This window comes from Tachypleus tridentatus, chromosome 6 (genome assembly GCF_004210375.1).
Source record: "Tachypleus tridentatus isolate NWPU-2018 chromosome 6, ASM421037v1, whole genome shotgun sequence".
NCBI classification, from domain to species: domain Eukaryota; kingdom Metazoa; phylum Arthropoda; class Merostomata; order Xiphosura; family Limulidae; genus Tachypleus; species Tachypleus tridentatus.
Window position 1 is genome coordinate 77,348,665 of NC_134830.1, and position 116,221 is coordinate 77,464,885.

A 116,221-nucleotide genomic window follows, 5' to 3' on the forward strand; every position below is an offset into this window, starting at 1 on the left:
CTACAAACTTTTCTTGTAAAATTTTGTAGTTAGTCGATTAAGAGGCGTTCATCACCATTATAGCTTCTGAGACTTAAGCACTTTGACTGTAGCTGAGTAATAATAAGTAACTGTCTCTCGGCGCGTTGATTTTTGCTCTCAAGAATCTTCTACAAATTTAAAGAACAGACAGAACTTGCGCAATACACATCTAACAATATACTCCACACTCATGAAACCGAAACAAACGTAAATGTTAAAATAAACGTATAATAACAAATCTGTTACACAATTTATTTTTTACATCTAGCAAGGAACTTGGCATGGCGAAATGGTTAGAGTGTTGCAGATTCAAATCCCCGTCACACCAAACATGTTCGCACTTTCAACCATGGAGAGCTTTTAAAGTTTCAATCAATCCCACTATTCGTTGGCAATTCTTTTGCCTTCCTCTAGCCTTACACTAATAAATTAGAGAACACTAGCGCCGATAATTCTTATGTAGCTATGAGCGAAATTAAAGAAAAAAACAATAGCAAAATACATCGAAAATGAATGCTATGAGGTTTCCCATAATAATATGGTTTCATAGGTAAAAATTATACCAGCACTTATAGTTTGTGTGTTTATTTGTTAAACACATATCTACGTGTGCACTGCTCATCTTAAGTATCGAAACCTGGATTTTAGCATTGTTAATCTTCACACATGTCGCTGAACCACCTGGATACAGTAACAACAGAAAGTTAGAAAAATGTTATTACGCAGAAGCCATGAACAGTTCATGCTATAATGGAAGCCATAATTAAATTGAACCGCTTTATTTTATTTCCAGCTGAGACTTTCTTCACACTTCATTATTTGGAATGAATAAACTTTAATTGAAGAATCAATCATAATCTTAAAATTATTATTAATAGCCTGAATCTAGTAGCGGAGCATTAAACATATTTAAGAAATGTTTCAACGCTTCATTCCAAACTATTTAAACACTTGACTTTCAGTACACTCACACAGCCTCAAACAGCACTATTATCCTTGAAATAAACTATCATCAGTGCTTATTAGATGAATTTTCCTAGAAGGATCTCTGTAAACATTTTATGAATACGGTGCATGGAAATGTTGGCGTACCTAAGAAGTCAAACAGATTTATTATTAGAGTATTGCACTGATTAAACAACACGAAACAAATGAAAGAAAGGCTGTGATTACGGCTCTGCTAATTCCTTTTTACTCACTCAAATATTTTACTTGCTTGACATTAAATATCACTAACAACTTTTCTGTTTTGTTGAATTCGCACATTCACTTCCACTTAAGCGTGTTTTTTTTTTTTTTGTAAGGCTCAATCTCATCAAAATCGGACTACTAATTGCAAGCTTTCTGTCGGAGCCAAATTTGGTTATCTAACAAAGCTTAACGCATTTTTTGAAGACACATCAGTTTGTTCTTTCCAGCTTCATCTGGTAGTGAAATATTTCGGCGTTGGTTTTCTTCAGTGTAATGAAATAAAAATGTTGTTTATAAAGTTTGTGTTGAAACACGTTTTCCTTGTGTAATCCCTATAGCTTACCCTTTCATTAGGTGTTACAAATATGACCACTGAGTAAAAGAGAATCAAGACAAAAGTAACTTACTTCGAAACTGAAAGAAGTCTTATCATACATCTTCGTCTTCAGTTAGTACATATAAACATATAAGAAGGTCGCATAAGCAACTCAAACAACTGTATTAGATTGAAATATTAAATCGCCAAACTAAATTAATTTTTCAGAAGTGTCACTTTGCGAGATAACAACTCCTTGAGACCCGCTTACTATGTGATACAAAATTGAAGCCCCCAGTGATTGAGTAGTAAGTCTGAAGGCTTATAACGCTGAAATCTAATTTCTCTATCTACGGGGGGAGGGAGGGTCAAAACACAGATAGTTTATTGTGTAGTTTGGTGCTTAATATAAAGCAAGCAAGTGAAAACTGAAAAAATGACAGTACACATGTACCTAAAGTAAAACACATAGAAAAATATTACAGAGAGATAACGAATAATAGTATTTTTTTATGACCTAACAACTTCACATATAGTTGTCTCACTTGTCACTTTGAAGTAAATCATTTGGTTAAAGTTCTTCATGAATTATCCGATGTTCCAAAGAGGCTTTTAACTATTTCACTTATGTAGATATTTATTCGGATGTATAGAAGCTAGCCAAGCATCAAATACTTCTGAATCTATGACACAGGAGTTCTAAATTTTGGAAAAACTTAGATCGTGGCACACAATACAAGCAGAATACCTCTACATATTTCGAAGATTTTGCATCTCACCAAGTGACTCCAGACATTAAAAATACTTTGAAGACCTACATATTAGGGAAGATATCGAAAATACCTAAGAACCTTATCCATATTTTGATTTTTAGCTCACAACTTCGGTAACAGGCTGTCTTTCTTGTTTTTAGTGACGAAGCTTCATGTTGTGAATAAATGTCAAAAGCTGTAAAGATGTAAATTAATTTATACAAAATCATAATATTTAGTGCTTTGTCGTGGATAAAATACTTTAACTTTAAAGTCAGTTAAGAAAACAGTACTTTTTGTCTTCTTAACAGTGTATTAAAAGCAAATAAATTAAAATAATATCGCCTGAAATGTAGATAGGCTATTTAGTGTCAGGCAGTTTAACCTTAATGTCTCTACTTAGTTAGTAATTCTAATACTATTTCAAATGATTTGTTTAGTACATTTGATAATATTTTTGTTTGTTTGCTTGTGTAGAATTAAGTTACACAATGAGTTATTTGTGCTGAGCCCACCAATAGTATCGAAACCTGGTTGGAGGGGTGTAAGTTCGCAGATATACCGCTCTGCCAGTGGGGAAGCTGATAATATTTTGAGATGTTTCACATATTACCACATTTCTTTAATAATGACTACAAATACTTTTGAACAAACTGAATGTGATTGTTTAACTACCATATATAAATATTAACAACAAATTAAAAATCAAATATTTTTAATATTAAGCGAATTTTTTTCAAAAACAAAATTAAATTATCTATAGAACATGACAGTAGTCTGATATTTTACACCGTGAAATAAACAAAGGGCCAATAAAATACAAAGATTGGTTCACTTTTTAAATTTTTTTCCGTGTTAATATTTTGTGGTTATATCTAATTATTTCCATACAATATCTTGAAACAACTGAAATATTTTATTTTATTAACTACCATAAAATGTAGATTATTTAAAAAATTGATATTAAACAAAGTGAATAAAAATAAAAAACAAATAAAGAAGAAATTTAGTTCAAGATTCATTAGTTGGTTGAATATTTTAATTTCTAATTAAAAAAAAATTAACGTAGTATTAAACAGTTGGGAATAAAGCAATGGATAAAAGTAAGAAGTTTACTCTACCGTTCGTACGTATAAATCAAATTATCTTTATTCATATAATTAAATAGCTTGATGTTAAACATTGTGGAAAAGAACAAACCCATAGGAAGGTTAATGTGGCTCACTGATACGTTGAATATATATATATATATACACATTTTCTTCACATAATAGTTTTAGTTACGCTTTATGTTACTTACCAGAAATAAAAATATCTTAGTTGAAAAAGGAAAATATCCTTTAACGATTGACCATCGGAAGTGCCCTAAGCGACAAAAGTCTTTAATGCTGACTGTGATTTAGCCGAATCTCAGCAAATAATAGCTTATATGAAAACTGTGACTATTTAAAGCATTTTTTTCTTTGTTTTTCCTTGTTTTAGAATTTATCAGGCATGGAAAAACAATTTTATAATAAGCAAGTAAAACTTTCCTAAAAAATATATGTTTATTTTTGTTGTAAGTTGTACAGTGCTCAAGAAGATTTATCTCTTGATAAATAAACAAATACCTTTGCAGTCTGACAAATAAAACCAAAAAAACGTAGTTACTCCTTGTAAAACGTGTTGTGTTTGTGATTACGCTCCAAGCTACTCAATAGTTATTTGCGTTTGTTTGTTTGTTTGGAAATTTCGCACAAAGATACTCGAATCTAGCCGTCCCTAATTTAGCAGTGTAAGACTAGAAGGAAGGCAGCTAGTCATTACCACACACCGCCAACTCTTGGGCTACTCTTTACCAACGAATAGTGGGATTGACCGTCACATTATACACCCCTACGGCTGGGAGGGCGAGCATGTTTAGCGCGACGCGGGCGCGAACCTGCGACCCTCGGATTACGAGTCGCACGCCTTACGCGCTAGGCCATGCCGGGCCAGTTATTTGCGCTAGTCGTCTCTAATTTATAACTGACAGACTAGAGAAAGACAGCTAGTAAACAGAATCCAGCACCTTTCAAATAATGAAATTTGACCATTGCTTTTATAATGCGCCAATGGAACGTGAACTTCTCTAGCACAATTTAATTTTTGGAAGTATTGTTTTTTGCATGAGAAAAACTGCCCAGCTGTTTAGGTAAACTTAATATACAAATTAAGACTATTTATTGCTTATTTCCGCCTCTTTTCTTGCTTGACAGAGAACCTCGCAATTTCTGATAAGAATTACAAAGCCTTATTATTTCCAAACACAGGTTCATGTTACTGTTGTTTTAGGTTAAGACAACAGCAAATTCTTCTTTGGTCATCTTGACTTGTTTTGTGACACAAAAGCTCGAGCTATGCTATATACTGTGTATGTATTCAGACAACATCGTTCCAACTGTTAAGATTTTTTTTACGTACTGTGCTACTAGTAGTGATTTTATTACCTGCTTTCCCTGGCTCTCTGCCAAACTAGCCACTACTCACATAGCCTTATTTAAGGTCATTAAGACGCCGAGCCATCCACGAAACTCCCAAAAGAAACATTTCTAACAAGATCTATTCGCGATAGCTTTTCCGTGTCCATTGGTTCACACCTTACTGACAACTTTTTATTATGGCTGCCTTCAACAGCCTTTTCTTCACTTTGAAAACCAGATTATCGACGCTAGACCTTTTCATTTGAGGAAAACAGATTCTCTCGCAGGGAGCACTCAGATAAGTTTGAATGTTTTTGATCACAAAACATTTTAATAGAATATCGATCTTGACCTCATCATGGATATCGAAACCTGAGGGGATACATTAAGGTATGTAGAAATATACACAAAATTATGTTTAATTTTTATATTTTACACCAAATCCTAGAACTGACAACACCTAAACATTAAAAAAAATGTAAAATTAAATTTTGTTTCATGTTAAACCACCATTACTAGTTGATAAAACTTATAAATAAATTAAAACGAAAAACTTAAGGTAAAAGCAAAACAAAAAACATACCTACCGTTCAATAACCTTGTCTTCATTTGAATCATTATTCATAACTTTGTAACAGAAATAAAATAATGTGAAAAGTCAAAAGAACCAGTCATTCGAATTTCTGATAAAATGACATTTATATTAAGGTCTCTACCAGTTAATACCTGTCAGTAGCCATATTATTCGGAAAACAATATTTTCTATTACGAAATCATATACAAGTGTTTTAACAGTAGATCTCTAATGGTTAATGGTAAAAATGATGACTTACATCGATAAAATCTGGAGTTTGATTCCTAGTGGTGTACGGAGTGCAGATAGTTTGTTGTATAGCTTTACACAAAGAAGACAATAACAACTTCTAATGATGCATATGGAAAATAGAAATGCCAGGAAATCGTCGTAAAATGGTGAAACATGTTATCTTTCAAACGTTAAGAACAATCAATGTCTAGAGTAACATTTAGTTTGACTAAATGTATGTTTGTTTAGAATTAAGTGCAAAGTTACACAATGGCTCTGCCTACCACGGATATCGAAACATAGTATTTAGCGCTGTAAGCCCGCCGATATACTACTGTGCTACTGGGAGTAACTAAATATACGATATATTATAAGTTCAAGTGCATTATGTTATTTGTATTTATTCACTTTATGTTTTTCAAACGTTTTTCATACTTTAATTTTATTGACATTCCAGTATTCTTTCGCACTAAGAACAATTACTTTTAAAACTTCCAATTTCTTCTTTGTTTATTTAGTCTATTTTCCTATAAGATTCATTTTAGCTATAAAGCAAATGTTCTCATATTCATTGTATCTTGTATTGAAAGATCAATAAGGTGTAACTAAAACCTTTTCATCAGAACGCTTGGTAGTTTTCTGTCTCGTGACGTTGAGAGTACTAAGACGGAAGACAGCATTTTTCGCATATTAGCCTGTCGTCAAAACCTTTGTACGAGGATTTCAAATACCAGAAACAAGTTAAAATACGTTTCCTCCAAAGCATTTTAAGCAATAATCAAATTTGTTCAACAAAATGAACTACCAATTTATTTCAACTGTAATAAAAAATTAAATCATAATTTATATCTAAAGTTTCAAAATTCTTAAGCGATAACAATGTACAAAATGTAAAACAAAAAATGTTTGTAATTAAAACAACGTGTATCAAATAAATAATAAGAAATTAACTGTAAACAACTGCATTAAAATATTAATAACTTTACCTGTTATTTATTTCTATACATAATATTATTTTGTATGATAAAAGAATGTATGATATAAAGTATAGGTTTATTGTGTTAAGCAAAAAACTGCATGATGGGCTTTCTATGCTCTTTTCACCACGAGTATCAAAATATGATTTTAAGAATAGTGAGCCTGCAGAATTATTGCTGAACCTTTAAGAGGGGATATAATATAAATGTCAGTGTTTACTAACCACTGACCAGTAGTCTGGTAGAAACATTCTAAATTAGATATAATAGTTAGTTTGTTATTTATTCAAAATGAAATTATGAAGAATCGAATATTTAAGTCAGTTTAATCAATATAACATTTCTAAATTGTTATGTATTGTCAAAACTTATAATCTACTTTTGCAGGGCATTCAGTTATAGATCGACCAAACATTTATAAATATAAATGAACGGAATACATGAAACCTCGTATATACTCATACTCTCGTTATTTATATTTGATTTTTATATTTACAAGATTATCATGACCAGTAATATAATTGTTGGTATAAAGGAAATGTTGATTGGTGCGAATAGCAGCAACACTCCCAGTTGGAGAGTACGGTATCAGATACGGTTAACGATCTACCAGCAAGTTCTTGCAGTTACATTCGCAGTTCGGTCAACGCGTGCTGAACGCTCCTGTCATTTTGTAGATGAGGCACAGACATGAGGAACGAACGATGTCACTGGATCATCAAAATGATTTTTGTGGTATTAATTCAAGCTGAAGGTAAGTTTAATATTGACATTCGTGCTTCGTTAAAAACAGAGTTATAGACAAATAGTTTTGAGCTTTCTATTTCTAAGGACATAGAGTAATAGTGTGAGCTTCATGATCCTTAAAAAGCATGGCTGTATAAAACATCAATCTGTTTTAAAAGCCACTTTATATAAATTCCACGTATTGGGTTTGAGTCTAACATATGTGTTAATTGATAATAACTGCTTTTTAGCTACGTTAACATCTTGTTATATAAAACTCTTTTATTTGTGTTACGACGTATTGCCGTTAATTAGATGTACATTGCTGTATTTGCTAAAACTGGTTTCAGTCATTCGTTAAATAAGTTGTTACACTATTGTAAAATTGTAATCTCGACCGTAAATATTATGTGAGGATATAACGTTAAGTACGGTAATACTTAATAATAGGGATTGACAAGGTTTTCGCACGTCGCAAAAAAAACCACCTTGTCGAATTCCTAAGCGAAAAACCGACTACTGGTTACGATACATTATGTACATATATATTATAATACGCTTCGCTAATATTTTTGGTATAACAGTTAAAAATTTCTAAAACAACAACTTTTTCGTCTACTACTTACCTAACTGATCACATCAGCTGGGTTAGCGCCTTGGTGTCTCGAACAATCGCTAGAAGATTTCTGAAGCTTATTTGGTAGGTCTGTGGGTATTCACTTTTGTTATTCCGCTAAGTATTGATACACACACACACAGACACATACAGGTATAATAGAAATAGTGAACATATCTTGCACGTAATTAAATTTCTTTTTAACCCATCGTAAACAAACACAAGTATTAAAAAATTATGAATTTTAGTATGTTTTTGTTTGTTTTTTGAATTTCGCGCAAAGCTACTCAAGGACTATCTGCGCTAGCCGTCCCTAATTTAGCAGTGTAAGACTAGAGGGAAGGCAGTTAGTCATCACCACCCATCGCCAACTCTTGGGCTATTCATTTACGAACAAATAGTGGCATTGACCGTCACATTATAACGCCTCTACAGCTGAAAGGGCGAGCATGTTTGGTGCTACCGGGATTCGAACCCGCGACCCTCGGATTACGAGTCGAACGCCTTAACCCACCTAGCTATGCCAGGCCAGAATTTTAGTATGAAGTAAGGATCCTGTTATAAAAGGATCCTACTTTATTTTAAAATTCATAATTTTAATATATATATACATATATAATGCATTCATAACGAAAACAGAGAAAAAAAAAGATAAACTTACAACAAAACTGACATGAAACTATTGAATATTAGCAAGTACGTTAATATAGATGGATAAAAATAATTCTGAATTCAGTCTTCGCTGTTTTGGAGTTAAAATAAATTTAAACCAAGTAAACATTGAGTTTATTTCATAAACAAAAACACAGCATGTCTCCAATATTTTATCTCAATATAAAATGTGTGAATACATTTTGTTTTTCTTTAGACTAACTCATTCCTTCTATTTAACTTTATTAAGAAAATGTTAAATGATACATCATTTTTCATAAAAAATACATGTAGAGCTATCATTAGAAAACGTGTTTTCTTGTGTATCGAAGTTAATTTAATTTTCCTCGTATTCATATCTTTTTATATATATATATACAGTCATGTGAAAAAGTTAGGACACCCTATGAAAGCCTGTGTATTTTTGTAACATTTTTGAATATATAAATGTTTAATTTCAATTTTAACAATACTGAGAGATTATAGGAATATAATTAAACAATTAAAACTGAAGAAAAGACTTTTTAAGATCTTCTGTAAATGTAATTCTACAAAAATGCATATTCTAACCGAGGAAAAAGTTAGGACACTCTACCCCTTATAGCTAATGTTACTCCCTTTGGCTGAAATAACTGCAGTGAGACGCTTCTTATAACCATCTACCAGTCTCTGACATCGGTCTGAAGAAAGTTTGCCCCACTTCTCAATGCAGAATTCTTTCAGCTGTGAAATGTTTGAAGAGTTTCTTGCATGTACAGCCCGTTTCACTCCACAGCATCTCAATGAGATTAAAATCTGGGCTTTGACTCGGCCATTCCAGGACTATCCATTTTTTACTTTTCAGCCAGTTCTTGGCGGATTTACTGGTATGTTTTGGGTCATTGTCGTGTTGCAGGGTCCGGTTTCGCTTCAGCTTTAATTTTCTTACAGATGGTCTCACATGATCCTCAAGCATCCTCTGATACACAGTATAATTCATGGTGGATTTTATGATTGTGAGCTGTCCAGGTCCTGCTGCAGCAAAGCAGTCCCAAAACATGACACTTCCACCTCCATGCTTCACAGTTGGTATGAGGTTCTTTTCCTGGAATGCTGTATTTGGTTTACGTCAAACATGTCCTCTGTTCTGGTGTCCAAATAATTCATTTTTGGACTAATCTGTCCAAAGAACATTATTTCAGAAGTCCTTGTCTTTGTCTACATTCTCTCTGGCAAACTTCAGTTTGGCCTTAATGTTTCTCTCAGAGAGCAAAGGTTCCCTCCTTGCACACCTCCCATGCAAGTTAAACTTGTGGAGTGTCAATTCTGATTGTAGAGGCATGCACTTTCAGATCAACAGTTGTCAGAGCCTGCTGTAGGTCCCGTGATGACATGTTAGGGTGTTTGGAGACCTCTTTAGCATTTTTCGGTCTGCTCTCGGGGTGAACTTGCTTGGACGATCAGACCCGGGCATGTTGGCAGTTGTTTTGAAAGCCCTTGTTGACTATTTTCCGGACAGTGGAATGGCTGATTTCAAAATATTTTGGGATCTTTTTAAATCCCTTACCAGACTCATAAGCTGCTACAATTTTCTGTCTGAAGGCCTCAGGCAGCTCTTTTGCTATCACCATGGTGCGCACTCTCACTTCAACAGTCAGGAGCACACCAAACTAAATGTCTGAGTTTTAAATAGGGCAAGCCTCATTCAAAATGCTGAGTAACGATCTTCTAATCATGTGCACCTGGTGTGATCCACCTGTGTGTGAGTTGAGCCATTTTAAGTGGGAATAAATGTGGGGGTGTCCTAACTTTTCTCTCGGTTAGAATATGCATTTTTGTAGAATTGCATTTACAGAATATCTTGAAAAGTATTTTCTTCAGTTTTAATTGTTTAGTTATATTCCTATAATCGCTCAGTATTGTTAAAATTGAGATTAAATATCTATATATCCAATAAATGTTTAAAAATACACAGGCTTTTATAGGGTGTCTGAGCTTTTTCACATGACTGTATATATTTTCAATTTATGGCTTATAATACTCAATGAATGCTAGAAATAAGCTTTCTTACATCTATTTTATTTCAAAAGTCTATTCGAAGTTGTGCTAAATTGATAAACTACACTTTTCTTTTTGCTGCTAAGGTAAGAAAACAAAATATTTAATTTAGCGTCATTATTAAGAACTTTGGATGAAAAGTAAACTAACTATATAACGCAAAACTTAAATAATTGAGCTAAGTAACTTATAAATTGATACATACAATCCTATGAAACCCACTGACTTGAAATAATAATATTAAAAGAAGAAAGTACAGCCTTCAATTTTCTAACGCTTATTACTTTTTTAACCTAACTTATATTTTTAGAAATACATATGAGATACATTTAGCAAGTTTTTTGGGCAGTGGCTTTTGGTTGAGAAGAACCAACATCTGCAATGTGGCATCGTGACTCATCATACATATTCAAAAAAAAAATATTGATATATATTATTTTTTTGCGCAGCATAGCCAGGTGGTCAAGGCACTCGACTCGTAATCTGAAGGTATCGGGCTCGAATCCCTATCACACCAAATATGCTCGTCCTTTCAGTCGTGGTGGCGTTATAATGTGCGGTCAATCCCACTATTCGTTGGTAAAAGAGTAGCCCAAGAGAAAGCAGTGGGTGGTGATGACTAGGTTATTTACATCTAGTCTTACACTGCTAAATTAGGGACGGCTAGCGCAGATAGCTCTTGAGTAGCTTTATGCGGAAATTTAATACAAACAAAACAAACAAGCGCAGATAGCCCTCATGTAGCTTTGCGCGAAATTCAAAGAAACCAAATATATTATTTTATTTACAACGAAAACTAACATCAACGTTGAATTATAAGAAATTACAAATACTATGATCAACATCGTGTTACCTGGCGAAAAACAACATCAAAATATAAGCGTTCATTGGAAAACACATGAGCTGACAAAAACATTTGTAAAAAGTGAAGTTTATCAGAAGCATTAATGATAATAATTATAATACATTTATAAAAATTACTAGACTTATGTTATATGAAAATGAAAGCGAAGAAAAACGACCAGTAATAGAAATACTACAAACTACGTTCTACTCCTATTAAACTTAAAACTAGCAAAGTTATAAATGTGTTTAGGTGATGAATGTTCTAAACATTAATAAATAACAGAATGACACATAAAACGAAAGGTAGAACATTCTCTTTTGTTTTATGTTAAAAGTAACGAAATACATGAGCTGGAAAATAAATTTAAATAATTTAATATATTTAATATCTGATTTAAGAACTTCGGTAGTTATGTTAATGAGAACGTTTCGTTCACATAGTAAGGCATTTTCTAAGACGTATTTCTCTAATTATTCGCTCCGAATTTTTTAATTGTGAAGAAGCTACAGAGTAAGCGTAGAAGATTACTTAAATATTTTTTTTCTGCGTTTAACAAAATAATACCAACTAGTGCATTTTCCTGGTAGTCGTATCTCTTCTACCGCATTTATTTTCTACCAACAGCAATACAATGAAAGTTCTGAGAGATTTTCAGAAAAAAAACGGACAATATCAGTTTAGTCCTGTTTCTCTTAGTTCTGTGACTTTCAACCGTAAGTTAACTAAATACACAGGAGTATTGCACTAAGAAATTTAAGTTAACTAGGGCCCGGCATGATGTGGTGGTTAAGGCACTCGACTCGCAATTACAGAATCACGGGTTCGAATTCCCACCAAACATGCTCGCCCTATCAACCGTGGGGGCGTTATAATATGACGGTCAATCCCATTATTCGTTGGTAAAAGAGTAGTCCAGGAGTTGGCGGTAATCACTAGCTGTTCTCCCTGTAGTCTTACACTGCTAAATTAGGGACGACTAGCGCAGATAGCCTTTGAGTAGCTTTGCGCGAAATTTAAAACAAACAAACAAACAAGTTACATTGCTAAACTAGAATGTTGTGATTCCAGTTTGTTTGGCTATTTTCCTCATTGTTACAGCAATTTATTTTAAGACGTGTTTGAAAACCTTTCAGCTTTTGTATTTTTAGCTTTACATCATTATTTTCATTTTTTAAAACTTTCCAGCCTCATTGTAATGGATTTTGAAGTCGAAGGAATCACTTTCATAATAACAAAATTCACTTTTCTCATTAAAGCGCTTGTCATAAATGGGTTCAAATGATTTTTCATTTTTTTCTGTCCCAATTGTTCTACAGTTTGAGTTTCCTGCATTCATAGAATATTGAAAATTCCCTTGTTCACCTGGTATGTCCTCGATTCTACTTTTTGTCTTTTATAATCTTACTATAAGAATACAACTTCTTGTAGAAGGTGACACATTCCCGACGGTCTTCAATCCTTGAAGTTTTGATATAGGGACGAATGAAGTTCGAGCGTATAGCTTTCTTCCACAAGTTAGTTTGGTTTGGGTTGTTTTGAATTTCACGCAAAGCTATATGAGGACTATCTCGTGCTAGCCGTCCCTAATTTAGCAGTGTAAGACTAGAGGGAAGAAAGATAGTCATCACCACCCATCGCCAACTCTTGGGTTACTTTTTTACCAATGAATATTGGGATTGACTGTCACATTATAATGCCCCCACGGCTGAAAGAGCGAACACGTTTGATGTGACGAGAATCGCAACTGCGACCCTCAGCAGATTGCGAGTTGAATGCCTAAACCATGCCGGGCCTCCACAACTCAGTCATCTGTTGGTTTATAGATTTTAATTCACTACTATCAAAATATAGGTGTCTTTTGTGTCTTATTTGTAAGAGCAGTCTTTTAAAAAGGTGTATTTAAATTTAAAATATAAAATAAGTTAAAGTTACAAACATGAGTATTTGAAGGATTTTAGTGTACAGAAGTTTCAAGATGAAGTTCAGAAGTACACTTAGCTAAATTTAAATATAACAGTATGTAACAAAATTTTTACTTTTTCTTGTTCCTGGGCAGAAAGTGTTATTTCCCAATTGTTTATGTCTTAAGTAAACGGAAAAGACCTCTTAAAACTTTGCTTTTGTGACCTGGGTTATGAAATTTTCAAATTTATTCATTTTCCAGAACATTTCAGGTAGATTCAATTCTGAGTAGCTGATAGAGAATTTCCAAGAACTTTCTTGAATGCTGTAGAACTTACGAGGATTTTCTAGAACTTCCCATAGTAATATATATATAAGGGCTCACCACTCACCACTTCAGTTTAGTTCTAGCTGCCTAAGTGAACACATAGACCTATCTGATTTTATCAGAGATGGCACCAAGAAGCTGCAAGCATTCTTCAGACACACTCTGCTATATATTTGGCAAATTTATCAAGACAAGAGCGAAAAAGTACTCTGTGACAGCATCTGCTGAAATGTGTGAAGCCTACAAGACATATTTCGGCATGTCTGTCGGGGATCAGGACAAACCCTGGGCACCTCATATTACCTGCGAGCACCGCAAAAAAAAAACTCTAGAAGGTAAGACGGTCAATTTTTGCTTTCTTGAATAGTAAGATTTTATATTATATAAATTCTAGACCTTTTAAAATTTATATATATTTTAATTTATTTAATAGGAAAAATATCACATATAAAATATTTTGCATGAACCTCTTACACATTATTTGTGGATGAAATAAATTTATTCTTCATAATAACAGTTTTATTTTGCTCTTTTGCAGGATGGTACAGAGAGGAAAAGAGAGCCATGAAGTTTGCTATTCCAAGAATTTAGCGTGAAACCACTGACCACTCAAGCAATTGCTACTTCTGCATGGTGAACCCTTCCAAACGTCGGACTGGTAAGAATGCATTTGCTATCATGTATTCGGACTTTCTAACATCTATCGTTCCAGTGCCACACTGCCTTGTGCTCCCTGTACCCACTTTACCAAAGAGAAAGCAGCCGTCCTCAGAAGAGAGCAGCAAAACAGAAGAGGAGATAGACGTTGAAGATCCAGATTATAATTTCAGAGGTGCAGCTGATGAGAAAAACCATAGTACCCCAAACAAAAAGACCTCAATGACTTGATCTGAGTTCTTGGTCTAACAAAGTTGAATGCCGAGTTTTTGACATCTAGACTCAAGGAATGGGATTTGTTAGATGAAAGTGTGCAAGTCGCAAGTCACTTTGAAACATTTTTGTTCTTTTTGTATAACTTTAATATAAATACATGTAAATCGTGATTCATATGTTGTTTTATTCACATCTTATGTAAATGAAAATTTATTCGTTTTTAGATAGAAAATAGGCTAATTTATAAATTTCATTATAAAGGGTCACAAAAGCAAAATTGGAAGGGAATAATGGCCATTTTCTGTACTTTTACAACATAAGCAATTAAGAAATAACACTTACTATCCAGGAACAAAAGTTGTGTTACATAGTGTAATTTATTTCTTTTTAAGATAGGAAAATATATGTTTCAGTGAATATTAATAAACATGAATAATCAAAGAAATATTAAAATTTACTGTTTTTAAATAAACCTAAAAGAAGGTGGTCGATAGATTTGACAAAAATTAGTCACAAAATTTGCAGGTATAGCATGTCGTCCGAAAGAGATATGATTATTAATTAGTTACGAAAAACATCGATCCTCAAACCTCAATTTGACCTCAATTATTGGTTTGGTTATATTTCGTCATGCAATGGTAGAAAATCCCGCTTATCATTTTCATTATGAAAGTCTATAATATGAATAAATAATTAAGTTCAATTCTATACAAAAAGCTTGTAAAAAATACATTTTTGAGTAAATCTTCAAACTGAATAATTTTTACATGATTATTACGTTCGATTTTGTTCCAAGCATGTACAGATTTGGTAAATGTTTCTCTAATTAGATTGTCATTCCTTTTGTTTTGTTTGGAATTAAGCATAAAACTACACAATGGGCTATCTGTGTTCTGCCTACCACGGCTATTGACGCGATTTCTAGCGGTGTGAGTCTGCAGACATACCACTGAGCCACTGGGGAGTTATTTTCATTCTTTTTATTTCATATAACACTTTCTAATCAATATGTTTTATTGTGACATTAGTTTTTATACTTCCAGTATTTGTTTTTGTTCTCCTATAACTAACTGACTTAATTCTAGTGACGTAATAGACATCATTACCACCTTGTATGCATTTCATACGCCATTTCTATACATTTTATGCGTTTTATATGTCAGTTGAAGAAATCTAGCCATTGGCTAACTAACGTTCTTACATGTAAATAGCCAAACCAAAAGAAGTTGTTACGTATTATAATTTATTTCAAACGAGTGTCCGATTTGTATCTCAAGATGGCTGGTATGGGTATTAAAACTTTTATTGAAATAAAATAGAGAACAACGTTATTTATTACAATTTATTTTAATAAATGTTTTAATACCCATAGCAATCGTATCAAGATACATTTTTACCTCAAGCGGGTTTCACGTCGTCACGAGTCTCTGATTTATTATATAGCGTACATTACGTATTACTATCTCAAATAATCGGAAATTCTAATTTAGAAATTAATTAAAGTTTAATATGTATCAAATTTATGATATGTGTCAATAAGATTGATACACAAAATTTTCTTTTGTAACACAAATATATTTTAATATACAACAATATACACTATTTATATTAACTGTTATTACTAATAGTTATTACAAGTGATAATTTATATACAACAGTTTTACAAATGTACAGACAATACTAAGTCTTATATTTGGTCTGGAACTGAATATTTTATCGAGATTCATGGCGAGTAAATTAAATCTTTGTTGATACAGCTGTACACTTTTTCTGTTGACTGGCTGAGCTTGAAGAACCCGTAAGTTTCACCAGCAACTATATTTAATATCTTTGAAGAAATACTAACGACCAAAGTTAATTCACTGATTTTAAACAGTTTGTAATATTTGAAATCTGTAAACGTTCCTGGTCCAATTTTGGAGTTTTCCGATTAACAGGTGTTAATCACAATTATAGCGGCTGAGATCAATATAGCGTACTGACTGTAGCTGACGAATAATAATCTTCTTCTACTCACCCTGGGCTACTATTAATCACCCGTTTATCTCGAAGCTTCAACAATGTTGGAAAACGCGCCAGCGTGTTCGAAAAACAAATATTGTTGATTCTTACTCTCAAGAATGTTCTATAAATTTTAAGAACAGATGGACTTGCGCAATACACAGTGAAAAATATATGTCACATGCAAAACAGAAAACTATACTGAAAAAGCATAAGTATTAAAATAAACGTTTAACAGTTAATCTGTTATAAAGTTCAGACAAAACATGTCATTTGCATGTAGTTTTTGTTTCTCTTTGTTTAAGATAATGAACACTATATTATCTACAATTGCTGAAGTACAAACATTTTAGTACCTGAAAGATAATGTACTCAATAATATAATTCTGCTGTAGTTAGTCAATTCTGTATAATCTCTGATAAACAAACGAACTTTCTGAAATTCAAACTACTTTATTGAATGTCTCTTACCTGATTCTGACTTAATACTATGAGATGAAACATTGAGATAATTGAAATAAGAATTTCTATACTGTAAACGCTGCTATTACTGTAAGTTTAAATTAATTAATCAGTAGGTCCTCCACCAAAAAATAATTAATCTATTATGTTCAACAATCAGTTTAATTTTAAGCATGTCTGTGAAAACAAAAAAGTTAGTGCTGAGTCAAGACTAACAAAGAAGTCACTATTGCCCTGTAGTTAAAATTACAAAATAAAAAAAAAAACTGTCGTATCTGTGATAATCAAAAAAGCCAACTGCATCAACTTTAATAAACAAATAATTCAGTACTATTATACCTTTGAGAAATAAAGTTGTTAATACTGTGTTATCACTGATATAGAAAAAAGGCAACCGAAGAAGCATCTCTGAAGAACAAGTAAATCAATACACTTTTGTGTTTATAAAACAAATTATCTTTGGGAAGTCTCTGTAAATAAATAACCTTTCAGTTTTCCTGAGTAGCAGAAAATTTAGTATAATGTTGTTTTTAAAGAATAAGAAAAATATTAGGTTGAGGAATAATTCGTGAGCGTTTTAAATAATTTCATTCAAGCATTACATGCAAGATTATACAATACTTCAATGCATGAACACATTATACCCAAAACATTTATTATGATACTTTATTTCATGTAATACCTAGGTATATAGTATGCATTGTTTTAAACGAAATTGCAAGAAATTAAATGCGAAAAGCAGATGGTGTCGAAAATGCTCGATTTTGTCCACTTGACATTCCATTTAATGAGCTGAAAATGAAAGCAAAAATTAAAGACATATGAAAATCAAACACACCATCTATTAGAGCAAAACATTATCTACCAAATGACATGAAATATTTTGCGAAAGCGTTTTATTTATGAATATATTTTTTAACTTGAAAAAAACGCTCACGAATTATTCCTCAACCCAATAAATAAGCTAAATATTACCTATTCATTTGTGTGAACTCAAATTTTAACAATGAATTATGACCAATGGATAAATTGAACACCGATTTTTTTTTAAATCTATAAGCCTTGTAGTTTATCACTGACCCACATAAACTTAAAAGAAAAATAAAGTAAATAATATGGTATTAATTCTGATTGATATACAGGTAATCACAACACTTTCATTGATAATGAATAAATTAATTATTTTGCAGTGTAATTTGCGGCTTCAATGTATATTTCTAGGTACGCGAAAGTACAGTAACTACTCCAAAAATATCTCTAATAAAGATTTGTCATCACGTAGCAGAGGATAGGTGATAGATCACTTTAATTTGAGTAAATTAGCATCGTATATGCAATGTATGGATGTGTATTGCATTGACATTTATGTTGTCTGCGAGCTGCCTTAACATGATTTGATTTAAAAGTTCTTACACCTTTTTACTTGTGAACATAATTTCAAAATAAGAAATACTCCCATCTGTTTTTTAGTCTTATTTCTTATTCATGAACTGTTTTAATACATTTTATGCATATGCCATTTGAGAATTCAAAGGTAAGAATGTTTCAAAAGACACGCTTATTATAATATCTTTCTCAGAGAACATGCTCTGCCCTGCTTTCACAACCAGATGGCTAGGGCGATCGACTAGCCATCAAATTTCCGTCTAACCAAACATCTTTGCTCTTTCAGCTGTAGGGGCGTTATATTGCCGAGATCAATCCTACTTATTTTCCGTTGGTGGAAGAATAGCTAAAAGTTGACGATGGATGGTGATGACTATTAACCTTTATTCTAGTATTGCACTGCTAAATTAGGGACGGTTAACGCAGACAGTCCTAGTGCTACTTGGCACGAAATTCAGAAAAAACAAACCAGGTCTGAAATAACATTTGAAATAGAAAAAATTGAGCGTTCTTATTATGAAGGAATCAGAAAAATAAAAAAAATGCCCAGTCATTCATGGTACTACTTTAAAAAAATTCTGAACACATACAGTGCCTTGCAAAAGATTTAACCCACTGCAAAGTTTCAAACTGGGGTGGTTTCATAAAAAGAAAGTGAATGTCCGGAGCAAAGTCGTATTTATATTTTGAATTTTTCGCAAAGGTACACAAGGACTATCTGTGCTAGCCCTCCGTAACTTTGGAGTGTAAGACTAGAGAGGAAGGCAACTAGTCATCACCACCCACCGCCACCTTTTGGGCTACTCTCTTAGCAAAGAAGAGTGGGAATTACCGTCACATAACGCCACAACGGCTGAAAGGATGAGTATGTTTGATGTAACGGAGATTCGAACCCGGCAAAGCCCTGACTTGAATTCAATATAAAATTTATGGTGAGTCTTGAAGCTTCCAGTCCATGAACGATCTCTAATGAACTTTGACAGGAAGAAAGTGCAAAATTACACCATCCTGTTGTGTGAAGCTGGTAGAAACTTATCCAAAACACTTACAGCAGTAATTGCTGACAAAAGTGTTTTCAGCAAATTTCTATATTTCCTTTGCAAATTTTGCTGACACTCAACCTCCTTCACACATAACAGTGTTAAGATGTGTCTTGCAAATTGTGAGTAAATACAGCTTCATCAAAAATGTTTACACTATTTATGTTTCCTCAGAATGGAAGATTATTGATAGAGATAAATATTTTTGCGAGGCACTCTATTTACTGGCTTTTTATCTGATATAAGTGGAATATCAATACAACATCCCGAGCTAATAAGAACCTTTTCTCAATGATTATGGGCTTACAGGAATTTTTTCCACAGTAAATGTAGAAAAGAAAAGAACTAGAAGCAGATGAAGTAATTTTTTTGGTTACCATTGACAATTTGCTATGTTAGGGTGCCATAAGCAAAAACTATTATGTGGAGTGATGTGTTGAGCTTAAGATCTTTCGAAAAATCATAAAACTCAAGTATACGACTGTGAGTAGATTTAGTGCCGTTTTTATTACAATCTCTGGTACTGTTGTTTCTTTACAAGCTTCCCGAATAAGGTTATTACTTTCTTTCCTAAGTTTATAGCCTATTTCTGTTAAAAAGTTTGGTCTGTGCCTCTTATCGTGTACGATTTCATAACTTATACTGGATTTTTTTATTATATAAATATTGTATTTTTCTCAAATTAATCAGTGCTTTGTTGCTGTATTTATCTGAGCAAATACAATTTTTCCCCAGATGTCAAATTAATATAACTTCAGTGTTAAAAAAAAATCCCCGTTTTTATATGTAATTTTCTTTTTCACGTTGAGGAAACATAAAGTTCCAGGAAGGGAGGTTTATCACATAGAATCATCAAAACAGCTTTTGAAAAGCTCGATAATTAGTTTAAACTTTGTTGCTGAAGCGGCCGTATTTTTATAAATGACTTTCCTTAGTAATTATTTTTTTTACAAATAATTTTCCCATTTCTTACTATCTCTTATTTATATTATTACTACGTTATCCAGGCAACAAAAACATATTTCTAATTAATCTAATACTAGTTTTGTGAGCACGATAAATCCATAACTTTATAATTGGCATATATTGTTTACTCTATGCAGTAATACAGAGGGCACGTAGCCCATTGTGTTATTACTTTGTGCTATGAAAACCACAAGAATAACAATCCTACATAATAGAAGTTAGAAAATAGAATGCTTGATATGTAACATTGTAATTCAGTTAAATTTATCTTTTTTTTTTTTAAACTTCTTGTCTCCGTGTTTACCTAAAACTGGTTATCAGTATTGATGCTTTACGTATTTTTACTTGATACACTGTAAGATACCATGCAAGGACAATCGAAATTTGCAAAGTTGCAAAGACAAAAGCCAGTGTTATAAGATTATGTTACTCTGTTGTCATCAGTTCATTGGTAGGAAAATTAGACATGATGATAAGTCATGTTACTAAAAATGTATTGGTAAATCAGCTTATGTTATATATAACGGCTCACATAATCTTGTTTTCCGTTGTCACTTCAAAGTGAAGATTTAAAGATGATTAAAATTTTCTAATGTCTTTATGAAATTTAATTAAGATATTTTATATTTGACTCATGTAAAGAGCCATTGAACGATTGAAAGCCGGCCATACACATCAAGCTGTTATGAATTGATTTAAAATGTCGTTTTCAAACCAATGTTACTGTTGGTCTGACAAATGAACAAGACATAACACATTATATATCCGTTCATTATGGATCATTGCAACTGTAGGGTATTTGCTCTGAGACTAAATTAGATGTTCGCAGATAAAAGCATGGCATGGCCAGGTGGTTAAGACACTCGGCTTGTAATCTCAGGGTCGCGGGTTCGAATCCCTATCACACCAAACATGCTCGCCCTTTCAGCCGTGGAGGCGTTATAATGTGACGGTCAATCCTACTATTCTTTGGTAAAAGACTAGCCCAAGAGTTGGCGGTGGGTGGTGATAACTAGCTGCTTTCCCTTTTGTCATACACTGCTAAATTAGGGACGGCTAGCGCAGATAGCCCTCAGTAGCTTTGCGCGAAATTCAAAACAAAAAAAAACGAACAAATGCTGATAAAACTGGCACTATTTCAATGTCAGCACAGATATAAACAGCAGCCACAAGATTGGCCTATATATTAGGCTCTCAACAAGGTGCATTTTACTCACAGCAAAGCACAAAAAGCACACCTGTAATGGTTCTAAGAACATAGTCCGTTTGGGCAAAAGATACGTGGGTAATGCTGTTCGTATAGGTGAGTTGTGATTCACTCTGCATAACAGACATAAAGACATTTAAAGAATATGTGGATCAACATACGAACCTATTTTTATACAAGAACGTAATACGCATGTCATTGATGGAACGATGTTGTGTAAAATAGTTAGCATTGCTAGATCTACAGTCCTCTATGTCTTCCTGAATAGTACATTAACACCAAGCACTATACAGACAGTACTCAACAACCCTTTGTGATATCAAATGCAGGTGAAACTGGCCTCAGTTGGTTCTAATTGATCTAAGTGGTTGACAAAGCTAAATAAAGTAGTCTGTACTATGAGCGTTATAATGTGACGGTTAATCCCACTATTCGTTGGTAAAAGAGTAGCCCAAGAGTTGGCGGTGGGTGGTGATGACTAGCTGCCTTCCCTCTAGTCTTACACTGCTAAATTAGTGACGGCTAGCACAGATAACCCTCGAGTAGCTTTGTGCGAAATTCGAAAACAAACAAAGAAACAAACACAATGAACTTTATACCCATAAGGAAAGGTGTATCAAAGAGAGCCAGTGTAGCAGTGGCGTCTCTTGATGACGAGAAACCCACATGAAGTAAAAATGTATCTCAGAACAGCTGGTAAGGGTTACCGTTAACCTGATGATGACCTATGAAGGTCGAAACGTTGTTCTCTGCTTTATTAGTAAAAGTGTTAATACCCATACCAGTCGTTCTGGGTGGTGGTATCTTCTTTCACACTGGTCTCAATATATGTTGTATGAGCAACAGTTTATAAATTACCAAAATTAATTTTGTTACACATTCAACAGTATTTTAGGAACTATAAGAGTGTGATCTGTTATTTTTCTTAGAATTAGGACTGATAGGAAAGGATCTTTATAACAAAATATTAATTATTAAGAAATCTGTAGAATGTTGAGATGTTATGATTATCACGAGAAAACGTTGTAATGATATATAAAGCCAAAATAAAAAAAAAATAAATTCATTGTGCAACGTTTGATGTAACTGCTCTTTGTAGTGAAGTTTAGGTAAAACTGTGTATTTACAACGCTAAAATCAGGAGTTCGATTCTCATTGGTGGACGCAACAAATAGCCTGAAGTGGCTTTGCTATCTCGTGATAGATTGTAACTCATATGTTACTTAGTGGTTATTTTCATAGTTGCAGTACTACCTTTTTGTTGTTCCATATAACGTATTTATAACAAACATTGAAGATTAACGCAATACATCCCTTTATGTAGTTACATTTTAGAAATATATTTATCTAATGTTTTGGTGTAAGCTACAATACAGTTCTTTAACAGGTTTGTCCACTTCACTCGCTAAAGGGCCATCTTTTATTTTGGAACCTCCTAACCATGTAAGCTTTTACAACACCACTGGAGCAATTATTCCATGTTCAGCAACTGGAAATCCACTACCAGTTGTTTTATGGACTGATGGTTTTGGAACTAGGTTGGAGGACATACCTGGTCTGCGTCGCAGCCGATTTGATGGTTCCTTAATATTTTCATCTTTTCCTGTCGACCAGTACCAGCAGTCCGTGCACTCAACCTCTTATCGTTGTGTAGCTTCAAACACAGTCGGCACGATTGGAAGTAGGGATGTACACGTGCGAGCAGGTACTTTCATTGTCTCATATTTTATATGAACCAGTAAGCTTATTAAAACAGTTTAATTAAGACAAAATCAATATTCATAAAACTTTTAAGCAGAACTTTTATTCTTTATCCTAACTGGGTGATTAACAAGACTCCGTCATAATGGTATCATTAGTGATATGTATGAATGCATTATTTACAGCTGGATATTATTGTAGCTAAAGTTATATATGGAAAAAATCAATATAATTATAGTTGATAAGACACATCATAAGGAAAAAATTGTGCTTGAATTATCAGGTAGTTGTTTTATACTTATTTACATCATGTTACGTTATATAAAACACGAATATCTTATATTACACGTATTGCCTTTATTTATTTTATATGTGTAAAGTTTTGTAAGTACTACTTTACTTAACTCACAGAAGCAGCCTATATGCCTATTTATTGTTGCTAATATGTATTTACGACTTTATTATTGTTTCTGTTATTGTAATAATAAATAATACACTATAGATAATACCTTTTCAAGAAAACTTATTTATTGAGTGACTTGCAGATCAAGTATTTAAACATAAAACTTACTATATATATATCGTAATATTTCTTCCAGTGCCAAGGAAAATCAACAAAATGAATTATGAAAAACTTTCTCAAAGTGAAAACAACTTACATCTTGTACAAAATGAGAATTAAAATAGAGAATACATCATAGATAAAATATGGCATAAAAATGTGTTACAAAATTATTCTATATGTTGTGAACTATTTGTAAAAAGAAGAAAAGAAGATGAACGGCGTTAACAATGCGATAATTCTCGTGCTATCCAGGACTATAACTAAATTTATAAAAGTAGAACATTTGCTTGTTTATGAGCTACTCCGTGGCCAACCTCAACCAAACTTGTTAGAATGATATACTGGACCAAAAGGCATATCATAGGATGGATATCACCTAGCCCTTCCTATCTTTGGTTGCATTCACAACAAAATATGTTTACTTTGCTAACGATGGCACGGTCTTGGGAGGATTTTATTGATTTTTTTAAGTTCTTTACATAGTAAACTTAAGACTCCTGTTCTTGCATTTGTTTAGTTTCATGTTAGGTGTTAAAATGTAGGATCACAAATAAATTCCTTTATTTATGGTCTGAATTCTTGTACCCTTCTAGTAATTCAGTTGCTACATTCACCATTATATAACGATAACTAATGAGACTGCTTATAAATCTTGCAATTTGGAGTACGTGCTTGCTAATGAAAGTAGAATATTTCAATGTAAGTTATTCAGTGTTTTTGAAGTAAGTTTTTACTTCAAGGATATGTTACTTTTTTCGTCTTCCGCCTGCTTGATACATCGAAGAAGAATCTAATAAAACAATGTTTCGCTGTAATGAACTATTGCTGAAATTGATGAAGCTGATGATTTGATTTTATGACCTAGTGAAATACTTAAAAACAATAAAGTTAACACTTACGAATAAGATTTATCTCTGAAGACTAATCAGAATATTTCTTCACTGAAGTGTTTTTTACTCCTACATAAATTTTCTTTGATAAATTTGAATTAGTAAACAAATTTTATATTTTCGCAGTAACATTACTGTTGCCCAGATAACTTTAATATTTTGTTACATATCTTCTATATTCTTGATCATTGATTTTATTTCAGTGCACTTGGCAGTATGTTCAGTTGCCAAGTTTGATTTACTATGATAATAATATTTAGTAATATAATACGTACGACAATTGAAACTAACTTACTGGATTCTAATTTCATATTTTGATATAACAAATACTTTATACATTTCGAACAAATATTTTTTCGAGCTCAATATAAATGAAATGAGAGGTGACTGTGCTAATGAAGATTTTGCTCAGTTAAAGTTACCACCTGAATAATTTGTGTAATATCTTACGTTAGTGACGTAGTTAATATTGCTCGAAACTGTTGTTCTTAATTAACTATAAAATTGGTTTTATTGTTTGATTATCTAATATATTTTTGTTACAGCAAATGACTTGTGAAAAAATGAGTGTTTGGTGCATCTAGATAAACCGTAGAGCACATGTTTTTTCTAATACAAAAGGGAAACTATTAATGTACAAAGTTTACCAGTACTGGTATTTTTTCTCTTGTGGTTTACACACCTAAGATCGTTTAGTTCGTAATGATTTAAGACGTATGACGAAGATTAACTTCTACTGGGTTTGTGTAATGTATGTTATCTTAAACCGTTGATTGGCCTGGCATGGCCAAGCGCGTAAGGCGTGCGACTCGTAATCCGAGGGTCGCGGGTTCGCGCCCGCTTCGCGCTCAACATGCTCGCTCTCCCAGCCATGGGGGCGTATAATGTGACGGTCAATCCCACTATTCGTTGGTAAAAGAGTAGCCCAAGCGTTGGCGGTGGGTGGTGATGACTAGCTGCCTTCCCTCTAGTCTTACACTGCTAAATAAGGGACGGCTAGCACAGATAGCCCTCGAGTAGCTTTGTGCGAAATTCCAAAAACCAAACCAAACTTAAACCGTTGAATCTGCAATGTGATTATTATGTTAAAACTTAATATATATGTAATCATTCCTTAAACAAAAGCAAACCTCATGATTATATTTCAATAGCTTCAATAAATCATACCATTTTTGCGATATTAACCTGATTATCTTAAAGCATTTAAAATGGGTTATCTATCCAGCGGTATATAAGATTAATTATATATTTCTGTAATATTCAAAAACATAATCGAAGGTGCTTTATTTTACAATTGTTATCCTAAAAAAATATACTTAAAATAACCTTGCAAGGTCCTAAAAAGCAAAAATAATTTAGAAGGATATAGTGTGACTTAAAATTAAATTAATGTAGTGAATGTAATCTAAGAATGCACTGAAAGCGGAGAACAACTAGGAGTCAGTGACATCTTTCATACCTCACCGTTATTAAATAATCGAATTCTAGCACATTTATATACTCTTCAAAACAAGAAACGCAAAAGAGATATTTTTTGTTATTTTAAAGAGAAATATATGTAATTATGTTACAAGCTCAGAGTATGTGATGTTACACGTGTTAAGGCACTGATTGTCAGACCAAAATGACAATAAAAGTTGTGAACTTTGAAAACGGAGGAAAACATCGGATTTTTCGCCAAAATGCATTCGTGTCCAATAAATTTCTTTGAGAGATCTGCACGTTCTGCAAGTCCAACATGTGCAAAATCCCTATAAAAGTGACGGGTTCTCGGTTTCAATAGCTCAGTGTTAAGCCACCGACACGCAATACAGTTACGCCAAGACTGGCTGAAGCACAACGCAACAACGCCATTGGTCGCTTGGAAGTAGGCAAATCTCGATCAGATGTTGCCAGAGCTGTGAATGTCCACCAAAGCACCATCACAAGGCTATGGAATCGTCACCGACAACATGGATCAACTCACAAGATCGCTACATCCGGTTACGTTACCTTCGGGATAGGACCATCGCTGCGACGTCTACTGCCTCAACCATACCAGGGCTGCGTAGGATTTCCGATCAGACCGTACGCAACCGTCTACGAGATGCAGGAATCCGACCTCGACGTCCAGTCAGAGGCGTCATTCTCACCCAGCAACATCGTCAAGCGCGGCTGCAGTGGACTTGGGCACATCGAGTATGGCCTCATCGACGATGGAGGCATGTTTGGTTCAGCGATGAATCACGTTTTATGCTTCGTAGGCAGGATGGAAGGACCCGTGTTTACCGTCGCCCAGGTGAACGTTTTGCAGCAAACTGTGTGCAGGATGTTGACAGATTTGGTGGTGGCAGCGTCATAATGTGGGCTGCCATCGCCTACAATGCCAGAACAGACCTTTTACACATTCGAGGGAATCTTACGGCTCAACGATACGTCGACGAGATTCTTAGGCCCCATGTGCAACCCATCATGGTGAACGTCAACGATGTTTTCAACATGACAACGCCAGCCTCACACAGCCCGACTCACCACTGTCTTCTTGAGACACCACAACATCAACGTTCTTCCCTGGCCCTCCAGATTGCCAGATTTAAACCGCATCGAACATCTTTGGGACGAGTTGGACCGACGTCTGCGACGGCGACAACCTCAACCGCAGACTCTACTTCAGCTTGCAGCAGCTTTGCAGGCTGAGTGGACAGCCATTCCACAGGATGTGATTCGTCATCTCATTGCTTCCATGGGCAGGAGATGCCAAGCAGTTATTGATGCTCACGGGGGCATACTCGTTATTGACGTTGAGTGACGTTAAATTTCACATAGTGAGCGTGGACTTCGCCTTTGCAGACTTTGAATGTTCCGCAGTGAATGTGCAAAGTTTCACACATGTCATACAGAACTACCCAGAATAAACTTGTTAACAATTTGTCTCATATTTTGCCTTTTGCGTTTCTTTTTTTGAAGATTATATAAGGTCTGCAAAAGCGGAGATTTATTGTTATATAGATAAGAAACTGGTATAACATTTAGATATATCTAATAAGTTATTCATTTGTATTCTTGGTTGTCACCTGTCTAAAACACCACATATTGCCTATCATTGCTGAAATACTACTTATTGTAAGACTCATTCTGGGTGGTCCTGGTATGCCAAATCGATCCATGTTATTTTCTTTTACAAGAACCGTGGTGGCGGCAAATAGAAATAGAAATATTTCTGTTTCTATCAGAAATCTTATCAGAATGTAACAAACCTTCATGTTTTCACATGATATCAGCCAGATATCATTTCTCGTCTGACAATGACGAGAGATATCATTGTCGAAAAATTTTAAATTCCCGGTCTGAACCCATATTTATGACCTTAGTGTATGGATATTTTGAATCAAAAAATAACTGTTACATACATTTTCAAAAGCGAAAGAAATTTGATAACATCGCTCTACCTACAAACGCTAAACGTTTGCATAAAGTAGTTCTAACTTTATATTGACTGTGATTGTCACACTATTTGTTGTTTTGCATATTCAAAATCGTTTAGATATAATGTACTCATTCCTACTCAAACCTTTGTATATATATATTGTTCAAGTGTCCTCAGTTGAAATTTGTTAATTTGCAAATTTTACATATAGCTATAGAATAAAATGTTTTTTTTTTCCGAGACAATACAATATATTACTATGTGACTATATATATATCAACTATTGAAAATGTTTCTTCTAAAGTATTTTTGTATAATGTAGATACTATTTTCCATAAAACTAAATAAGAGTCACTTCTTTATGAGATTCACTGTTTCTATTAGAGTTAAAGAACCTGTCACACCTAAGTTAGTCGTAATGACCTTGACTTTCTATAAACCACATGCCAGCTTCAGGAAAGGAAAAGATCGAAACTATACAATATTCTAAAGTAATGGAAAGTTTTATATTTCCTTACTCATGCGACAAAGATAAAAGTACCAACAAATCACAGTCAGAAAATGATTTAACAAAGTCCTATATTTTCAGTTTAATTTAAACTATGTTTAGTCAACTGTAAGAAATTTTTACAATGTGGAGTGCCACGACTATAAATGGTCGTTATCGAACTGCGTAAAAAAAAAAAACCTGTTTGAAACATAAATGTTGATCGCGGACCATAGAAACTGGATATAGCTGACATATCGTCCTCTTTTCTAATGCATTTATTTCCGTTCCATTTATCACAATGAACATTGAACAAAGCTCGTAAATCGACTAGCATAATAGGTTCCATACTCTAAACTTTCCACTGATCGATTTGAAATCGGTTAAAAGTCTACTTTCTAGTTCTTACGATTGAATTTTTCCCAAGTAAAGTAACATACTTTTTATTATTATAAACATTCTTACCCACATTTCCACTTATGGATATTAAAAGAATAATGTAACAAAATGTATTTGTAGATATTTGTGCATTCTTCGTGTTTCTATCAGAAATCTTATCAGAATGTAACAAGCCTTCATGTTTTCAATATAATGAACACATATTAAAAATTTGCAACTAAAAACGAAAGCATGTTAGCTGATAAACTATTAAAATACTAATGACATTCACAGTTTGATCGATTTCAAAGTAAACACACTTTTACTTTGTTAATCCCAAAATTATATGTTTCTTTTTTAACTTACCACAAAGCTATACAATGGCTATTTGTACTGTGCCTGCTGCGGTTATCAAACCACAATTTCTAACATTATTAGCTCTCAGACTTACCACTGACTCACTTAGGATAGTATTTGACTAAATTATTTTACAGTGTATATATCACAAAATAATGTTTTCCACTTTTAGTGTGAGGCAGCAGGCTTGAGTTGAATTGTTCGGTAAATTTCACTTCGTGTGACCATGTGTAAGTACAGAGTATATATATATCGGTACTTAAACTGGAAAGGTTACGGTACGTCGTTGAACCAAAAGTGTGAGTAAAATTGTAAGTTTGTTTTGGAATTTCGCGCAAAGCTACTCGAGGTCTATCTGCGCTAGCCCCTAATTTAGCAGTGTAACACTAGAGGGAAGGCAGCTAGTCATCACCACCCACCGCCAACTCTTGGGCTACTATTTTACCAACGAATAGTGGGATAAACCCTCACATTATAACGCCCCCACAGCTGAAAGGGCGAGTATGTTTGGTGCAACCGGGATTCGAACGCGAGACCGTCGGATTACGAGTCGAATGCCTTACCACACTTGGCCATGCCGGACTCCAAGTAGTAAAATTGTAAAGAGCAAACATTTGATTTTACTTTATAGTGGTGTAAAACTGGTTGACAAAACAGAGTTTATAAAACTGAACTACTTTACAGTTATTGAAACGTACTTTTAGAATCCATTTGCTTACTTTTTACATAAATTTTATTAATCAGGTTTGTGTATAAGGTAAAAAATATCAATTTTTGCACTCAGTTTATACACTTTCTGATGATATATTCTAAGATATAAGACACACGTTTTGCATTTGTTTAAAAATTTAGATCATTTATATTTTCGTTTAATTATATTTTAAGGATTATAGCTTAATTCTATTTAAAACAATTTCAGTTCTTTTTACTTTCTTATAAGTATTTTAAATTTGAATATTATATGAGCTTCGAATATGTTTACAAACAATAATTTAAGACTTCTTATCATACTTGAAAAATCTGAAAGCCGATCTATAGTTACATAATAACATACTTTACAAATTTTTGGCTTTTTTTGAAATTTAGTTTAATAATCCAAGCTTAAATGAACATAAAAAGCCTTTCTGTTTGTGTGCTTAAAACAAAGAAGCAAGGAACTTTCTGTTGTATATATCGCGGGAAATTTAGAGTTATAAGTCTGTAATCTTACCGCAGCTCCATCGAGGACTCCCTGCTGTTAATAGTAAGTTTAAGGACTTTAGACACTAAAATTTGGGTTCGATTACCCATGGTGAATAAAACACGTATAACCTATTGTAAGGTTTGCGTTAAAAACAACTAGTAGCAAAGCGATAAGTTTTATTTTGATACCCGTGATGGGCAGATCACAGATGAAACTTTGTGTTTAACAATAAAAAGTAAGACTTTTTTAGACTTATATTGACTTATGTTTTAAGACTAATGTTGACTGGACATTAAACATTTAAATCACAAAATAAATAATTACTAAAATGTTCTCCTGAAAATGACCTAAGAAGGTCGAAATGCTGTTCTCTGCTTTATTGGTGAAAGTGTTAATACACATACCAGCCGTTTTGAGATAAGTTTTATTTCAAAGGAGTTTCTCGTCATTCAGAACTAAGGTGTTCATTATAAAATATTAACTTTCCGTGTAAATGAAAATCTATTATGGGAAGGCCTTTAAATAATAATGTCATTTTTGTTGTGGTCGTGTTATATAATATTCTGTTAAGATACTGGTCTTCACACTAAAAACTCGGATAAAAATGACCTGTGACTCGTACAGGAAACTAAGACCAAGCTAATCATTTTAGACCAAGCAATTATTTGAAACAATATCATAATATAAGCATTTCTAAATTTATTCTTTTCTTTATCAATTGTTTTTATTCGAAGCATGTTATGTTTGTTTCTTGTTGTTTCTCAAAATTGCTTTTAGTTAAAATGCTAAATATATTATGTGTTTAAAAATTATATGTATTCATTGTAATCATAAACGTCAAAAATTCATACTGGTATAATAAATTTGATCATCTGTGTTAGTTTTAGATAACTTTTGTGTTTATGTTTAAGGGCCTAAGGCTATCCACCTCTGAACATAATTTTGATCTCATGACCAAATAGCACCAGCCACTCAGCAACACCCTGCTACCTTCATTATCCACCCTAAGTAGCTAAGAGTCACTTAAAGAGAGGAAAATGTATCGAACCGAATGTAGGTCATCAATATTGGTAACCAGTAACCTACCATAGGACTAACCCGTGATCGTTATGTTAACCAATTTTAATCTTTTGTTTTACTGTTATAAGCTAAATTAATATAAAAGTTAATTTAATACAGGTGCACTACTTCTATTTCAAGCTGTCAGCTTTTAGTTTGAGTAAAAAAAAGCATCCTACCAGGGCTGGAAGACACAGGATGAGAAAAACAACATACATTGTTGAAAAAAGAAAAACAGATAGAATATGAAAACAGTATAGGATACTATGCAGGCAAATACAAAGGATAAAAACAACATAGGTAACGTGGAATGAATACACAAAATGATAAAAAAACAATATAGGCCACTGTGGGTATGAAGAAACAGAATTATAAAACAACAAAGGCTGGCCTTGAAGTGAAGGGATATGTAGGTAATAAAAAACAGATTCAATGTGGTATGAAGACAGCAATTACCGGATCTGTAACTGATCAGCCAGCTCACTGTGGTACGATGAATACACAGGATGATAAAACAGCATAGCCTACTGTAACATGAATACACAAGATGATCAAAAAACAACATGCGTTATTGTGGCATGATGAAAAAGGAATGATAAAATACATAAGCTACTGTGGCTTCAAGACACAGGATGATAAAAAGAAAACAGACTACGGTGGCATGAAAACAGAATAATCAAAAACATTATAGCCCACTGTGTAACGAATGATACAGGATGATAGAAAACAACAAAGAATACTGTGGCACGAAGACACAGGATGATAGAAAACAACAAAGAATACTGTGGCACGAAGACACAATATGATAAAAAAACAAAAGAAGAATACTGTGGCACGAAGACACAATATGACAAAAACAACAAAGAATACTGTGGCACGAAGACACAATATGATAAAAAACAATGGAGGCCACTGTACATGAAGACACAGGGTGATAAAAAACATTCTATTGTGGCAGGAAGACAAAGGATGAAAGAAACAGCATAAGATATGGTGTCATAAAGACACAAGAGAATAAAAACAGCATAGGTTACTCTGGCAAGAAAACACGACAAATGGTGTTAGAAATCTATCGAAATGCTATTCCAAGATAGAGATTTAAAATCGTTTACAATGTTTTACATAATCTATCATTCAACACGTCTAATGGTTTTGAAAATGCATGAAATAGGTTTCAAAGATATAGCTTAAAACCGATTGCTGTTGTTCAAGTAATCAATTATCCTACCCGTCTAATGGTGTCAGAACTGCATTGAAATTTATAACAGTTTCCAGTAGTCTACCTGATCTATCATTCCGCATATCCAACGATTTCAGTAATGTGTCGAAAGGATTTTCCAAGATATAGATTTAAAACCGTTTGCAGTTATTTACATAATTTGTGATTTTCCTACTCTTTCATTTGACACATCTAATGGTGACAGTAATACATCCAAATACAGATTTAGAACTGTTTGCAGTGGTTTACCAAATGTATCATCAAACATGTCCAAAGTTTTCAGATATGCATGAAATACTTTTCCAAAATAGATTAAAACAGTTTGCTGTTGTTTACCTAATCTGTTATTCGAGACGTCTAAATGTTTATAAAACAATTTTGATGCATTTCTAATGTTAGATTTAAAACAGTTTGCAATGGTTTACCTTATTTTATGGAGGCAGTTTGTAGTTTCCATTAATTACACTTGCTGTTGTCGTCAAATATATAGTTTCACACATAAAGGCTGTTTACCACTGATGGAATAGTTTAACAACAGCATGATTTGAATACTTAAAAATTGTTACACTTAATACACAGCCTTAAGGGTGTCCTAGCTCTACAATGAAATGAATCGAGATAGTACTGCCCCAACTTGGACTTCAAATTATCTGTCTGCTGAAACATAGGCAAATAATCATACAGCACCAAACTCTCATGTTATGTAACATTTCTGTAGCTTCCTACATTTCATAAATAGAAATATAATGATCTTAATAAGGGTTTGTTACAAAATCGTATGGATGAAAAGTGGAGAACAACCCAAGAAACCAGATGTGGTTCACACTACAGAAGCAACTTTGAGTATAAACATTATAATATGATGAAATTTTATTGAAAACGTAAAATAGTGACGTTGTAATTACAAGTTAATTAGGTCTAATTCCACATTCCATTAACAAGCGCAAAACCATCATTGTAGTGATAGATGGCAGGTTGGAGTGAAACAAAAACAAATTTTGTGAGGTACTTAAAGAATTCATTTGAATCAATACAATACTATAATCTTTCATTATACCTCAGATGAAATGATAAAACTATAAATTTGATAACTGGAGACCGTTGTTTCTTCTAGTTCTGGTTCATAAAGGCAACGTTACACCCCGTGTAATAGTTGTACTCTCAGGAACTATTTCAAAACATCCAACATAAAAGATTCCTACAGTGAAATCAATACCGCCACCAGTAAATCTCTACTCAATACCGCCACCAGTATATCTCTACTCAATACCGCCACCAGTATATCTCTACTCAATACCGCCACCAGTATATCTCTACTCAATACCGCCACCAGTATATCTCTCTTCTACTCAATACCGCCACCAGTATATCTCTACTCAATACCGCCACCAGTATATCTCTACCTCAATACCGCCACCAGTATATCTCTACTCAATACCGTCACCAGGTATATCTCTACTAATACTGTCACCAGTATATCTCTTGCACTTCTAATACTGTCACCAGTATATCTCTACTTAATACTGTCACCAGTATATCTCTATTTAGTCAATAAACCACTAAATGCTCAATAATCCAATTCATTCCATAAGAAATTAATTTATAATCAGCTTTGAAACCAATTAAACAATACAAAAAATGTCCTTTTTATATCAGTTTGATACTTCTAGCTTTAACAATTTCACAAGTTCACCTGAATACTTTAAGAGCTCATGAATGAGCCACTACCTTTTATAGTGTTCCAACTAGTACAATATCATCTTAGATTTAGATAAATATATAAATTAAAACCTCCCTTAGTTCACATTAAGAACTTACTTGCATTAGGTGAGCTCGAGCATATAAAGATATTTGTTGATAAGTGTACGTCTTTAAAAGTTATTACATACATGAAGTAATCTTTCTACAAGATTTACAAAAATGTTTGGTTATAATCGAATTATGGTAAGAAGTTTGTTTTATTTATCATAAAACACAGTGACATTGCAACACAAGTTACACTTTAGAGGAAAACAATTTTAAGTATGAGAACATATAAAAACAAGTTACAAAATACAAAAAAGTTAAGCATTTTAAATTATTTCTTACAATACACATTAAAATGAAACATTCCAATTTCAAGGCGAATTCATACAACTATCAAATAAAAATTTTATTTACAGAAGTTACATAATCCATAGAAAGTTTCATCTGGAAGTGTTTCCAACACTTCATACAACAAACATACCAACAAGCAATGGTCTCGGACTGTTGGAATAAAACAAGGTTTTTAAAAGAATTCTATTCATAAAGATTTGTATGTTTTTTTAATTATTCCAGAAAACTAAAGCAATGTCCTACTCTCTCATTACAAACATACAGTTTACTTACATTTTTCTAATATTTGGTTAATTTCAATAACATGAGGTAAAACACAGTATTATAAAACTGATTTCTTGAACAAGACTGCTCTATCATTATGTGGTTTATTTGGAACAAGGTAGATAAGAAATGTTCTAATAAAAGTCAATTAAATCTGAAAATACAGCTTTTAAACTTCAAAATAATTTATTTGGAACTATGAAACAATTTACATCTGTTTTCTAACTAAACTGAAAATTTTAAAAATACTTGTATGGTTGCTGTAGATCATCAGAAACTAAAAACATTCATTGACTTTCTTATACACAACAGTGACTGCTCCAACAACAACATATACTGGGTTGCTTCACTTCCTTCGAGAACCTCCTCCTGCCAGGATTGTTGCAATACGTATAAATATATTTAGTGTGTCCAAATAAATTGAAATAGACCTAGAGTAAAGAGAGAATTGCATTTGTTTAAAATACAGTTTTAAGAAATGATAACTGAATTAACATTCCTAAGTCCATATAGGTAGTATACAATGCAGAACAATTACCTGTGAATATATGGAATTTAAAGAAACACAAGAAAATAACAGGATAGTCTGTGGTAACCACTACTGTTACAAATATACTGGGACATGTTCAAAACCCAAGAAAATAACATTAGATCAGGATAGTCTGTGGTAACCACTACTGTTACAAATACACTGGGACATGTTCAAAACCACATTATAACTGATAAAATTAATAAATAAACCTGCAAATAAAAATAAATATAGTTACTAATGACAATGATTATCTTCTGAGATAGCCATGCTAGTTATATAGTAGGCCGTTAAGTTTCACACACCTTAAACTAAAGAATTCAGATAAATTAAACTCCTTTCAATCACTTTGACCATCTTATGTCCAACAACAATGTTAAATCACTTTGACCATCTTATGTCCAACAACAATGTTAAATCACTTTGAACATCTTATGTCCAACAATGTTAGTAAAAAATTAAAACACCAAAAATAGTTTTGCTTTCACAAAAATCCAAATTCATGTATTAGTTTATAAAACAAACTTTACTGCACAGGTAATAGCTAAAAGTTTCATGCAAGTTCATAAAACAAACAGCGTGAAATCCATTATGAAGGTCACCAAGGAGTTCAAAATCTGTTCTCAGTTAGTGACAGATTCACAAGTCTATTTAATCAACATGTTTAAAAAATGGTAGTGATGGTAAAACACACATTAAGGTTCATAAGCTTAAAAGTTAACATAATGTTTAAGACGTATGACAAGTAATAAAACATACATTAACCTCCATGCAATAGCACTTTACTGCACAAGTCACAATGATTTTAGTGACTTGTGTTCAAAATTAAGCTTTATGTTATATCACTAAGTATTGCATATAATTGTAACTAAAAATATATATAATATTGAAAAATGGATTAAGATATTTAGGGATAAAGAAGAGTATTTTAATCATAAATAAAATCACAAGACAATAGCAGCAGCAACAACAAACATTTAACAGTAAAACACTTAATTCATATATTGAACATGGTACATTATTAGGTACAGACATAACATTAAAATACAGTATAGAAGTATGAAATAAGAGACTATCTTAAACAGAATAATGGAACAATATTGTATACATATGTAGTACAGATTCAATTGAAGTTGTGTTATAATTTGAATTTGGGAGCTCATTTAAAATGGATAAACTTTTACTTAAAGTTCAGTATTTGATGATCCAGATAACTTTGAAATTCATAATCAAGACAGAGTAGTTAATATTTTCACTATGTGAGCAAGCTGTGGATTTTTTTTCCCCCTAACTAGTTCTGCTTGATACTTCTATATTTTTGCAGGCTTGCAGGTGTAACTGGCATATAGTTTTGCCAATGCAAGTGCCATTACAGTCAACATGTTTATTTATGTATGATCCTGGAACACATGGGGGTAGGTAATAGGTCCTTAAATCAAAAATAGATTTTGTGCTTTGAATGGAGATTTAAAGCATCATTTGTAGCTGAACTTGTGGACAAAAAACAAACATTTTTAAAATTTTGCTTACCTAATAACAACAATCTATCTTACAGGATATTTATCAACAATATACTTTGTTTTGGGTGGGGTTCAAACTTCTGAGATAGGAACTTGTTTGTTAGAGCTTAAATAAAATGCATGGTAAAGCCATTGTTTATTAAAACGCTCTGTTATTTCTGTATGACTAGTAAGGTAGTTAGAACAGATGTTATCAACTTTGTTGAGAATCCTGAGAATAACGTTTTGATTTTATACCAAGTCTGTTGTAAGGGTTAATAGTATCACATGCATTTCACAGAACCACATTATCATGAGGGTATACAACTTACTGAATCTTCACAAAATTTAGTAAGCTTTAAAAGTATTTCATATACAACAAATACCAGAATTCAGTATTTTTATTAAAACTTTATATATGAGTAAATGTTGAGTGCAAAATGACTATCATATCAAAATTAAGAATACTTTTATCTGAATTGTTTTTTCAAATTGTAACATGGAAACTTGATTTGTTTCTCACAAATAGCTTAAATACTATAACAGTATACATTTTGTTACTTTATTTTCCTCTGAACTTTGTTTAAACTAATATACAAATTACAGAAGTTGAAATTACTTGGTATTCATGTAACTCATATTACCCTATAAAATTACATAATACACAGGCTATTTGCAAAATGCTCAATAAAAAATGTCTCATGAAAAAAATTCATCTATTTACCTATTCTAACTTAAAACATTCCACATTTTAAAATTTTAGCTACTTTTATAATAATAGATACACAGATAAAGTAAGAAATACAATATTCACCTTGGTCATAGTTTATTTTGATTTTCAATGACACTTATCCCTACTATTATAAAACAATGGTGCTATTTTAATAAAGGTTTTATTTTATTAAATAATTCTCCAAAGAGAATATAACACGTGCAAAAAGAACTGTTACAAATTCATCCAAGTTAGTTTATGTCTTTCCCATGGGTTATTCCCACGGGAATCAAACTTGAATTCGAAAAAATACCGAATTAACTGGGTAGAAAACAATGTAATAGTAATTTGATTGATTGAGCCCTTGGCTTTCAGTTTGTTATAAACAGTATACTAAATAAACATCAGAGAGAATCACTGGCAATTTTGACAGGGAAGATGTGGCAGAAGTGCAGAGCAGGTGGCTCATATTTGTTAGTTTATAGCTCCTTAAACAAATGAGGTTGAAGGCTATAAAAATTTTTTATGTGTGCAAACAGCTGGTATGGTTAGAGAAAGAACTATGTAAAGGAGTGAATGTTTCAACCTTCTTCGGTCATCATCAGAAGCGTTCACTCCTTTACAAAGAGTGCTTTCTCTACCCATACAAGCTGTTTAACACTTTACAAAGAGTGCTTTCTCTACCCATACCAGCTGTTTAACACTTTACAAAGAGTGCTTTCTCTACCCATACCAGATGTTTAACACTTTACAAAGAGTGCTTTCTCTACCCATACCAGATGTTTAACATATATAATTTTTTTATATAAAGTGGGTTTTCTCGTCATCATGTACTAGTATAAAAATTTTGTTTTGCTTCAGCAATAAATATTATAATGAACAATTTGAATTAAAGTTCTTGGAAGGGTGGTAAATATATTAAAGAGGGAAGGTACATATAACAAATCACAGTTCAGTATTCATACCTTAGATGTTTGTTTTCAACATTTCCTTATAAAATTAGAAAACTTACATATTTGAATTTAACTGATTAACTAGATTTTGATGTCAAATGTATTTGTATACACTGATAATAAAAGGAGTTTAATTTTTGCATGCAACTCTTCATAAAAGTATGGCACAGAACAGCAGCAGATTATACGAATTTCCCCAAACCATAAACACTTTAGTTCCTTAAAGTGTTCTGATAAATCTCCATAGAAAGAACACGTGTCAATTGACAAAAATTAATGATATTTAGAGAGCTCACTCCCTATTTCTTGAAGTGAAAAATATGTATCACAATTAATTACAAGTTGTAGTACTATAGTATACATCAAACTACTGTACAACAACAAACAGAACACTAATGAGCCAGTTCTAATTTAACATAAATAAGAACAGATAATTTTGTTGAAAATGAGAACACAATTAATGTACAATATTTGGAAATATTGCAACATTGCTAAGACTCAAACACATGACATGAGGTCATAGGAAGACTATATATATATATATATATATATATATATATATATATATATAAAAAAAACATTGAATGACTAGGAAATGGTCAACAGAAAAACAGTCACACTGCTAATTTTAAGATCAGGCACTGCTGGGAAATTTGAAACATGAGGGTAAAGTAATTCATTGATTGTACCTTTATAACATGAAAACTATATTTTTATGTATTGATAAACCCTCAAAGCATGTAAATGAAAGAAATTTCTTTTACATATTATTGGCACTAAGTTGTTTTTTTGTCATTTCAGGAACTGTTCTATTTTAATATTTAAAGAAATATTTTCACATAACTAATAATTTTTCAAGAAGTGTACTTGTGGAGATGTTACAAATTCTTTCAAGCTAAGTGTTAACTTTCTCACAGGAACAATGATGGTATTCTTAATACCTTTAACTCTTCAGGACATAACATTATACAATACATCATTTGATACATGAAACCCCAGAGTTTCTGTTGGTTAAAGTGAACAACTACAATTTTATAGAGAAAGTAATTTAGGTTTACTTTTGTATTTATTTGAGAGGTGGTAAATAAAATAGGAACAATGACATGCTATAATAAAATGTAGTACACCAGGGAATATTTTTATGTTGCCTTTGCATACTATGAACTTGTATACTATTATAATGTGGATTATTAGCTAAGATTTTATATCATTCTAACTGGTATAACATGAAGAAGTTTAACATGTTGAAGGTAAGACAAATTGTCATTCTCAGTAAAGGACAAGTTAATTATATTTAAGATACAAACTGAACAGAGCAAGTTTATGATTTATGAAGAGTAATAATTGAAAACAAAAGTTTTTTTTAACATATACTTACGCATTGATTGGATCATAAGGTTTCACAGCATACAGAGGATAAGTTTCTGCAGAATGAATTATTCTTTGGGTGTCATACAAGAGGAAAAAACTGAACAAAATCAAACCTCCATACAAACTGATTGAATAAAGTCCAGCACCCAGAGCAGTAGTTGGTGGAAGAAAGAGAGACCCTAGAAAATCAAAATATGTATATTCGTAAAGCAGATATTGAAGTTTTATTTAAGATAATTAAAAGCAATTTTAAAGTGTTCAAGACAGTTTTGCTATTTTCAGGACTTCCATGTATGTTCAGAGAAACATTTCCTGCTATTTTCAAACAGATATTTAACTTTTGAAAGTAATACTAATATTTTTTAAATCTAGAGTTTAAAGAAATTTATCAAATTAATCAAGCCCTTGCCAATCAAGCCAATAACCAGCGATTCCCACTAGTCATAACTTTCATATTTAAAACAGGTCTTTAGAACTCCACTTACTTCATAATTTCATATCCACTTTTTTTTTGAAATGCTAACAGTGAATTAACTGTGATAGTAAACACGCAATCTCACCAAATCATGCAGTAATAACTAATTCACTGACAAGTAACCTCACACACTCCCTAACTAGCGCTAATATACTTTATTAGATAGAAACTAATACACTTATAAACAAAGCTTTCTAAATTCCTACCTAGCAAGATGATGAAAATTACACATTCCACGATTTCAGTAAATGAAATAAAATGTACTTTTCAAAACAATTCAAATAAACCAAAATTACTACAAAAAAGTATTCACCTTTCAAACTTATAAATACTGATTAATGTTGCCTGTGACATAATGTACACTCCCTATTGTATACTCACCAATAGAAGATGCAAATACAACACCCAAACCAATAGCCAGTGGACCTCCCATGGTTAAAAACTTTTCACTTGGAGCACACACAGCTACAGCTGACAGGCCTGAAAAGGGCAAACAAAAACAATTTCACCATAACTTCTGGTTTTCCATCTGTGTAGTTTCTACTGGACATTTTATTATTATTATTATTATTATTATTACTCGATATTAGTTGACAAATAAGTTAATTCCATTAAACATTTAGAAAGATGACAAAACATTGTAATCTTATCACAATACAATGATATCAAAAACCTTGTTTTCATTTTAAAAACAGCTGATATTTCACTACAAAGCAAAACAATCAGTAATGCTGCCTATATTTTATAATAAATGCTGTTACAATTACTCTGCTATGAACAACCTACCAAAGTGAGTGTACACAAGTAACTATTTTCTCTGGTTTAAAACTGGACAATTATTTGATAATGAAACAATCAATAGAATCAGGGGTAGTTTTATTCCATAATCACCTACGGAAAATTGTTTTTATAGATGTTTTAGTTTATGTTCTTATAAGCATGTTTGAAAAAAACAATGAACCTCACCTATGTATCTATCCCTATGCAGTTATTCAGACTAATCAATGGAGAGAAATAATTAATAACTCGTTTGATGTCGAGAAACCCACTTGTAGAGAAATATATATGTAAAAATAGCTTGTTTGTTGAGAAAATATTTTACACAGAGGAGTGAACAACGCTTCGACCTTCTTCGGTCATCGTCAGGTTCACATAGAGAGAGGTAACTGACCGAAGCTAATCACATGTTTAGAAGGGTTGTGTAACTAAGTGTTGGAATGTAGAGTTACACAATCCCTTCCAAACATGTGGTCAGCTTCCGGTCAGTTACTCTCTCTCTCTTGTGAACCTGACAATGACCGAAGAAGGTCGAAACATTGTTTGCGCCTCTATGTAAAAAAGTTTCTCAACCCAACTGAGCCATTTTTAGAGATATATTGATAACTCATTTATTAGGTAAACACACACAAATTTAAAGTAAAACCTACTATTGTTTGATATTCTTATGTAACCTAAATTTAAATTTAGGTCATAAAAACTAGAAAACATAAAACTTATGTCTGTGACAAGAAACCCACTTGAAATAAAAAAGTATTCTCAAGATGGCTGTTATGGGTATTAAAATACTAGTTAAATAAAGTATAGAATGTTTCAACCTTAGTAGGTCATCTTCAGGTTAACTAAAGTTTTAATACCCATACCATCCCAGCCATGTTGAGAATAGCTTAACACAAACTTACTTTGTGAAACATCTGAGAGTCAAAACTATCTGACAAACAGTTAGGAAATAAACAAGAACAAAACTGGAATTTCTATTAAGATAATATTGCATTCTTTTGTTTATGGGTGAAAGTCAATTCTTCTAACACACTATCTGCAGGAATAGTTCATTTTCTGCAATGATGGTATGATACAAGCTGTTTCAAAGTTGGCCATGTAATACAACAACGCAATCTTTTAAAATCAACATTGGCCACACAGTCCGTCTTAAGAGTAACCTCTATAAGTCAAGCATAATTAAAACATAAATATATCCTGTAAGTAATTAACTCAATTACATTATAAACTACTGTTTACAAGGTTTACATATTTATTGCTAGGAATATTATAGATATGACAATAATTCAAAACAAACATTTTATAATTTGTTAATCAAAATTAGTTTTAACTGTTTATAATAAAATATTCTACTGTAAACAGGGTAACTGTTCTCAAAGTTCTTTAGAACTTATAGAGCTGCATTGTCCCTAATTTTAAAACAACAATACAAGAAAGATTTCTCATAAGAATTCTAGCTTCTAAACAATGATTGTACTAAGTATATATGTTATAAAATGTCCTACACAACACTAACTTCGATAAAGACAAATCTTGGCATATTGTTAGTGTCTGGAAAAAGTTATGAAGATTACCATGGTAATGTTTAACTAAGTTGTATTAGCTTAGACATTATCAGTTATTGGCTGAGGCCTTAACTGTATTGCTGTAAACTACAACTGTGTTAATTTCAGAAAATTTTATTCTAATTAATAACACAACAGACAACTAATATTTTTTGATACCCTAAGGTAGTATTAGAACATGTTTTTATACAAACTTATTTTGAAATATTAAAAGAGGTGAGGGAAAATATCTGCATCTATATATACAAAGAATACAGTTACTAACTTCAGAAAAACATGGAAGGTATGTTACAACAGTACACTTCGACTCTTTATCAAGTTCCTCGCTTATACAACATTAAGAATACAGTTACTAACTTCAGAAAAACATGGAAGGTATGTTACAACAGTACACTTCGACTCTTTATCAAGTTCCTTACTTATACAACATTAAGAATACAGTTACTAACTTCAGAAAAACATGGAAGGTATGTTACAACAGTACACTTTGACTCTTTATCAAGTTCCTTACTTATACAACATTAAGAATACAGTTACTAACTTCAGAAAAACATGGAAGGTATGTTACAACAGTACACTTTGACTCTTTATCAAGTTCCTTACTTATACAACATTAAGAATACAGTTACTAACTTCAGAAAAACATGGAAGGTATGTTACAACAGTACACTTCGACTCTTTATCAAGTTCCTTACTTATACAACATTAAGAATACAGTTACTAACTTCAGAAAAACATGGAAGGTATGTTACAACAGTACACTTCGACTCTTTATCAAGTTCCTCGCTTATAATGACATTAAGAATACAGTTACAAACTTCAGAAAAATGAAAGGGAGGTTACATGACTACAGTTACTTGGACTCTTTATCAAATTCCTTACTTATACAATATAAAATACAGTTATTTTTCCAAAAAACAAAAACATGGATGGGGAGCTCCAACTCCCTCGAAATGCACCAGCTTATATAAAACATTAAAAAATAGAGATATGCAATTATAAATTAGATACATAAATACAATGTAAATAAACATATGTTTACACTTTATTTACCATTGAAGTATTTTAACATTACTGACAATGGAAAGTAGTAGTAACTTTGTAGTAGCAAAGACGGATCCAATTAAGTGTAGTTGAAAATGAACCCAAGACATCATGTACCCAACTCTACATAACATAAGGGCAACAGGGACCTACTGCTTATGTACATTAATTTGTTTTACTACGTTTCCCTAAATTATGATAAATATTTTACAAAAAACACATAAAACAGTTATGTACAAAAAAGCAGTATGGATTTCATCATTAGTGTACATCAGTGACTTAACATGATATATTTCTACACATTAAACTTTTCTGCTCTACCTCACTTAAACAATAAACATGCAGATGTAACTTACTTTCATATCTTAAACATATATATTCCATTATCTTTATCACACTTATGTGTTCTAAAATTACACCATATTTATTTAATATGCTTTCACTTTAGTATTAAAACTTGTTTCAAGATTCAGTTTACATATAAGATGTAATTACAGCTACAATAATCTGTAAAAGAATGCAACTTGTTTTTTCCTTAAGTCACATCAACTTCCAGTTAAATTACACAAATAATCTATTTTAAAAACAACTATGAACTTCAGATGCTAAAGTTACAGAAGATATTTCACTTACATTTCTTTTAGTACATTCAATCTAAAGAAACTCTACTACAGTAGTTTATAAAACCTTACCACTAACAACTCCTGCAGTCAACCAAGCTGCTCGCAACAAGATAGGGCCACCAAGTAAACACAAAGGAGCTACCACAGCTCCCATTACTCCACTATGAACCATCCATGCAAAATGTTTGGCTCCAAGCTTCTCAGAGTATGGCATTGACCGTACAATCATTCCACTTCCAATCATAGCAGCTAAAGTTGCACCAATAGCCTGGTGTAAAGTTGGAAAATTAGTTAACATCTTGATTTGAAATAACTTTCAAAGAAAGATATTATGATTATAACATTAACCGATAATCATGAGTTTTACAAAATTAGCATCTTGAAAATTTAAGTGAGAGATGTTAATATTAAAAATAATTTCAGAAGTAAATCAAAAACAGATGAAATTAACAATTAATAGTCGAAATAAGACATTTAACTGGTGGTAAGGAAATGATGAAGTGGTGTTACATCAAAAGAAACAGTAATTATCAAATAAGATCTCAATCCAAAATGATGAAGTAGTGTTACATCAAAAGAAACAGTAATTATCAAATAAGATCTCAATCCAAAATGATGAAGTAGTGTTACATCAAAAGAAACAGTAATTATCAAATAAGATCTCAATCCAAAATGATGAAGTAGTGTTACATCAAAAGAAACAGTAATTATCAAATAAGATCTCAATCCAAAATGATGAAGTAGTGTTACATCAAAAGAAACAGTAATTATCAAATAAGATCTCAATCCAAAATGATGATGTAGTGTTACATCAAAAGAAACAGTAATTATCAAATAAGATCTCAATCCAAAATAATGAAGTAGTGTTACATCAAAAGAAACAGTAATTATCAAATAAGATCTCAATCCAAAATGATGTAGTGTTACATCAAAAGAAACAGTAATTATCAAATAAGATCTCAATCCAAAATGATGAAGTGGTGTTACATCAAAAGAAACAGTAATTATCAAATAAGATCTCAATCCAAAATGATGAAGTGGTGTTACATCAAAAGAAACAGTAATTATCAAATAAGATCTCAATCCAAAATGATGAAGTGGTGTTACATCAAAAAAAACAGTCAAAAAAAACAGTAATTATCAAATAAGATCTCAATCCAAAATGATGAAGTAGTGTCACATCAAAAAAAACAGTAATTATCAAATAAGATCTCAATCCAAAATGATGAAGTAGTGTCACATCAAAAGAAACAGTAATTATCAAATAAGATCTCAATCCAAAATGATGAAGTAGTGTTACATCAAAAGAAACAGTAATTATCAAATAAGATCTCAATCCAAAATGATGAAGTAGTGTTACATCAAAAGAAACAGTAATTATCAAATAAGATCTCAATCCAAAATGATGAAGATGAAGTGTTACATCAAAAGAAACAGTAATTATCAAATAAGATCTCAATCCAAAATGATGAAGTAGTGTTACATCAAAAGAAACAGTAATTATCAAATAAGATCTCAATCCAAAATGATGAAGTAGTGTTACATCAAAAGAAACAGTAATTATCAAATAAGATCTCAATCCAAAATGATGAAGTGGTGTTACATCAAAAGAAACAGTAATTATCAAATAAGATCTCAATCCAAAATGATGAAGTAGTGTTACATCAAAAGAAACAGTAATTATCAAATAAGATCTCAATCCAAAATGATGAAGTAGTGTTACATCAAAAGAAACAGTAATTATCAAATAAGATCTCAATCCAAAATGATGAAGTGGTGTTACATCAAAAGAAACAGTAATTATCAAATAAGATCTCAATCCAAAATGATGAAGTAGTGTTACATCAAAAGAAACAGTAATTATCAAATAAGATCTCAATCCAAAATGATGAAGTGGTGTTACATCAAAAGAAACAGTAATTATCAAATAAGATCTCAATCCAAAATGATGAAGTAGTGTTACAGTAATTATCAAATAAGATCTCAATCAAAATGATAATTAAAAAAAACAGTAATTATCAAATAAGATCTCAATCCAAAATGATGAAGTAGTGTTACATCAAAAGAAACAGTAATTATCAAATAAGATCTCAATCCAAAATGATGAAGTAGTGTTACATCAAAAGAAACAGTAATTATCAAATAAGATCTCAATCCAAAATGATGAAGTGGTGTTACATCAAAAGAAACAGTAATTATCAAATAAGATCTCAATCCAAAATGATGAAGTGGTGTTACATCAAAAGAAACAGTAATTATCAAATAAGATCTCAATCCAAAATGATGAAGTGGTGTTACATCAAAAGAAACAGTAATTATCAAATAAGATCTCAATCCAAATCAAAAGAAACAGTAATTATCAAATAAGATCTCAATCCAAAATGATGAGTGGTGTTACATCAAAATCCAAAATGATGAAGTGGTGTTACATCAAAAGAAACAGTAATTATCAAATAAGATCTCAATCCAAAATGATGAAGTGGTGTTACATCAAAAGAAACAGTAATTATCAAATAAGATCTCAATCCAAAATGATGAAGTAGTGTTACATCAAAAGAAACAGTAATTATCAAATAAGATCTCAATCCAAAATGATGAAGTAGTGTTACATCAAAAGAAACAGTAATTATCAAATAAGATCTCAATCCAAAATGATGAAGTAGTGTTACATCAAAAGAAACAGTAATTATCAAATAAGATCTCAATCCAAAATGATGAAGTAGTGTTACATCAAAAGAAACAGTAATTATCAAATAAGATCTCAATCCAAAATGATGAAGTGGTGTTACATCAAAAGAAACAGTAATTATCAAATAAGATCTCAATCCAAAATGATGAAGTAGTGTTACATCAAAAGAAACAGTAATTATCAAATAAGATCTCAATCCAAAATGATGAAGTGGTGTTACATCAAAAGAAACAGTAATTATCAAATAAGATCTCAATCCAAAATGATGAAGTGGTGTTACATCAAAAGAAACAGTAATTATCAAATAAGATCTCAATCCAAAATGATGAAGTAGTGTTACATCAAAAGAAACAGTAATTATCAAATAAGATCTCAATCCAAAATGATGAAGTGGTGTTACATCAAAAGAAACAGTAATTATCAAATAAGATCTCAATCCAAAATGATGAAGTAGGTGTTACATCAAAAGAAACAGTAATTATCAAATAAGATCTCAATCCAAAATGATGAAGTAGTGTTACATCAAAAGAAACAGTAATTATCAAATAAGATCTCAATCCAAAATGATGAAGTAGTGTTACATCAAAAGAAACAGTAATTATCAAATAAGATCTCAATCCAAAATGATGAAGTAGTGTTACATCAAAAGAAACAGTAATTATCAAATAAGATCTCAATCCAAAATGATGAAGTAGTGTTACATCAAAAGAAACAGTAATTATCAAATAAGATCTCAATCCAAAATGATGAAGTGGTGTTACATCAAAAGAAACAGTAATTATCAAATAAGATCTCAATCCAAAATGATGAAGTGGTGTTACATCAAAAGAAACAGTAATTATCAAATAAGATCTCAATCCAAAATGATGAAGTAGTGTTACATCAAAAGAAACAGTAATTATCAAATAAGATCTCAATCCAAAATGATGAAGTAGTGTTACATCAAAAGAAACAGTAATTATCAAATAAGATCTCAATCCAAAATGATGAAGTGGTGTTACATCAAAAGAAACAGTAATTATCAAATAAGATCTCAATCCAAAATGATCATCAAAAAGAAACAGTAATTATCAAATAAGATCTCAATCCAAAATGATGAAGTGGTGTTACATCAAAAGAAACAGTAATTATCAAATAAGATCTCAATCCAAAATGATGAAGTAGTGATCAAAATGATGAAGTGGTGTTACATCAAAAGAAACAGTAATTATCAAATAAGATCTCAATCCAAAATGATGAAGTAGTGTTACATCAAAAGAAACAGTAATTATCAAATAAGATCTCAATCCAAAATGATGAAGTAGTGTTACATCAAAAGAAACAGTAATTATCAAATAAGATCTCAATCCAAAATGATGAAGTAGTGTTACATCAAAAGAAACAGTAATTATCAAATAAGATCTCAATCCAAAATGATGAAGTAGTGTTACATCAAAAGAAACAGTAATTATCAAATAAGATCTCAATCCAAAATGATGAAGTGGTGTTACATCAAAAGAAACAGTAATTATCAAATAAGATCTCAATCCAAAATGATGAAGTAGTGTTACATCAAAAGAAACAGTAATTATCAAATAAGATCTCAATCCAAAATGATGAAGTGTGTGTTACAAATAAGATCTCAATCCAAAATGATGAACACATCAAAAGAAACAGTAATTATCAAATAAGATCTCAATCCAAAATGATGAAGTGGTGTTACATCAAAAGAAACAGTAATTATCAAATAAGATCTCAATCCAAAATGATGAAGTGGTGTTACATCAAAAGAAACAGTAATTATCAAATAAGATCTCAATCCAAAATGATGAAGTGGTGTTACATCAAAAGAAACAGTAATTATCAAATAAGATCTCAATCCAAAATGATGAAGTAGTGTTACATCAAAAGAAACAGTAATTATCAAATAAGATCTCAATCCAAAATGATGAAGTAGTGTTACATCAAAAGAAACAGTAATTATCAAATAAGATCTCAATCCAAAATGATGAAGTAGTGTTACATCAAAAGAAACAGTAATTATCAAATAAGATCTCAATCCAAAATGATGAAGTGGTGTTACATCAAAAGAAACAGTAATTATCAAATAAGATCTCAATCCAAAATGATGAAGTGGTGTTACATCAAAAGAAACAGTAATTATCAAATAAGATCTCAATCCAAAATGATGAAGTAGTGTTACATCAAAAGAAACAGTAATTATCAAATAAGATCTCAATCCAAAATGATGAAGTGGTGTTACATCAAAAGAAACAGTAATTATCAAATAAGATCTCAATCCAAAATGATGAAGTGGTGTTACATCAAAAGAAACAGTAATTATCAAATAAGATCTCAATCCAAAATGATGAAGTAGTGTTACATCAAAAGAAACAGTAATTATCAAATAAGATCTCAATCCAAAATGATGAAGTAGTGTTACATCAAAAGAAACAGTAATTATCAAATAAGATCTCAATCCAAAATGATGAAGTGGTGTTACATCAAAAGAAACAGTAATTATCAAATAAGATCTCAATCCAAAATGATGAAGTGGTGTTACATCAAAAGAAACAGTAATTATCAAATAAGATCTCAATCCAAAATGATGAAGTGGTGTTACATCAAAAGAAACAGTAATTATCAAATAAGATCTCAATCCAAAATGATGAAGTAGTGTTACATCAAAAGAAACAGTAATTATCAAATAAGATCTCAATCCAAAATGATGAAGTAGTCTCAATCCAAAATGATGAAGTAGTGTCACATCAAAAGAAACAGTAATTATCAAATAAGATCTCAATCCAAAATGATGAAGTAGTGTTACATCAAAAGAAACAGTAATTATCAAATAAGATCTCAATCCAAAATGATGAAGTAGTGTTACATCAAAAGAAACAGTAATTATCAAATAAGATCTCAATCCAAAATGATGAAGTAGTGTTACATCAAAAGAAACAGTAATTATCAAATAAGATCTCAATCCAAAATGATGAAGTAGTGTTACATCAAAAGAAACAGTAATTATCAAATAAGATCTCAATCCAAAATGATGAAGTGGTGTGAAACAGTAATTATCAAATAAGATCTCAAAAAATGATGAACAGTAATTATCAAATAAGATCTCAATCCAAAATGATGAAGTAGTGTTACATCAAAAGAAACAGTAATTATCAAATAAGATCTCAATCCAAAATGATGAAGTAGTGTTACATCAAAAGAAACAGTAATTATCAAATAAGATCTCAATCCAAAATGATGAAGTAGTGTTACATCAAAAGAAACAGTAATTATCAAATAAGATCTCAATCCAAAATGATGAAGTAGTGTTACATCAAAAGAAACAGTAATTATCAAATAAGATCTCAATCCAAAATGATGAAGTGGTGTTACATCAAAAGAAACAGTAATTATCAAATAAGATCTCAATCCAAAATGATGAAGTAGTGTTACATCAAAAGAAACAGTAATTATCAAATAAGATCTCAATCCAAAATGATGAAGTGGTGTTACATCAAAAGAAACAGTAATTATCAAATAAGATCTCAATCCAAAATGATGAAGTAGTGTTACATCAAAAGAAACAGTAATTATCAAATAAGATCTCAATCCAAAATGATGAAGTGGTGTTACATCAAAAGAAACAGTAATTATCAAATAAGATCTCAATCCAAAATGATGAAGTAGTGTTACATCAAAAGAAACAGTAATTATCAAATAAGATCTCAATCCAAAATGATGAAGTAGTGTTACATCAAAAGAAACAGTAATTATCAAATAAGATCTCAATCCAAAATGATGAAGTAGTGTTACATCAAAAGAAACATCATTATCAAATAAGAAAGATGAAGTAGTGTTACATCAAAAGAAACAGTAATTATCAAATAAGATCTCAATCCAAAATGATGAAGTGGTGTTACATCAAAAGAAACAGTAATTATCAAATAAGATCTCAATCCAAAATGATGAAGTGTTACATGTTACATCAAAAAATGAAACAGTAATTATCAAATAAGATCTCAATCCAAAATGATGAAGTAGTGTTACATCAAAAGAAACAGTAATTATCAAATAAGATCTCAATCCAAAATGATGAAGTGGTGTTACATCAAAAGAAACAGTAATTATCAAATAAGATCTCAATCCAAAATGATGAAGTAGTGTTACATCAAAAGAAACAGTAATTATCAAATAAGATCTCAATCCAAAATGATGAAGTGGTGTTACATCAAAAGAAACAGTAATTATCAAATAAGATCTCAATCCAAAATGATGAAGTAGTGTTACATCAAAAGTAATTATCAAATAAGATCTCAATCCAAAATGATGAAGTAGTGTTACATCAAAAGAAACAGTAATTATCAAATAAGATCTCAATCCAAAATGATGAAGTAGTGTTACATCAAAAGAAACAGTAATTATCAAATAAGATCTCAATCCAAAATGATGAAGTAGTGTTACATCAAAAGAAACAGTAATTATCAAATAAGATCTCAATCCAAAATGATGAAGTAGTGTTACATCAAAAGAAACAGTAATTATCAAATAAGATCTCAATCCAAAATGATGAAGTGGTGTTACATCAAAAGAAACAGTAATTATCAAATAAGATCTCAATCCAAAATGATGAAGTGGTGTTACATCAAAAGAAACAGTAATTATCAAATAAGATCTCAATCCAAAATGATGAAGTAGTGTTACATCAAAAGAAACAGTAATTATCAAATAAGATCTCAATCCAAAATGATGAAGTGGTGTTACATCAAAAGAAACAGTAATTATCAAATAAGATCTCAATCCAAAATGATGAAGTAGTGTTACATCAAAAGAAACAGTAATTATCAAATAAGATCTCAATCCAAAATGATGAAGTAGTGTTACATCAAAAAAAACAGTAAACAGTAATTAATCAAAATGAAAGATCTCAATCCAAAATGATGAAGTAGTGTTACATCAAAAGAAACAGTAATTATCAAATAAGATCTCAATCCAAAATGATGAAGTAGTGTTACATCAAAAGAAACAGTAATTATCAAATAAGATCTCAATCCAAAATGATGAAGTGGTGTTACATCAAAAGAAACAGTAATAAATAAGATCTCAATCCAAAATGATGAAGATGTTACATCAAAAGAAAAACAGTAATTATCAAATAAGATCTCAATCCAAAATGATGAAGTGGTGTTACATCAAAAGAAACAGTAATTATCAAATAAGATCTCAATCCAAAATGATGAAGTAGTGTTACATCAAAAGAAACAGTAATTATCAAATAAGATCTCAATCCAAAATGATGAAGTGGTGTTACATCAAAAGAAACAGTAATTATCAAATAAGATCTCAATCCAAAATGATGAAGTAGTGTTACATCAAAAGAAACAGTAATTATCAAATAAGATCTCAATCCAAAATGATGAAACAGTAATTATCAAATAAGATCTCAATCCAAAATGATGAAGTAGTGTTACATCAAAAGAAACAGTAATTATCAAATAAGATCTCAATCCAAAATGATGAAGTAGTGTTACATCAAAAGAAACAGTAATTATCAAATAAGATCTCAATCCAAAATGATGAAGTAGTGTTACATCAAAAGAAACAGTAATTATCAAATAAGATCTCAATCCAAAATGATGAAGTGGTGTTACATCAAAAGAAACAGTAATTATCAAATAAGATCTCAATCCAAAATGATGAAGTAGTGTTACATCAAAAGAAACAGTAATTATCAAATAAGATCTCAATCCAAAATGATGAAGTAATTATCAAATAAGATCTCAATCCAAAATGTGTTACATCAAAAGAAACAGTAATTATCAAATAAGATCTCAATCCAAAATGATGAAGTAGTGTTACATCAAAAGAAACAGTAATTATCAAATAAGATCTCAATCCAAAATGATGAAGTGGTGTTACATCAAAAGAAACAGTAATTATCAAATAAGATCTCAATCCAAAATGATGAAGTAGTCAAAAGAAACAGTAATTATCAAATAAGATCTCAATCCAAAATGATGAACATCAAAAGAAACAGTAATTATCAAATAAGATCTCAATCCAAAATGATGAAGTAGTGTTACATCAAAAGAAACAGTAATTATCAAATAAGATCTCAATCCAAAATGATGAAGTGGTGTTACATCAAAAGAAACAGTAATTATCAAATAAGATCTCAATCCAAAATGATGAAGTGGTGTTACATCAAAAGAAACAGTAATTATCAAATAAGATCTCAATCCAAAATGATGAAGTAGTGTTACATCAAAAGAAACAGTAATTATCAAATAAGATCTCAATCCAAAATGATGAAGTGGTGTTACATCAAAAGAAACAGTAATTATCAAATAAGATCTCAATCCAAAATGATGAAGTAGTGTTACATCAAAAGAAACAGTAATTATCAAATAAGATCTCAATCCAAAATGATGAAGTAGTGTTACATCAAAAGAAACAGTAATTATCAAATAAGATCTCAATCCAAAATGATGAAGTGGTGTTACATCAAAAGAAACAGTAATTATCAAATAAGATCTCAATCCAAAATGATGAAGTGGTGTTACATCAAAAGAAACAGTAATTATCAAATAAGATCTCAATCCAAAATGATGAAGTGGTGTTACATCAAAAGAAACAGTAATTATCAAATAAGATCTCAATCCAAAATGATGAAGTGGTGTTACATCAAAAGAAACAGTAATTATCAAATAAGATCTCAATCCAAAATGAAGTGACATCAAAAAGAAACAGTAATTATCAAATAAGATCTCAATCCAAAATGATGAAGTAGTGTTACATCAAAAGAAACAGTAATTATCAAATAAGATCTCAATCCAAAATGATGAAGTGGTGTTACATCAAAAGAAACAGTAATTATCAAATAAGATCTCAATCCAAAATGATGAAGTAGTGTTACATCAAAAGAAACAGTAATTATCAAATAAGATCTCAATCCAAAATGATGAAGTAGTGTTACATCAAAAGAAACAGTAATTATCAAATAAGATCTCAATCCAAAATGATGAAGTGGTGTTACATCAAAAGAAACAGTAATTATCAAATAAGATCTCAATCCAAAATGATGAAGTAGTGTTACATCAAAAGAAACAGTAATTATCAAATAAGATCTCAATCCAAAATGATGAAGTGGTGTTACATCAAAAGAAACAGTAATTATCAAATAAGATCTCAATCCAAAATGATGATGTGTTACATCAAAAGAAACAGTAATTATCAAATAAGATCTCAATCCAAAATGATGAAGTTGTTACATCAAAAGAAACAGTAATTATCAAATAAGATCTCAATCCAAAATGATGAAGTAGTGTTACATCAAAAGAAACAGTAATTATCAAATAAGATCTCAATCCAAAATGATGAAGTGGTGTTACATCAAAAGAAACAGTAATTATCAAATAAGATCTCAATCCAAAATGATGAAGTAGTGTTACATCAAAAGAAACAGTAATTATCAAATAAGATCTCAATCCAAAATGATGAAGTAGTGTTACATCAAAAGAAACAGTAATTATCAAATAAGATCTCAATCCAAAATGATGAAGTAGTGTTACATCAAAAGAAACAGTAATTATCAAATAAGATCTCAATCCAAAATGATGAAGTAGTGTTACATCAAAAGAAACAGTAATTATCAAATAAGATCTCAATCCAAAATGATGAAGTGGTGTTACATCAAAAGAAACAGTAATTATCAAATAAGATCTCAATCCAAAATGATGAAGTGGTGTTACATCAAAAGAAACAGTAATTATCAAATAAGATCTCAATCCAAAATGATGAAGTAGTGTTACATCAAAAGAAACAGTAATTATCAAATAAGATCTCAATCCAAAATGATGAAGTAGTAATTATCAAATAAGATCTCAATCCAAAATGATGAAGTAGTGTTACATCAAAAGAAACAGTAATTATCAAATAAGATCTCAATCCAAAATGATGAAGTAGTGTTACATCAAAAGAAACAGTAATTATCAAATAAGATCTCAATCCAAAATGATGAAGTAGTGTTACATCAAAAGAAACAGTAATTATCAAATAAGATCTCAATCCAAAATGATGAAGTGGTGTTACATCAAAAGAAACAGTAATTATCAAATAAGATCTCAATCCAAAATGATGAAGTAGTGTTACATCAAAAGAAACAGTAATTATCAAATAAGATCTCAATCCAAAATGATGAAGTGGTGTTACATCAAAAGAAACAGTAATTATCAAATAAGATCTCAATCCAAAATGATGAAGTAGTGTTACATCAAAAGAAACAGTAATTATCAAATAAGATCTCAATCCAAAATGATGAAGTAGTGTTACATCAAAAAAAACAGTAATTATCAAATAAGATCTCAATCCAAAATGATGAAGTGGTGTTACATCAAAAGAAACAGTAATTATCAAATAAGATCTCAATCCAAAATGATGAAGTGGTGTTACATCAAAAGAAACAGTAATTATCAAATAAGATCTCAATCCAAAATGATGAAGTGGTGTTACATCAAAAGAAACAGTAATTATCAAATAAGATCTCAATCCAAAATGATGAAGTAGTGTTACATCAAAAGAAACAGTAATTATCAAATAAGATCTCAATCCAAAATGATGAAGTAGTGTTACATCAAAAGAAACAGTAATTATCAAATAAGATCTCAATCCAAAATGATGAAGTAGTGTTACATCAAAAGAAACAGTAATTATCAAATAAGATCTCAATCCAAAATGATGAAGTAGTGTTACATCAAAAGAAACAGTAATTATCAAATAAGATCTCAATCCAAAATGATGAAGTGGTGTTACATCAAAAGAAACAGTAATTATCAAATAAGATCTCAATCCAAAATGATGAAGTGGTGTTACATCAAAAGAAACAGTAATTATCAAATAAGATCTCAATCCAAAATGATGAAGTAGTGTTACATCAAAAGAAACAGTAATTATCAAATAAGATCTCAATCCAAAATGATGAAGTAGTGTTACATCAAAAGAAACAGTAATTATCAAATAAGATCTCAATCCAAAATGATGAAGTAGTGTTACATCAAAAGAAACAGTAATTATCAAATAAGATCTCAATCCAAAATGATGAAGTAGTGTTACATCAAAAGAAACAGTAATTATCAAATAAGATCTCAATCCAAAATGATGAAGTAGTGTTACATCAAAAGAAACAGTAATTATCAAATAAGATCTCAATCCAAAATGATGAAGTGGTGTTACATCAAAAGAAACAGTAATTATCAAATAAGATCTCAATCCAAAATGATGAAGTGGTGTTACATCAAAAGAAACAGTAATTATCAAATAAGATCTCAATCCAAAATGATGAAGTAGTGTTCACATCAAAAGAAACAGTAATTATCAAATAAGATCTCAATCCAAAATGATGAAGTAGTGTTACATCAAAAGAAACAGTAATTATCAAATAAGATCTCAATCCAAAATGATGAAGTGGTGTTACATCAAAAGAAACAGTAATTATCAAATAAGATCTCAATCCAAAATGATGAAGTAGTGTTACATCAAAAGAAACAGTAATTATCAAATAAGATCTCAATCCAAAATGATGAAGTGGTGTTACATCAAAAGAAACAGTAATTATCAAATAAGATCTCAATCCAAAATGATGAAGTGGTGTTACATCAAAAGAAACAGTAATTATCAAATAAGATCTCAATCCAAAATGATGAAGTGGTGTTACATCAAAAGAAACAGTAATTATCAAATAAGATCTCAATCCAAAATGATGAAGTGGTGTTATCAAAAGAAACAAAAGATCAACAGTAGATCTCAATCCAAAATGATGAAGTCTCAATCAAAAGAAACAGTAATTATCAAATAAGATCTCAATCCAAAATGATGACACATCAAAAGAAACAGTAATTATCAAATAAGATCTCAATCCAAAATGATGAAGTAGTGTTACATCAAAAGAAACAGTAATTATCAAATAAGATCTCAATCCAAAATGATGAAGTGGTGTTACATCAAAAGAAACAGTAATTATCAAATAAGATCTCAATCCAAAATGATGAAGTAGTGTTACATCAAAAGAAACAGTAATTATCAAATAAGATCTCAATCCAAAATGATGAAGTAGTGTTACATCAAAAGAAACAGTAATTATCAAATAAGATCTCAATCCAAAATGATGAAGTAGTGTTACATCAAAAGAAACAGTAATTATCAAATAAGATCTCAATCCAAAATGATGAAGTAGTGTTACATCAAAAGAAACAGTAATTATCAAATAAGATCTCAATCCAAAATGATGAAGTAGTGTTACATCAAAAGAAACAGTAATTATCAAATAAGATCTCAATCCAAAATGATGAAGTGGTGTTACATCAAAAGAAACAGTAATTATCAAATAAGATCTCAATCCAAAATGATGAAGTGGTGTTACATCAAAAGAAACAGTAATTATCAAATAAGATCTCAATCCAAAATGATGAAGTGGTGTTACATCAAAAGAAACAGTAATTATCAAATAAGATCTCAATCCAAAATGATGAAGTGGTGTTACATCAAAAGAAACAGTAATTATCAAATAAGATCTCAATCCAAAATGATGAAGTGGTGTTACATCAAAAGAAACAGTAATTATCAAATAAGATCTCAATCCAAAATGATGAAGTAGTGTTACATCAAAAGAAACAGTAATTATCAAATAAGATCTCAATCCAAAATGATGAAGTAGTGTTACATCAAAAGAAACAGTAATTATCAAATAAGATCTCAATCCAAAATGATGAAGTAGTGTTACATCAAAAGAAACAGTAATTATCAAATAAGATCTCAATCCAAAATGATGAAGTAGTGTTACATCAAAAGAAACAGTAATTATCAAATAAGATCTCAATCCAAAATGATGAAGTAGTGTTACATCAAAAGAAACAGTAATTATCAAATAAGATCTCAATCCAAAATGATGAAGTAGTGTTACATCAAAAGAAACAGTAATTATCAAATAAGATCTCAATCCAAAATGATGAAGTGGTGTTACATCAAAAGAAACAGTAATTATCAAATAAGATCTCAATCCAAAATGATGAAGTAGTGTTACATCAAAAGAAACAGTAATTATCAAATAAGATCTCAATCCAAAATGATGAAGTAGTGTTACATCAAAAGAAACAGTAATTATCAAATAAGATCTCAATCCAAAATGATGAAGTGGTGTTACATCAAAAGAAACAGTAATTATCAAATAAGATCTCAATCCAAAATGATGAAGTAGTGTTACATCAAAAGAACAGTAATTATCAAATAAGTTATCATCAATAAGATCTCAATCCAAAATGATGAAGTAGTGTTACATCAAAAGAAACAGTAATTATCAAATAAGATCTCAATCCAAAATGATGAAGTAGTGTTACATCAAAAGAAACAGTAATTATCAAATAAGATCTCAATCCAAAATGATGAAGTAGTGTTACATCAAAAGAAACAGTAATTATCAAATAAGATCTCAATCCAAAATGATGAAGTGGTGTTACATCAAAAGAAACAGTAATTATCAAATAAGATCTCAATCCAAAATGATGAAGTGGTGTTACATCAAAAGAAACAGTAATTATCAAATAAGATCTCAATCCAAAATGATGAAGTAGTGTTACATCAAAAGAAACAGTAATTATCAAATAAGATCTCAATCCAAAATGATGAAGTAGTGTTACATCAAAAGAAACAGTAATTATCAAATAAGATCTCAATCCAAAATGATGAAGTGGTGTTACATCAAAAGAAACAGTAATTATCAAATAAGATCTCAATCCAAAATGATGAAGTAGTGTTACATCAAAAGAAACAGTAATTATCAAATAAGATCTCAATCCAAAATGATGAAGTAGTGTTACATCAAAAGAAACAGTAATTATCAAATAAGATCTCAATCCAAAATGATGAAGTAGTGTTACATCAAAAGAAACAGTAATTATCAAATAAGATCTCAATCCAAAATGATGAAGTGGTGTTACATCAAAAGAAACAGTAATTATCAAATAAGATCTCAATCCAAAATGATGAAGTGGTGTTACATCAAAAGAAACAGTAATTATCAAATAAGATCTCAATCCAAAATGATGAAGTAGTGTTACATCAAAAGAAACAGTAATTATCAAATAAGATCTCAATCCAAAATGATGAAGTGGTGTTACATCAAAAGAAACAGTAATTATCAAATAAGATCTCAATCCAAAATGATGAAGTGGTGTTACATCAAAAGAAACAGTAATTATCAAATAAGATCTCAATCCAAAATGATGAAGTAGTGTTACATCAAAAGAAACAGTAATTATCAAATAAGATCTCAATCCAAAATGATGAAGTAGTGTTACATCAAAAGAAACAGTAATTATCAAATAAGATCTCAATCCAAAATGATGAAGTAGTGTTACATCAAAAGAAACAGTAATTATCAAATAAGATCTCAATCCAAAATGATGAAGTAGTGTTACATCAAAAGAAACAGTCAAAAGAAACAGTAATTATCAAATAAGATCTCAATCCAAAATGATGAAGTAGTGTTACATCAAAAGAAACAGTAATTATCAAATAAGATCTCAATCCAAAATGATGAAGTGGTGTTACATCAAAAGAAACAGTAATTATCAAATAAGATCTCAATCCAAAATGATGAAGTAGTGTTACATCAAAAGAAACAGTAATTATCAAATAAGATCTCAATCAAAATGATGAAGTGGTGTTACATCAAAAGAAACAGTAATTATCAAATAAGATCTCAATCCAAAATGATGAAGTAGTGTTACATCAAAAGAAACAGTAATTATCAAATAAGATCTCAATCCAAAATGATGAAGTAGTGTTACATCAAAAGAAACAGTAATTATCAAATAAGATCTCAATCCAAAATGATGAAGTGGTGTTACATCAAAAGAAACAGTAATTATCAAATAAGATCTCAATCCAAAATGATGAAGTAGTGTTACATCAAAAGAAACAGTAATTATCAAATAAGATCTCAATCCAAAATGATGAAGTAGTGTTACATCAAAAGAAACAGTAATTATCAAATAAGATCTCAATCCAAAATGATGAAGTAGTGTTACATCAAAAGAAACAGTAATTATCAAATAAGATCTCAATCCAAAATGATGAAGTAGTGTTACATCAAAAGAAACAGTAATTATCAAATAAGATCTCAATCCAAAATGATGAAGTAGTGTTACATCAAAAGAAACAGTAATTATCAAATAAGATCTCAATCCAAAATGATGAAGTAGTGTTACATCAAAAGAAACAGTAATTATCAAATAAGATCTCAATCCAAAATGATGTAGTGTTACATCAAAAGAAACAGTAATTATCAAATAAGATCTCAATCCAAAATGATGAAGTGGTGTTACATCAAAAGAAACAGTAATTATCAAATAAGATCTCAATCCAAAATGATGAAGTGGTGTTACATCAAAAGAAACAGTAATTATCAAATAAGATCTCAATCCAAAATGATGAAGTAGTGTTACATCAAAAGAAACAGTAATTATCAAATAAGATCTCAATCCAAAATGATGAAGTGGTGTTACATCAAAAGAAACAGTAATTATCAAATAAGATCTCAATCCAAAATGATGAAGTAGTGTTACATCAAAAGAAACAGTAATTATCAAATAAGATCTCAATCCAAAATGATGAAGTGGTGTTACATCAAAAGAAACAGTAATTATCAAATAAGATCTCAATCCAAAATGATGAAGTAGTGTTACATCAAAAGAAACAGTAATTATCAAATAAGATCTCAATCCAAAATGATGAAGTAGTGTTACATCAAAAGAAACAGTAATTATCAAATAAGATCTCAATCCAAAATGATGAAGTAGTGTTACATCAAAAGTAATCAAATAAGATCTCAATCCAAAATGATAGTGTGTTACATCAAAAGAAACAGTAATTATCAAATAAGATCTCAATCCAAAATGATGAAGTAGTGTTACATCAAAAGAAACAGTAATTATCAAATAAGATCTCAATCCAAAATGATGAAGTAGTGTTACATCAAAGAAACAGTAATTATCAAATAAGATCTCAATCCAAAATGATGAAGTGGTGTTACATCAAAAGAAACAGTAATTATCAAATAAGATCTCAATCCAAAATGATGAAGTAGTGTTACATCAAAAGAAACAGTTATCAAATAAGATCTCAATCCAAAATGATGAAGTGGTGTTACATCAAAAGAAACAGTAATTATCAAATAAGATCTCAATCCAAAATGATGAAGTGGTGTTACATCAAAAGAAACAGTAATTATCAAATAAGATCTCAATCCAAAATGATGAAGTAGTGTTACATCAAAAGAAACAGTAATTATCAAATAAGATCTCAATCCAAAATGATGAAGTAGTGTTACATCAAAAGAAACAGTAATTATCAAATAAGATCTCAATCCAAAATGATGAAGTAGTGTACATCAAAAGAAACAGTAATTATCAAATAAGATCTCAATCCAAAATGATGAAGTAGTTTACATCAAAAGAAACAGTAATTATCAAATAAGATCTCAATCCAAAATGATGAAGTGTGTTACATCAAAAGAAACAGTAATTATCAAATAAGATCTCAATCCAAAATGATGAAGTAGTGTTACATCAAAAGAAACAGTAATTATCAAATAAGATCTCAATCCAAAATGATGAAGTGGTGTTACATCAAAAGAAACAGTAATTATCAAATAAGATCTCAATCCAAAATGATGAAGTAGTGTTACATCAAAAGAAACAGTAATTATCAAATAAGATCTCAATCCAAAATGATGAAGTAGTGTTACATCAAAAGAAACAGTAATTATCAAATAAGATCTCAATCCAAAATGATGAAGTGGTGTTACATCAAAAGAAACAGTAATTATCAAATAAGATCTCAATCCAAAATGATGAAGTGATCACACATCAAAAAAGAAAGAGTAATTATCAAATAAGATCTCAATCCAAAATGATGAAGTACATCAAAAAAACAGTAATTATCAAATAAGATCTCAATCCAAATGATGAAGTAGTGTTACATCAAAAGAAACAGTAATTATCAAATAAGATCTCAATCCAAAATGATGAAGTAGTTACATAAAAAGTTACATCAAAAGATGAAGTAGTAATTATCAAATAAGATCTCAATCCAAAATGATGAAGTGGTGTTACATCAAAAGAAACAGTAATTATCAAATAAGATCTCAATCCAAAATGATGAAGTGGTGTTACATCAAAAGAAACAGTAATTATCAAATAAGATCTCAATCCAAAATGATGAAGTAGTGTTACATCAAAAAAACAGTAATTATCAAATAAGATCTCAATCTAAAATGATGAAGTAGTGTTACATCAAAAGAAACAGTAATTATCAAATAAGATCTCAATCCAAAATGATGAAGTAGTGTTACATCAAAAGAAACAGTAATTATCAAATAAGATCTCAATCCAAAATGATGAAGTGGTGTTACATCAAAGAAACAGTAATTATCAAATAAGATCTCAATCCAAAATGATGAAGTGGTGTTACATCAAAAGAAAACAGTAATTATCAAATAAGATCTCAATCCAAAATGATGAAGTAATTGTCACATCAAAAGAAACAGTAATTATCAAATAAGATCTCAATCCAAAATGATGAAGTGGTGTCACATCAAAAGAAACAGTAATTATCAAATAAGATCTCAATCCAAAATGATGAAGTGGTGTTACATCAAAAGAAACAGTAATTATCAAATAAGATCTCAATCCAAAATGATGAAGTAGTGTTACATCAAAAGAAACAGTAATTATCAAATAAGATCTCAATCCAAAATGATGAAGTAGTGTTACATCAAAAGAAACAGTAATTATCAAATAAGATCTCAATCCAAAATGATGAAGTGGTGTTACATCAAAAGAAACAGTAATTATCAAATAAGATCTCAATCCAAAATGATGAAGTGGTGTTACATCAAAAGAAACAGTAATTATCAAATAAGATCAATCAAAATGATGAAGTGAGATGTTACATCAAAAAACAGTAATTATCAAATAAGAGAGATCAATCCAAAATGATAATTATGAAATGTTACATCAAAAGAAACAGTAATTATCAAATAAGATCTCAATCCAAAATGATGAAGTAGTGTTACATCAAAAGAAACAGTAATTATCAAATAAGATCTCAATCCAAAATGATGAAGTAGTGTTACATCAAAAGAAACAGTAATTATCAAATAAGATCTCAATCCAAAATGATGAAGTAGTGTTACATCAAAAGAAACAGTAATTATCAAATAAGATCTCAATCCAAAATGATGAAGTAGTGTTACATCAAAAGAAACAGTAATTATCAAATAAGATCTCAATCCAAAATGATGAAGTAGTGTTACATCAAAAGAAACAGTAATTATCAAATAAGATCTCAATCCAAAATGATGAAGTAGTGTTACATCAAAAGAAACAGTAATTATCAAATAAGATCTCAATCCAAAATGATGAAGTAGTGTTACATCAAAAGAAACAGTAATTATCAAATAAGATCTCAATCCAAAATGATGTAGTGTTACATCAAAAGAAACAGTAATTATCAAATAAGATCTCAATCCAAAATGATGAAGTGGTGTTACATCAAAAAAAACAGTAATTATCAAATAAGATCTCAATCCAAAATGATGAAGTGGTGTTACATCAAAAGAAACAGTAATTATCAAATAAGATCTCAATCCAAAATGATGAAGTGGTGTTACATCAAAAAAAACAGTAATTATCAAATAAGATCTCAATCCAAAATGATGAAGTAGTGTCACATCAAAAAAAACAGTAATTATCAAATAAGATCTCAATCCAAAATGATGAAGTAGTGTCACATCAAAAGAAACAGTAATTATCAAATAAGATCTCAATCCAAAATGATGAAGTAGTGTTACATCAAAAGAAACAGTAATTATCAAATAAGATCTCAATCCAAAATGATGAAGTAGTGTTACATCAAAAGAAACAGTAATTATCAAATAAGATCTCAATCCAAAATGATGAAGTGGTGTTACATCAAAAGAAACAGTAATTATCAAATAAGATCTCAATCCAAAATGATGACGTATCACATCAAAAGAAAGAGTAATTATCAAATAAGATCTCAATCCAAAATGATGAAGTGGTGTTACATCAAAAGAAACAGTAATTATCAAATAAGATCTCAATCCAAAATGATGAAGTAGTGTTACATCAAAAGAAACAGTAATTATCAAATAAGATCTCAATCCAAAATGATGAAGTAGTGTTACATCAAAAGAAACAGTAATTATCAAATAAGATCTCAATCCAAAATGATGAAGTGTGTTACATCAAAAGAAACAGTAATTATCAAATAAGATCTCAATCCAAAATGATGAAGTAGTGTTACATCAAAAGAAACAGTAATTATCAAATAAGATCTCAATCCAAAATGATGAAGTGGTGTTACATCAAAAGAAACAGTAATTATCAAATAAGATCTCAATCCAAAATGATGAAGTAGTGTTACATCAAAAGAAACAGTAATTATCAAATAAGATCTCAATCCAAAATGATGAAGTAGTGTTACATCAAAAGAAACAGTAATTATCAAATAAGATCTCAATCCAAAATGATGAAGTAGTGTTACATCAAAAGAAACAGTAATTATCAAATAAGATCTCAATCCAAAATGATGAAGTGGTGTTACATCAAAAGAAACAGTAATTATCAAATAAGATCTCAATCCAAAATGATGAAGTAGTGTTACATCAAAAGAAACAGTAATTATCAAATAAGATCTCAATCCAAAATGATGAAGTGGTGTTACATCAAAAGAAACAGTAATTATCAAATAAGATCTCAATCCAAAATGATGAAGTGGTGTTACATCAAAAGAAACAGTAATTATCAAATAAGATCTCAATCCAAAATGATGAAGTAGTGTTACATCAAAAGAAACAGTAATTATCAAATAAGATCTCAATCCAAAATGATGAAGTAGTGTTACATCAAAAGAAACAGTAATTATCAAATAAGATCTCAATCCAAAATGATGAAGTAGTGTCACATCAAAAGAAACAGTAATTATCAAATAAGATCTCAATCCAAAATGATGAAGTAGTGTTACATCAAAAGAAACAGTAATTATCAAATAAGATCTCAATCCAAAATGATGAAGTAGTGTTACATCAAAAGAAACAGTAATTATCAAATAAGATCTCAATCCAAAATGATGAAGTAGTGTTACATCAAAAGAAACAGTAATTATCAAATAAGATCTCAATCCAAAATGATGAAGTAGTGTTACATCAAAAGAAACAGTAATTATCAAATAAGATCTCAATCCAAAATGATGAAGTGGTGTTACATCAAAAAGAAACAGTAATTATCAAATAAGATCTCAATCCAAAATGATGACGTATCACATCAAAAGAAAGAGTAATTATCAAATAAGATCTCAATCCAAAATGATGAAGTGGTGTTACATCAAAAGAAACAGTAATTATCAAATAAGATCTCAATCCAAAATGATGAAGTGGTGTTACATCAAAAGAAACAGTAATTATCAAATAAGATCTCAATCCAAAATGATGAAGTGGTGTTACATCAAAAGAAACAGTAATTATCAAATAAGATCTCAATCCAAAATGATGAAGTGGTGTTACATCAAAAGAAACAGTAATTATCAAATAAGATCTGAATCCAAAATGATGAAGTAGTGTCACATCAAAAGAAACAGTAATTATCAAATAAGATCTCAATCCAAAATGATGAAGTGGTGTTACATCAAAAGAAACAGTAATTATCAAATAAGATCTCAATCCAAAATGATGAAGTGGTGTTACATCAAAAGAAACAGTAATTATCAAATAAGATCTCAATCCAAAATGATGAAGTAGTGTTACATCAAAAGAAACAGTAATTATCAAATAAGATCTCAATCCAAAATGATGAAGTAGTGTTACATCAAAAGAAACAGTAATTATCAAATAAGATCTCAATCCAAAATGATGAAGTGGTGTTACATCAAAAGAAACAGTAATTATCAAATAAGATCTCAATCCAAAATGATGAAGTGGTGTTACATCAAAAGAAACAGTAATTATCAAATAAGATCTCAATCCAAAATGATGAAGTAGTGTTACATCAAAAGAAACAGTAATTATCAAATAAGATCTCAATCCAAAATGATGAAGTGGTGTTACATCAAAAGAAACAGTAATTATCAAATAAGATCTCAATCCAAAATGATGAAGTGGTGTTACATCAAAAGAAACAGTAATTATCAAATAAGATCTCAATCCAAAATGATGAAGTAGTGTTACATCAAAAGAAACAGTAATTATCAAATAAGATCTCAATCCAAAATGATGAAGTAGTGTTACATCAAAAGAAACAGTAATTATCAAATAAGATCTCAATCCAAAATGATGAAGTAGTGTTACATCAAAAGAAACAGTAATTATCAAATAAGATCTCAATCCAAAATGATGAAGTAGTGTTACATCAAAAGAAACAGTAATTATCAAATAAGATCTCAATCCAAAATGATGAAGTAGTGTTACATCAAAAGAAACAGTAATTATCAAATAAGATCTCAATCCAAAATGATGAAGTAGTGTTACATCAAAAGAAACAGTAATTATCAAATAAGATCTCAATCCAAAATGATGAAGTAGTGTTACATCAAAAGAAACAGTAATTATCAAATAAGATCTCAATCCAAAATGATGAAGTAGGTGTTACATCAAAAGAAACAGTAATTATCAAATAAGATCTCAATCCAAAATGATGAAGTGGTGTTACATCAAAAGAAACAGTAATTATCAAATAAGATCTCAATCCAAAATGATGAAGTGGTGTTACATCAAAAGAAACAGTAATTATCAAATAAGATCTCAATCCAAAATGATGAAGTGGTGTTACATCAAAAGAAACAGTAATTATCAAATAAGATCTCAATCCAAAATGATGAAGTGGTGTTACATCAAAAGAAACAGTAATTATCAAATAAGATCTCAATCCAAAATGATGAAGTAGTGTTACATCAAAAAAAACAGTAATTATCAAATAAGATCTCAATCCAAAATGATGAAGTAGTGTCAAATCAAAAAATGAAACAGTAATTATCAAATAAGATCTCAATCCAAAATGATGAAGTAGTGTTACATCAAAAGAAACAGTAATTATCAAATAAGATCTCAATCCAAAATGATGAAGTAGTGTTACATCAAAAGAAACAGTAATTATCAAATAAGATCTCAATCCAAAATGATGAAGTGGTGTTACATCAAAAGAAACAGTAATTATCAAATAAGATGAAGTGGTGTTACATCAAAAGAAACAGTAATTATCAAATAAGATCTCAATCCAAAATGATGAAGTAGTGTTACATCAAAAGAAACAGTAATTATCAAATAAGATCTCAATCCAAAATGATGAAGTGGTGTTACATCAAAAGAAACAGTAATTATCAAATAAGATCTCAATCCAAAATGATGAAGTAGTGTCACATCAAAAGAAACAGTAATTATCAAATAAGATCTCAATCCAAAATGATGAAGTGGTGTTACATCAAAAGAAACAGTAATTATCAAATAAGATCTCAATCCAAAATGATGAAGTAGTGTTACATCAAAAGAAACAGTAATTATCAAATAAGATCTCAATCCAAAATGATGAAGTGGTGTTACATCAAAAGAAACAGTAATTATCAAATAAGATCTCAATCCAAAATGATGAAGTGGTGTTACATCAAAAGAAACAGTAATTATCAAATAAGATCTCAATCCAAAATGATGAAGTGGTGTTACATCAAAAGAAACAGTAATTATCAAATAAGATCTCAATCCAAAATGATGAAGTGGTGTTACATCAAAAGAAACAGTAATTATCAAATAAGATCTCAATCCAAAATGATGAAGTAGTGTTACATCAAAAAAAACAGTAATTATCAAAGAAGATCTCAATCCAAAATGATGAATTGGTGTTACATCAAAAGAAACAGTAATTATCAAATAAGATCTCAATCCAAAATGATGAAGTGGTGTTACATCAAAAGAAACAGTAATTATCAAATAAGATCTCAATCCAAAATGATGAAGTAGTGTTACATCAAAAGAAACAGTAATTATCAAATAAGATCTCAATCCAAAATGATGAAGTGGTGTTACATCAAAAGAAACAGTAATTATCAAATAAGATCTCAATCCAAAATGATGAAGTGGTGTTACATCAAAAGAAACAGTAATTATCAAATAAGATCTCAATCCAAAATGATGAAGTATGTTACATCAAAAGAAACAGTAATTATCAAATAAGATCTCAATCCAAAATGATGAAGTAGTGTTACATCAAAAGAAACAGTAATTATCAAATAAGATCTCAATCCAAAATGATGAAGTGGTGTTACATCAAAAGAAACAGTAATTATCAAATAAGATCTCAATCCAAAATGATGAAGTAGTGTTACATCAAAAGAAACAGTAATTATCAAATAAGATCTCAATCCAAAATGATGAAGTGGTGTTACATCAAAGAGAAGTAATTATCAAATAAGATCTCAATCCAAAATGATGAAGTGGTGTTATCATCAAAAGAAACAGTAATTATCAAATAAGATCTCAATCCAAAATGATGAAGTAGTGTTACATCAAAAGAAACAGTAATTATCAAATAAGATCTCAATCCAAAATGATGAAGTAGTGTTACATCAAAAGAAACAGTAATTATCAAATAAGATCTCAATCCAAAATGATGAAGTAGTGTCACATCAAAAAAACAGTAATTATCAAATAAGATCTCAATCCAAAATGATGAAGTAGTGTTACATCAAAAGAAACAGTAATTATCAAATAAGATCTCAATCCAAAATGATGAAGTAGTGTTACATCAAAAGAAACAGTAATTATCAAATAAGATCTCAATCCAAAATGATGAAGTGGTGTTACATCAAAAGAAACAGTAATTATCAAATAAGATCTCAATCCAAAATGATGAAGTAGTGTTACATCAAAAGAAACAGTAATTATCAAATAAGATCTCAATCCAAAATGATGAAGTGGTGTTACATCAAAAGAAACAGTAATTATCAAATAAGATCTCAATCCAAAATGATGAAGTAGTGTTACATCAAAAGAAACAGTAATTATCAAATAAGATCTCAATCCAAAATGATGAAGTAGTGTTACATCAAAAGAAACAGTAATTATCAAATAAGATCTCAATCCAAAATGATGAAGTAGTGTTACATCAAAAGAAACAGTAATTATCAAATAAGATCTCAATCCAAAATGATGAAGTAGTGTTACATCAAAAGAAACAGTAATTATCAAATAAGATCTCAATCCAAAATGATGAAGTAGTGTTAGTGATCTCAATCCAAAAATGATGATGTAGTGTTACATCAAAAGAAACAGTAATTATCAAATAAGTTCTCAATCCAAAATGATGAAGTAGAGTTACATCAAAAGAAACAGTAATTATCAAATAAGATCTCAATCCAAAATGATGAAGTGGTGTTACATCAAAAGAAACAGTAATTATCAAATAAGATCTCAATCCAAAATGATGAAGTGGTGTTACATCAAAAGAAACAGTAATTATCAAATAAGATCTCAATCCAAAATGATGAAGTGGTGTTACATCAAAAGAAACAGTAATTATCAAATAAGATCTCAATCCAAAATGATGAAGTGGTGTTACATCAAAAGAAACAGTAATTATCAAATAAGATCTCAATCCAAAATGATGAAGTGGTGTTACATCAAAAGAAACAGTAATTATCAAATAAGTGGTCTCAATCCAAAATGATGAAGTAGTGTTACATCAAAAGAAACAGTAATTATCAAATAAGATCTCAATCCAAAATGATGAAGTAGTGTTACATCAAAAGAAACAGTAATTATCAAATAAGATCTCAATCCAAAATGATGAAGTGGTGTTACATCAAAAGAAACAGTAATTATCAAATAAGATCTCAATCCAAAATGATGAAGTAATCAAAAGAAACAGTATCAAATAAGATCTCAATCCAAAATGATGAAGTGGTGTTACATCAAAAGAAACAGTAATTATCAAATAAGATCTCAATCCAAAATGATGAAGTGGTGTTACATCAAAAGAAACAGTAATTATCAAATAAGATCTCAATCCAAAATGATGAAGTGGTGTTACATCAAAAGAAACAGTAATTATCAAATAAGATCTCAATCCAAAATGATGAAGTGGTGTTACATCAAAAGAAACAGTAATTATCAAATAAGATCTCAATCCAAAATGATGAAGTAGTGTTACATCAAAAGAAACAGTAATTATCAAATAAGATCTCAATCCAAAATGATGAAGTGGTGTTACATCAAAAGAAACAGTAATTATCAAATAAGATCTCAATCCAAAATGATGAAGTAGTGTTACATCAAAATTCACATCCAAAAACAGTAATTATCAAAATGATGAAGTAGTGTTACATCAAAGAAAGATCTCAATCCAAAATGATGAAGTAGTGTTACATCAAAAGAAACAGTAATTATCAAATAAGATCTCAATCCAAAATGATGAAGTGGTGTTACATCAAAAGAAACAGTAATTATCAAATAAGATCTCAATCCAAAATGATGAAGTGGAAACAGTAATTATCAAATAAGTTACATCAAAAGAAACAGTAATTATCAAATAAGATCTCAATCCAAAATGATGAAGTGGTGTTACATCAAAAGAAACAGTAATTATCAAATAAGATCTCAATCCAAAATGATGAAGTGAAACAGTGATCTCAATCATCAAAAGAAACAGTAATTATCAAATAAGATCTCAATCCAAAATGATGAAGTAGTGTTACATCAAAAGAAACAGTAATTATCAAATAAGATCTCAATCCAAAATGATGAAGTAGTGTTACATCAAAAGAAACAGTAATTATCAAATAAGATCTCAATCCAAAATGATGAAGTGGTGTTACATCAAAAGAAACAGTAATTATCAAATAAGATCTCAATCCAAAATGATGAAGTAGTGTTACATCAAAAGAAACAGTAATTATCAAATAAGATCTCAATCCAAAATGATGAAGTAGTGTTACATCAAAAAATGAAACAGTAATTATCAAATAAGATCTCAATCCAAAATGATGAAGTAGTGTTACATCAAAAGAAACAGTAATTATCAAATAAGATCTCAATCCAAAATGATGAAGTAGTGTTACATCAAAAGAAACAGTAATTATCAAATAAGATCTCAATCCAAAATGATGAAGTAGTGTTACATCAAAAGAAACAGTAATTATCAAATAAGATCTCAATCCAAAATGATGAAGTGTTACATCAAAAGAAACAGTAATTATCAAATAAGATCTCAATCCATCATCAAAAGAAACAGTAATTATCAAATAAGATCTCAATCCAAAATGATGAAGTAGTGTTACATCAAAAGAAACAGTAATTATCAAATAAGATCTCAATCCAAAATGATGAAGTGGTGTTACATCAAAAGAAACAGTAATTATCAAATAAGATCTCAATCCAAAATGATGAAGTGGTGTTACATCAAAAGAAACAGTAATTATCAAATAAGATCTCAATCCAAAATGATGAAGTGGTGTTACATCAAAAGAAACAGTAATTATCAAATAAGATCTCAATCCAAAATGATGAAGTGGTGTTACATCAAAAGAAACAGTAATTATCAAATAAGATCTCAATCCAAAATGATGAAGTGGTGTTACATCAAAAGAAACAGTAATTATCAAATAAGATCTCAATCCAAAATGATGAAGTGGTGTTACATCAAAAGTAATTATCAAATAAGATCTCAATCCAAAATGATGAAGTAGTGTTACATCAAAAGAAACAGTAATTATCAAATAAGATCTCAATCCAAAATGATGAAGTGGTGTTACATCAAAAGAAACAGTAATTATCAAATAAGATCTCAATCCAAAATGATGAAGTAGTGTTACATCAAAAGAAACAGTAATTATCAAATAAGATCTCAATCCAAAATGATGAAGTAGTGTTACATCAAAAGAAACAGTAATTATCAAATAAGATCTCAATCCAAAATGATGAAGTAGTGTTACATCAAAAGAAACAGTAATTATCAAATAAGATCTCAATCCAAAATGATGAAGTAGTGTTACATCAAAAGAAACAGTAATTATCAAATAAGATCTCAATCCAAAATGATGAAGTAGTGTTACATCAAAAGAAACAGTAATTATCAAATAAGATCTCAATCCAAAATGATGAAGTAGTGTTACATCAAAAGAAACAGTAATTATCAAATAAGATCTCAATCCAAAATGATGAAGTGGTGTTACATCAAAAGAAACAGTAATTATCAAATAAGATCTCAATCCAAAATGATGAAGTGGTGTTACATCAAAAGAAACAGTAATTATCAAATAAGATCTCAATCCAAAATGATGAAGTAGTGTTACATCAAAAGAAACAGTAATTATCAAATAAGATCTCAATCCAAAATGATGAAGTGGTGTTACATCAAAAGAAACAGTAATTATCAAATAAGATCTCAATCCAAAATGATGAAGTAGTGTTACATCAAAAGAAACAGTAATTATCAAATAAGATCTCAATCCAAAATGATGAAGTAGTGTTACATCAAAAGAAACAGTAATTATCAAATAAGATCTCAATCCAAAATGATGAAGTAGTGTTACATCAAAAGAAACAGTAATTATCAAATAAGATCTCAATCCAAAATGATGAAGTAGTGTTACATCAAAAGAAACAGTAATTATCAAATAAGATCTCAATCCAAAATGATGAAGTGGTGTTACATCAAAGAGAAACAGTAATTATCAAATAAGATCTCAATCAAAATGATGAAGTAGTGTTACATCAAAAGAAACAGTATCAAATAAGATCTCAATCCAAAATGATGAAGTGGTGTTACATCAAAAGAAACAGTAATTATCAAATAAGATCTCAATCCAAAATGATGAAGTGGTGTTACATCAAAAGAAACAGTAATTATCAAATAAGATCTCAATCCAAAATGATGAAGTGGTGTTACATCAAAAGAAACAGTAATTATCAAATAAGATCTCAATCCAAAATGATGAAGTAGTGTTACATCAAAAGAAACAGTAATTATCAAATAAGATCTCAATCCAAAATGATGAAGTAGTGTTACATCAAAAGAAACAGTAATTATCAAATAAGATCTCAATCCAAAATGATGAAGTAGTGTTACATCAAAAGAAACAGTAATTATCAAATAAGATCTCAATCCAAAATGATGAAGTAGTGTTACATCAAAAGAAACAGTAATTATCAAATAAGATCTCAATCCAAAATGATGAAGTAGTGTTACATCAAAAGAAACAGTAATTATCAAATAAGATCTCAATCAGATGAAGTAGTGTTACATCAAAAGAAACAGTAATTATCAAATAAGATCTCAATCCAAAATGATGAAGTAGTGTTACATCAAAAGAAACAGTAATTATCAAATAAGATCTCAATCCAAAATGATGAAGTAGTGTTACATCAAAAGAAACAGTAATTATCAAATAAGATCTCAATCCAAAATGATGAAGTAGTGTTACATCAAAAGAAACAGTAATTATCAAATAAGATCTCAATCCAAAATGATGAAGTGGTGTTACATCAAAAGAAACAGTAATTATCAAATAAGATCTCAATCCAAAATGATGAAGTAGTGTTACATCAAAAGAAACAGTAATTATCAAATAAGATCTCAATCCAAAATGATGAAGTAGTGTTACATCAAAAGAAACAGTAATTATCAAATAAGATCTCAATCCAAAATGATGAAGTGGTGTTACATCAAAAGAAACAGTAATTATCAAATAAGATCTCAATCCAAAATGATGAAGTAGTGTTACATCAAAAGAAACAGTAATTATCAAATAAGATCTCAATCCAAAATGATGAAGTAGTGTTACATCAAAAGAAACAGTAATTATCAAATAAGATCTCAATCCAAAATGATGAAGTGTGTTACATCAAAAGAAACAGTAATTATCAAATAAGATCTCAATCCAAAATGATGAAGTGGTGTTACATCAAAAGAAACAGTAATTATCAAATAAGATCTCAATCCAAAATGATGAAGTGGTGTTACATCAAAAGAAACAGTAATTATCAAATAAGATCTCAATCCAAAATGATGAAGTAGTGTTACATCAAAAGAAACAGTAATTATCAAATAAGATCTCAATCCAAAATGATGAAGTAGTGTTACATCAAAAGAAACAGTAATTATCAAATAAGATCTCAATCCAAAATGATGAAGTGGTGTTACATCAAAAGAAACAGTAATTATCAAATAAGATCTCAATCCAAAATGATGAAGTAGTGTTACATCAAAAGAAACAGTAATTATCAAATAAGATCTCAATCCAAAATGATGAAGTGGTGTTACATCAAAAGAAACAGTAATTATCAAATAAGATCTCAATCCAAAATGATGAAGTAATTATCAAATACAATCAAAATGAAACAGTAATTATCAAATAAGATCTCAATCCAAAATGATGAAGTGGTGTTACATCAAAAGAAACAGTAATTATCAAATAAGATCTCAATCCAAAATGATGAAGTAGTGTTACATCAAAAGAAACAGTAATTATCAAATAAGATCTCAATCCAAAATGATGAAGTAGTGTTACATCAAAAGAAACAGTAATTATCAAATAAGATCTCAATCCAAAATGATGAAGTAGTGTTACATCAAAAGAAACAGTAATTATCAAATAAGATCTCAATCCAAAATGATGAAGTGGTGTTACATCAAAAGAAACAGTAATTATCAAATAAGATCTCAATCCAAAATGATGAAGTGGTGTTACATCAAAAGAAACAGTAATTATCAAATAAGATCTCAATCCAAAATGATGAAGTAGTGTTACATCAAAAGAAACAGTAATTATCAAATAAGATCTCAATCCAAAATGATGAAGTGGTGTTACATCAAAAGAAACAGTAATTATCAAATAAGATCTCAATCCAAAATGATGAAGTAGTGTTACATCAAAAGAAACAGTAATTATCAAATAAGATCTCAATCCAAAATGATGAAGTAGTGTTACATCAAAAGAAACAGTAATTATCAAATAAGATCTCAATCCAAAATGATGAAGTGGTGTTACATCAAAAGAAACAGTAATTATCAAATAAGATCTCAATCCAAAATGATGAAGTACACATCAAAAGAAACAGTAATTATCAAATAAGATCTCAATCCAAAATGATGAAGTAGTGTTACATCAAAAGAAACAGTAATTATCAAATAAGATCTCAATCCAAAATGATGAAGTAGTGTTACATCAAAAGAAACAGTAATTATCAAATAAGATCTCAATCCAAAATGATGAAGTAGTGTTACATCAAAAGAAACAGTAATTATCAAATAAGATCTCAATCCAAAATGATGAAGTAGTGTTACATCAAAAGAAACAGTAATTATCAAATAAGATCTCAATCCAAAATGATGAAGTAGTGTTACATCAAAAGAAACAGTAATTATCAAATAAGATCTCAATCCAAAATGATGAAGTAGTGTTACATCAAAAGAAACAGTAATTATCAAATAAGATCTCAATCCAAAATGATGAAGTGGTGTTACATCAAAAGAAACAGTAATTATCAAATAAGATCTCAATCCAAAATGATGAAGTAATTATCAAATAAGTGTTACATCAAAAGAAACAGTAATTATCAAATAAGATCTCAATCCAAAATGATGAAGTGGTGTTACATCAAAAGAAACAGTAATTATCAAATAAGATCTCAATCCAAAATGATGAAGTGGTGTTACATCAAAAGAAACAGTAATTATCAAATAAGATCTCAATCCAAAATGATGAAGTAGATCTCAATCCAAAATGATGAAGTGGTGTTACATCAAAAGAAACAGTAATTATCAAATAAGATCTCAATCCAAAATGATGAAGTAGTGTTACATCAAAAGAAACAGTAATTATCAAATAAGATCTCAATCCAAAATGATGAAGTAGTGTTACATCAAAAGAAACAGTAATTATCAAATAAGATCTCAATCCAAAATGATGAAGTAGTGTTACATCAAAAGAAACAGTAATTATCAAATAAGATCTCAATCCAAAATGATGAAGTAGTGTTACATCAAAAGAAACAGTAATTATCAAATAAGATCTCAATCCAAAATGATGAAGTGGTGTTACATCAAAAGAAACAGTAATTATCAAATAAGATCTCAATCCAAAATGATGAAGTAGTGTTACATCAAAAGAAACAGTAATTATCAAATAAGATCTCAATCCAAAATGATGAAGTGGTGTTACATCAAAAGAAACAGTAATTATCAAATAAGATCTCAATCCAAAATGATGAAGTGGTGTTACATCAAAAGAAACAGTAATTATCAAATAAGATCTCAATCCAAAATGATTACATCAAAAGAAGATCTCAATCCAAAATGATGAAGTGTTACATCAAAAGAAACAGTAATTATCAAATAAGATCTCAATCCAAAATGATGAAGTAGTGTTACATCAAAAGAAACAGTAATTATCAAATAAGATCTCAATCCAAAATGATGAAGTAGTGTTACATCAAAAACAGTAATTATCAAATAAGAAATCAGTAATTATCAAATAAGATCTCAATCCAAAATGATGAAGTAGTGTTACATCAAAAGAAACAGTAATTATCAAATAAGATCTCAATCCAAAATGATGAAGTAATTATCAAATAAGATCTCAATCCAAAATGTTACATCAAAAGAAACAGTAATTATCAAATAAGATCTCAATCCAAAATGATGAAGTGGTGTTACATCAAAAGAAACAGTAATTATCAAATAAGATCTCAATCCAAAATGATGAAGTGGTGTTACATCAAAAGAAACAGTAATTATCAAATAAGATCTCAATCCAAAATGATGAAGTGGTGTTACATCAAAAGAAACAGTAATTATCAAATAAGATCTCAATCCAAAATGATGAAGTGGTGTTACATCAAAAGAAACAGTAATTATCAAATAAGATCTCAATCCAAAATGATGAAGTAGTGTTACATCAAAAGAAACAGTAATTATCAAATAAGATCTCAATCCAAAATGATGAAGTAGTGTTACATCAAAAGAAACAGTAATTATCAAATAAGATCTCAATCCAAAATGATGAAGTAGTGTTACATCAAAAGAAACAGTAATTATCAAATAAGATCTCAATCCAAAATGATGAAGTAGTGTTACATCAAAAGAAACAGTAATTATCAAATAAGATCTCAATCCAAAATGATGAAGTAGTGTTACATCAAAAGAAACAGTAATTATCAAATAAGATCTCAATCCAAAATGATGAAGTAGTGTTACATCAAAAGAAACAGTAATTATCAAATAAGATCTCAATCCAAAATGATGAAGTAGTGTTACATCAAAAGAAACAGTAATTATCAAATAAGATCTCAATCCAAAATGATGAAGTGTGTGTAATACATCAAAAAATGAAACAGTAATTATCAAATAAGATCTCAATCCAAAATGATGAAGTGGTGTTACATCAAAAGAAACAGTAATTATCAAATAAGATCTCAATCCAAAATGATGAAGTAGTGTTACATCAAAAGAAACAGTAATTATCAAATAAGATCTCAATCCAAAATGATGAAGTAGTGTTACATCAAAAGAAACAGTAATTATCAAATAAGATCTCAATCCAAAATGATGAAGTAGTGTTACATCAAAAGAAACAGTAATTATCAAATAAGATCTCAATCCAAAATGATGAAGTAGTGTTACATCAAAAGAAACAGTAATTATCAAATAAGATCTCAATCCAAAATGATGAAGTAGTGTTACATCAAAAGAAACAGTAATTATCAAATAAGTTCTCAATCCAAAATGATGAAGTAGATGTGATCTCAATCAAAATGATGAAGTGGTGTTACAAAAGAAACAGTAATTATCAAATAAGATCTCAATCCAAAATGATGAAGTAGTGTTACATCAAAAGAAACAGTAATTATCAAATAAGATCTCAATCCAAAATGATGAAGTGGTGTTACATCAAAAGAAACAGTAATTATCAAATAAGATCTCAATCCAAAATGATGAAGTGGTGTTACATCAAAAGAAACAGTAATTATCAAATAAGATCTCAATCCAAAATGATGAAGTAGTGTTACATCAAAAGAAACAGTAATTATCAAATAAGATCTCAATCCAAAATGATGAAGTAGTGTTACATCAAAAGAAACAGTAATTATCAAATAAGATCTCAATCCAAAATGATGAAGTAGTGTTACATCAAAAGAAACAGTAATTATCAAATAAGATCTCAATCCAAAATGATGAAGTAGTGTTACATCAAAAGAAACAGTAATTATCAAATAAGATCTCAATCCAAAATGATGAAGTAGTGTTACATCAAAAGAAACAGTAATTATCAAATAAGATCTCAATCCAAAATGATGAAGTAGTGTTACATCAAAAGAAACAGTAATTATCAAATAAGATCTCAATCCAAAATGATGAGTGGTGTTACATCAAAAGAAACAGTAATTATCAAATAAGATCTCAATCCAAAATGATGAAGTTGTTACATCAAAAGAAACAGTAATTATCAAATAAGATCTCAATCCAAAATGATGAAGTAGTGTTACATCAAAAGAAACAGTAATTATCAAATAAGATCTCAATCCAAAATGATGAAGTAGTGTTACATCAAAAGAAACAGTAATTATCAAATAAGATCTCAATCCAAAATGATGAAGTGGTGTTACATCAAAAGAAACAGTAATTATCAAATAAGATCTCAATCCAAAATGATGAAGTAGTGTTACATCAAAAGAAACAGTAATTATCAAATAAGATCTCAATCCAAAATGATGAAGTAGTGTTACATCAAAAGAAACAGTAATTATCAAATAAGATCTCAATCCAAAATGATGAAGTAGTGTTACATCAAAAGAAACAGTAATTATCAAATAAGATCTCAATCCAAAATGATGAAGTAGTGTTACATCAAAAGAAACAGTAATTATCAAATAAGATCTCAATCCAAAATGATGAAGTGGTGTTACATCAAAAGAAACAGTAATTATCAAATAAGATCTCAATCCAAAATGATGAAGTAGAAACAGTAATTATCAAATAAGATCTCAATCCAAAATGATGAAGTTGTTACATCAAAAGAAACAGTAATTATCAAATAAGATCTCAATCCAAAATGATGAAGTGGTGTTACATCAAAAGAAACAGTAATTATCAAATAAGATCTCAATCCAAAATGATGAAGTAGTGTTACATCAAAAGAAACAGTAATTATCAAATAAGATCTCAATCCAAAATGATGAAGTAGTGTTACATCAAAAGAAACAGTAATTATCAAATAAGATCTCAATCCAAAATGATGAAGTAATGTTACATCAAAAGAAACAGTAATTATCAAATAAGATCTCAATCCAAAATGATGAAGTAGTGTTACATCAAAAGAAACAGTAATTATCAAATAAGATCTCAATCCAAAATGATGAAGTAGTGTTACATCAAAAGAAACAGTAATTATCAAATAAGATCTCAATCCAAAATGATGAAGTAGTGTTACATCAAAAGAAACAGTAATTATCAAATAAGATCTCAATCCAAAATGATGAAGTAGTGTTACATCAAAAGAAACAGTAATTATCAAATAAGATCTCAATCCAAAATGATGAAGTAGTGTTACATCAAAAGAAACAGTAATTATCAAATAAGATCTCAATCCAAAATGATGAAGTAGTGTTACATCAAAAGAAACAGTAATTATCAAATAAGATCTCAATCCAAAATGATGAAGTAGTGTTACATCAAAAGAAACAGTAATTATCAAATAAGATCTCAATCCAAAATGATGACATCAAAAGTAATTATCAAATAAGATCTCAATCCAAAATGATGAAGTAGTGTTACATCAAAAGAAACAGTAATTATCAAATAAGATCTCAATCCAAAATGATGAAGTGGTGTTACATCAAAAGAAACAGTAATTATCAAATAAGATCTCAATCCAAAATGATGAAGTGGTGTTACATCAAAAGAAACAGTAATTATCAAATAAGATCTCAATCCAAAATGATGAAGTGGTGTTACATCAAAAGAAACAGTAATTATCAAATAAGATCTCAATCCAAAATGATGAAGTAGTGTTACATCAAAAGAAACAGTAATTATCAAATAAGATCTCAATCCAAAATGATGAAGTGGTGTTACATCAAAAGAAACAGTAATTATCAAATAAGATCTCAATCCAAAATGATGAAGTAGTGTTACATCAAAAGAAACAGTAATTATCAAATAAGATCTCAATCCAAAATGATGAAGTGGTGTTACATCAAAAGAAACAGTAATTATCAAATAAGATCTCAATCCAAAATGATGAAGTAGTGTTACATCAAAAGAAACAGTAATTATCAAATAAGATCTCAATCCAAAATGATGAAGTAGTGTTACATCAAAAGAAACAGTAATTATCAAATAAGATCTCAATCCAAAATGATGAAGTAGTGTTACATCAAAAGAAACAGTAATTATCAAATAAGATCTCAATCCAAAATGATGAAGTAGTGTTACATCAAAAGAAACAGTAATTATCAAATAAGATCTCAATCCAAAATGATGAAGTAGTGTTACATCAAAAGAAACAGTAATTATCAAATAAGATCTCAATCCAAAATGATGAAGTGGTGTTACATCAAAAGAAACAGTAATTATCAAATAAGATCTCAATCCAAAATGATGAAGTGGTGTTACATCAAAAGAAACAGTAATTATCAAATAAGATCTCAATCCAAAATGATGAAGTGGTGTTACATCAAAAGAAACAGTAATTATCAAATAAGATCTCAATCCAAAATGATGAAGTGGTGTTACATCAAAAGAAACAGTAATTATCAAATAAGATCTCAATCCAAAATGATGAAGTGGTGTTACATCAAAAGAAACAGTAATTATCAAATAAGATCTCAATCCAAAATGATGAAGTGTTACATCAAAAGAAACAGTAATTATCAAATCTCAATCCAAAATGATGAACAGTGTTACATCAAAAGAAACAGTAATTATCAAATAAGATCTCAATCCAAAATGATGAAGTGGTGTTACATCAAAAGAAACAGTAATTATCAAATAAGATCTCAATCCAAAATGATGAAGTAGTGTTACATCAAAAGAAACAGTAATTATCAAATAAGATCTCAATCCAAAATGATGAAGTAGTGTTACATCAAAAGAAACAGTAATTATCAAATAAGATCTCAATCCAAAATGATGAAGTAGTGTTACATCAAAAGAAACAGTAATTATCAAATAAGATCTCAATCCAAAATGATGAAGTAGTGTTACATCAAAAGAAACAGTAATTATCAAATAAGATCTCAATCCAAAATGATGAAGTAGTGTTACATCAAAAGAAACAGTAATTATCAAATAAGATCTCAATCCAAAATGATGAAGTAATGTTACATCAAAAGAAACAGTAATTATCAAATAAGATCTCAATCCAAAATGATGAAGTGGTGTTACATCAAAAGAAACAGTAATTATCAAATAAGATCTCAATCCAAAATGATGAAGTGGTGTTACATCAAAAAGAAACAGTAATTATCAAATAAGATCTCAATCCAAAATGATGAAGTGGTGTTACATCAAAAGAAACAGTAATTATCAAATAAGATCTCAATCCAAAATGATGAAGTGGTGTTACATCAAAAGAAACAGTAATTATCAAATAAGATCTCAATCCAAAATGATGAAGTGGTGTTACATCAAAAGAAACAGTAATTATCAAATAAGATCTCAATCCAAAATGATGAAGTGGTGTTACATCAAAAGAAACAGTACATCAAAAAATGAAACAGTAATTATCAAATAAGATCTCAATCCAAAATGATGAAGTAGTGTTACATCAAAAGAAACAGTAATTATCAAATAAGATCTCAATCCAAAATGATGAAGTAGTGTTACATCAAAAGAAACAGTAATTATCAAATAAGATCTCAATCCAAAATGATGAAGTGGTGTTACATCAAAAGAAACAGTAATTATCAAATAAGATCTCAATCCAAAATGATGAAGTGGTGTTACATCAAAAGAAACAGTAATTATCAAATAAGATCTCAATCCAAAATGATGAAGTAGTGTTACATCAAAAGAAACAGTAATTATCAAATAAGATCTCAATCCAAAATGATGAAGTACATGTTACATCAAAAGAAACAGTAATTATCAAATAAGATCTCAATCCAAAATGATGAAGTAGTGTTACATCAAAAGAAACAGTAATTATCAAATAAGATCTCAATCCAAAATGATGAAGTAGTGTTACATCAAAAGAAACAGTAATTATCAAATAAGATCTCAATCCAAAATGATGAAGTGGTGTTACATCAAAAGAAACAGTAATTATCAAATAAGATCTCAATCCAAAATGATGAAGTGGTGTTACATCAAAAGAAACAGTAATTATCAAATAAGATCTCAATCCAAAATGATGAAGTAGTGTTACATCAAAAGAAACAGTAATTATCAAATAAGATCTCAATCCAAAATGATGAAGTGGTGTTACATCAAAAGAAACAGTAATTATCAAATAAGATCTCAATCCAAAATGATGAAGTGGTGTTACATCAAAAGAAACAGTAATTATCAAATAAGATCTCAATCCAAAATGATGAAGTAGTGTTACATCAAAAGAAACAGTAATTATCAAATAAGATCTCAATCCAAAATGATGAAGTGGTGTTACATCAAAAAGAAACAGTAATTATCAAATAAGATCTCAATCCAAAATGATGAAGTGGTGTTACATCAAAAGAAACAGTAATTATCAAATAAGATCTCAATCCAAAATGATGAAGTAGTGTTACATCAAAAAAACAGTAATTATCAAATAAGATCTCAATCCAAAATGATGAAGTAGTGTTACATCAAAAGAAACAGTAATTATCAAATAAGATCTCAATCCAAAATGATGAAGTAGTGTTACATCAAAAGAAACAGTAATTATCAAATAAGATCTCAATCCAAAATGATGAAGTGGTGTTACATCAAAAGAAACAGTAATTATCAAATAAGATCTCAATCCAAAATGATGAAGTGGTGTTACATCAAAAGAAACAGTAATTATCAAATAAGATCTCAATCCAAAATGATGAAGTAGTGTTACATCAAAAGAAACAGTAATTATCAAATAAGATCTCAATCCAAAATGATGAAGTAGTGTTACATCAAAAGAAACAGTAATTATCAAATAAGATCTCAATCCAAAATGATGAAGTAGTGTTACATCAAAAGAAACAGTAATTATCAAATAAGATCTCAATCCAAAATGATGAAGTAGTGTTACATCAAAAGAAACAGTAATTATCAAATAAGATCTCAATCCAAAATGATGAAGTGTGTTACATCAAAAGAAACAGTAATTATCAAATAAGATCTCAATCCAAAATGATGAAGTGGTGTTACATCAAAAGAAACAGTAATTATCAAATAAGATCTCAATCCAAAATGATGAAGTGGTGTTACATCAAAAGAAACAGTAATTATCAAATAAGATCTCAATCCAAAATGATGAAGTGGTGTTACATCAAAAAATGAAACAGTAATTATCAAATAAGATCTCAATCCAAAATGATGAAGTAGTGTTACATCAAAAGAAACAGTAATTATCAAATAAGATCTCAATCCAAAATGATGACATCAAAAGTAATTATCAAATAAGTCTCAATCCAAAATGACATCAAAAAAGAAACAGTAATTATCAAATAAGATCTCAATCCAAAATGATGAAGTGGTGTTACATCAAAAGAAACAGTAATTATCAAATAAGATCTCAATCCAAAATGATGAAGTAGTGTTACATCAAAAGAAACAGTAATTATCAAATAAGATCTCAATCCAAAATGATGAAGTGGTGTTACATCAAAAGAAACAGTAATTATCAAATAAGATCTCAATCCAAAATGATGAAGTAGTGTTACATCAAAAGAAACAGTAATTATCAAATAAGATCTCAATCCAAAATGATGAAGTGGTGTTACATCAAAAGAAACAGTAATTATCAAATAAGATCTCAATCCAAAATGATGAAGTGGTGTTACATCAAAAGAAACAGTAATTATCAAATAAGATCTCAATCCAAAATGATGAAGTGGTGTTACATCAAAAGAAACAGTAATTATCAAATAAGATCTCAATCCAAAATGATGAAGTAGTGTTACATCAAAAGAAACAGTAATTATCAAATAAGATCTCAATCCAAAATGATGAAGTGGTGTTACATCAAAAGAAACAGTAATTATCAAATAAGATCTCAATCCAAAATGATGAAGTGGTGTTACATCAAAAGAAACAGTAATTATCAAATAAGATCTCAATCCAAAATGATGAAGTGGTGTTACATCAAAAGAAACAGTAATTATCAAATAAGATCTCAATCCAAAATGATGAAGTGGAAACAGTAATTATCAAATAAGATCTCAATCCAAAATGATGAAGTAGTGTTACATCAAAAGAAACAGTAATTATCAAATAAGATCTCAATCCAAAATGATGAAGTAGTGTTACATCAAAAGAAACAGTAATTATCAAATAAGATCTCAATCCAAAATGATGAAGTGGTGTTACATCAAAAGAAACAGTAATTATCAAATAAGATCTCAATCCAAAATGATGAAGTAGTGTTACATCAAAAGAAACAGTAATTATCAAATAAGATCTCAATCCAAAATGATGAAGTGGTGTTACATCAAAAGAAACAGTAATTATCAAATAAGATCTCAATCCAAAATGATGAAGTGGTGTTACATCAAAAGAAACAGTAATTATCAAATAAGATCTCAATCCAAAATGATGAAGTGGTGTTACATCAAAAGAAACAGTAATTATCAAATAAGATCTCAATCCAAAATGATGAAGTAGTGTTACATCAAAAGAAACAGTAATTATCAAATAAGATCTCAATCCAAAATGATGAAGTGGTGTTACATCAAAAGAAACAGTAATTATCAAATAAGATCTCAATCCAAAATGATGAAGTGGTGTTACATCAAAATAATTATCAAATAAGATCTCAATCCAAAATGATGAAGTAGTGTTACATCAAAAGAAACAGTAATTATCAAATAAGATCTCAATCCAAAATGATGAAGTAGTGTTACATCAAAAGAAACAGTAATTATCAAATAAGATCTCAATCCAAAATGATGAAGTAGTGTTACATCAAAAGAAACAGTAATTATCAAATAAGATCTCAATCCAAAATGATGAAGTGGTGTTACATCAAAAGAAACAGTAATTATCAAATAAGATCTCAATCCAAAATGATGAAGTAGTGTTACATCAAAAGAAACAGTAATTATCAAATAAGATCTCAATCCAAAATGATGAAGTGGTGTTACATCAAAAGAAACAGTAATTATCAAATAAGATCTCAATCCAAAATGATGAAGTGGTGTTACATCAAAAGAAACAGTAATTATCAAATAAGATCTCAATCCAAAATGATGAAGTAGTGTTACATCAAAAGAAACAGTAATTATCAAATAAGATCTCAATCCAAAATGATGAAGTGGTGTTACATCAAAAGAAACAGTAATTATCAAATAAGATCTCAATCCAAAATGATGAAGTGGTGTTACATCAAAAGAAACAGTAATTATCAAATAAGATCTCAATCCAAAATGATGAAGTGGTGTTACATCAAAAGAAACAGTAATTATCAAATAAGATCTCAATCCAAAATGATGAAGTGGTCACATCAAAAGAAACAGTAATTATCAAATAAGATCTCAATCCAAAATGATGAAGTGGTGTTACATCAAAAGAAACAGTAATTATCAAATAAGATCTCAATCCAAAATGATGAAGTGGTGTTACATCAAAAGAAACAGTAATTATCAAATAAGATCTCAATCCAAAATGATGAAGTGGTGTTACATCAAAAGAAACAGTAATTATCAAATAAGATCTCAATCCAAAATGATGAAGTAGTGTTACATCAAAAGAAACAGTAATTATCAAATAAGATCTCAATCCAAAATGATGAAGTGGTGTTACATCAAAAGAAACAGTAATTATCAAATAAGATCTCAATCCAAAATGATGAAGTGGTGTTACATCAAAAGAAACAGTAATTATCAAATAAGATCTCAATCCAAAATGATGAAGTGGTGTTACATCAAAAGAAACAGTAATTATCAAATAAGATCTCAATCCAAAATGATGAAGTAAGTGGTGTTACATCAAAAGTGTTACATCAAAAGAAACAGTAATTATCAAATAAGATCTCAATCCAAAATGATGAAGTAGTGTTACATCAAAAGAAACAGTAATTATCAAATAAGATCTCAATCCAAAATGATGAAGTAGTGTTACATCAAAAGAAACAGTAATTATCAAATAAGATCTCAATCCAAAATGATGAAGTGGTGTTACATCAAAAGAAACAGTAATTATCAAATAAGATCTCAATCCAAAATGATGAAGTGGTGTTACATCAAAAGAAACAGTAATTATCAAATAAGATCTCAATCCAAAATGATGAAGTAGTGTTACATCAAAAGAAACAGTAATTATCAAATAAGATCTCAATCCAAAATGATGAAGTAGTGTTACATCAAAAGAAACAGTAATTATCAAATAAGATCTCAATCCAAAATGATGAAGTGGTGTTACATCAAAAGAAACAGTAATTATCAAATAAGATCTCAATCCAAAATGATGAAGTGGTGTTACATCAAAAGAAACAGTAATTATCAAATAAGATCTCAATCCAAAATGATGAAGTGGTGTTACATCAAAAGAAACAGTAATTATCAAATAAGATCTCAATCCAAAATGATGAAGTGGTGTTACATCAAAAGAAACAGTAATTATCAAATAAGATCTCAATCCAAAATGATGAAGTGGTGTTACATCAAAAGAAACAGTAATTATCAAATAAGATCTCAATCCAAAATGATGAAGTGGTGAAACAGTAATTATCAAATAAGATCTCAATCCAAAATGATGAAGTGTTTACATCAAAAGAAACAGTAATTATCAAATAAGATCTCAATCCAAAATGATGAAGTAGTGTTACATCAAAAGAAACAGTAATTATCAAATAAGATCTCAATCCAAAATGATGAAGTGGTGTTACATCAAAAGAAACAGTAATTATCAAATAAGATCTCAATCCAAAATGATGAAGTGGTGTTACATCAAAAGAAACAGTAATTATCAAATAAGATCTCAATCCAAAATGATGAAGTAGTGTTACATCAAAAGAAACAGTAATTATCAAATAAGATCTCAATCCAAAATGATGAAGTGGTGTTACATCAAAAGAAACAGTAATTATCAAATAAGATCTCAATCCAAAATGATGAAGTGGTGTTACATCAAAAGAAACAGTAATTATCAAATAAGATCTCAATCCAAAATGATGAAGTGGTGTTACATCAAAAGAAACAGTAATTATCAAATAAGATCTCAATCCAAAATGATGAAGTGGTGTTACATCAAAAGAAACAGTAATTATCAAATAAGATCTCAATCCAAAATGATGAAGTAGTGTTACATCAAAAGAAACAGTAATTATCAAATAAGATCTCAATCCAAAATGATGAAGTGGTGTTACATCAAAAGAAACAGTAATTATCAAATAAGATCTCAATCCAAAATGATGAAGTGGTGTTACATCAAAAGAAACAGTAATTATCAAATAAGATCTCAATCCAAAATGATGAAGTGGTGTTACATCAAAAGAAACAGTAATTATCAAATAAGATCTCAATCCAAAATGATGAAGTGGTGTTACATCAAAAGAAACAGTAATTATCAAATAAGATCTCAATCCAAAATGATGAAGTGGTGTTACATCAAAAGAAACAGTAATTATCAAATAAGATCTCAATCCAAAATGATGAAGTGGTGTTACATCAAAAGAAACAGTAATTATCAAATAAGATCTCAATCCAAAATGATGAAGTAGTGTTACATCAAAAGAAACAGTAATTATCAAATAAGATCTCAATCCAAAATGATGAAGTAGTGTTACATCAAAAGAAACAGTAATTATCAAATAAGATCTCAATCCAAAATGATGAAGTAGTGTTACATCAAAAGAAACAGTAATTATCAAATAAGATCTCAATCCAAAATGATGAAGTGGTGTTACATCAAAAGAAACAGTAATTATCAAATAAGATCTCAATCCAAAATGATGAAGTGGTGTTACATCAAAAAAAACAGTAATTATCAAATAAGATCTCAATCCAAAATGATGAAGTGGTGTTACATCAAAAGAAACAGTAATTATCAAATAAGATCTCAATCCAAAATGATGAAGTAGTGTTACATCAAAAGAAACAGTAATTATCAAATAAGATCTCAATCCAAAATGATGAAGTAGTGTTACATCAAAAAGAAACAGTAATTATCAAATAAGATCTCAATCCAAAATGATGAAGTAGTGTTACATCAAAAAGAAACAGTAATTATCAAATAAGATCTCAATCCAAAATGATGAAGTAGTGTTACATCAAAAGAAACAGTAATTATCAAATAAGATCTCAATCCAAAATGATGAAGTAGTGTTACATCAAAAGAAACAGTAATTATCAAATAAGATCTCAATCCAAAATGATGAAGTGGTGTTACATCAAAAGAAACAGTAATTATCAAATAAGATCTCAATCCAAAATGATGAAGTGGTGTTACATCAAAAGAAACAGTAAACAGTAATTATCAAATAAGATCTCAATCCAAAATGATGAAGTGGTGTTACATCAAAAGAAACAGTAATTATCAAATAAGATCTCAATCCAAAATGATGAAGTGGTGTTACATCAAAAGAAACAGTAATTATCAAATAAGATCTCAATCCAAAATGATGAAGTGGTGTTACATCAAAAGAAACAGTAATTATCAAATAAGATCTCAATCCAAAATGATGAAGTGGTGTAATTACATCAAAAGAAACAGTAATTATCAAATAAGATCTCAATCCAAAATGATGAAGTGGTGTTACATCAAAAGAAACAGTAATTATCAAATAAGATCTCAATCCAAAATGATGAAGTAGTGTTACATCAAAAGAAACAGTAATTATCAAATAAGATCTCAATCCAAAATGATGAAGTGGTGTTACATCAAAAGAAACAGTAATTATCAAATAAGATCTCAATCCAAAATGATGAAGTAGTGTTACATCAAAAGAAGTAATTATCAAATAATCTCAATCCAAAATGATGAGTGGTGTTACATCAAAAGAAACAGTAATTATCAAATAAGAATCCAAAATGATGAAGTAGTTTACATCAAAAGAAACAGTAATTATCAAATAAGATCTCAATCCAAAATGATGAAGTGGTGTTACATCAAAAGAAACAGTAATTATCAAATAAGATCTCAATCCAAAATGATGAAGTGGTGTTACATCAAAAGAAACAGTAATTATCAAATAAGATCTCAATCCAAAATGATGAAGTAGTGTTACATCAAAAGAAACAGTAATTATCAAATAAGATCTCAATCCAAAATGATGAAGTAGTGTTACATCAAAAGAAACAGTAATTATCAAATAAGATCTCAATCCAAAATGATGAAGTGGTGTTACATCAAAAGAAACAGTAATTATCAAATAAGATCTCAATCCAAAATGATGAAGTGGTGTTACATCAAAAGAAACAGTAATTATCAAATAAGATCTCAATCCAAAATGATGAAGTGGTGTTACATCAAAAGAAACAGTAATTATCAAATAAGATCTCAATCCAAAATGATGAAGTAGTGTTACATCAAAAGAAACAGTAATTATCAAATAAGATCTCAATCCAAAATGATGAAGTAGTATCACATGAAAAGAAACAGTAATTATCAAATAAAATCTCAATCCAAAATGATGAAGTGGTGTTACATCAAAAGAAACAGTAATTATCAAATAAGATCTCAATCCAAAATGATGAAGTGGTGTTACATCAAAAGAAACAGTAATTATCAAATAAGATCTCAATCCAAAATGATGAAGTAGAGTTACATCAAAAGAAACAGTAATTATCAAATAAGATCTCAATCCAAAATGATGAAGTAGTGTTACATCAAAAGAAACAGTAATTATCAAATAAGATCTCAATCCAAAATGATGACGTATCACATCAAAAGAAACAGTAATTATCAAATAAGATCTCAATCCAAAATGATGAAGTGGTGTTACATCAAAAGAAACAGTAATTATCAAATAAGATCTCAATCCAAAATGATGAAGTGGTGTTACATCAAAAGAAACAGTAATTATCAAATAAGATCTCAATCCAAAATGATGAAGTGGTGTTACATCAAAAGAAACAGTAATTATCAAATAAGATCTCAATCCAAAATGATGAAGTGGTGTTACATCAAAAGAAACAGTAATTATCAAATAAGATCTCAATCCAAAATGATGAAGTGGTGTTACATCAAAAGAAACAGTAATTATCAAATAAGATCTCAATCCAAAATGATGAAGTGGTGTTACATCAAAAGAAACAGTAATTATCAAATAAGATCTCAATCCAAAATGATGAAGTGGTGTTACATCAAAAGAAACAGTAATTATCAAATAAGATCTCAATCCAAAATGATGAAGTAGTGTTACATCAAAAGAAACAGTAATTATCAAATAAGATCTCAATTCAAAATGATGAAGTAGTGTTATATCCAAAGAAACAGTAATTATCAAATAAGATCTCAATCCAAAATGATGAAGTAGTGTTACATCAAAAGAAACAGTAATTATCAAATAAGATCTCAATCCAAAATGATGAAGTATCACATCAAAAGAAACAGTAATTATCAAATAAGATCTCAATCCAAAATGATGAAGTAGTGTCACATCAAAAAAAACAGTAATTATCAAATAAGATCTCAATCCAAAATGATGAAGTGGTGTTACATCAAAAGAAACAGTAACTATCAAATAAGATCTCAATCCAAAATGATGAAGTGGTGTTACATCAAAAGAAACAGTAATTATCAAATAAGATCTCAATCCAAAATGATGAAGTGGTGTTACATCAAAAGAAACAGTAATTATCAAATAAGATCTCAATCCAAAATGATGAAGTGGTGTTACATCAAAAGAAACAGTAATTATCAACTGAGATCTCAATCCAAAATGATGAAGTAGTGTCACATCAAAAAAAAACAGTAATTATCAAATAAGATCTCAATCCAAAATGATGACGTATCACATCAAAAGAAAGAGTAATTATCAAATAAGATCTCAATCCAAAATGATGAAGTGGTGTTACATCAAAAGAAACAGTAATTATCAAATAAAATCTCAATCCAAAATGATGAAGTGGTGTTACATCAAAAGAAACAGTAATTATCAAATAAGATCTCAATCCAAAATGATGAGCGGTGTTACATCAAAAGGAACAGTAATTATCAAATAAGATCTCAATCCAAAAATATAAAGTGTTTAATAAGTGTTAGAAACAAATATACCAAATCAAACTATAAGAATATTCTATAACAATTAAGGGAATTATCAACTGGTACAATAACCTAAAGAAAATATACAATATCAGCTGTTAAAATAAAGTTAAAAAAGATGTCTTATAATAACCTTAAAAAGAAACTTTTATAATGATCTCAAAAAGTATATTAATTAAGTAATAAAATAATGGAGTAGCTTAATAAATAAATACTTGGATAGAATTTGCAGCCCCTAATTAACCTTTATTATTTTCCACATCATAATTTCTTACATCATAATTAAAAACACAACTGTAAATAAAAAATCATAAGCTTTTAATGAGGTTTTTCATTTTACATTACTTCATTGATGTTTCTAATCAAAAGATGAATGTTCAGGATTATAAAATGATTTTCACATGAGGGTTAAAAATAATTTTTTTTTAAAATTGCACTTTGAATCATGGCTTCACTAATATTCCTACCTTAAATTTTGTGATCACTTTGTTAATGATTCTCATGTGTAAACATTATTACTTATGTTATTGAACCTTATCTAACTTAAAAAGTTAGAGTTACTGCTATAATAATACACAATACTACTGCTATAAAAAGTAATAATAATACTGCTAAGAATACATGAAATAAAGTACTTAGCTTGGGTTGGTTTGTTTTTTTTTTGCTGTTGACTGTTAATGAATCTTAACCCTACATTTTTATGTTACTACACTAAAAGAAGTTTTACTTAAATATGCACCACAGAACAGATTATAATAGTACACAAAAATCAGACAATGTCCCTTTAATATTACAATTTAAGGAGCTTTCTGACTATAACAAGAGCCGTTAAAAATTCAGCTAATCTGGTATATCGTTTTCCCAAAGGAATAAAATTTGGACTGGAAGAGAAATATATAAACAAAACAACCTAATATAATACATCATTTGATAAATTAAAACCTTAACTTTTTGTTGGTTATAAATAATATAATACTGAATATCAGAGAAACTATTGACAATTTGTGAGAGAGAGAGTGTGGTAGGAGGGGTCTAACTGTATACTGTATGATTCTGTAACAAAATAAGATTAAAGGTGTGCTCTGCCTGAGTCATTACCACATTATAATGAATAATTTATGTTGAATTTTGTACTTCTTAAAGGGGTGGTAATAATTAAAAAAGAGGGGATGCCTAGAAAGAATGTTACAATTCTCATACCAGGAGGATATTCAAGAATTTGTTTTTAACATAGCTTTGTAAAACGTGTATTACCAAAAGTTGGATCATTAACTACATTTTATACCACATTCATCTGTAAACAATGATATGACTAGAGGTTCATTAAATGTAATTCATTAAAACATACACAAAAAAAGATGCCAACAGTGGTGAGAGTTAAAGTGCTGATATTATTCTGTGGTATCATTTGGATTCAAAGTTCTACTAAAAACAGCCACTCTGCATACTATATTACACTAACATCTTTTATAATGATTCATTAACACTGATAATTTGTATAACTTACTCACACAGTTACTACTGTAGACAGATGAAAAACCTGGATTTTGTGTGTGTGTGTGTGTGTGTGTGTGTATAATTGAGCTATAATGTGGGTATATAATAAAAATTATATTCTGGTACTTTACATAAATAAAATATATTTGTTATTTTAACTAGCATAGGATTTTATTGTAGTTTTATGCTTGTATTTATATTTTGTTATAAAATTCAATAAAAATACTTTAGAATTTACTTCAAAATTTATTTTAATATAATGTACACTTCAGCATGTATTTAACACCTAAGTATATTAAAAAAGCTAGGATGTTAAAGACGATTGTACATTCCACACTTTAGACGTTGGTATTTTGGTAACAAAATTTAAGGATTAACAAACTTTTATACAACAACAAAAGTATGTTGCATCTTCCAAAAGTGTAAAAATAACACTAACCACCTTTTAAAGTTCAGTTATTTTTAGCAAATTAGGAACTAACACATTATCTTTCAAACACAAAGTTTGTTTTACATATTATAGGTTTAGCTAAACATGATATTATACATTATATGTACTATACCAGCCACGAATTCTTCATCACCAAGTTCATTAGCATTGGTGTACGAAATACAGCTGCAGCGGAGGCTGCTGTCACGGCAATACTCCCTCCAAAATAAAAATATGTATCTTGAATTCTTTGTTTGATATACTGGGGCCACATTCTGTATAACAAAATGTATTTTAAGAGGTAATTATGATTTGAATAAAAGTATTCTTGAGTATTTATACACTTAAACACTATTAACATGAAACTACTAGAAGTTAAAATTATGTTATATGTAAATAACACAACATTCTAAAGAGGAAAAACATACAACTTTATTTTTTATTGTTACATTTCTCTGTCAAGAATAAAGCAAACACCTACTTAAAACCTTATTTCATTCTAATCGCATGCTTTTTTGTTTTATATATACAACACTATGTAACACAAATTTTGTTCCTGGATAGTATGTGTTATTTCTTAATTGCTTATGTTGTAAAAGTACAGAAAATGGTCATTATTCCCTTCAAACTTTGCTTTAGTGGCTTGGATAGTGAAATTTAGAAATGAATCTATTTTCTATACAAAACAAAATTTGCATGATTTCATTAACATAAGGTCTGAATAAAACATATGAATCAAGATTTACACGTATTTATTCTAAAGTTATACAAAAATGTTTAAAAGTAAGTAGTTTTGAGATTTGTGACTGTAATGTAAATCACTTTCACTTAACAGCCCCCAAATATAGTTTCCCATCATGTTTTTGTCATATGCTCCTTGGTAGCAGCAGTATATCTTGGTGGAAGTGCTCTCCTTGCTCCTCTGAGTAGGCTACCATGTTCTCCTTGGATTTATCATGACAGTCAAGGGTATGGACTTTCAGGGACATCCTGCAGCCCATTTTGCCATAGTTCTTCACCAGAGTATCAATCACTTCCACACAATTTTCAGGCTGGTGATTACCCAAGAAGCCCTGAACCATTACGACAAAGCTGCACCAAGCTTTTTTTCCCCTTCCTACTGAGCTTCTTGGGGAATTCTGTGCACTCCAGGATATTTTTTATTTGTGGTCCAACGAAGACACAAGCTTTAACCTTTGCCTCAGACAGCTTAGAGAAGTCTCAAAAAGTACTTGAAGGCTGCAGACTCCTTATCAAGAGCTGTGACAAATTGTTTCATAAGACCTGATTTTATGTGCAATGGTGGGAACAACACCTTCTAGAGGTCCACTAGTGGACCATACTTGACATTGTGCCTCCCCACAGAGAACTTGGATCATTGTGGTCTTACGTCCTATTGTAGTGTGCTGCAGTGTCCCTGCTGTCCCAAAGGACAAAGATAAGAGGGGAACTTGGTAAAGCCTGCTTGGAGGCTCATCAGGAATGCCACCATTTAAGTCTCCAATAACCTCCCAGCCATACTCATCATACTCCAAGGCTTCTAGCAAGGTCTTGACACTTGTATTCCTCTTTGAGGTGCACCAAATGAGCTATGGGGAGGAGACAGATACTTATTCCTGTTATGGAGCAGCACAGCTTTGAAGCTTCTGTATGAGCTATCAATGAAGAGGCACCACTCGTTCGAGTTACAGGCAATTCGAATTGTCTCTTACAGACCTTATAAATTTGAAATTTTCATTACCCAGCTCAAAAAAGCAAAGCTTGAAGAGAAAAATAGGTCTTCCATTTACTTCAGGCATAAACAATTGGGAGATAACACTTTCTGTCCAGGAACAAGAAAATAAAAATTGTTACATAGTGTAATTAGAGACATTAAAAAATTCTCAGTAGGTGGTTAACACTAGAATCAGAGTTTCATCAATACCTAGAGCAACTAGAATGATGTCAATAATTGAAATGAAAGACAAATTACTGGACAGAATGCAAAAGATACAGTTATCACACACAAATCTTCCACAAAGGGAACAGTTATCTAAAATACTGTTTTTACTGCATTTAGATACCTGGCATTGTTTTATTTTATACATTTCTCTAAATGCAACACTGGGTTCAGGCTGCTGTTTCACAGTTTTAAGGTGTATTTTTGTTGGAACTTTGAGGTTCTTTTCAAAATGAAATCCCTTCTATTTATATATTTTTCTGTGTATTCATTGTACACAAGAAAGAAAGTGATAGTTTTAAGGGCCACAACATTGTAAAATACATCAGCCCAGAAATGAGAACCAATTTTTACTAAGTACTAACATGCCATCTGGTCTGCAACATTCATTCTACAGTTTTTCTTCTCAGTAGTGTCAATGCCAACCAATGAGTGGTGAGAGCTGAGAATGTGAACATTTTCTATCAATTTGCACTTGTAAATAGTAACAAAGTAACTGTTCTCTGAATTGTACTGGTGTACAGCTGTGATTGGAAGTTTGGTGAAAGCTCTCTTTTTAATCTGTTCGCTATTACAGCTAGGCTGTTTTTGTTTTTTAAGTGGAACTCTTATTTTTGCCAATTCAATTGAGGTAAAAAAACCATCCATAGTCACTTCACACTGTCTGCCAGCCTCTTACAGCTAGGTGAGACTCAATGTATTTTAAGAGAATGTCTACTGCCAGCCAAAACTATTCCAAGTTTATATGGGTGGGTTGCCATGTATTAGGTTTAGCAACACAATGCTTCTACAGGAAACAACTGTTCATAAACAGTAATGTAGTAGACAATGCTGTTTTAAATAAAAGTAATTTCACATTGATTAAGCCAAGACAAATTTTCTGTTTAAATTGAAGTTCTTCCCATTAAGATGAAGTCAAAATGCAAAACTTTCCCAATTTCTCAAAATCGGTTTCTTCACGGTGTTTCTATATTCCCACTGCTCTCAAAGTAAATGTTCTTGCCATAATAGGCCCCACAAACATAAAGCAGTACAATAAATGCTTGAAATTCTTCCAGAGATATTTTTAAGGAAGCACCATTCTGTATTTCAGTGAAACATTAGATGTGGTGTAGCACTGTCATATCAATTAATAATTGTAAAGCACTGAGAAGAATATAAATGTTGTGCACAAGATGAAACCTACAGTTTCTCTCAAAACATTATGTTCTGTCCATCTTTCTGGGCTGCATAATTTATCAAACTGTTCCACAATTCCCCATCTCCTGTATGCCAATTTATGCTAGTAATACAGTTAAAGTCTGCTTTGGTTGGTCCAACAGAGCAAAGCTGCTAACCAAGCTGAAACATGTGCAGCAGAAGATGGCACTGCAGAGTACTGTCCAAGACTGCTGCTTATGCTAGGACATCTTCTAGGTCTGGTGAACCGTTTGTGGTAATAGCACTTTCACAAATCCAAGATCCATCACTTTCATGATTGGTCACATTCCCAACATCAAAATCACAAAGAGTTGAACTACTATCACTTGTTAAGCAAACACTTGTCCTCTCATTTACTACATATATACATACATGTGCACATACACACATTCATATTACAAGTGAAAACCATCAAACTGACAGTTATGTTAACCAGGTATCAGACATACTTAGAATAAGATTAACTGACAAGAGTTTGGTAAATATATCATACATACTTTACCACACTAACAGTTACAATATATTACCTAATGTAAATGAAACAACCAAGTTAATATGATTATAAACTGTTATATTTCAACTATCTCAAACTTAATTTATACTTTTAATAAATAAAAAGTAGTTCTATGTCAAGACATAACTTTTAGTAATTAATTACTTTGTCCAGGCCTCAAGAAATATTTTAAATCTAGGAACCAACCTACAAATCCAGGGGCCAGGTGTGCCTAACCTAACTTCACTATTAGTTATACTATGAATTGGGGCTACACTAGAGCCTTGATTATTCTAACACTTTTCTGTATTCCTTAATACTAACACTGAAAATGTCTATTTATTTAAGTTTTGCTTGAACAATAAAAGACTATATCTGATAAGATCAAATATTCTATCAACAACTTCAGGCTCACTCTTGAACAAGAAAAAACAGGTTACACCATGCATCAGAAACCAAAAAACCATAATCCATTGGTACAGAAAGTCCATTAAATGCTTAAACCAAAATATCTAAACACAACCTGCACAGAACTTTAGAAAAATAAAGCACATCTTAATAACATCACACTTACAAGTATTGTCAGCTTGGCTTGGAAAATACATAGTATATTTCTGTAGCAGAGGTTCCATACTTTTAATATTGTTATTATTCTAATATTTCACAAAATCACAATGAAAAAAAACATGGAATCAATGTTTCAGAAGTAAAATAAAATAAAAAAACAATAAGTTCCTGAAAAGGTCACTAAAGTTTAAGAAAATCTTTCAGATGTCTCATGTAATAATTTAGAAAGTGCCAATTATTCCCTGTGTGTGTTACCTGTATCAAAAAGGTAATACTTCTCATAAAGAGGTTTATGTAATAAGTCAGAGAAAGTGCCAATTATTCTCTATGTGTGTTACCTGTATCAAAAAGGTAATACTTCTCATAAAGAGGTTTATGTAATAAGTCAGAGAAAGTGAATTATTCTCTATGTGTGTTACCTGTATCAAAAAGGTAATACTTCTCATAAAGAGGTTTATGTAATAAGTCAGAGAAAGTGACAATTATTCCCTATGTGTGTTACTTGTATCAAAAAGGTAATACTTCTCATAAAGAGGTTTATGTAATAAGTCAGAGAAAGTGACAATTATTCCCTATGTGTGTTACCTGTATCAAAAAGGTAATACTTCTCATAAAGAGGTTTATGTAATAAGTCAGAGAAAGTGACAATTATTCCCTATGTGTGTTACCTGTATCAAAAAGGTAATACTTCTCATAAAGAGGTTTATGTAATAAGTCAGAGAAAGTGACAATTATTCCCTATGTGTGTTACCTGTATCAAAAAGGTAATACTTCTCATAAAGAGGTTTATGTAATAAGTCAGAGAAAGTGACAATTATTCCCTATGTGTGTTACTTGTATCAAAAAGGTAATACTTCTCATAAAGAGGTTTATGTAATAAGTCAGAGAAAGTGACAATTATTCTCTATGTGTGTTACCTGTATCAAAAAGGTAATACTTCTCATAAAGAGGTTTATGTAATAAATCAGAGAAAGTGACAATTATTCTCTGTGTGTGTTACCTGTATCAAAAAGGTAATACTTCTCATAAAGAGGTTTATGTAATAAGTCAGAGAAAGTGACAATTATTCTCTATGTGTGTTACCTGTATCAAAAAGGTAATACTTCTCATAAAGAGGTTTATGTAATAAGTCAGAGAAAGTGACAATTATTCTCTGTGTGTGTTACCTGTATCAAAAAGGTAATACTTCTCATAAAGAGGTTTATGTAATAAGTCAGAGAAAGTGACAATTATTCTCTATGTGTGTTACCTGTATCAAAAAGGTAATACTTCTCATAAAGAGGTTTATGTAATAAGTCAGAGAAAGTGACAATTATTCTCTGTGTGTGTTACCTGTATCAAAAAGGTAATACTTCTCATAAAGAGGTTTATGTAATAAGTCAGAAAGAAAAAGAATTTTCTTTGCAAACTAAAAAAAAAAAAAAAAAGTTTCGCAAAATTGTAGTAGATGCAGAATAATTATATTTGGGAAAAAGAGTCAAACATAATGAAAATCACTGTGGCTTACATTGAATTTTCTAGTGCTCCAGGTTGGTTTGAAAGACCCAGACCATAGTAGCATAAGGCTCCTAGTCCCATTACTGAAGCTCCTGCAAGTGCACCTTTTCCAAGACTAAAGGCTGCAAGGTAAGTAATGCATGGACATATATTCAAATACTAGAAACTAATGACACAAAACTAAGAATGTGCACAACTGAAAGCTAAGGTAAATAACTCATGGACATATATTCAAATACTAGAAACTAATGACACAAAACTAAGAATGTGCACAACTGAAAGCTAAGGTAAATAACTCATGGACATATATTCAAAATACTAGAAACTATGACACAAAACTAAGAATGTGCACAACTGAAAGCTAAGGTAAATAACTCATGGACATATATTCAAATACTAGAAACTAATGACACAAAACTAAGAATGTGCACAACTGAAAGCTAAGGTAAATAACTCATGGACATATATTCAAAATACTAGAAACTAATGACACAAAACTAAGAATGTGCACAACTGAAAGCTAAGGTAAATAACTCATGGACATATATTCAAAATACTAGAAACTAATGACACAAAACTAAGAATGTGCACAACTGAAAGCTAAGGTAAATAACTCATGGACATATATTCAAAATACTAGAAACTAATGACACATAACTAAGAATGTGCACAACTGAAAGCTAAGGTAATTAACTCATGGATATTAGTGGAATTAAATGTTTACATCCAAATGAAGCTAAATAAATAAACAGAAATAATTCTGAAAATGTTATAGACACCATTTATCCAACAAAATTAGAAACTGAAAATACTTCAATTTCTAATAAAATATGCATTATTTAGAACTTAAAATAATCGATAAAAAGGATGTCAATATAAAAATTTTTGATTTTCCAATTTATGGTTTACTCTCCTTATATAGTAATGTGCCATACACATCTATTTTAAACATCATAACTTCAGTTATTCATATATTGCAGAATTTGTAATCAATTATAATATTTTATTAACAAATGTTGATATACTGATGCAAAAATTAATAGTTACTAGATTTAATAAGATAAACTTTAGATAAAATTATTATTACTATTCCGTAATAAATTAGACTAAAAATGACTCGGTTAAAAATAAGGTCATCTACGAACTTGGCACTATTTTATGTGGATGTACACCTTAAGCATACATTAACTATCACTTTACTGATGTCATGTTAATTTGTACCTCTAGCATATTGGGGGCAGGAATGCTAAGTTCAAGAGATTTTATCTTACTTATCCCTCCATATGGTAATACTTTATTTTCATTTTTTTTTTTTTATGTTTACCTTTTTCTAACTTGAGAGAGCAGTCTCCTTTCCACAACTGTGGGCTTGAGCACTCACATCTTGCTCCCCTAATTTTCTTATGCAAGACTAATGAATTGGAGGTTAAGTGGCTCCTCCTTCCACAGTAACCTCCAAAAGCGAGGATACATTTTATAATTCCATGTTGTAGCTTCTACCCTAGGATCCGTTTACAAATATGCAGCATATTTTGTTTCATGTTAATGAGTTTTGCTTATGGCTTTAAAATTTATGATTATAGTGTGCATGTGTGTACGTCAATCTTTACCTGCTTCACTACAGATATCTAAGCAGCACACAGAAACAAAACATTACTGATGGAAACACTAAAGTATATGTATCAAAAACAATACCAAACAGTAAATACATATCTGAGAGCTTTTTCATCTGAAGTTCCTAATATATTAGCACTAATGTATAAAACTGTATAGATACCCAAGAAATGTTTGTATACATTATTATCTGCAAAACCAAACAGTTAATCTCATATGCCTCATGAATGACATATATAAAACACACAAGTGATGCAATTTTTTTTATCCACCAAATTAACTGCAAAAACACAAATAATTCACATCATGCAAATTAAAAATATTAAATCTTGTGATAACTCGTACATATGTCACATACAACTATAGTTAAATTACTCACATTTTACAAAAAAGGTCAAATACATGTTTTTTACAGTTTGTTTTGGGGGTTTGGAACAGGATAGAATTTGTTACAAGCATCAGTTAAATGTACAAAGGAAATGTTCTCTCCTTGCCTGAAGGAAGGAATGAGTTAACCACACTTCCTCCATATTAAACTGTCTTTGATACCTGACTCTCCAGCAGGTGCCATAATAATTTCACGTAGATTCTTTCTTCGAGCTGTTCGCACATCTGCTGTTGCCCTTTTGAATGCTGTTCTTGCATTATTTGCAAAGTATTGAGTCCTTCCAGCCAATGAGGGAGAAGTTCCACATATCAAAAGAAACTTAGAAGTATTGAAGTGCTGAAAAGAAACCTTAGATATGGTCTTAACCACAGGAATGTGGCAAAACTTCAGGGTAAACATTTCTTATCTGGCCTTCAACTGTACCTGCTAGAAAATATCAAAATACATTAAAAACAACTGACCACATAATAATAAATAATAATAATATGAAATAAAGGCTACATTAAAAACAAATAGCATTATAACCTTAACTAAGTTTGCACTGAAGTACATACAAAAATTTGAGCATTTTCTGTATACAGACTTTGCTAATAACTGATAAACTGCAGCTACATTAACAATATTGCTTCACGTGAAAGCCAAGTAGCTATTTTTGGGCAAGATCTTGCTAACATGCTTATTTGCTCTAAAGCAATTTTAATATAATAATTATTTGAAAAATTCTGAAACATTTTAAACAAATCCAATAATAATTTTAAATCACTAACTTTTGTATAGCATACTGAATCTCCACATTAACTACTTGCATAATATGACTACAAATATTAAAAGTATTGATATTATATGGGATGAATCCAGTGAGATCAACACCATGATGAATAACAGACACAGTTAATGTAACGCTACCATTAAAACAAAAAAATAAGAACTCTGCTTTTGACTAAACAAAGCACTTTTATAAATAACTTCAGAGAATAAGATACCAGAATTAATATCAATTTGTAAATTACAACAACCCTAGTCAAAAATTACTTTACTCATTCATTAGCATTCTTTTCTGCTGCATATTGTCTTTGAAACCTCTAATAACTAAGTGGAAGCACCATGACATATCACTTTGATGTATCAAAGCTAAAGCCGATATTCATTTCTCAGAAATTCCTGTTAAACTGCACATACAGTATTTCCCCACTTTGTCATGCATGTATCACACACACTTTTGTAATATCCTATTAATGAAACTTGGAATGCACCTGGAGCCTAAACAACTAGACTATGTACGTAATGTACAAGCACTGCACATTCAGCATTAAGTTAGTTACAAACTCTCACTAGAGGTTAGTCCCCAAGACTGGCCACAATCATTTTTACTTGTATATAGTTTTAACACTAGCTTTTAATACAGTATATGAATCTTCACAAATGTCAGGTTTTTAGTACACATTGCAAGTCATTTGTGAATAAAGTCAGGTTTTTCAGGGATTTTACTGAGGATTTTTTTTTAAATCAGTCACAGTGTAAAAAGGGTTTTCATGTTGAGATTAAGTTTAAAAATACTTTTGTCTCAACTGCCATTCACATAACCTCTAGAACCTCCTAAATATATTTAGAATACTTTATCATCATCTTCTGTACACAATTTATAAAATACAGTAAAGCCTGTTTGAGCCACAAACTGCATAGGGCAAAAATATCAAAATTTTGCATCATTATTTTAAGATTTCTCTTATAAATAGCCCTCTATACAACAGAACCTGCATAACAAGGACGGAAAACTATCTTTCCCCTACCTCATCTATCAACAAGTACAATCAGAACTTGAGTAAGGTGGAAAAAATGTTTTTGATTAAATATTAATTTTTTATTTAATTAATAATTTGTTTAAATATTAATAAATTTTCGGGCATTTCGTTACAGTAAGTATTGGTTAAAGATTAAGATAAAGTATTTGAAAGAACGACTGACTGTACTTTTGGTCGCACTTGCTAATGGAAAAAACTAGAGAAACCATACATGTGGTTTGTTTTGAATTTCATACAAAGCTACGTGAGAGCTATCTGTGCTAGCTGCTAAATTAGGGACAGCTGCCTTCCCTCTAGTCATCACCACCCACCACCAACTCTTGGGCAACTCTTTTACCAACAAATAGTGGAATTGACTGTCACAGTTTAATGCCCCCACAGCTGAAAGGGCAAGCATGTTTGGTGTGACAGGGATTCAAACCCACAACCCTCGGTTTACGAGTCAAATGTCTTAACCACCTGACCATATTGGGCCAAAACCACATGTAAAAGTGAAAATCCTCACCGTTCCAAATATATAAGGAAGAATATACTTCCTGAGGAACAGAAAGCAAATAAAGTGTGGATGACAAGGGCTATAATCGATAATTTTTTTAACAAATTAAACAAAAGGATGGAACAAGAAAATAGGAATATTCTACTTTTCTTAGATAATGCAACTTGTCACCCAAAAGTTCAACTTTCAAATGTTTGTTTAGTCTTTATCACCATGTACATCATCAGTTCTACAGCCACTAGATAATGAAATTATAGTGTATATAATTGAAATACAGAAAATTGATGCTTCAGCATATTATTGCAAACATGAACAACTGCAAGAGAGCATCTGAAGTTACCATGAAAATTGACGTTATATTCAATTGTATTTTTAAGTCACTCAATTAAATGTGTAATAAGGTGCTTTTAAAACTGTGGATTTATTCTTGATAATGGCAGAGATTGTGGAGAAGTTATTTGTTATGACAATTCTAGTGAAATCCAAACTGAGAAGATTGATGCAGATGATTCTGTAAACAAAGTTTTGTGAACGATGACAAGAATGTTTTAACAGAAACTGATGAAATTGATTTTAAAAAATCTATAATAGAATTGCAAGATGGTAACAGTGTGAGAGATTCAGAAGATGAACAAATTGGAAAAGATAGTGATGAAATAGAAACTCCTACTTCATCACAAGTGTTACATTATATTAACACTATCAAATTGTATGCAAAAATGAAGTGGAAAACGAACTTCATGAAAAGGCTGGAGAATTGGCGTTCTCTTAACTGCATGAGAAAGCCCATTAAAAAAACAAAACAGTTGAAATTGGACACTTTCTTCAAATAAATTTAAGATTTTGTGTACTTATGTACACTTTGAATGTCTATCTTTGTTCTTATTCTAATAAATATAGCATAAACAGTATAATAACTTTATCCACAAACATCTTACTTCTTTTGAGTCAAGCAAGTATAACATTCTACATTATAAATCTTTGTATTATTTTTTTATCTTTTGTTTCAAGTAGAATATTAAACTTTCTCATCAAAGTTACATTTAAATTATCAGCTGAGTTCAACAAGTTTAAGAGAGAATAACCTGGTATTTAGAATTACTATAACTCAAATGTTTAAACTATGTATGCCTAACGGTGTTCTTTGATAGATTGTTCAGGCAGAGTATTTATTCATGAAGAAACCCTGTAAAATGGATGGCAACTGCCTGTTGTAGAGTAAGACGTTTCAAAAGGCAGCAGCTGCCATCCATTCTACAAAGTTTCATCACGAATGCCTAAAATTACCTAAAACAACATTTAAAATTAAAATTTTTATTGCAACTACTAAAACACCAGAAAATAATCTAGTTGGCTACAATGAATCAGAGCTTCATATTTAAAAAATTAGGACTTAAAATTAAAAAAAATGCAAAGAGTGAAAATGAACAACCTAAAAAACTTTTATACTTGCAAGAAAACCAACTTTGGTTTGCAGTGAAAATAAACTTTCGAAAATGAATTAACAACAGAAAAAATTTCATAAAGTCCACAAATTACCCTTCTATTGGTTATCGCCTACATTATTAACAAATAAACATAAATAAACAAACAATTTAGGAACTTCTTTGGTGGATTTAATAAGTTTATTAGAAACTCAGAAAATTAAAAAGGTGAAGGTTTTTGCCTTACATTATTAATATCTAAGGTTTGCATTCCTAATTGTGGACATTGTCAATTCCATAGATAAGAAGAAAGAATAAAAATGGAGAAACCAGAGCAGAGAAGCAATACAAAACAAAGAAAAAAAACTAATAATTTAAATACTTCCTTTTAAAATTAATAAAAAAACATTTTAAATTATCTTTTAAAACTACTTCTTGATGTTAAATTTACTAAATATATATTTAAAATAAAATTGTTTAATTAAATACTCAATTTAACTCTACACTCACACATTAAAGGATAAAAACAAAAGGTTTTCTACAGCAATGAGCACAGAAATCCACAATCTATGAAGTCAAATAAGTAAACATTTCAAATCACTACTTCCATCAACTTTACTCCATGTATTGCATTCCTTTTGTCGCTATTATTACAGAGAAAAAAAACAAAACACATAGGTAACAAACTTCCCATTTGTTTGAATATTTTGTCAACATCTTTACCAGGTGTTTCTTTGGTACAACCAGATGAACAATAAGTGTTTGGCAATTTGGTACAAAACATAGAAAGCCAACATTCAGACCTGATTGGAGGGGGCTACAGTCCAAGGAAAATATGGGATGAAGAATAATGTATTCTCACTTTCATAATATACTTAAGGAAATATTGCAATACTGTGAGAAATCACTTTCCCTCAAAACACACCTTTTTTTACAAACAATGTCATTTTAACACATTTGACTTCTGCCCATTAGAAAAATTCTTCATAAGCCCATGAATGTACCATGAATTTATGAAGACTTCACAAAAAGGGGCTGGTGTGACATAACTGTTCCCAGAGCCTGACCTGCCTCTCAATGACCCTGCCAATTCAACATTAAACAAAACAGAAGTTTAACCCACATCACAGATACCTTTATATCATAAAGAAGGTTGTACACTAGCATTACTTTCTGTTAAGGCTGGCATCTTTACGTGTGTGTGCATGCATTACATACACAGTAATAACTGAATAGTTCTATAGCTACCAAATATATTAACTGTAAATAGGCATGTTGTTTAAACATATCAGCACTATAAAAGAACAATGATAAAATTAACATAAATCAAGAACATTACAAAATGGCTAAATTAAAATTACCTTTTCCATTGCGAGTCCACGAGAATGAATAATTAGGCACTATTAAGGTTAGAGTTTTTAAATTAGTTTAATTTTGTAATTATTTAATAAAAGGATAGAGGTTTGGAGTCTTGTAGAAATATAGTGCAGTCTATTTCTACTATGAGAAGGTTTTTCATACATTCCATAAAAGGATAGGTTGGGAGTTTTACATTTTAGGAATATAGGGTGGCTTATTTCAATTTGTAATGTTGTATCTAAAACACTAAAAGTAACCAGCTTCTCATGACATGCTGCAGATAACAAAAATAAATTAAATTAAAACTTTGAGATTCAAAAGGTTTAGTTACTGACTAGTTTGACATCAGCATGTGGAGCTTGTTATATCTGGGTACTAATGACATAGACATTACCCATTATGAATTTTAATAATGACACCAAAGTCTAGTAATGGAAAAATTAATTTCAAGTTTCTATATAATATTTTTGACTTAAATATACAACAAATAAATGTCCACATGTATGAAATTCTACTGCTGCATAACACACCTTACATCTTCATGGGGTTGTACAGAAAAATTCTTACTTTGAACTTCATAACAAGATAATGCAAAATAACATTGAGTAACAAATCTTTCTTGTTGAAGGCAATCCCTTAAGAACCAAGTTTAAGATTTTGTCCAAATAATGTCTTCTGGAAGCATAACTTATCAACATTTAATTCACTGATGAAATATAAAATAGTATTATGAAATCCTAAATGTGTTCAGTATAACAATTATTGTTAAGCTCAAGTCATAACAATTATTTTTCATCTCTATATTAAAAGCCTATTTTACTTTACTTGCAGAGTATGTTATTTGCACTTATTTTAGATGTCAGATCAGTGTGGAAACACAAGTTCAGGTTCTAGATACTACTTTTTAGTTTCTTGATTTACCCAATTCAAAATCTGAGCTCTTAATTCATCCTACTTACTGTGGTGTTTCAAATTATCTAATATTAGAAATCACTCATTTGCTTCGTGTATTAACACTTGAAAACTGAATAATTTCCATATTAGAAATATAGTCACAATCTCAAGACACTTATAATAATTTATACATTTAAGGTTAAATACAGTAGCATCTACAGTCAGACATTAAGTGTCAACTTGTACGTCCAATAAAAATGCAAATGACAAACTTACTTACTATTAATATTGTTATTACATTATTATTACTATTTACTTGTTGGCATACTGACATAGTTAAAACTTACAGCTTTGTTCTTAACCGCAGGATTTTAGATTAACTTACTAATACAGTATAACAAAATTACAACTTACCAACACTCTACTTTATTTCTTTCACAACTTCTTACACTAGTTTAAACTGTTTAAAGAATATTAATGTATATTACTCAAAATTGAATGACGCAACAATTTCGAGCAAGTTCTTCTAATATTTTGCTCGCCACCTACAGAGTCCAAGACTTTTTAGACGATTTTACTTAAAATCATATATTTTATATTTCTAAACACATACATATATTTCTAAACACATAGAATATTTTGCACCAAATATATATTTTAATTCATATAAATATTTTCTCTGAAGATGTTCTTCAAGAAACCTATTAACAATATTATATTAACACTACAATTTACAATTTGGTTAGATTTTGTCGATGACCTATAGTGCGCGCTGCCGTATCCTAAATGTACAGGTCGCCACTTCCAACCAGACTAATCCCTTTGTAGAGGACCAGACATGGCCAGGTGGGTTAAGGCATGCGACTCGTAATCTGAGGGTCGCGGGTTCGCTTCCCCGTCGCACCAAACATGCTCGCCTTTTCAGCAGTGGGGACGTTATTATGTGACGGTCAATCCCACTATTCGTTGATAAAAGAGTAGCCCAAGAGTTGGCGGTGGATGGTGATGACTAGCTGCCTTCCCTCTTTGTAGAGATTGCAACCGCACTCCTTAATTTTTTTTTTCTTTCTTTAATATTTCTATGTTATTCTTGGATGAAACAAGTTTCCCAACAAGTATCAGCTCATAGTAGTACTACTTTCGATCAAGAAATGAGAGGAAAGGTTCATTAGTTTGATAATTTGAATGCTGCGCGATAAATAAACATATTGGACAAAGAAAACAGTCTTTATTCACATATAACGAAAAAGCACTGTTTATACCAGAGTGGGCAAGTGGACGATCACCTCTACTGATTAGCGAATAGTTATTCAGCTCTCTGCCCTTTAGACCCCCAGTGGCACAGCGGTATGTCTGCGGACTTACAACGCTATAATCCAGGTTTCGATACCCGTGGTGGGCAGAGCACACACAGCCCATCGTATAGTTCTGTGTTTAATTACAAACAACCATTATCTCCCTTAAGATGTATATCTCATGATGAAAACCCAGTAGAACAGAACAAAGATAAGGTGCTCGAATTCGTTGCTTTCCAAGCTATTGAGTGATAAAGTCCAACACAGTATACAGATTTACAAATCTAAAATTAGTGGTTTGATTTCCCTCAGTGGACTCAGCAGATAGCCCAATGTGTATGTGGCTTTGCTATAACAAAAACATACACACTGTATAGGGGTGAAATGGCATTACTACTATTTACTTTCCTAGTCACCGAGTATCGTTGTAAGCATAACGTATACGTTATATTGAGGAGTTATTGCTCCTTCTTCATACTTAAAGAAATTCACCAAAACAATAAAATTACTAAATAAATATTTCAGTATTTGATACCAAGACTAAATTTTCCCACTAGATTTTATCTCTTATAAAAATACACAAATCAAGCAATCCTGCCCGATGGTTCCAAAAAAAAAAAAAAAAAATCAAGCCTGGCATGGCCAAGCGTGTAAGGCGTGCGACTCGTAATCCGAGGGTCGTGGGTTCGCGCCTGAGTCGCGCTAAACATGCTCGCCCTCCCAGCCGTGAGGGCGTATAATGTGACGGTCAATCCCACTATTCGTTGGTAAAAGAGTAGCCCAAGAGTTGGCGGTGGGTGGTGATGACTAGCTGCCTTCCCTCTAGTCTTACACTGCAAAATTAGGGACGGCTAGCACAGATAGCCCTCGAGTAGCTTTGTGTGAAATTCCAAAACAACAACGGTTCTAAAATTAATTCCATGTTAACAATATATAAAATGTTAACAAGAACATCTTTTAAATTTGAAACATCAGTCTGGAGTAATGTTAATGTAAATGATATGCGAAGTGCGCAGGTCATGCAAACTCGATGTACAGGATGCCCCAGAAACATGTATACTCACTTTGAATTATTATAACTCGCTCAAACTTTCTTTTTTTACAGATGCAACTGATTTGAAGTAATGGAAGAAGCAAGACCATTCTTTAAGAAAAGAAAATTTATCTTAAAGTGGTTCTGGAAGTGCGAGAACGTAGCTGAAATGCAAAGACGGTTTAAAAGGGAGTTTCAAACATATCCACCATCGTGACTCACCATTACTCGCATCAGAAATAAGTTTGAAACAAATGGAACTGTTCAAGACGTCCATAAAGGGCGTTCTGGAAGACCGCGGTGATCCACCAGTCCCACACGAGAAGCAGAGCTGTTGGAAAGTCTCCACCACTCTCCAAGAAAATCTGTTCAGCAAACAGCCCGTGAGACAGGAATCCGAAAATCGAGCGTCCATCGCATATTGAAGTGCGTTCATTGGAAAAGTTTTATTTCGGCATTAGTCCACGCCTTCAATGAAAATGATCCTGACTGGAGAGTTGAATTTTGTGAGTGGTACCTGGCAAAATCTGCAGAGGATGCACAGTTTCCAAACAAGATTATCTGGAGCGATGTGGCCACATTTAAGTTAAATTGCTCAGTTATTCACCACAATTGCACCTACTGGACACCTAAGAACCCGCATGTTACGGCTGAACACCACGTAAACTTACCAGGGGGTTACAGTGTGGTGTGGATTATCAGCGTTGGGCGTAATTGGACCATTCTTTTTCGAAAACACAGTCATTGGTCTTGTTTATCTGAACTTGCTGCAAGTTGCTGCATTCGAGAGCAATTTGGAGATGAGGGGTTTTATTTCCAGCAAGGTGGAGCACCTTCCCACTACCATCATAATGTGAGGGTCTATCTTGATGAAAATTTGCCGAACAGATGGATTGGGAGAAGAGGTAGTGGTGAATTTCCCCCAGGTTCACCAGACCTCACACCTCTGGACTTTTTCTTATGGGGATACGTCAAAGATAAGGTTTATAGCAAAAAACAGCAACAATCAATGAGCTGATAGCATCAAATTGAAAGAGAATACACCCAAATACCAAATTAAATAACTTGTAGTTTACAATTCCATCTGTTCGCATCATCAGTTCGAACACCTGCGATAACTCAAAAGATTCTACACTTGTCGTCTTAAGCTGGTATTATAAAACCTAGATATATCTTAATAAACATTGTATTTATAATCATTCAAGGTGTGTATACATTTTGGGACACACTATATATCAGGTAGACTACAATTGTTTTATATAGACACCTGTTTCAGTTTTACATAATGCAGTGTCAATGCCGACGTTAATAAAATCCGCGACTTATGGACTGTGAGTGGAGTATCTAACTGTTATGCTATGTTAGACCTCAAAATAGGAAGAAAAGTCACTAAAAACAAACTACAAAGTTGAAATAGTCTGTTCCCTGATTTCCATTAGGGTGACTGTGTTGGAACCTGGAGGCTCTAGATAGAAAATACATATTGTCAGAAATCTTACTTCTATCGACACGAACGAAAAGGACTGGTTATAAGTTGCATGTAGTGGAATAATTATCGAGGCTGTTCATTAAACTGTTATGCCAAACAGAATAAACGTTTTAAGAAACTTAATTTTAAAATCTTGAAAAGGAGTTACAGTACGTTTCGAACTTCACGCACAGCTACACGAGGGCTATCTGCGCTAGCCGTCTCTAATTTAGCAGCGTAAGACTAGAGGGAAGGCAGCTAGTCATCACCACCCACCACCAACAATTTCCTGTTGTTCTATCGCTTTCACTGCTAAAAATATAATTTGATGGATCTATATTATCAATACCCTTAATAATCTTAAAAACTTTAATAAAGTTCCTTCTTATCCTTCTCTCCAGATAAAACAAGTTTAGAGATTTTAGTGGTTCGTCTCTGAACCTTCTCCAACAATTCAACGTTTTTCTTGAGGAAGGGAGCCAAAAACTGTACAAATAATTTTAAATGATGACTTACATACAGGAGAACAATTATCTTGTATTCAATATTTCTATAGATGTTGCCCAAAATCCTCTTATCCCCATGGCTAGCAAGTACACTGTGCAGATGACTTGAATGATTTTTCAGTTACAACATCAAGATCTCTTTGATCAAAATTTCCCGTTTAATGTGTAACAATAATATGAATTGTGAAAACCTAATGTATCACCTTACATTTCGTATACTTGAACATCAAACTGAATACAAGAACAACTGTTTCCCCCTATTCCTGCACAAATAGACAGCCATTCAGTGATGGCATGTTTTGTCCAGAAAAACTTGTAGAATCGTTGCTTACGCCGAATTGTTTACCAAATGAAGTCATATTTGATAACAGGCTAGAAATCCAAATTTGGAACAGGGAAAACTTTGGTGTCAACAAACCCATTATTTGAAACTACGAAATGGCCAGAAATCCAGAACAACTGTAAGTATAGACGTTGAAGAGAAATGGTCCAGTTTGTTTTTCCTTCTGAATATCTTAGATAATACTGGGTAATTACTAATGTTGAGAGATCTCAGAGTCTTCAAAATCTAAGCAAATCAGAATAGATAGTACTGTTTAGTTTCTGTATGATCAATAGTTACAGAACCATGACAATGCATGACTGGATTTACATAATAATTTATTTTGAGCTATTTGTAGAAACTGAAAATATATATTAAAAATGCACGTTAACTCTGTAATTGTGGCAGTATTGCAAGTGTTAAGCCCTTTCAAACTTTATTGCCAATGCAGGTAACTAAACTTAGCATGAAAATAATTATAATTTTGATGTTTATATTATTTAATTCTTGAATTATTAGTTAAAAGCTCCTCAGTGACACAGCTGCGTGTATGTGGAAGAAGCTGAGTTTTGATACATATGGTGGGCAAAGCACAGGTAACCCTTTGTGTATTTTTGTGTTTAATAACAAATAATTAAAAAGACAAATTCTCTATTTCCATTTCTCTGAGGCATGCGATGTATCAAAGTTCCAATTTTGCCCCTTCAGAATTTTATAACTCAAGAAATAGACTGCTGTAATATTCAATAAAACAGAAAATCTAAATATAATTACAGACTGTACACTTCTAATGTAAATGTTTATAATAAATAGCAAGTCATTATTTTTTAGTACTGAAAATGTATTTCCAATAACTACTTCCCTCCTCTCACATGATTTACTATTCTCATCCAATGCTGCTTTCTAGATGCATTTTTACTTCACACATGCCACAAACCTCCTATTGTAATTGAACAATCGCTACTTGTCTTTCAAGTAAATCATCATGAATCAAATATCTCACAGTTCAGTTGGTGGAGAAATACCACATAAATTAGGCAGGGGGGCTGGTGAGAGGAGATGACAAAATTAAACCCACAAGTGTCTAAAAGATACTCTTAGAAATGAGAGAGAAGATCCCAAGATCTACTGAACCATGTATACTTTTCACATATCCTTAAAATGTTTACTAGATAAGGACAGAAAAAGAGAGAGGAGAACATTAAAGTTGGAGAACTGTGTCAGGGTAGTAAACTTAACCATGAAAATATATATATTACTTAATCCTACAAAATATAAATAGACCATTGGATTTGTTCCTAGGTATAGAGCAGCTAGAGTGCAATGGAGAGTAGTTGATAAGACTTTAGTCTTTAAGTCGATTTTAGATGTCAGCAGACCAAGAAAAAAGGACATAGAATTTTGTAACCACACTTGAGCTGACCAATAAGAAGTGATCAAAAGTAGTAGTATAGATGAGAGAGATCAGCTGATGAAGTAATCATATAGGAGGATAAACATAAAGTAATTCTGTGGGATCAATTCTGGCCAAAAGCATCCACAGCCAGACCCTGAAGATGAATTACTGGGGACCAAAAGAGCAATTACTTGTGACTGAGGTATGTGGCAGATGCATCTATATGAGGGAAAACCCAACTGACTGCAAAGCTACCAGGAAACAAGGAGATCTAAAGACATTCCATCAGATATATTTGATTGGGGTGGGAAAGATTATTTGCCAAGAGATTGAAAGCACCTAAGTGTGATATGCAATAAGATCCAATATTTGAAAATGGAGATCTCAACCAAGTGTCCCTGTTGTTGATTTATGTATGCTATAATGGTCAAACTGTCAGAACAAATCATCACCAGACAATGTCTAGAAAGAGGAAGTAGTGGTTCAAAGATCAACAAACCATAAGAAGCTCAAGGGCACTGATATGCAAAGACTTTTCATTTACAGATCAATGACCTGAAACCCTCTGTTGATGGATCTCTTCAACCCAGTCGTGGAGAGACTGTACATAAAAAGATATAAGTCCAGATGAAGAAAAAAACTGATGCCCAATGACATATGGGTCTTTATCAACCACCAATGCAGACTGTTCATCATGGGAGAAGGAAGAGTAACGGGAACTGACAAGAGATTCAAAGTAAGGTTCCATTGATTGCCCACTGAAGAGCTTGCAGATGCACATGACTGATGGAGATAAGTGGCATCACTAAAGACCACATCCATAAAAGCAATAGAATTTCACGAAGAGAAAGGGCGTGGCAACCTAACAGTTCCTTGGAGCAAAGTCATAGTGGAAAAGGTTGGGCTCAACTGAGATGAGTGTTGAAAAGAAAACACCTAAAATGAACTAGATATTGGGTAAGTTGGAGGAAGGGCTTCTTCAATTTCGTTGACCACTCCACCCGAGCAGCCACTAGAAGATGATGAGTACGGCTGGCTAATTGAGTTCATAAAAACCTGAAAGAAGCCAGTTATCCATATGATGATGAAAATACAACCCTAGAGCTTGAAGATGGCAAGCAAAAACTATGACCACCCAATAGAAAACATAAGGGGCAGAAGCAAGCGTGAAGGGTATAAACATGTTAGGTCTACTGGAAGTAGCTAAGTTATTTTGCTAAAATTTATTCCTTTTGTCGCAATGATTACTGACTTGGTTAGTACAAAGTAAAATAATAACACTATAAAATTAAAAAATGAGAAATTCTTAAATAAAATGCAATTTTCTCATTTATATTGCAATCAGTGCAGAGTTAAAAATGGTATTACTCATTTTATTTCATAATTTTCAACTTTTCCTTTCACTTTACATTGGTGATTTCTCTACAGTTAGTGTGAGCATACAGAATATAAGAATTAAGCCATATAGTCTTACCTGAAAAAAATTAATATTCATCTAAAAAATGATATGAATAAAATATTAAAATTGTAAAATAATTTTTTTTAATGTGCAACAAAGTTACAAAAGTTTGTGTTTCATCCATCATGGGAATTTGTGCACTTCTCAGACAGACCTTGGAATTAAGGTGCAATCCTTATTGGTAGCAGAATTGAATAGAATTTTAGACAGTGAAAATCTAAAACCACTTGCAGTTGTCCATTTACACATTTTAAATACTGAAGGCTATTCATAGTTACTGATTAATATACATTTCACAAATAAAAATAAATTTAAATGTTATATATACAGAAGTTCTTTGGAAATGTAAGAGGAACTTGTTTAGTAATAGTGTTTATCTTAATGGTAAAAAGTGAGATAATAAATACACACAGCCCTGAGGTACTCTATATTATTGTGCAAAGAATTGGATGGAATTAGTCCCATATGAAACCAAAATGGCCTCTCAGATAAAATAATCAATTCTGAAAATAGGTAAATGTCCTCACAACCAATAAGAGTACATGTCCTGTAAAATGTTGAAACACAAGCAAGATGCTACCTTTTTACAAAAGCTTCTTTGATTGACATTTCTCATCAAATCAGATGGTTCACAGTAGACTGCTACTGCAGAACTTAAATCCTCTGTAGGAAGGTTTCTTTGATTGATATTTCCTGTAAAATCAGATGGTTCACAGTAGATTGCTGTTGTAAAACCTGAACCCTCTTCAGAAAGGTTTCTTTAATTGACATTTCTAGTTAAATCAGATGGTCCACAGTAGATTGCTGTTGTAAAACTTGAACCCTCTTTAGAAAGGTTTCTTTTATTGACATTTCTAGTTAAATAAGTTGGTTCACAGTAGACTGCTACTGCAGAACTTAAATCCTCTGTAGGAAGGTTTCTTTGATTGACATTTCTAGTTATATCAGATGGTCCACAGTAGATTGCTGTTGTAAAACCTGAACCCTCTTTAGAAAGGTTTCTTTTATTGACATTTCTTGTCAAATTAGATGGTTCACAGTAGACTATTACTGTGAAACTTAAACTTTGTGATGTAGAAACAGTTGCTTGATGCAAAAAACCAAATAAAATGAACTAAATCTATCAACTCTAGGATTTCACAAAACAGAAATAAGTCTACAATTAGAAGAAATCTTTGGATTCTTCCCAGGGTTAGAATACATGATGACAGCTGCTCTATACCAGTGGTTCCCAACCTTTTTTATTCCCCGCACCCCTAAAAATTTTTAATATGTTCTCGCACCCCTCACAGTAATTATTTACTGTGTGTTGTTTGTTTACAGTAGTACATTAAGATTTC

The 116,221-nt window shown here is 30.5% G+C and overlaps 2 protein-coding genes across 4 annotated transcripts; one reads left to right on the forward strand and one right to left on the reverse strand.

The window, feature by feature from the left end:
* The first annotated feature begins 7,097 nt into the window (after nucleotides 1-7,097).
* Nucleotides 7,098-23,279, forward strand: LOC143251644 (cell adhesion molecule Dscam1-like). The gene is made up of 2 exons (XM_076502907.1): nucleotides 7,098-7,257; nucleotides 22,933-23,279. The coding sequence occupies exons 1-2, from the start codon at nucleotides 7,194-7,196 to the stop codon at nucleotides 23,277-23,279; spliced, it is 411 nt and encodes a 136-aa protein (XP_076359022.1). The 5' UTR covers nucleotides 7,098-7,193.
* Nucleotides 23,280-34,729: 11,450 nt separating this feature from the next.
* LOC143252852 (growth hormone-inducible transmembrane protein-like) lies at nucleotides 34,730-107,956 on the reverse strand. 3 transcript variants are annotated; one of them, XM_076505626.1, is made up of 8 exons: nucleotides 107,817-107,956; nucleotides 101,589-101,853; nucleotides 99,436-99,547; nucleotides 93,863-94,004; nucleotides 44,769-44,967; nucleotides 41,072-41,170; nucleotides 40,223-40,394; nucleotides 34,730-35,582 (listed from the first exon to the last, which is right to left on the reverse strand). In XM_076505626.1, the coding sequence occupies exons 2-8, from the start codon at nucleotides 101,824-101,826 to the stop codon at nucleotides 35,498-35,500; spliced, it is 1,047 nt and encodes a 348-aa protein (XP_076361741.1). In that variant the 5' UTR covers nucleotides 101,827-101,853; nucleotides 107,817-107,956; the 3' UTR covers nucleotides 34,730-35,497. The 3 variants fall into 3 exon arrangements, with proteins under 3 accessions (XP_076361741.1, XP_076361742.1, XP_076361743.1); XM_076505627.1 differs by lacking the exon at nucleotides 107,817-107,956 and adding an exon at nucleotides 102,465-102,564; XM_076505628.1 differs by lacking the exon at nucleotides 107,817-107,956 and adding an exon at nucleotides 102,460-102,481.
* Nucleotides 107,957-116,221: the final 8,265 nt, after the last annotated feature.

Excerpts from the sequence above, each read along its gene's own strand:
- LOC143251644 (XM_076502907.1), top strand. The coding sequence starts at position 7,194 with ATGAGGAACGAACGATGTCACTGGATCATCAAAATGATTTTTGTGGTA. Across the intron at positions 7,258-22,932 it reads GGTATTAATTCAAGCTGAAG|GTTTGTCCACTTCACTCGCT; the intron begins GTAAGTTTAATA and ends GTTCTTTAACAG.
- LOC143252852 (XM_076505626.1), bottom strand. The coding sequence starts at position 101,826 with ATGTTTACCCTGAAGTTTTGCCACATTCCTGTGGTTAAGACCATATCT. Across the intron at positions 94,005-99,435 it reads GGAGCACTAGAAAATTCAAT|AATGTGGCCCCAGTATATCA; the intron begins GTAAGCCACAGT and ends TTTGTTATACAG. Across the intron at positions 40,395-41,071 it reads TGTATTTGCATCTTCTATTG|GGTCTCTCTTTCTTCCACCA; the intron begins GTGAGTATACAA and ends TTGATTTTCTAG.